Genomic DNA, 144,179 nt, shown 5'->3' on the forward strand with positions numbered 1-144,179 from the left:
TTTTCCCTTTATCTAGTGAGTTCTGGGCATCAGTCTCTGCTTTCTTCCTCTTCTCTTGTGGAAGAACAGCTGTTAAAACAGCCATATAATTAATATAGAACATACCAAAGAAGCCGGGGACTATACCTTTGACTTAAGAAAGCAAAATATATTTCTATAAAAAGTTCAAAATGATGCAGTTTGGGCTTTAAAATCTTTGTTTCTGAGGTGTAACCCTTCCAGTTACAATTGGATGGTCTATATGGCAGCTAAATATACAACGCTGATGTTGCTACACAGTGGATAAGTTGCACAAATATTTCTTCATCTCTATAGTTCTTTTCCAGCTTCAGCATCCTAACAAGCCAGCATATGGCATCAATGAGATAATATCTTAATAAATGTAAAGGATGGTAAGGGAGGGTCTTCTGGGCAGTAGGGTCATTGTGCTTGGAGATATCTAAGGATAGGACAGACAAGTTTCTGTCACGCATGGCATGAAATATTAATAGCAGATCCTGCCTACAAGCAGAGGATGAAGACCGAATGATCCTCCTTTCTGTCAGTCTCTGACTTGTAAGACTTTGTTGCTAATGTGGTATGATCTGCATTTGGTATTTAATTTACAACATTTTCCTTAGGCTTTTGATAATAACTGCCAATGGAACCTTCTAAATGATATTTGCTATGTCTTCCTTCCTCAAGAAAGCAATAGTATCTCTCATTAATGCAAGGAGAATCAGAAGGAAAAACTGAAAATTTATTCTAGGTGAACCATCATTACACATAAGATGGTTCATGAAAGTAAGACAAAGTTTAGAGATCAAAAAAAGAAACGTCAGAGTACAACAGATTCACAGGTTAGGTAGCAACTGGTGTGCATTTAATTAATACCTACCTGCTGAAACTGGCCATGGGTGGATGAATTAAAGTCCATCACACTAAAATTGTTCATTTAGCTTTCAATATCCTTTTGTACAATCATTCTGCCAATGCCTTTGAGTTGTGATGGTTCCTGTCACAATTGTTCCTTTACTACATGAGATCTCCAGCTAGTCTTAAAAGGATTTTTGGAATAATTGCTAATTTAATGCATCTCATCATTATTATTTCTTTCATTGTAAGGTCTAGCATAAAAGTCACATACAGAGCTGCTTTATTGGTTTTTATTTGAGCTTTTAATTTTTTTCCTTTTTGTTCCATAGCTTCTCAAATGTGGCCTGATAACGTAAAAAGCTGAATGACACAGGCAGACCCGCAGCATTAAAATTCCTTCTAGGCATCCAGTTGCATTCTACAGAACGTGACTTAGCCAGTTACAGACCTAGCTATAAGCAAATCATTATAAATCATATAGTATCTATTGAAGAAGTATATTGATAGATGCATAGTTGTAAAACAGCACCTAAGGTACATTACTTATATGTGTGTGTATATATATATATATATATGTGATATATGTATATATATATATGACACTTAGCTAGTGTCCCTATAGAATCAGAAGAAAACAAGAAAAATAATAGGGATCCAGGACACTTTAGTCAGGCAATAAGACTATCCTCTGTACATTTATCAAACAATTAATGATCTGTATCCCCTTGTAAAACAATTAAGTATCCAGGATGAGTTGTAGCACAGTCGTCTATCCCATACTCATATTTAGATTTACCCTGATCCATTACCCCACTAAAGATTATGTAGGCGTGTAGGCGTTCTGGAATGCTTCATTTCACCTCATACTTGTAGGCTATCATTCCTGCATCCTTTTTTTTTTTTTTTTTTTCTCCTCTTTATTACAATCAACTCCTGCTCCTGGAGCCTAAGCATCAAGTACTAGCTGCCTGAGATGGAGCTTTTCAAAATACTGCATAAATACATATGCCTAGGCTTAAAATACATCAGTTATTTCATGAATGCCAGTGGTATAACAAAGACCCATTACTTATCTTGAACTCTAATTTTAGTATACCTGTGTAATATTTGCTGGAGGTGACTTAGTGAGACTAAAGATATGTCCACATCTTAAGAGAAGGTACAGCTTTGAGGAAAGATATGCAGATATGCAAGGAATCTCTTCCATGATAGTCCCCTTGGCAACATAACCTGCAACCTTAGGTATTGACACCACCAGAGGAGCCTGGTGTGCTGACTCGAAGATAAATAGCATGGAGCGTGGAGCGAAGTGAAGACACCACAACCAGGCTCTGTGATATCACCACAGGAATGGAGAACCTGATGGTTCTCTAATGGAGAACCTATGGAACTGATAGACTGCATGGCCAACCCTGAGCTGTATTGATAACAAAATCATGTCCTCTGGGTGAACTTTGCTCATTATAATTTCATTATAATGCCAAAACACACCTCCATCCCAAAGGGTACCTGTCTCCAAGGTGCAACCACCCCTCTCTGAGCATGGCACTGTGAATTTCTCTATATGAGCCTATACCTATAAAGCAAAAACAATAAAAAATTATACCAATTAAAATGAAGTACATATGACTAGAGTAACTCAAGCTCCACCTGAACATAAGAAAATAGTATAAGAATGTCTCAGGAGAGGAAAAATGCTCGGGAAGATATCATCGCAGACAAGTCAGGAGGACATTACTGACTTCTGGGATCAGTCAACAGGGTGAACATCTCCCCCACTGGGATGCCTGCTGGGTAAGATCTGAACCCTCAGTTATACTGAGTGCTTCCCCAGGAAACCTAACGTTCTCTGTAGAGTTGTTTCATAAGTTAACTTATATGTAGTGGGTTGTGCTAGTCATATTCTTGGTATTTGCATGTGCTTTGCAGACAGTGTGTTTATCACTGGCAATACAAAAGGACCTGCACTCCTGTTGCTTCAGTAAACTACACCAGTCATTGATCTACTAGACTGAAGCTGTATCGTGCTGTTTTTGCATCCGTGATCATGGTAACTCGACTGACAGCAGCAGTGGGGGCTGGGGCTGTCCTCCTCTGTGCCACTGGCCAGATGGGCTCTCTGCACCTTGTGGAACTGCAGAGCGATGTGCCAGTATGCTGGGATACAGGCTGTCATCCCTGATTGCTCTTTCATACGATCTCTGTCTCATTCAGTGCCTGATACAAAGAGGGTTCTCTGCACGTTTTCTTCCCCCCTCCTATTATTCTGTATGTAGCTCCAGCCTTAGTTCAAGCTTTCCCCTGGAGACAGAAACAATTGTTTAAGATTAGGCTTTTCTATGGCATTCAACACTACACCGTATGCTAACAGCAGCTTTGAGGCAATCCTTAGGAATAAGCATGTCTACAGCTTTTGTGCACTGTTCAACTCCACACTGTGCATTAAATCCCCGTGAGACAGTCCTTTAGAATAAATGTGTATATTATCCTATATAAATGGATAATATAGACATGTAGATTTTTCAATGAATGAGCTGTGCCTTCCACAGGCTGGTGAGACTGCTATATACCATCTATGCAGAGGAAGAGAGGTGCCCTCCAGCTCTACACCCCACATTGCCAGCCTCCTGTTTGTCCCCGCTATTTTCAAGGAGGCTAGTACATCCCTTTCACCTCCTCACCCTCTCACCTGGGCACTATGATGTTTAGTCCCTTAGAAAACCAGCCCTTCTATATACCAGACAGGAAAAAAGGACTCCTTTCTTGTCTTTTCTCAGACATCATGGAAAAACATAGGGGAAAAGGGAACTTTAATGTAGGAACCAATCTATCCAATTCCTTGCAGTTACAGTTAAGGGTTTTATACGTATCCTAGTGACTTGATCATATAACACAAGCCTAAAAGCATTTTTCTTAACTGCCACAGTTCAATTTCATTACATACGAGTACTCAGAAATCTCTAGGTAATTTTCTTACTAGAAAGCTGAAAAGTCTTCAATCATTATCCCATATTGCAGCATGCTATTTTACAATTCTAAAGCTATAACTTTAAAATATTGGCCTACGGGCTCTGTCACTAACACTTGTAAGTCCTGCTGGAAACTCTGAAAGGAACAACACTTTCATGAGTAAAAAACATGTTAACAAAAGGATGTATTTTTATAATACTTTTTAACCAGTTTAGGAGTTGATTGATGTCGGAATAACTGTGCACCATAGCATATCTCTTGCCTTTGGCGGTTGGAGAGGGAGAGACAGGTTCAGAGCTTGAATTTCTGCATCAAAGAGTGGAATCTCAAAAGATTTGGTTATGCTTGGATAATGATCATCTTAACAATTCAGTAGCTACTGTACTTCAGGCATGGCCATGCAGCCGGATTCCTTTATTCTACCCAGTGCTATCACTTTTTCAGAAAGTGAGTTGAAAGAACTGCTTCCCTCCCCTTTACAGAGTTCCAGTGTTTTTTTTTTTTTTCTTTGTGTGTTTGTTTTATTATTATTATTTTATTTTTATTTTTTGGGGGTGGCTGGTGGAAAAACAACAAGCTTATTGGTAACCTGTTGATTTTCAGCTAAGCTTTTATGAACTATATAAAAGAGTTGTGGTGAATGGAGCCAAATCCAGTTGGAGGCCGGTTACTAGTGGAGTCCCCCAGGGCTCAGTGCTGGGGCCAGTTCTCTTTAATATCTTTATCGATGACCTGGATGAGGGGATCGAGTGCACCCTCAGTAAGTTTGCAGACGACACCAAGTTAGGTGCGTGTGTCGATCTGCTCAAGGGAAGGAAGACTCTGCAGGAGGATCTGGATAGGCTGGACCGATGGGCTGAGGTCAACTGTATGAAGTTCAACAAGGCCAAGTGCTTGGTCCTGCACCTGGGGCGCAACAACCCCAAGCAGTGCTACAGGCTGGGAGATGAGTGGCTGGAAAGCTGCCTGGCCGAGAAGGACCTGGGAGTACTGGTTGATAGGCAGCTGAATATGAGCCAGCAGTGTGCTCAGGTGGCCAAGAAGGCCAACAGCATCCTGGCTTGTATAAGAAGCAGTGTGGCCAGCAGGTCTAGGGAGGTGATTGTCCCCCTGTACTCGGCTCTGGTGAGGCCGCACCTCGAGTACTGTGTTCAGTTTTGGGCCCCTCGCTACAAGAAGGACATGGAGGTGCTCGAGGAGAGTCCAGAGAAGGGCAACGAAGCTGGTGAGGGGTCTGGAGAACAAGTCTTACGAGGAGCGGCTGAGGGAGCTGGGATTGTTCAGCCTGGAGAAGAGGAGGCTCAGGGGAGACCTCATCGCTCTCTATAGGTACCTTAAAGGAGGCTGTAGAGAGGTGGGGGTTGGTCTATTCTCCCACGTGCCTGGTGACAGGACGAGGGGGAATGGGCTAAAGTTGTGCCAGGGGAGGTTTAGGTTGGATGTTAGGAAGAACTTCTTTACTGAAAGGGTTGTTAGGCATTGGAATGGACTGCCCAGGGAGGTGGTTGAGTCGCCATCCCTGGAGGTCTTTAAGAGATGTTTAGATGTAGCCCTTAGTGATATGGTTTAGTGGAGGTCTTGTTAGTGTTAGGACAGAGGTTGGACTAGAAGATCTTGGAGGTCTTTTTCAACTAGACAATTCTGTGATTCTGTGATATTTCCCTAAACAGTTATGTAAGAATTTGCTGGAAGTAAACTGCATGTCTGCACATCAGAAAACAAATAAGCCCTGAGTTAACACTTTCTTGTGATAATCAAAGTAAGCATTTTTACAATGCAGCTATTGTTGTCTTTCTTCCGTTTGGTAAGACAAGATTACTTTAAGGACCTCATCTTGGGAAGAAGCAATTCTTACAAAAGTCTGTTCATATCTATTTCAGAAAGTCATTTTTTCAGCTAGGGTTACTCTAACTGACATTTAAAAAGTGTTGGTCTATTGTTAAACATGAGTTCTATAAAATTACACCAATTGTACACCAGTGCTATTGCCATGTTGCTAAAACAATTTAGCTTTGCAAGTATCTTGGATCATGTACAGAGACACCCAGAGTGTCCAGTCTGTATGCATGCCAACATAGGAAGCCACCATATTTACATTTTCTAGTCATTGATTAACAGAAAACTATATTAATGTCTCTAGGTCAAGGTTAAAATACCATATATCTTATACATGTGCAATACACATAGCAAAGTGCATGTATTACACATGATCTATGTAGCACGTATGACTTACAGCATGACTGGGTATGCCTCTCCTTACCACAATTCAGGAAATAGACTGGAGGATATTCCAGAAGTATCTGGAGGATACTCCAGAAACATCTTTCTGGCCCACACATTTCTTTTCATGATCACTGTCTGCTATTGTGAGCTTGTATGTGAGGGGAGAAATGAGACGAAGACCTGCGTGCATCAGTGGTCTCATCCCAGGAAGAATCTGTCTCTTGCCTGAAATTCAGGAATTTGAGAGCATTCTGCTGAGAGAGTTAGGACGTATGTCCTACCTCTGGTTTAGCCTTTAAATGAAGAAAAAGCTTCTGCTTAATCTCAGGCTTCTCAGAACTTCTGATTGTATTACTTAAAAAGATATCAAACTAATTTCCTGACTGGGGGGGACTATGTAAGGTTTAGTTGTGTTTTGATCTCATCCACAAATTTAAATGTTCGCCTCAGTTTGAAATCGGGTGAAAGATGAAGAGAATTTTTCTAATTAGACAGTGTAAATTCTGAAAAGTCTTTCCTGGGGATATTTCCCAAGAAACTTGTTCAGATATAATTATGTCCAGACCATTTGGAGTTTTAAACACACACCAAAAAAAAAAAAAAAAAAAAGGAAGATGACCTGCTGTTTTTTTGTTGTTGTTTTCTTTCAAAGCAAAACTAAAATGCATAATTGTAAGAACAGATCTGCAAGGGATGAGGTTCATGACTGTTGAGTTGTTATTGAATATATAGCAATGGAAAATAACAGAATGAAAAAAAAAAACATTTGCATATAACATCAAATAGATCAAGGGTTGGGAAACTTTTGCAGAACCCAAAGACCTTTCAAATAAGGATAAAAATGTGCAATGTGATTGAACCAAAAGCTAAATACTGTTGTAGATCCTCTGCCTAGAGTTATTAGACCTAATGAGCCAAAAATGCTAATAGGTCAAGGTCTAGTTTGGTCTAAAAGCCCTAAGCAATTTACTAAATGAAACAGCTAACAACCTGTAGACTTACAGTACAGTTGATGATGTGTCTGGCTCAAAATTTCAGGTGAAACCCACATATAAGGCAACCCACAAAAAAGCTGAGCTAAGAGAAAATGGCAGTTAGCATCTGATAGATGCAGAACATTTTTGGGGAAAAAAAAATCTACTTCAAAAGAAGGTCATCAGCGTTCAGAAAATGAGTAACAGGTTTTCTGCCCTGATTGTTCTGTGGGCTGTTGATGAGGTGAGACTTGTTCCTGTGTTTCAGATGACAAGATACTATGGAGCAAGTCTCTCTAATCTTACAGTTTTAAATTCGTATCTGAACTTCTCATCAACGTTCTCAAGATGCTCTCGTCTTGCCCCCTGCACATCTTCAAAAGACAGGAATGAAAACCCACTTGTTCGGTCAACCCCCACAGAATTCTCCATGCCCTATGAAGCTTTCTCCATCAGATGTCCAGAAGGCCATGTCTGTGCACATTGTAGAGGACAACTGGTAGGACTGAAAAAGAATTCCATTGTCTCTTCCATTTTTTTTTTCTTTCAGCCAAAGCTTCAAAGTAGCACAGGTTATTGCAGACTGTGTCCACAAGGACTTCTGCAGCCTTCCCTCCCCTACAGGAACACCAGTAGCCCTGACGCTCCATCCTGTAAAATAGTTCCTTGAGCTAGTTACTAAGGTAAATCAAGAACAAGAGAAGGACCACAGAGAGAATTAAAGTTGCTTACATAACACATATTTCTATTCAGTAATCATTGATATTCTACTCCTTACATAACAAAACACAGGGTTTGGTCCCTATTTATGTGTACAGCTGCATTTTATTTCAGAACAAGACAGAATAATTTGATTCAGTTTCTTATTTTCCTATTTCTCAATTGGCAATAATTCAAGAAGCTATCCTATTTGCTTTTTAACATGCACAATGTATATTTCTTTAGCTCTTTTTTTTTGGATATACTCGTCAACTATAGTCCCAAAGAAAGCGTATCACTTAAGTGAAGATAATTTAGGTCACTTGAATTAGGTCAGTGAGTTTTACGACAGCTTGAACTTTTGCAGCTATTGTTCATCTCTGCTTCTTCCCTCATCCATCACAACTAGCAAGGAAAGGATTATTAGAGAAATACATGGTTGCATGTAGTCAGATTTAATTTATAACTTCCCTTATTAGCTTTAACAGGAACTGAATTATATCTTACAATCACTAGTATATTTTTATATAATCGTACCACTGTTTCACATGCACACTGCATTCCATTTTTGTATTTTTTTATTATAATTATTATTTTTGGAACACAACAACACAAATATAGTTAAATTAAAATTTATGTACTACCATCATCTAATTCCTTACAGACATTAAAAGCAGGAGTATAAAACAAATAAACAAACAATAACACCCCCCGCCCCCCTCCCCCCCACACACACCCCTTAAAGTATATTTAACATCCCTGCTCTGGTCAGAGATGAAAATTCAAAATTTGTCAATGACTGCCAAACTAGGGGTAGAATATCTCCTTTTTCAAACCTTATGCAGGTGACAAAACAACACACAGCTCTTCAGAATCCACTACTATTCTTAATTAGATAGATAGATAGATAGATAGACGGACAGACAGACAGACAGACAGACAGATAGATTCCTTCATACAATCAACAGCAACACTTAGAGATGTCAAGAGGGAAAGTCTTCCTTTCATGTATTTCTTGAAAGGCAGCTTACAGTCATTAATGCCTGAAAACTACAAATGCCAGTTATTAGCTTTCAGCTGACATTATTTTAACAGGTAAGGTTATTCTGGTCCTACAGTTTTCACAACAGCAGGCGAAAAGTGTTTAGTGAAAGAACATCCTGTCTCTGATCCCTGCAAGCAAACCCTAAGGGGAAAAAAAAGTGACACCAAAAACGTAGCACTAAATGCACTGAGAATGACATTTTTTCATCAAACGCTTCTATATCTGCTCTAATATTGCTATGGTGAAGAAATAAAGTTTATTAAGAAAAATATATTAAACATTCTATTTATTTTTATTTAAGAAAGCTATTGCTATTTCTTTGTCACCTGTCAGCACAGGGAACTGCCAATGACAGTTCTGCATTGCAGTCACTTCCTGGCTTGTTTTCTATTCCAGGAAGCCAAAGCAGAACATAAAAAAATAATAATAAAAAAAAATCTATCAAGACTATCAAGAAATAATTTCAGTACTCCTAAGGTAATTTTTCTCTGTGGAAAAACTAAATGTGTTCCAATTAACACTGCACTTCTTTGAAGGGAAGCTGGTGTTAGCAGGCATGAAGAAAAGGTCAACAGAAACCTCTGATCCAGCAAAATCAAAGGGACTGCAATTTGAAATGAATTAGGCCATGTAAAGACCAAAAAACATAGGCTACCAGAGTCATAGTCCTCACCTCTAGTTTTGTTTTTGTCCATAGAGAAATAACTTAATTGATTGTTTCTTTTTCTCCACTGATTCAGTTGCATGGTACTACTGTCACCTGCATAAAGGAGGAAAAATTCACCTTATTCATCTAGCTTATATTTTGTCACAACATCCAGTAATCAGATGGCCTAAGAATTATGACAATTACTTATTTCAGCAGATCTGAAAGAACAGTCTAGAGGACCCAATAAGGCCTGAAGCTGGGGATCTTCTAAAAGCAGCCATGAGAAATACTAGTCAAATACTTAAACAGAATTTTTGTGATCTGAATCTATCGCAATAGATCACAATGTTTGCAAAGCTGACTTTGGCTCTTCTGTGCTTTTCTTAGACTTGTGCATCTGTGAATATTTAAAAGATGGTTTAAGTAGAAGTTTGAGAGTTTGAATTTGTCTTAAATATTTTGTTGATTAGTAAGTTTTAATACATGAGCAGTGGCAATGTTGAATTTTGCATGATATCATTTCTGTAACTCCAAGATAGACAGGACTTATTTGAAGTTGAAAAGACTGTTATTTCATTTGGGGAAAGATAAATACCCAAGAAAATGCTGAGCTATCAAAACAATTCTGAGATACAAATTACATCCTGAACTAATCATTCGCATTCACTGCCAAAAGCATCTTCCTTCCTTGCTTACAGTATTAGAAGTAGCAGCTGCTGTTGAAATCTCCCCTGGAGATTGTTAGGATCTGCACGAGAGAAGCTGTGTGCTGGAGGCCAATTTTGAAAAATAACAACTGTAACTTTGTTGTACATAGATAACGATGCAAAAAGGCAGTACCTACCTTCAGACATGTCAGCTGATGGTGGTCTTTTTAATAATGATTTATCTAGCCACCCATCTAGACAAACCATTTTACAAAGTGCTTCTGCAGCAACAGGAGACTCCATTTCCCTGCTCCCATACGTTAGTACATAAGGCATTCACTGCAAGACATAAAGTATTAACTGTAAAAAATTACCCTTACATTGCTCCTCTTGCTGAGGTCGCATTTCCTTCTAGATGACTTTAGAGACCTAGTTTGGTTCCCAAAGTCAATGAAGAACTCTTTTAATTTGGGTCCATTGATGTGACTGTTTATGAACACACATTTTTTTTCCCGAGGCCACAAACACTGCAGACGTATGTTCACGTGAGGAACCCTCTGATAGGCAGAATTCCACAATATACAGTATAAGCCTTGGACTGCAGGGGTTGAAGCAATGTTTTTTATTGCTGTAAGATTTTTCATCCAATCTTCAATGACAGTTACAGGGGAACTTCATTTTAGACACCTTAATAGTCGGGAAAAAAGGGAATGAGGTTTCCACTCAAATTATGTTGCTTCATGGTATCTTAGTTTACCACCTAAAACCAGACACTTGAACAACAATTGTTTTGCAAAATACAGTTCATGTTAGCTTTGGTGTAATTAAGGTCAGAGCTAATTTAATCATTGTTTATTTTGAGCTGAACATCCAAATAAATTTCTGTGGGATAAATTAAATATTGATAAAGAATAAGGTATTTCAAAGTAGGAATCAGTAACAATAAGAAAAGTCTGTTTAAAAAATAAAATTCAGAAGATATCAAAAAAATAAATTGAGAAAGAGTGCTTTCTTTTAAAACCACATTATTTATCAAAGTTCTTGTGCCTTCTCTACTCACTCTTATTTCCATATACTGACAGATTTAGTGAAGGCTAATGCTCAGTTTAAGTTTTCATTATGCTACTGATTTAAAATAAAATAATAATAATAATAAACATCAGATTTTTTGTCTATCTCCATACTGTTATCTGTGGAAGCCACACTGGATTCTGAGAAAAGCAGATCATAGCTTCAGTGATTTTTTTGTGCAGTAAGTAATTAGTAGTATACTGCTCATGTTCCTTGCTTTGGACCTTGATTATTATGTATTCTTTATGGTGATCAATTCTTGAATTAGAGTATTGAGAAGAGGTAATAAAAATCTCTGAATCAGAGAGTATATGGTAAAATGCGTAATAATAATAATAATCCCAAGTATTTACAGCATCAAATCTTACTCCCAGTTTGGAATATTATTTCATGGAGAAATAGGATTTTTTCCTCTTTTGTATTTTTTCCTCAATACTGTATTTTGTAATAAAAAGAGAAAAAAAAAAATCCGAATTACCTAAGTGTGAATGTAATTGCAACAAAACATCTTTACAAAAACAAATACAGTTAATTACTGAAACCTTAATATAAAAGCACTGGAGAATCTACCATGAGGGGGTCAGGGGAAGATAAAGAAGGTTACTATTTTTTTTCCTTCTCCAATTACCATATGCTTTCTATTACGTAAATCCAAATCTTCGGAGGAGATGATGATCTTCATAAATTTCTCCTGCAGTATGACTGCAGTTTGGCTCAGTTAATGTTGCCCTCATAAGCCATGGCTCTCATGAGGGAGACTAGAAATGCTGGTCTGGGAGTTAAGCTATTTGGATCTCTGTCTATTGGCATTGAAAATAATCTACTCTACTTTCACTGCCTCTAGTATGAGTATGTGCTGCTTGAAAACTGTAGTGACAGGAGTCAGGGTTTGCAGAAGGAAAAAACCAGCGCTTTGTCTGCCTGTGCCTTACTTAGTGCAGGTTCCTAAAATACTCCATATCCAGCACAATAGCTGCTTACCTGTAAACATAGTCTTCCCCATATTAATAACATCTAGTGTGAGCTTGCTAGTCATTTCACGTTAATCAAAGCCTGGAATACAGCCAAATGAAGTTAACAGATTTACTCTGGTGTAAATACAGTGTAACAGAAATTACTTTTGTATGCAGGTTGACTTGTCCTGTTTTCCAAATTTCTTTGCCCATGCATGTAGTGAACCACTTGATATGCTACTCATAGCTAAAACCTATCGTGCAGAAATTGAAATTTGAATCCATTTTCTCTTACCCAGTTGCTCCCATGTGTCAAAGGAGGTTAGACATATGCTGCTGGTATTTCTTCCCAGACATATCTTTTCAGTTGTACATTTGTCTATGTCCAAAACTATTTCTATCTACTTCTCTGTATGTCAACTCACTAGAAATTTTAGCTATACCCTTGTTACAAACATAACTCTGTATCATGCAGAACTATAGGTAACCTTTCCTGCTTTTTTTTTTCCAAGTTCTGCTTTCACAGCGAATAATGCTCTCTGCCAGAAGAAATTAAGATAAAACAAATGCTAAATGTTATACTTATCCAGCTGTGCAAAGTTCCTATAACAGAAACAATTACATACATTAACCAAAACCATTCAAGTAAACTATTTGAACTGAACTGCTGATATTTTAAGTCAGTGGAATTAACACTGTTTGTTTGTTTGTTTGTTTGTTTTTTCTGCTTATAAAAAATGGGGACAATGTCAACAAGTAAATGATATTTTCATAGTATCTGAGAAAAGTTATGTTTTATATTGTAAATGGCTGTTCTGATGGTGAAAAAAATACAAATAAAAAAAAAAGTCAATGTCAAGTCATTAGAACAATAAAAAACTAGAAATTCAATATAAGTCCTCTAAAGAAAAATATTAAATAATTAAAAAATTAATTTGACAAACACTATTTCCACAGGATATTTACCCAGAGGAGATAATGAATATTTAATTTAACATACATTTTTATGGAATAAAAGAATAGCAAGGTAATTCCTTTATTATCAAAAATTAGGATGAATGAATCTCAAAAGTAGCGAGTGATACACAGTTGGGAACCCAGTGCTTAAAAATGATATTGCTAAGAAGGTCATTATGTTAATCTCATGGTGCTTCCTAAATGAAAATGACTGGGTTCAACACAGCATTGTGTAATTAACAATTTAGTAACCCAGTGGCTACTGTATCACTGGTTTCATATCAAACATTTTCTTAACCCATGTAATGCCTTGCTGTGCCCATACATGAAAGTACTAGATTTTTACCATGCACAAAAACACTGGAAAGAAATCATGCCTGACAACAGCTGAAATTGCAACACTGACAGTGCCCTTCTCCAGTTCTGATGGATACTCTGAAATATAAGAAAAGCTATCTGGAGAGAATCTACCATCATTAAAAACCTCGTACTAGAAATTAAATAAGAAAAGCAAGACAACTGTTGTCATAGTTTCAACGTGAACTTCTCACGGACTTAAGTGTATTTAAGATTTCACTATAAGTAGCTCAATACAGAAATGGCTCAAGTTAGAAGGAAGACAGTGAGAAATCTGTTTAAAATAGATGGTTTGAGAAATGAAAGAATGCAATAAAGGGAATGTTCAGATCATTACATATTTACTCACTGGACTGTAAAAAAATAAAATCTAATGACATATAGTCAGAAGAATTCTATGCAATTAATAAAGTGAGACTAATCCTCAGATGACACATGTTACAAATTGATTGTGGTTATGAGTTATGTGGAGATTCACTGATTTATGGCAACTTAGCTTAATTAACATACATTTCCAAATAGAAATTATTCCTACCAAATTATCTACAGTATTCCGAATTTTCAGGTCCGATGCTTCCAAAAATGGAGAGTTTGTAACTCTGTTCATTATTTCATGCATGCTTCAGAAATTTTAGATAGCAAAGGATGAGTTAACTTTAAAGAAATGCCATAATAATAGCAGTCTGAAGAGAGAAGTTCCTTAAAAATGACTCATAGGTACCTAGATGCAGAAAAAGGCCATTGATCATAAATGAATGGAAGATACCATTATGTATGACTTAAAAGTTCCCTATTACAAAGGTGGTGTTTCTTAGATGAGGGTGAAGAGTCTTGTTAAACTCAGATTAATGAGGTGACAAATACACAACCATTACTATATCCAGAGACTTGTAACTGGAAAGGTTTAAGACATCCACAGACTTCTCTTAAAAGGAGACAGGGAAAAATCAAACAAACAATCAAAAAGCCCACCACCAAAACCAACAAAACAGATCTGGGGGAAGGTCAAGAACATTTAATAAGCATGTCCTTGTTTTTCTGCCAGTAGCAGATTTACTTAAAATCATGCTATAAAATATAAAGGAAAATAAAGAGTGAAAAATAAAATAAAATAAAGTTGGAAGTTGGAAGAGTTAGAAACAAAAGGAAGAAAGGAGGGAGACAAAGGTGGAAGTGACAAGCCCTTATGAATTAGAACTGAAAAATCAGAGTATTGGTCTCCTAGTGTCAGTTTCCACTAACTGGTTTTACATATTTACTTATGTAAGACAGGTGCCACAATACTTATGTAGTTTGTACAGTCATTTTAAAATATCATGAGAAAGCTATTTTCACCAAGTGATGCTTCCAGTTATCCTTTCCCTTATTGCAATACCTGCTTATGCTACTGCACTGAATGGTCACATTTGTTCTTTCTCCCCAGTATCAGGCACCCACCATTTTACTGGTGCTTTCATATTTGCTGCAGAAAATCAACAGTACTGTGCAACATGACTGCTAATTAAGCCTGCTTAACATAAAATAAAATGAAGTTATTTGTAGTCCAGATCAGTTCTTCTGTTAAACTTCTGGTGCGTCACCATAAAACAAACAAACAAAGAAACAAACAAACAAAAACCCAACTGGAATGAGAGAAAAAAGAGATGGGGTTGGGGTGGCAGCAAATGACAGGTGCGAAGTACTTTAATCTGGAATCACTTTAAAGGAAGCAATTCTCTTAGGCTGCAAGGAACAGTAAATGACACAGAAGCAGCTCTGAAGCCTAATGAGAGAAAAAAAGCCAAGTGTGGGGAGATCAGACTGCATTTTTAAACAGAGATAGTAAGTTACATGGAGAGGTAAAATAAGCATAAATGTAAAGAGCACTGCTCAGGTACCGTTCTCCTGCAGTGCGTGACACACAGTGTGCAGCGATGTCCTCAGCCCCTCCTGAGAAGGAGCACAGGATGAGTAAGCAGCTTACACAACTCCGAGCAGCAGAAGCAAATTAACAAATCTGAGGGACACACAAAGAAGCAGCTAGTCAAAAATCATAACCATAAAGCATGGGGCAAGCTAAGGACTATAGGGTTAGTGGCTAGAATCAAATTCAACACACTGTGTAAAGGCAATAAAGTAAGGCAAATGAAATTCCAGGAAGTGAGAAGAGAAACGCTGAGTGACCAGCTAGATATCTTTTTCCTGGTGCTCAACAAGGGCACTAATGAGGCCATATTTGAAATGTTGCATTGATTTTCTGTCTGATTCATTATCCTACAGATAAATACGACTTTATGGAAAAGCTACAGATTTGGCAGACAGCTGACTACATACATATCTGTAAAGTAAGCAAGACCAGGAAAGGGGCTGTAGGGCTAGCATGTGATTGTCCACACTTTAACCCTTAGCTTGCTTTCCAGGCACTGCAATGTTGAGGAGTTCAGCTAAATAAACTCAGGGCCCAGTTTGATGCAGCACATTTGTGTAACTTTGCCTCTGTTTCACTAAGGAAACCATTACAGACCTTCAAGAGATGTGTAAGTTAAAACAGTACAAGAAAAGGGAAAATACAAAAGTGAAATTTTGTAGGTGGCAAGCTTTATAGCCTCTTCTAAGAATGAGTTTCATTTTCCATCCATGCCGATTTATTTACTCTCTCTCAGTCAATGTACCTCCTGGATCTCCTGGTCAGCCTTCTACTTACGCACAAGTTCCTTTCTTCACTCTGGGGTCCCAAATTCCTGTCAGCCCTTTACAAACCTGGTAAACATCTCTGTAGGGAGCATGGAGTTTGCCTTCATGCAGAGAAAGACAAGTATTGCTTCAGCATCTGGTAACTGGGTTGTGAATTCCAGCATAAATTCCTGAGCCACCGGTCCCCTACCCAACAATGAACAATTGCAAAACATACAGATAGACGTTTAGATTTAGAGATGTTTTTGAACAGATGCATTTGAAAAATTATAGGAATATGTCGTGGTCTTTGTAAGGATGTTCTATACTTGTACCAGGTGTAAGAAGATTAACAGAAACAAAGTAGAAGAAACTTTGAAAGTATATAATTGAAAGACTATAAGAATAGTTTGGTTTTAAGGTTTAGACCAGATATAAAAGGACATATAACAGTTTAAGAGGAGACAATAAAATATCAGTTCTCAACCAATACATGTGAATATTTCTTTATACTATTCAAGATAAGAAAACTGTTTTCAAAACGTGACAGTCTCTGCGGTAGTTCTTTAATGTAGTTCTTAAGTGGGTGAAATGTGATAGATATCGTAAAAGAGAAATGCATTTAATATTTGCCCCTGGACCACTCAAAAGTGGACAGGCGTTTTTAAATGCCATGTTAAGTTGAAGATAAGACTAATAAATTAGAAATAGCTTGAAACTGCACTCCAGGAAGTCTGTTTAGGAATTTCTTTAGCACAAAATAAAGAGCGGTGAGATTCACCCCTATGGAAGGTGCCTTCATGAAGGCAATTACACGTCACATAAGTTCTAATTAATCTCCATCCACACATGGGTGATTTTTGTCCAAGAGTGACTATAGGAAAATGTATTCTGATTAGCCCATGGCTAGACTGATGGGTTTTCTATGACTTTACTGCCCATATGTGAATGATCCATATCTGAATTATTTCTGGCCTTGGTTAGTGGGAGAATTGATTTAATACGAATACTAGCAATTTCCAGAACAGAAAAGCTAACCTAACAAACATTTTCTTGGATTTAAAATGTCTTAAAACAATTTGAGATTTCTTTCTTTTAAAACACATCAGCTTCTCCAGTAGTTTTATAAAAATCTTGTTAATCCTCAATAAGCTGACATAGCATGAAATTCATCTTTATTACCATAGTAAAGCCATGAAATCCTTCATCTGCTGCCATGATCTATACAAGCCAGTATATGGAAGAACTAATTAATGTTAGACTTTTCTGCAGGTACGAGTAGAAGAAGAGCAAGATTATCCACATCATCCACCCAGCTAGCATGTCACGGAGTCACTGGACCTAGCTCTTATCTGATTTTCTCCCGTTGTGGTCAGTGCTGCAAACAGTCAGCCTGTTAGTTTCAGTCAAGCCCCATCTGGGGTTCCTGGATCAGATGAACATTTTGAAGCTGCCACCTACCTCTTTGCCCTTCATATGCTGGGCATAGTAATATTTCTGGCATGCTGTTTGAGTATAACTTACAAATCACGTATCAAATGAGTTCTGACAGTCAGTTACAATGCAAGGCATGCTGCCTTTTGAGAAGTTTATCCAAGGAGGAGCTCAGCTTCAGAGTTTTGGCTTTTGGTTCTCTGTTAGCTCCCCTGCTGCAACCTGTGCAGTACCAGATGCAGTGGGATGGTGCAAGTTATATTATGACTTACTCCCAGCACCTGTACTTTTAAACAGTCACTTAATACAAGTTTAAAAGTATAGATTCTCCCATTTTTCCACCAGTGTGTGGAAGAAAAATAAAATCTATTCAAGAAAAAATAATAAACAATTTTAAAAATGTGACGTTATGGTGAAATTTATACAGCAACACATCTGTAAAAGAAAAGATTTCAGCTGCAGTTCCTCAACAATGAATGACCTAGTCTCAGCTTCTGTAGTTCTTTCTTTTTCACACAAGAAACCCTACCTATTTATTAAATCCTAGACAAGATTTTCTTTGAGACTCTAACAAATCCTGAAAGCTTCATGACCTTTCTGCAGAAGTTTGATTTTCACCTATGATATTCATGAGCAAATACAGGCCCTTGCTCTAAAAGAGATATAAACAAAGCTGACCTACAATGTTTATCAGCATTTTTCTGTTAATGAGAACAATGAATAAAACAACTACTTATTATTTTAAAATAATAGATATCATAGATTCCTTTTCGAGAGGAATAGAGGGGTTCTTTGTCAGAAAAAAAAAAAAAAGTTAAATGAAGGTAAAGGTATTTTAGACTTTAATTCATTAATGCCTGTAAAAGTATTTATATCTCCACTTGGAATGTGCTGCAGGGGCATAAAGCATTATTACTAAGCATATTACAACAGCTAAAAGTCCCATACACATTTTTAACATCACAAACTAAAACAGCTGCATATAATGTTTATCTGTTAGAAATAAAAACACCACCTGGTTCTTCCTCACTGTTAAAAAGATTGCAGAGATATACCATAGAATATATGACAGATTCTTTTTTAGAGCTTTTGAATTTATTGTTTGGTGTCCTTTATTCCATTAAGCAGTGGTTTAAAGGCATATGATTAACATAAAGCATTTTTATGAAATATTTTAGGGAAGATAGCACTGTCTCTGCCCAGAACAATGCAGAGGCTTCATCACAGACATTTGCTGGCCTGAACTGCAGTAGCTCAGTTACCAGGTGATAGTGAAGACCTGCTCTGACATGAGAGTGGATGATCCTCAGGGTTTCTTGCAAGCTTCTGCCTGTGTGCAGTTGTCGTCCTTCCTCTCTTACTAACTACCAACAGCCTCACTCCTTTACCTCAGTCCGTTCATGACCCCAAAACTGGCCACCTGCCCCAAACTGACTATCACCCTTTGGTCCCCTAATGCTACTCTCTAGCTCCCCATGAACAATTGGATTTTCTAGTGCTTGGTGTGCTTGTCAGAATCAAATAAATAAATAATAAGGCTGGGTGCTGTTCAATAGGATTAGCATGCAACAGGAAGAAGCCCATAAGTAATCAGTTTTCAAAAAAAAAAAAAAAGAAAAGGCACCAAATGACCCCACCTAGTAATTTCAGGACCAACTTTCTAGTACTGAATCCAGATCTCTGTCAGCCAGAGGTGCTGGTGGTGCTGAGAATACCTTAAAAAGGAAAAACTAGCTCATTTTGTAAAATTGATATCTTACAAATATGGATAGATACTTAGATTAACTCTGTTTTAATAGAATTTACGAATAATAGCGGAAATTCTAAACCAAGCACATCTCTGCAGCTCCAAGTGATTAAAAATTAGTCATGAAATGCCAGAATGAGTAATTTAACAGTACAACTACTTCAGCCATACTACAACAGCTAATGCTTTTTTAATATGCTATTGCTGTTATAAAAATGCAAGCCACTCATTAACTGTCTGTAACGATTTTTATGGATTTATTGCTTAATTAGATTTGCACCTTTATTTGACAGGGGTTATTGAATATAGCGTGTACTCCTCTCAAGTCGGTGTAAAAGTCTAAGCCAGTTTTTATAGGAGCCTATATTAAAAAGTGATTCAATGATAAAATATAATGTACTAACTCACTTCAGGGAGTTTTAGTACAGACTATTTTAACAAGTAGCTATTTACATGTTTTCATCACTTTCCCAGACATTTTTCTGATGAAAAGAATACATTTTTAAATACTATATGAGGAGTTTTTCTCCCTCAAAATAAATAAATAAATAAATAAATAAAAATCTGCTCCTCCTCTGTGATGCTGCGTTTAAGTCAAAATGTTGAATTTACAGTTCCTTCCACAAAGAGAGACAGTGGGTACCATGAATGTAACAATCCCACAGCTCTTCTGGGCCAGGCAGAAAGGGAACATGCTTTATCAGATGACTTCTAACTTCTAACTTAGCCTCTGATTTTAGAGGTTACCCACAATGGAGGGAAATAAATATTTTTACAAATACCTGTGAATTGCAGAGAGAAACATCCAGACCAATATCTGGAGTAGGACAACATAATCCCTAATTAGTTGCACTGACTTTTTCTCATGTGGACTTTGATAATTGGATGCCAACCATAATCAATAGACATTGAGCCCAATTCTGATTGTCATACTCATTGCTTGTATTGCTGTGTTGAAGTAACCAGGATGCAGATTTAACCTCTGGTGATAGCACTCTCCCACCTGTGCTAATTCTCTCTTGCCACCCCATTGTTCAATCTCCCTACAGGTCCTGCAGTGAATTTAGCATCAGCCCAGTATATTGCCATTCGGCAGTAACTAGCATTTGTCAGTCAGCAGACATGCCTGCAGTGTGAGCATATAAATATGGGCCTCATAAGCATTTCCAAGTCTCATGGAATTATTCTAGTCAGTGTGATATTTCTGGCTTGTGAAGTACTGTAATTCTCACATGAATTTTATTGACTCTGGCACAGATAAGGAGAAATACAGATAATAAAATTACAGAGGATATGAAAACTATGAGGTAGAAACACAAGGATTAATGACACAAACTGTGGCAAGTCTTCAAAGTGGTCTGAGGTCTCTGGTGCTTAGAATGAAATCCCATTTTGCTGAGGGCACAACAAAATGCCTATGCCTCACAGCAACTGTGTTTGGAAAGCTTAAAATATTTTTTTTATGCTTCCCTTAGCATGGGCATGAATCTCCAACTTTGATTCATAGTCTAAGAAGATATTCTTTTTTAAAGCTGGGTGAGAAAAAAAAAATTAATTAATTTTACATTTAAAAAAAAAAAAGAAAGTGCTTTGAAATTTCCAGACTAAAAGAAAAGATTTATATAAAGTTAACAGAAGTAATCAGAAGTTTGAATGCAAAACAAGTGGGAGTAGTTTTCAACACAAATGTAATATTTGGTTATAGGAATGGCTGAAAAAATGAAAGAAGGGTTATAAATACATTCAAACAAATATTTGTGTGAATAAATTTGTGGGCCAAAAAAAAGGTAACCAGGATGAAAATTGATAAAATTTTAAACAGATTGTTTCTTAAGTTTCTTCACGTAGAGAGAGATCCTTGGGAAGTAGAAGCACTTAGAAAATAGCCATCAAAATTGCTACAAACACTGGGGTGTGCACAGCACTAGGGAAGCAAGAGTGAAAAATGTCATGCATTTCACATCAGAAGCTCTAAACAATTGAAAAGCCTGTATGAGAAAGACTTGCAGGTAACAAGTATTTCATCAGAACCTACAATAGGATAATGGTAGGCAATCTTGCCTACAATAGGACAAAATTATTTCCATCGTCATCCTACTGGACTGACTGTTATGACATGCCATTTGACTGAATTTGTGGAACTAGGCTAGACTATCTCTCCCTTGGAAACCAGGTTTGAGCAACAATATTTTCAATAATCTGCTGGTAACATTTTTTCGAAAAGTAAACCAGAGTGATATAACAACAACCTGTTAGGTCCTAGACTATATTTCTGTATTCATATTGAGAAGCTCTTGAAATGATGAATGCAAAGATCTGGCTGTCTGGCTCCCTTGTAAACTCCCCTCCCAGCAACTCCTAGTTCTCTTCTCCTAGGGCCATACATAACGGTTAAGATATTTTTTTCTCCTAGCCTCTACCATACTCTGTTTACTAGACCCACCCCAGACACTAACAAGTCAGCACAAAGAAGGCAGAGATGTTGGCTAATGCATGGGCAGTGTCCCTCTGGGCACAGATTTGAGGGACAGAGGTCGTAGCCTACCATCTCTCCCTCCACACAGGGTCTGCTGTGACATAGATTGATGTTTGTGTTCAGTGAGATTATTCAGGTGACTGAATTTATTTACAGTGATGACCAACTGTAGCCTTGAAAGTATGACCATGTTGCAGAAAATAACAGGCCATTTTAGTATAATGACTGTACAAAACGGTGAGCTGGGTGTTGTTACTGCTAGAGGGGACCAACACTTCCTTCGGTTTCATTTTTATCTTTTTTTTTTTTTCTCTTTTTTTTTTCCAGTTATACAATCTGGTATTCAGGACGCTTTATCATTCTGTGTGGAACCCTTTTGAAAAGCAATAGATTTCAGAACCTCAAACTGCACCATTTCAGTTATGGTTACATTTCTGAAAATAAACTTTTGAAGGATCTTTTTTTCTTTCTTAATAACTTTAGCTTCATTAGCAACTTTGCAGTTGGCACTGATGTTTGATAATTATAAATGTTTTTACAAAGAGGTGGCCTACATAAGGGCATTAGAAAGAAATCATATCTGTAGCTTACCTTTGCCAGAACTGTCCACTGACAAAGCACAGACTTGCAAATTTATTGCCATAGGACATGATCACATCAAAAATACCATCCTAATAAAATAACATTTAAAAATTTTTAAACATCATGGACAACAAACACCTTTAAAGAGAGAACAGATGCAATTTAAAATATACGGGGCCTACCCAGTACCCATTCAGACACAGAAACACTGCAAAGCTTTCAAATCACATCTCAGTCACTTAAGCAGACATTCCTCATATTATTTGCAGAAAAGATGAAAAAATAATGTATGTGTGACTAATTAGAGAGGCTAGCATATGATTTCTAATGATGGAATGTCCATGAACAAGTAGGTATTCCTCAGAATTATATATGGCCTCTGTCAGTCACAATTACTCAGGTAGATAGATAAAGTCATGTGATGTTACTTCTAGTTCTTAACTGGATAAGTGCAATTATAGAGCTGATGAAACTCAATCTCTTAAATGGAGAAAACAGATATTCGGCATTAGAAGTTAAAAACTATATATATATCTTTCCCATTGTGGTGCTTGCTTGAGGCACGTTTCCTTGAAAAATTAGACTATTGCAAAATTTATTGACTACGTTAGAAGTTTAAATTTAATTTTGTCTCATCACATTCATATAAAGTAATTCTTCATGTCTGGTTTTAACTGCAACAATGAGGCCAGACGCTTTTCTGATTTATTTGGTTGTCTAAACTCTGGCATAGAGAACAAGTGCTTTGGAGCCCCTGTGCCCCACAAGTATTATATCGTTTCAGCATGCATGAATTTAAAATACACTATCAGTTGCACATGAAAGTTTAAAATCTACCTTCTATAACCACATATTTATACAAACTTTATTGGTAATCACATATAAAATTGGAACAAATATAACTAAAGCACATGGATCATTTGTGTGAGTATTCCCAGACACGATTTTATTTTAGAAGCTCGACAATAATTTATTCTTTAAGGGATACTCTTTCTGACCTGCCAGGCCCCAGCATTCTGCTTTCAAAACTCCCTCAGGATCTATCCTACACACTTGACCTAGCTTATGTGGGAAGCCATAATCTTTTATGCTCCGCTCCTAGATCTCTTTAGGCCAGAAGGGACTTCTCTGGCTGTTTCATCTGTCTTCCCACATAACACGAGCACAGAAGACTCTACCAGTAATTTCTGCTTCAGCCCATCACTTTCATTTGAATGGTAGCTTCTCTTTTATAGAAGACACAAAATCCTGAAAGCCAAAACATACTGCAAAAGTGGCCATTTGTCAATGCTGGCTAAAGCTCCTGGCTCCTTTAAGCCTCAAGCAAATTACTTAATCAGAAGATCTCAGCACTACAGCTGCTCTCTAGGAATAACCTTATTTTCTGTCACTTACTACATAATTCAGAATTTGATGTTCTTTCTTCCACACTGCTTGAGTCTTTTCCACTGGCCACTTCTTAAGTGACCTCACAGCAAGGAGTAAATGCTTCTGTACCACCTCTCATGGTGGGCTCTGTCAGTCGTGGTTGGAAGTAATACATGAGAAAAACCTTCTTTCCACAGCATCTGGCATTTTCTCACAGGGCAGGAAGCTCTTCCTGATCTTCAAATATTTGGTGTCAGGGTGTGAATGGCTGGATAAGTAGCAGAGTCGTACTGTATATTTCTGTGGAGTGTCTCCTCATTGTATATTTATGGGGCTACTTTTTGTTTCTCTCACTGACAGGGACCTTTGTTTGCCTTAAAGATTATCTCAGAATGAGTAGAAGGAGAAATGTCACCAGGGAAAGGGGCTGGAATTGGAAGCAAGATAAGTGTAGTTGATTTGTCTACACTGTTAGTTACTGCTGGAAGAGAAAATAGAGGTTTTATTCTGCCATGTGTTGAATGCTCTGGCTATTATTCAGCAGAACACTTAACGCCCAGGCTTACTTTTAGACATGCTAAGTGTCATCATGGCCTTTGAAAGGATAATGACTGTCCTAAATCCTCACCTCCTTATTTTTCCACTCATGAAGTTATTTACATGATTATGGCATTTAGCAGTTGAGCCAGTATATACTGAAGGTACATGTCTTTGCTGCATAACAGGAACAGAGAGAAACCAGAGCAGTCTAGAGAATGATTTCATACTAGCAAAACAGAGCATGGGCAAGCCCGGTATAGTTACCCCACACTATGGGTTTATCTCACAGCATTTCTGCATTGTACTTCATACACATCTGTGACTCCATACACCATCCCTACAGACTTGAAAAGTACCAAAAGCAGTATTATGTAAAATATTTCCCTTTCTTCAGTTTGCATTTCTCATTCACACCATGCACAAACTTTCCTTCTAGAAAGGACATTTGCTGTCTGTAATCTGATTTATACGAGTGACCCTTTATGTCACCTATTAAGGCCATCTGTAATTCAAAAAAACTGTACAAAATTCCAATAAGAATTAAGACCTATCTGTACCAAGTTCCTTAAAAGTATATAACCAGCCTGTACCTCCAAAGAGCTCATGGATAGGAGGGGTTAAAAATCTAGAGACAGAGTACATAAAAATAAACAGCTATGAAATAGGGGATCATCAGGTTAAACAGTGAAGTGTACTTGTAATACATTCACAAGTAGATGTGATATCAGGCATCATTAATTAATGACAGGATTTCAAAACCAATTTCATTTCATTTCATTTTCAGAATTTCATTTCTAGATTCTTAGATGAAATGTTCTCTGTCTTTAAAGTACATGTTCATGATTAAGTGTTAAAAATCTTTAAGCAACAAAAATAGTACAGTCTACGAATTAAGCAGGTTCATCACTAATTAAAGGCAATGTAAGTATAGCTATAAGAGTCTGTTTTATTCTATGGCTTAGAAAAGAGCATCTGACAAAATACAGAACTGGGAAAACTGTATCTTACTGTTTACATTGCTTGTTATAAATACAGCATTGATATTATCATTCCTTGCTTGGTTGTTGACATGTTGGCATAGTTCATTGTGATGTTCTGGAAAATATCTGAAAAAGCAAACTGAAGAGCTTAAACAAATACACATCAAGGAAATTGTGAGAATATTTTGTAGCATGTTTTGGGGGTTTGGGGGTTATTTTACTGCAGGAGAAATCATCTGCTCTCTCTCAGATATTTAATGAACAGATTCACAGTAAAAATAAGATTAAAATCTTTCTAATCTAACAACTGAAGAATACCCCTGATAACTGAACAACTGTTAATGAATTCATTAGCATAGAACAAAAGAAAATAATAGCCTCATTTAGCAATTTCACACACTATTCTGTGTTTTCAGCAACCTTTTAAAATGTATAAAAGTGAAAAGAAGAAAATCTTGAATTTTAAACAATATATGAATAAACAGCATGACATTAAAAAGTTTTAAAATACAACCTTATTCAAAGATGCATCCAACTAGTCTCTCAGTGTGTTACTGAATAAATCAATAGTGATGGAAAAAGAGAGAACCCTGCGCTTGACATTTGGAATACTTTAAAAAATAATCAGTTCTGTAGTTGAAATATTTTGTTTAGGTTATAGCGTGGACAGTATAGTATCTAAGATTTTCTAATGATGTGATGTGAGATTAGCTTTCTTGCAACTGAAATACAGAATCTGTTGATGGCGGAGTGGTAGCTCTCTGAAGAAATTCAGCTAATCTAGACCAAATAATGCTGCATTTTTTTTATAGGTGCCACACAAATTTGTCTGAGTAGAGAACTACAAAATCCCATTTCATTTAATTCACATAGCAATGATATATGGGTGGAGGATGGCTATGATCATGCCCACTTTTCTCTCTTTCTTCTGCCCTTTGTATTTCACAGAAAACTGCATTTCGTATACACTTACTTTATCTTTCTCAGATTCTGTCCAATGTATCTACTTCACTGTTGCTGCTTATAATGTAGTATCTGAAGGAAGTATGGTACCTGTTATCTTGAATAACTAATGAAGGTGATTTTGATCTGAATTATCTTGAAAGATGCAATTTTGTTGATGTTATTAAGGCAGTTCCAGTTTGTTCTTATGTCATTAGCAGCATCCTATCAGTAGACACCATTATTTGGGATCTTTCTCCAGCCCTCAAATAGGAAGCATCAACATCAGGACTTTCCTAAATGCAGCAGCCTACCATCATGATCAATAAAGAATGATGTAAATACAACTATTTGTGAATGGCATTTCTAAGCAATCTATGCCAAGATTTAGAAGGTAAACAGAAGATAAATAGCATGATCCTGCCAAAGAATACTAGAAAATATCTATACTTCACCTATTCAAATTCATGAGCTATAAAAGGTCAGCAGCCCATTTGTACATGAGAAGCACTTCTGTTTTGGGAGTACCTATTAAATATTGCAGGCTCTTAAGGTGCCTCTTTCCTATCAGTAAGCTGCTATTTTCCTTCTCCATTAAAAATTTAGGACATAATATGAACGTTTAATTATCATGTAAACCCTAGGGAAAAATATACTTCTCCTCCTAAATGTATTCTAATTAGGTATGACATTTTCAATTGAGGTTACAAATGTATTTGTATATATACACATGTATATATATAAATATACACACATGCACTCCGTATACAGGTGCTGCACAAGTCAAATGACATTGTCTTATAAATATAAATATATGTAGATGTACATGCCGGTATTATGGACATGAGGGTGTAAAGAGTGAAAGGGGGTGCCTAGTCATCTGTAGCCAGCATATAGCAATCTTTCCTGTAATTCAAAGAGAGTAATGGATCTGGGTCACTTTTATGAATCCCTGTTCCCACCTATGCTGAACTGAAACTATGATGAAGAAAGCTTACTATGGAAAGGTATTAGCCTCTTGTAACCTTTTGTTATCTTCAAGCATGTTTTAGAAAAGATGAATCTGAAAGGCAAGTTTCTATTATCATACTGCAAAACCTGTGCTACGTTTGACCATGAGATAAGGATTGTGAAAGGTGAATAAAAGAAAACCCAAACACGGAATACTGCTCCCACAGAAATGCACAGCAGTTTTACTTCCAACAGCATAATTGAAAAGCCAGACTGCTTCTCCTGCTTTTGGGAAACTTTACCCAAACTGCAGAATCCTGTAAAACAAGCCTGCAGCCAAATAAGTCAGAAGGAAAATACTGAATGGCTACAGTAGAATTCTGTAGCACAGTGCTACTAGTGAATCGGGTAGACTAATTATATGTGCATATAAGCACAGAGTTTATGGAATGTAGAAAAAGAATGAACAAATTATTTGAAGCATATTCTTTTGCTTTGTATCTGTGTAAAATACCATTCTTCACAGAATTATAGTTTTGGATGTAAACAGACAGAATTCCTCACATAAATTATTAATCGTTGATGATAATAAAATGATAATTTGACCAGCTCTGATACCAAGAACAGATGACACATTTTAAATACCCTGCAGCACAATATGAGCCACAATGGTAGCACTTCCAGCAATAAAATCACTTTCTCCTAAAGACAGTTTGGCTAGGCCCCTAATGCTATTCCCACCAGTACATCTTCTGAGAATATGATGCTTTTGACTGGACAATGCACCTGGTTGACAACAAATCATCACATCTCAGACCAACTTGCAGATTTTTATCAACTCAGCCTTGTTCAGAAGGCTATCTGGAGCTGTCATCCAACATGTGCAAACAAACAAATGATAAAAATATTGCATATTGACCAGACTGAGTGAAGAGTAGAGGGCAATTTGTACTAGTGGGCAGTATTTGTGGCTGATGCTGGGAGCTTGTTGCCATACCCCAGTAAATCAGAAGATATTGTTGGAGGAACAACATTTTGATTCTCAACACAAAGTTCCTGGAAACAGTGAAAATGTCAATCTTCTCCATTACCTACTTTTTCTGTATTTCCTCCAGTCCCTAATATTTCAGTTCAGATGCATCATTTTCCTAGTCCTTTCATATTTCCAGAAGTTTGACTTGCTACATGCTTCTGACATGATTTGAGCTCTCACTATCATTAGTAAGAACAGAAGTGTTTCAGCTAACAAAAGGGCTGCTCATTTGCAGACACATCTTAGTAGAGGCCCCAAATGTTGTTTTTATTTGTTTGTTTGTTCATTTTGTTTTGTTTTATTTTGGGCCAGAGAAGTTTTTTTTTGATTGTTTGTGTGTTTTCTTGTTTTGTTTCATTTTGTTTTTAATTATTATTATTATTATTTCCCAAAACACAGTGTACTTCATGTCCAGAATAAAAGGCTATTGTAGATGCTTCAAGATGAGTTCTTTTGGTGAAGTAAAATCATATCATAGAATCATAGAATGGCTTGGGTTGGAAGGGACCTTAAAGATCACCCAGTTCCAACCCCCTACCATGGGCAGGGACACCTCCCAGTAGACCAGGTTGCTCAAAGCCCCATCCAACCTGGCCTTGAACACTTCCAGGCATCTTGGAACACTTGAGCATCCACAACCTGTTCCAGTGCCTAACCACCCTCACAGTAAAGAATTTCCTCCTAAAATATAATCTAAATCTCCCCTCTTCTATTTTAAAACTGTTTTCCCTTTTCTTATCATTATCTGCCAAGTTAAAAGTCACTCTCCACCTTTGTTATAAGCATCCTTTAAGTACTGAAAGGCTGCAATACAGTCTTCCAGGAGCCTCCTCTTCTCCAGGCTTCTCCAGGCTGAACATCCCCAGCTCTCTCAGCCTGTCTTCATAGGAGAGGTGCTCCAGCCCTCTGATCATCCTCATGGCCCGCCTCTGGACCTGCTCTTACAGCCCCACATCCTTCTTGTGCTGGGGGCCCCAGACCTGGATGCAGCACTCCAAGTGGGGCCTCACAAGGGCACAGCAGAGGGGGACAATCACCTCCCTTGACCTGCTGGCCACACCTGAAGTGTCCAGCAGGTCAAGGTAAAATCCTGAATTCAGTAACAAAGCTCACACTTATTCCAATGAGAGTGGGATTTTACCGGCAATGAACGCTGAAAGATTCATAAGTAAATATTTTCTTCTAAGATTTCCCATCAACTCATCAGCACAGGAGGGTTAAGCAGCTCAGATAAATATTCAAAAGGTAATGGCTGCCTAGCTGGATGAAATCTACATGTGAAATCTCTGCATGGAAAAATATAATAAGTGAAGTTCACACACTTCTGTCTAGATTGAATTAGCTACAATATTACTATGAGGTGATATATAGTGATTGAAACTCTACTCATATGAGGTGCAAGGATAACAAAGATTGATGAAGTAGCATGGTATTAAGCATTAATCAGGTTAATAAGACTGTTTCCACTGTAGAGACACAAATGATAAAGAAATTTAGGTGGAACGTATTTTCTTCTTATTAAAGCTTACATTAATCTCTGCATTTGGGGAAGAAAAAAAAAAACAACACTAACAGCTTGTGGATATCAATAAACTAACTGTATAAAAATGAAGCAGAAGCAACTGTTCAGTGAACTTTCAAGAATGTTTTGCACGGTATTTATGCTTGGTAGATCACCAGATAGCTGCAGCCATCAGCAAACACTGAGAAACTGCCAACCTCAAGCTTAAAGCATTCAGTAGCCTGAATGCACCAAACTTTGTACTTTGAGGGTTTATTAAACTTCAAATAAGTTCACTGGAAATTAGAAATCCCATTTATTTTGGTACTGTCTGTGTCGTGCTCCCAGATATATAAAACTTCTTCTAAAGACAGGTTGTCTAAACAGCCCTGCTCCACAAATTTAGTTGCACAAATTTCATTCTATAATGCATCTATGCATCAGTCTTGACTGGCTTTGCTCCTGAACAGCCAGCCTATTCCTAACTGCAGCTGCACATCAGGGAGGCTGGACATGCTCTTCATCTCACAGCATCAGTCCTTCTCTCTCTCTCTCTTTCTGGCTCAACTTTTTCTAGAGCTATGTAAGCTTCCTCAGTGAATTAGATAATCTCAATTAATAATTAATATCCTCTGTTGCCTTGTGTGTGTATATTTATGTTGTGATGTCCTGTGTTCCTCCTGCCTTGAGAAGAAAAACTATGAAGCCCGACTGGTACCTAAATTGTGTGCTGAAATGAAACCTGTCATGTGAGGACGCATCATAAAAAGCTGATCCCACTAACATCAGTGGAAGTGTGGTGTTCACTGCTCTGAGAAAATCCTAAAAGACATTCGGGTTTGTACAGGCAACATTTTCCCATTTTCCGTTGATTTAAAGCTGGGTTTAGCTTAAGTCTGGGCTATCTGTAGGAAAACTGTATTCAGTCTGATAAGGTCCCAGCAATAAATTACTCTGACATTGCTGAAGAACATTCTGAATTTCTGATTCTTCCTGTGATCTGTTGGACTGCAGTTGCTGGTCACTTTTTGTTTCATGGATGAAAAGAGAGCATACAGAACTAAACTTGGCAGCACAGGAGGTGGCATCTTGCTTCCTAACGATCAGACTTTAGCAAAATTACCAGATCTCCATCAAATTGCTCTGTGCCCTCAGTTAAAGTTAATTGCAAACCCTTGTCCAAGAACGCAGATTATGCCCCAATGCTATCATAATGGACTTGTACCAGCATCTAAAATTAATGATAATATATCATGTTTAGTGCCAGGAAATTTTAATATTACTATGTTAACAGTTAGTGGCCTTCTCAGAACCATTATTTGCTACATTTACTTGGGTTATTATCTATTCTCTTGAATTTAATTCTTTTTATTTTTTTAGCACCTCGTATACAGATCCTGAGATCTGATTTCTGCATGCGCAACCATTGAGAAGTCCCTTCTTTAATTCCATATGAAATTTGTCTCTGTATGAATCAGTGCCAAAATTAATGTTAAGTTAAAGTCATGAATGACAAGACTTTGGATTGCGGAAAAGATAAAATGCACAATATTTGAAAGGAAATGCAGTGCTTTTGGAAGTTTATTTATTTGGTCACAATAGCCCAGAAGTTTATTTCATCACTTGTAGCTTAATATTGGCTGGTTGTGCTAAAAATAAATAAATAAATAAACAAATAAACATATTAAACTATTTGGCTGCTTTTCACATGAAGGGGGAATGTTCCAACATTCATTTTCAATCAGTTTGGTCTGGGTCTCTTGGAGGTATAATGGTTATCCAGGAATGTAAAATCTGTTTTTAGTGAAGTATTATTTGTGTTTAATGAAATTCAGTCCAATCTGAAAATAACTTTTAAAATGTCCCCAGGATAGCATGAATTCCAGTAATGGCAAAGTAACACTGAAAAATTCCCTTAAGAAAAAGCTAGGTTTGATGTCATTAGCAAAGTAAAGACTGTATTAAGGAGCATCTCAATAGTTTAAGCACTATATAGTCTATATTACTAGATACACGAACAACTTGAGCTTAAAAAAAAAATACTTTACAAGATGCAGCCCCCCAGAGCAGTTCAGTTGTATGAACTTACTGGAAATGTAAGACCTGTTGGCTTTAAACCATCTCTTATTTTCAATAAATTGGATAGAAACATAAGGCAGTTTCACCTTTCACTAACCTTCTACATTTCTTGCCTTCTCTTGCAACTTAAGACAGTGAACCTTCTGCTAGCTACCATAAATCATCCAACTTTCCGCATTCATTTTCAGAAGAACTCTTTAAGACTGTATCTTTCATCAACCACTGCATCATCACACATGTTATTTCAGTGATTAAGTACCCTTATGAACCAGAACATGTTACTAAAAGCCACTAGAGCATTTCAAAAGTGAGTAATTCGAAGGAAAGGTATAATAAGATAGACACTCAACAAAGGATTTTATTCATTAAATTGGGCAATTTCCTCATTATGCATGTTATTGGGGTACAGAAGTCAAATTCAGTTTGGGAACTGAGTTATAATGCAAGTAAAGTGATAAAGTAATAATGAAAACAAAACGTTTCAAGTCTCAGTATATAAAAGCATTTTATCAGGTGTTTAGACAGATCTGTGGATTTTATTACAGGTTAGTTTTCTAACTGTCATTTATTTTTGGAAGTGAGGCAGGCTTGCTTCATGCTTCTATATTCCAGATATATTTGTTTCCTCTTTGTTTGTTTATTTTATTTTGTTCTGAGATAGAGTTAGTTTTATTCCTAGTAGCTGGTATGGTGCTGTGTTTTGGATGTAGGATGAGAATAATGTTGTTAACACAGTAATGTTTTAGTTGTTGCAGAACAGTGTTTACCCAGAGCCAAGGCCTTTTCAGCTCCTCGTGCTGCTCTGCCAGAGATGAGGCTGGGGGTGCACCAGGAGCTGGGAGGGGACACAGCCAGGACAGGTGACCCAGGCTGCCCAGAGGGATGCCCCATACCTTACAATGTCATGCGGAACAATAAAACTCGGGGGTGTCGGCCCCGGGGGAGGTGGCAGGGGGCGGCTGCTGCTCAGGGTCTGACTGGGCATCAGCCAGCAAGTGGTGAGCAATCATATCATGTATCGCTTGTTTTGCATATTATTTTATAATTATTATCATTATTTTCGCATTCCTTTCTGTCATATTAAACTGTCGCTTTATCTCAACACCCAAGTTTTACCTTTTTTTTTTTTTTTTTTTTCCAATAGTCTTCCCCATCCAACTGTGGGGAGTGAGCAAACAGAAGTTTGGTACGTAGCTGCCTACAGGGTTAAATATATTTTTAACACATTCTCAGTTTTTTACTGACATGGATACAATGGATGCAAAGGCCCTCTTGATTTAATATCTAGTACTTTTTTTCTAGTGAATTCCATGACAGCTATATGTGGCTTTCTGTAAATCTTAAACTTTTTAATTAGAGTCACATTTAGAAAACACTTCAGGGCTGATTGATCAGGATTTTCACCTTTATAACAGTGCTGTGATTTGATAAAGACAGAACATGTTGATGCAGAAATAAGAAATGGAAATTAGCCCCTATCTGTCAAAGAGAAGATACCTTTTATACATATCAAATATTTAGCTTATCCTCACATTCTCATTAGATATTCAGCATTTTCTTGTGTTAAATTTTTTGTAAGTACTTAGCAAATAAGTATCTTTCACGCTTTATAACTCTGAATTTTCTACAAATGATTAAAATGTCTCTATATTATTTAATCAATTAAGTATTAATAAAACAGCTATTGTGAGATGATCATTGGACAGATGAGACTGGAAGTGAGAAAACACATAAAAAATAAATGAAACATATGAACCATCCCTTGAAGTACACATGGAATCAAAAAGCACGATAAATAAAGCTATGTTAGAAAGGTGAGTAAATTCAAGGCAGTCACCTACAGGTAAGAATAGACACTGTATTAGACATATGAAAACAAGAAAGACTGTAGGTAGAATTAGAAAAAGAGATATAGTTTCTGAAAGGACTTTCTTCAATTCCTAGAAGGTGCTGCTGAGAGACTAGTACTTATCTGTGATTGGAAATACTGTTGAGAAACTACAATTTAACATTGCTGTCTCCACTCTGTCTCATAAGTTTCTGCCTGTTGGTCCATACAACTTCAGCAGAATTCCTTTTGGTCTTGAAAGCATTGATTAAAGCAGATTCTTCAAAAAGGGGCATATAGCACTAGACATTGCAATAAAATTACAATTAATCTTAATCTTTCCCTGCTTACAACTGCACCCAGCATCCTGGCCATTCAGTAATATAGTCTATCACCCTAGTGTGCATGGAGGTTATGGATAACATATTTTATTTGGTATACAAAAATCACTAAATGTCCTGTCCAAACAACAACTAGTCAAACCTATTTCTTATGAATTTGCAACTGTTGGCTTTCGGTCTCCTATCAAGGAGTGGACAAGTCCATGTTACACTTACGAGGCATCTTCCAATTCCAAGGGGAAAAAAAATAATATTGTCTTAGAAATATGGTCATCGTGATTTCCCAGCTGTCTTATGTCAAACGCCAGTGTGATCACTGATTTCTGCCTATCTTCTCTCCAGCAGAAGAGTAGGTCTCTTCTGCTTGCCCATGAATTTACACAGAGTTGTAAGATCCTTCCTTCAAATTTGACAGAAACTAAGAAATAGGTCCTAAAGATTATAGAAACAGAGGAAAAATTAATGAAACAGGTGGATGGATGAATGGACATCCAGGCAGCAGTACCACAATGAACCTTACTCTATTAGGAAATAAAGCCCAAAATATAAAGGGGCATATAACATTTCAGAGGACGAAATCTCCCCGGCATTTTCTTGCATCTGCTTTAAGGCTGTTGCTTACTTTGCTGAATGGGTGAGGAATGTGGAGCTGAAGAAAAACACTCCTCACACACAGAATTATCAGTCAGAACAACCTTAATGCTGAGTATGGCGTTTTTTCATTACAGCTGCAATTTGTATTCCTGTTGGGTTAATTTCTTGTTTGGAAATGTTTTTTGCATGACCGAGCATTGTGCTAGCAGAGAATGATTGTGCCCTAGAGCTCTGCCTCTCTGCATTTCATCATATTACATAACTACTTCATGTCTATAAAAGCTATCTTCTCGTTCCATGTCTACATACCTCTGCCCCTGAGAACTCAGCTCACTCCATGGCTGACAGATTTTTACAAATTCCCCCATGTTTCCTTCCCTCTTTTCCATTTAAGCTGGGAATAAGACCTATATTTTCCTTCTAGCCCTGTCTTCATTTCAGAATGTGAGCAGGCCTACTCAGGAAATTTCCTTGAATTCATTTAGTAGTTTTGTTGCTTGTGCCTTCTTATTAAGTGAGAGAGATTTTCTTGGCGAGAAAAGTATTTTGAGGACAGGAGCCGAGTCATGAAGTTAATGAACAAAGACAGCATTAAGTCCAACACTTATAATAAGGCATTGCAAATAAAACAATGTTAATCCTTGAAAACTTCTAGCAAACAGAAAAATTGTGTCCTTCTTTCAAACAGAGAAACCAGCAAGGGAGAAAAGGACATGTAAGAAGTTAATAAAATCTACCATTCAAAAGTAAGTGGAGATGCATATTCATTAAAAAAACAGTATTGCCTAAAACATTCTAGGAACTAAACTATTATTCACTTGACAGTGCTGTCTCACAGATGCATAAAGACGCCTAATGAATGGATTTAGCTGTCTGGTTGCAGGACATTTTTAACCACTAAATATTTGCTAATAACTCAGTGCTAGAAGAGATTGCATTGCTGGTGGCATAAATCAAAGTCTTGTTATGAAGCATATTTCCAATATGCTACCCTTTCTGTGAAATCAAAATTATTAACCTGCTTTCCTTGGAATAAATGCTAGTATGCAGCCATGAAGTAGAAACACTACCCAAAAACTAAATTTTAAAATGTATTGGGCTGCTAACTTCCTACTTGTGAGGACAACTTTGATGGACAGAATGAGAGGAAGCACACAAGCAGTGTGACAGCACCAGGGGCTTTGTCACAGTTAGATTCCCCTCCAGCCAAGGAGGAAAAAGATGGAAGAGAAAGCAGTATTCATGGCTGAGTAAAATTCTTATGTGTTAGTTTTCATCTTCACAAACGGGGTTGGCATTTGGATGAGAAAAGTAGTTTGAAGTAGCAGACTGCCAACATACGGCTGATACAGCATCTCCTTTGAGAAGCTGGAGGTGGCAGTGCAGTTTTAGCAGGTTGTCACAGGTGAAGCTGGGAAGGGGGATTTGGTCAATCTGAGACACAGATCTGACTCCTCTGTTCAATAGCACTTTTCAGGGAATGGAGCAGGGGTGCAGACTGATGTTTTTCCATATTTGCTCATTAAGACAGCAAATGTGCTGATTTCCCTCTTTCCCCTGCACAGCCACAGCTGGGTCCCAGTTTGAGGAGAATGTGCTAGGGTGTGAAGACAGGCACTTATGTGAGATTTTTACCTCAGCGGGGCAAACATCTGAGCTTTATCTAATCTGTTCTGGGGCAAAAGACCAGAAGCTTTATGAGTAACATTTATGAAGTAATCCAAAATTCGATGTATAAGGTGGAAATTTTGTAACACTGTCTCTGCAGAAAAACTTTGGCATGAAAGCACAACCACCTATGTGAAAATGCAAGTTCAGAGGGAAGAGGTTGATGAAAATGGAGACAGGCATACCCCAGCTATCAAACTAGATCAGGACTGTAACTAGTCCTTTAACATGCCTACAGGAGGAATCAGTATGAGTGGCCTCCCGTAAGTCCCCCTCCAACCATCCCTTGAAAATGCTATTTCTTGGCAATGTGCAACAGTTCAAGTTAGTCCTAGGACCTAACTGATTTTATTTTTGGAGATAAAAATAAATCTTGCAGAGAATCTTGGCCTGAGTCCAGCTGCAGATTATATTTGTCAACTTGTGATACTCTTTTCCAAGCTAGTTGAAGTGACTTCTTCCATGATAGTCCCATAATACTGATCTGTGACCTCTGATAATCCTTCTAGATGAAGCTAAAGAAGGTCTTTAGACCCTTTCCAATGCTTGTCTGTGAAAATGAACTTCTGAAGCACTAGCTCTGGACTGATTCATAGTCTAATGCAATTAATGTGCTGCTCTGTGAATGCATTAGTGAAAGCGGCACAAACAGAAATGCATCCTGAAATCTTGTGAATTATCAGTCAGACTTGTTCAAGTTCCTCACTTTCATTGCACTTGAAATTGTCGTGTTTTACTCAGGCGTGGTAAAAGCAAAGAGTTGTGCTGTGATGTCTTGAATAGCTGACATGAGTAATGGCCTTCAATATAAAGGCATGAGATAAAGAACTCACAGCATATGATGTTGTGGTATTGCTCTGCATCTCTTATCTGCAACTAGCCACACTATTTAAGGGGTAATACACTGTTGGCTCTTGACAACAGCACCTCCCAGGAGTGAATTGGCTTGTCTATAAGCTTTTGTCTACATTAGAAGAGAATACATAAAATATTGGTCAGAGGATTGCACCTAGAGAAATTCCTGTTCTATTTCTTGTTTTATTTTATTAAATGGATTAATTAGAAGCTCATCTTCACAAATTCAGGTAAGCTAAATGTACATCTTTCTTGATATACAGAAAAGAAATAGCATCCTAACATGGATCCTTCAATCTCACCATCAGATAAACAATGTTTAGCATATCTGATCATTGCAGGCATTCACAGCCATGACTGGAAACATGAGAGCCTTGGTGGAAAATTCCCACTTGAACTCTCGATTTTTAATTAGTTTTCACAAAGCTTGTTTGTGAGGCATTGCATATGTTCAGGGATTAAGAGGAGCATTCAGTAGTAGGCAATACACACCAGTCAAAGGTATGAGAAGAAAACTGGGGTCTTGAAAATGATCCTATCTAGCCCAGTATTAAGTTTCAGAAGTTGATGTTCAAGTAAAATTTTAAAGGCAGGACATTTTTTAGACTGTCTAAGAAAATACTAGGAGGCCGAAATGTTTTGTAAATATAAATCTCTTGTAAAATCAGTGACTTTGAGAAAGGTTTAAGACTGGAGCCAAATTAAAGTTTCATGACCAGCCTTCACAACGGCAAATTAAAATCCAGGTCCCACTATAACAGAGGGGAAGAAACTAGGATAATGATATGAGGGTTATATATATATATATATAGCCTGGATTTTAAATATGATGACTCATGCCTGATTTCCATGTTACAGTGCTGTTGTACAGTGTATTGCTGTCTTGGACTTCCGGAGGGCTGACTTTGAGCTGTTCAGGACACTGGTTGGCAGAGTCCCTTGGGAGGAGGTTCTGAAGGGCAAAGGAGTCCAGGAAGGCTGGGTACTCTTCAAGAAGGAAATCTTAATGGCTCAGGAGCGGTCTGTCCTCACGTGCCCAAAGACGAGCCAACGCGGAACTAGACCGGCCTGGCTGAGCAGAGAGTTGTGGCTCGAGCTTAGGAGAAAAAGGAGGGTTTATAATCTTTGGAAAAGAGGGCGGGCTACTCAAGAGGACTATAAGGATGTTGCGAGGCTGTGCAGGAACAAAATTAGAAAGACCAAAGCTCATCTGGAGCTCAATCTGGCTACTGCCGTAAAAGATAACAAAAAACATTTTTACAAATACATCAACACAAAAAGGAGGACTAAGGAGAATCTCCATCCTTTACTGGATGCAGGGGGAAACTTAGTTACAAGAGATGAGGAAAAGGCTGAGGTGCTCGATGCCTTCTTTGCTTCAGTCTTTAGCGGCAAGACCGGTTGTTCTCTGGATACCTGGTACCCTGAGATGGTGGAAGGGGATGGGGAGCAGGATGTGGCCCTCGCTATCCATGAGAAAATGGTTGGCGACCTGCTACAGCACTTGGATGTACGCAAGTCGATGGGGTCGGATGGGATCCACCCGAGGGTACTGAGCGAACTGGCGGAGGAGCTGGCCAAGCCGCTTTCCATCATTTATCGGCAGTCCTGGCTATCAGGGGAGGTCCCAGTCGACTGGCGGCTACCAAACGTGACGCCCATCTACGAGAAGGGCCGGAGAGTAGACCTGGGGAACTATAGGCCTGTTAGCTTGACATCAGTGCCAGGGAAGCTCATGGAGCAGATTATCTTGAATGTCGTCACGCGGCACTTGCAGGGCAACCAGGCGATCAGGCCCAGTCAGCATGGGTTTATGAAAGGCAGGTCCTGCTTGACGAAGCTGATCTCCTTCTATGACAAAGTGACACACTTAGTGGATGAGGGGAAGGCTGTGGATGTGATCTACCTTGACTTCAGTAAGGCTTTTGACACCGTTTCCCACAGCATTCTCCTCAAGAAACTGGCTGCTCGTGGCTTGGACTGGCGTACGCTTTGTTGGGTTAAAAACTGGCTGGATGGCCGGGCCCAAAGAGTTGTGGTGAATGGAGCCAAATCCAGTTGGAGGCCGGTCACTAGTGGCTTCCCCCAGGGCTCAGTGCTGGGGCCAGTTCTCTTTAATATCTTTATCGATGACCTGGATGAGGGGATCGAGTGCACCCTCAGTAAGTTTGCAGATGACACCAAGTTAGGTGCGTGTGTCGATCTGCTCGAGGGAAGGAAGGCTCTGCAGGAGGATCTGGATAGGCTGGACCGATGGGCTGAGGTCAACTGTATGAAGTTCAACAAGGCCAAGTGCCGGGTCCTGCACCTGGGGCGTAGCAACCCCAAGCAGCGCTACAGGCTGGGAGATGAGTGGTTGGAAAGCTGCCTGGCCGAGAAGGATGTGGGAATACTGGTTGATAGGCAGCTGAATATGAGCCAGCAGTGTGCTCAGGTGGCCAAGAAGGCCAAGAGCATCCTGGCCTGTATAAGAAGCAGTGTGGCCAGCAGGTCTAGGGAGGTGATTGTCCCCCTGTACTCGGCTCTGGTGAGGCCGCACCTCGAGTACTGTGTTCAGTTTTGGGCCCCTCGCTACAAGAAGGACATGGAGGTGCTCGAGAGAGTCCAGAGGAGGGCAACGAAGCTGGTGAGGGGTCTGGAGAACAAGTCTTATGAGGAGCGGCTGAGGGAGCTGGGGTTGTTTAGCCTGGAGAAGAGGAGGCTCAGGGGAGACCTCATCGCTCTCTATAGGTACCTTAAAGGAGGCTGTAGAGAGGTGGGGGTTGGTCTATTCTCCCACATGCCTGGTGACAGGACGAGGGGGAATGGGCTAAAGTTGCGTCAGGGGAGGTTTAGGTTGGATGTTAGGAAGAACTTCTTTACTGAAAGGGTTGTTAGGCATTGGAATGGGCTGCCCAGGGAGGTGTTTGAGTCGCCATCCCTGGAGGTCTTTAAGAGACGTTTAGATGTAGCCCTTAGTGATATGGTTTAGTGGAGGTCTTGTTAGTGTTAGGACAGAGGTTGGACTAGATGATCTTGGAGGTCTCTTCCAACCTAGATGATTCTGTGATTCTGTGATTCTGTAATCACCAATAGCTTGTCTCTGCTGCATTTTTTTTCACTTTTTTTTTCTAATTATAATTCATACATTAAGTTGGATTCCTCTTTTTTCTTATCCAACACCTATTCAATGTGTGATCATAGACTTCCATATAGCTTACACTTAAATATTTTACCTGATGTGCTTGCCAGTTGTTTTGTGTTTAGTTAAATATCCCTTGTATTAATTGTTCATGATTATATTATGTTGCTTTTATTTTTGTATTTCCAAAAGAAGCTGTAATACTATGAATAAATGTCCATCCCATGCATTTCTTAAGCCTTTAAATACTGGTATTCTTAATAAGAAACTTTATATTATTTAATATAATAATAACCTCTTTTATTTAACAGTATCACTGACCCATTGGTCATAGGGTAGAATTCTGCAGCTTTAAATAATACATAGAAAAATTAAATCAATAACTTAATCCAGCAACTCTACTAAAATATGAACCTAATAGAAACTGAAAGTTAAATGCAAGAAGAATGCCACAGAATAGAACTCAACACTGTTTAGGAGAGGGAGGTTTTTTGAATATCTCTGAGATTTCTTTCTTTCTTATTCATTTTGCATTGTGATCCAACCAACATTAAAATATATGTATTTACCTTCTCACATCACAACTAGCCTTTTCCAAAAATTAACATTTTCCAAAGATTAACACCTAAATTCTTAAATAATCTAAATTCTTAAAAATAAAATGCAACAGTTTCAACTATGATACTCATTTAATATGAAAAAGGATCAGTTTTAAATCCTCCCTCTATCTGGAGCAGATACCACAGACTCAAAGTTAGTTATTCCATATGCCAAGTAAGTGCAAATGCCACTCAAACATTTTTCTCCTTAGATTTGGACCAGAGACTGCACTCTAGATCTTAGGAACCTTTCTCCATCAAACGGATACATTTTTGTGGCATAAGTTTGGTTTTCAATAAATCAGCATTCAATGAAAAAGTGGCTAAAATTTCCAACTAGAGGATTTATTAGTAATGCAAGGGGTCAAAGTGGGTGTTTTTTTGTTTTGTTTTTTTTTTTTTAAATGTCCTTTGATTGAACTTCGTGGTCATATGCATGGTGTCTCATAATGATATTTTGTTGATTTGTTTTTTTCAATAATTATCTAAAAAATGTTACCTAATACAAAGCTGGTTTGACTTTTTGTTGTATCATGGATCTACTTCGGAAATCTTTAATTCCTGAAGTAAGCGTATACATCAGGCATAGCTTTTCAGTTTCTGAAATGTAACAGGACCACAGCTAAGGTAGATGCAGGGATTTAAAGGCATTCTTTGAAGGTGAAAGTATTTTCCATCTCATATATGGAGCAGACATTTTGTTAACAACCTTGAAATCAAAGATCACATTATTCCTTTGACTTTTTGAACAGGTATTATCCAATCTTGCATCCTGAAATGAAGCATAGCACATGACTCTTTAATCTATTTTTTTGATATTCACATATGTGACAAATGTAACTTGTGGAATATAAGTGTCAACTGGATCCAAGAATTTTAAATAAATGATTGCTTCTACAAACACACATGTATATCTTTAAAAATATAAAGTCAAAAAAGGAAACAAACAAACAAACAAAAAACCCACATTTTCTGAATATTTATTCAGATTCCGGCTAGTAGGACTTACCCGAAAGAAGATTTTGCGGGTGTATTTGCTTGTTTTCTTGTTTTGGAAGCTACTGCCTCATACTGAAACTTTTCATTAAACTTTCATCATGCAGTTTTCTCAGATGGAAAATAAAATTTCTGGTCAAAAAAAAGGACAGTGCTTGCTCTACCTATATCCTAGCAGGGAGTCCAGCTCAGTTCTCCAGAATCCCAGTTAGGAGCTGTAGTCAATGTGCTGTAGAATTAGTTTTCTTTAGTGTTCTCTGTTGGAGTAGCTCCTCTTCAGGTAAAGAATTAAATATACATTGATTGGAGTTTCAGTCTTCGAAGAAAATCTTAACCTGCTTCTCACTCAGCACACGGAAGTAACCTAATTTCTTGGTGTCTAGTTATTCTATAGTATGGAAGAGGCTTTGTCTGTGTTTTTTGTTGAGGAAAAAACAGAAAAGTCTCATTTACAGATTGATGTGGAGCCAAAATTAACAAAGAACCACTAAGACTTTTGCACATGGAATTTGGGGGCTGTTTGGCTTTGGCTTTTACTAGAGTAGAAAACAACAATAATAGCAAACAAATAGGCAAAATAAACTACAAACAAACAAAAATCCACTTAGTTTCTGCCAAAGCAAAAAGGAAGAGAATATCTAGCTTAAATTTCCTTACACATCCTTACACATCTCGACTTTGCATGTTCATGTATAAAGACTATATTTTACCAAATTCTCCCCTAACAACTAATTACATAATGTTGTGTTTGTGCCACTGTTAAAACTGTAGAAACAATGTAGATACAGACAGTTTGCTTCCCTGAAGCTTGCATTTCTACAGGTCATTTGCTGATGATTTAATTTATCAAATATTCCTCTGAAGATATAAAAACATCCCAAGAACAATGTAGTGTTTCAACATGTTGTTATACGTGTTTCCAAATGTCATAAAATTTCCCAATAGTCAGATAGGCTTCCCCTATCTCTATTACCATTCCTTGACGTGCTTTGGCATCCTGACCTTGCAATCTTTTGTCTGATAATTTTCAACTCTTCTCTCTTTTGATCTTAATTGCCTCTCCTCTGTAAGTTTGCTTGCACACCACTTCTTATAACACTCGAGGCAGAACTGGCAGACATGTCACTGCTACACAATGGGGGTTTCAGCTGCTTCTAATTTGCTCCCACAAATACAGAAGTGTTTTCCAGAGGCACTATTTTGTGTGATTATGTAAAAATATGATTGTCTAGTGGAAATAAGGGAATGACAGGCATAACTACCTTCCAACACTGGAGTAGATAAATTATTCCCAAAATAATGAATCCCTGCATACTATTAAAATGTTAAATAGAAAAACTAAGACAGACAAACTAAGTCTCTCTCTCTAATTTTCCATTTATAAAAATAACAATGCAAATATTGTGGGATTTTCATGTCTTGATGTGATTGTTTTTGACCTGCTTTTTTCCTTATGCAACTAATCTTCTGTGATTTTCATTATTACAGTCTGTATATTCAGCTGTGGTGTAACTTGAATCTTTTGCAGAAAGTTTGCAGTCCACAACAAGAACTGAGATTTTTGTGCCTTCTCAGTACTGATGACCAACCAAAATTCAGACTTAGGTCATATAGCTGAAATCAGGACAGGCCAAGACTTGTAATGAGAATACTGAATATTTTATTCAAAGTGGTTGATTAGAATCACAGAATCATAAATCATAGAATGGTTTGGGTTGGAAGTGACCTTAAAGATCATACAATTACAACCCCCTGCCATGGGCAGGGATGCCACCCTCTAGACCAGGTCCCATATCCTTCTTGTGCTGGGGGCCCCAGAGCTGAACACAGTACTCCAGGTGGGGTCTCACAAGAGCAGAGCAGAGGGGGAGAATGACCTCCCTCGACCTGCTGGGCATGCTTCCCTTGATGCAGCCAATGATATGGTCGGCTTTCTGGGCTGTAAGCACACTTGGGATGTAATCAGACCTGGACTCCAGGAAAACTGAGTCTACGTGAACTACTGAAGGGATTAGATGAAGATGAATACCAGGTCAGGTTGAAGGTCAAAGAGACAGGAAAGCTAAATAGTAGGGCATACTTCCAGATGAAGAATAGGGCCAAAGACAATAGCCATCACATTGCCTGGGCAGGTCTGAACATACAAATAGCTAAAATAAGGTCAGATCTGAGGGCCAAGGTAAGACCAGGGTGGGGGAACAACAAACAGCAGGAATCTGACAAAACCACAGCTTTCAAACTATCAAATTACATCATGAAATTGGTACATTCCTTAAGTTCTAACTGATGAAGGAAGAGACATGTTTCTGTATTAGGAAAAATTGCTGTAGAAAGACATTGGAATATCATTGCCAAGGTGGACCTAACTGGGGCTGACAATCATGGTTCTATAGTCTTTACCTCAAATAAATAAATAAATAAATAAACAAACAAACAAACAAACAAATAAAAATAAAAAATAGGGACCAGCCATTCTGTTTTATTTTGAAATTATAATCTTCTGCTTCTGTATTCCTTGCCACTCCGTGAGCAAATACTCTTCAAATTACCTGTGTCAGTTACTGGAAGTTATCATTTTTCTATGCACAGGCATTCCCTCTGATAGAAATGATGTCTTCTCTTATTTTTCATAGTAATTGAGAGTTTCAAAGTTCAGAAACCATCAGCAAAACACACAAAACAGCAAACAATGAAATGGATGAGACATACATAGTCTCGGTTAACTGCTGCGATTCCTACCTTCTGGAAGATGGGCAGAGACCATCCTCCTTTATACTCAGATGCAGAAAGGACATTTGTAGTTCAGATTCTCCCAAGAAGTTCTGAAAAGCATACTAAAGCAAAAGAAAACAATGAGCATCAAAATAATTGAAGTTTGGTTGCCTACTGGCTTTTGGCTTATTTTGCTGTTGTCGTCATTGTCTTTTACCCTCTGCAGGCATTGCTGTGCTAATTCCAGCTGTCTGAACACCTTCCAAGCCTCACTATATTACTAACATGTCCCAGAGTCAAGAGCAAGCCAGGGGGGATGAGGTGGCATGTGTTGTGATCAGCTTGGAAATGTATATGAATTAATTAGCCAGCTAGTATATACATGCTAGTTGCTAGGCCAAATAGATCAGATAATGGTTGGTTTCACCATATTGCCTGTATGTCAGGGGGCTGCAGTGATGCTAATCTCTCTCCTTTATTCACCACCAATTTTCTGCGATCTTAAGGAATTCAATGCCTTTGATCTTGGTTGAACTTGGCCAGCAGACATAAACATCCCTTCAGGAAAAAAAGTCTGAAAAGCTGGCAGATGGGTAGTACAATTCCATATGCCTCATTTCCTTAGAAAATCAGGCCAAAAAGTATTCCAAACCCACATCTTAAACACTAATTTTGCAAATAAAATTTGTTCTTAAGAAGCTGAATGTAGTTCATTGTACAGCTGACTAAACAAAATAAAATGGAGGGTCTGTAGGAGGACTGTATGTAAACATGAAAGAAGCAAAGGATAACAGTAACAGGTTGGAAGGCCCAGAGGGAAAAATATCTTTTCATTTAAGAAAAAAAAAATGTCACCACAAACTGTGTAGTCACCGTTTTATATGGAGAAGATAGAACAACTATATGGGTGCTAACAGAAGGTAAAATGTGCGAATGATCAGAAGCAAAATATGTTGACACACAAATCTCAGAAACAGACCTCAGCCTCAGTGGCATGTAAAGCTCCTGCTTTGGTTGACATGCATGTTCATTATTTCTTCGCTGACTCACATGCCAATTCCTTCCTCACAGGACCTCTGCCCAGTGACATTGCTTTGTGCACACAGTACTCTTCTGCGTTTAGCACAACCTTGGGGCACTCAGAATTATCTTATCCTTATACGTTTTAGACTTACTGATGGCAATTAAAACTCAAAGATGTGAAATTTTAAAACTGTCACAAAAGATTGCTATAGTCACACTCAGCCAGATAACAGAAAAGAGACATTAATATCTACTTTCTTATCATTATCTATAAATAATGTTAGGGCACATACATGGGTATTTAGTGTGCAGAGAGGAAGGGAAAATATCAACAATTGCTCCCATGTTACGCAATACTGTAGTATACTGTCAACATCAATATGCTGGCTACAAAGAAGACTGCTGTTTATTGTTTTTTTTTGTGTGTGAGTGTGTGTGTTTTTGTGTTTGTTTATTTTTACATAAAAAAATACAATGTTACAGCATCTGTAACATGTCTAATAGTGACTGCACAACAGGAAAACAGTGATCAGCTAGAAAACAAAACAAAACAAACAAAAAAAGGCAACCACAGAATGTGTGTGCCTCTATTCAGCATTGTATACAAGACCTGTGTCATATGCAGTACCATTCATGTACTTAGCCTGCTGATTCCATCCTTCTGATGATAGCCCCTTCAACAATCCTTACAGCCTTGTAACCATCCTATTTGTCCTAGTCTATGATTAGTAATGGTATTATGTGCTTCTTTTATGGAGAGTTCAGGTTCATATGGGCCAAAAAGGTTTGTCATGTCCATGCAAAAAAAGATCAACCATTTGTTTACAAACAGTAGTGGTATAAGATAGAATTGTTTATACTATTCATGGTGATAGCTCCTTATCTAAACTCAGAGAAACATGAAGGGAGAGTTCAATTCTTGTGTCAGCAAAAAGTTTACTTTCGTTTGTTAACAAATCTAAGTAGTATTCTCAATGTCTGCCTGCAGCACCAGATGATTTCTGTAACTGTTAAAGCAGACCTGTGATTCAGTCCTGAGCTGCGGAAACATCACCAGAAGCAGACAGACATAATATGTCCGATACTGTCCTCATCTGTTATTTGCTCAAAGGGTGCTGCAGGTATGGGGATATGGGCTAATCTGACAGATTTAAGGACATCACTGCCACAAACAATTTCAAAGATATTATATTTTACAACTGTCAAGTTCAATATTTTCTTTCAGAGAGTAAATAATACTTTGTTTATGATGGAGGGAAAAAGTTAAATATATTGACAATCTATTGACAAAATATACTGAAAATGAGTAGTTTCAAGGCAGTTTGTGAAAACAAAAAGAAGAAAAAAAAAACCCTTCTCTTAAAAAAAAAAAAAAAAGCTTGAACATTCCTTTGGACAGCAAATGCATTCTTCTAGAAGTCACTATCTAGAAAAAGGGTCAAATGCAGATGTGTTAAAAATGCTATGATAAGAAACTGTCACTAGCATTGTAATCTACAGAAATGCCAGTAGGGATACCATTCCAGGATGTTGTTCTAAGTTACCTATTTCTAGCCTTACAAGCAGAAAGCCATACTGCCAGGTAGGGCTTGTTTATGTTTGTTATATAGGGGAGCTATGGCACGCTAAACAAGAGCACAAACTTTAAGCATGCTGGCTGCTCTCAATCTTCATGGACATGGGCATACTCAATGGGCAACCTACAGATCTTCTGTACTAAATCGCACTCATGTGCTTTGAAATGTGGAATCACTGGTGTGCTGTAAAGCTCATCTACCTGCTTGCTGAGTTATGACTTCCTCAGGCAGAAAAGCTGATTTGGTATGATCACCTGCATGACAGTGCTCTGCAGCCAGCACATGGTATAGAGGCTGTGCAACCACTATTTAAAGGAGCATGAGGCAAATATACCTAAATGCATAGTACTATTGGGAAGACAGGAAAAGGGGGAAGTGGACTCTAGCCTCCTTTAGTGCTGCTGAATAGTATCCATATCTGCAGGTGTCAGTAAGTTCATGAAATCCTTCCTTAAATATTTTACTGTTGGGATAGGTACCACTTGGAAGTATCCCCGTCAGACACCACTATTTCATAAACTGGCTAGCATTTTGTAAAGGCAGCAGCAGCATTTTTGGGGGTGCTGGTATGTGTGCAGTATGTATTTTGCATATGAAGAGCAGCAGACTGTTCAAAGAGATGGCTGAGATTTGGCCCATGTATGGCTTCTGTCTCCATGCTATTTACCTGCCACCGTGGTCTGCACAGAGAGGCCGATTGCTAATCTGTGACACCAGTTCATGCTCTTCCTTTGGACATAGGCTCAATCTGCAAAGGCTGGATCTGCCCAAAATCCAAGGGTATGTTCCCATAACGTAAATTAAAAAAAAAAAAAAAAAGTCAGTTTATTGGCCAATGGCTTCCTGACACTTTCAAGAAACGTTTAATTATGGGTACTATAATCAGACAGTTGTTTATCTCCATATTCAGCATACGTTGATCATTTCCTCACAATGTGAAACATAGCTGGTACAGTTGATTTAGCCTCTGACTGGCTGACAAAACATCACCAACTCATGGCTAAAACCTGTTGTTTATCAAATAGTTCTCCACAGGCATTTGTGTATCTCAGCGTTTTGTTTCACCTCAAGGCAGGTGATCCCATACCCTTTTTAGAAATACCAATATCTAGAGTTCCTAGGTTTAATGTTCACTTTAAAAAAGGATTGTAGGCTGAAGTGGGACATGATAAAGACTTTGTGATGAATACATCCCATCTAAATTTTCACTCATCCAAAAGCAAAGAAGTCACCCTGACTTCATGAGGTGTTTGCTTGGCTGGAGAAATGCAGTTAGTCTTTCAAAGTCTCAGAACTTTTTTGTTAAGCCCAAACAAGCTTTCACAAGTCACTTAACTAAATTACTAGGATTACACTCTCTTACTGAACATGATTAAAGGTCAACAATGTAGCTGCAGAGTGCTATAAGGGAGTAGGTTAAAAGGGCTTTTAATAGGACAGGGGCTGTCATTGTTAAACAAAATCAGTTTGAAGTCATTTTACATCTAGTAATTGTCTCTGCAATTAGAAAGATTACTTCTGTCTGTTGGGATAAGCCTCATAGTACCGAGGAGATGTGTGCTTATCTCTTGTTTTGCTCACTTTCTCATCTCTTTTTAAAATTTATCCAGATTTCATGTAAAACAGATATAATAACAAAATAAGAGTAGGTATAGACTCTCTCTCCTCTTCAAAAACAAACTGGCCCCTCATACTATCAATGTTTGCCCGTATGAACTTACCAGTTTTTTCCTCGCTCTGCTGTCAAGCACTTTGTTTGACTCCTCTTCCCTTGCAGTTCCTTATGGACACTACCTCCTAGCTGACAGGGGTTTCATTTCTCTCCTAGAATAAAGGCAAAACAAGAAGCATTTGTGAAGAATTGGGCTGAATATGCTGTTCTAGCTAGGGGAAAAATAAAAGGAAAACAAAACAACAGCAAAACATATAAAACTTATGACCTCACAGGTCAAAAAAAATAATAATAACAACAACAACAAAAAAAACACCTTTGGTGAAGTTTCCTGGACTTAGGAGGAGAGTTGCTAAAACACATACTCCCTAAATTTGGAAAATCTGTTCACAAAAATACTTACAAATGCAATTTGCACGAAACTATCCAAAGTAATTAAAGCAAAATGAAATTATTAACTAATGACCAACAAGCACTTTAAACAACAGAGCACATGTTGTCTGTCTGATGCAATTCATTATCGTTTAGCACACATACAATGTGCAGATGTCATATAATGTAGGTTGGTGAAAGATTTAAATCATGGTGAGGAAAGAGTCTTAGGATATCCACATTTCTTTGTTTGCAATTTGCTTTTATTACATAAGTGATAACAGGTAAGAGGAGATACCTGGTTATTTGAAAACAGGTGTATCTGCAAATATCTAAAAGGCATCCACTAAACTTGTGTTTTGGTAACTGCTAGTAATAAATTATATTAACTACTCAGCTTCCTTTAGTAGTCCTGAGAAATTCACAGTCATGGGATTGAGCTTTTAGAAATCTACATTTATAAAGTGCTTGCACACTCCTGGAGCAATTAGGGTTAGCTATGCAAATGTCTCACTAAAACCCTGGTTTTCTCTCAGACAGAGCCCTACATAGCTACATGTGAGCTCTAAAGATGGTCATGTTCAATTTGTTGAATTCAATGCTCACCAAACTTTGAAGTTTCCAGGAGACAATATATTTGTTGAATCAGCCTCCTGATCTTCCACTGGCTGTAACCAGGGCTTTGTCAACAACTAGGAAAACTAGCATCATAGCCAGGTTTAGTATTTCTGTTGTTATCACTCACTCTGTAACTGAGAGTAAATCACCCCAGGAATCCCCCACAAAATAAATAAATAAATAAATAAATAAATAAATAAATAAATAAATAAGAATTAACACAGCATATGCAGATAATCAGGCCCCTGTGTTTTAACAACCTTTAACTTCTAACATTGTCATAAATACTATGGTAGATGAGTTTAGTGTTTTCCTGGTCAGAGTGACCAAATCAAAAGGTTTGGATGATGAACAAATACAAAAATAGTAAGTCATCAAGAGCTCTCACAGGTAATTTCCACGGCTTTACAGGTCTGTAAGCAACAGTGTGATGCAGAAGATAGTCTTAAGCTGGAAATCAAGCTACAAAATAGAAATGTCACATATGTCCCTACATGTTTTATCTTAAATATTTACAATAAAAACATGCTGTCTGAGGCATCAGAGTCAAAACTATCCTGCCAATTTACCACCTACTCAAACAGGATTATGAAACGGTATCACTGTTTGGCTCATTCCCCTGTGTAGCTCACTTCATACTCTATAAACATACAAGCAGCTTCCACTTTCTTTTAAGAATGCAAGAAGAGTTTTCCCCCTCCTTTTTTCTTTTTTTTTTTTTTAAGTTAAAAAACTTATGTTTAGAGTGCTCATTAAGGAAAACTGAGACTGGTTTCAATCATCCTGAAGAAACCATCCTCAGCTCTTTTCTCTACCTACAAAGAGGCAAATTGACATCTGCTCCAGCCCAGCAGGGTGAAATAATCATTAAATTAAAGGTTGCACTCCATTTTGTGGAACTTTCTACACACCAACATCCTTCCAAGATGTTACAAAAAAATTGAAAACTCTTAACAAGGAAGACAATGCAACAGGGGACAGCTGAGAGTTCCTGCTTTTCCTTAAATACACAGTTTCTGTAGGTTATCTTGTGACCATCTATCTATACATTGTTCATACCACCTTCCTGCAGAAGAAGCAGAATAAAACTTCCTTTACCACTTCCTGATTCAACGCTGTAACTTGTAGACTACAGCATACCAACAGAAGCGGAGAAAACCTTCCTACTCCAATGTTCATGGTCACCAATTAGTGGTTCAAGCCCCAGAAAAGAAGAAAATAAGAATATAACTTCAGAAGTGATTTCAGGACCATGGTAGTGATAATAGTAATTTCCTTTATAAGTCTCCAGAGGGACAATATTGAAAGATAAATCCTGAGTCATAGGATTTCAGGCTTCATCTTATACTACATATCTGTATACCAAGTAAGCTGACGAGATGATCTACTGAGTGTACTGCCTTTGGTGATCCCATTCAGAGTCAGCTAATTCTCCCTTTATACAGGAGGCCTAGGCAATAACTGATGGGTTTGGATTCTTCTGTCTTATCAGGCATTTGAAAGAGTGATGTTGCTTTATCTGGCTTATAGATTTTGTAGTCCCCTCGAAGCCTGACCCAAAGTCCACAGGGTGCCTATTCTTTCAGTGGTTCAGGTTCCAAGTCAATCCCAATGACATCAGCAAGTGCAAAGGCAGCAGAGTTATCCTCTCATTCTGCTACACCTCTTAATCTTGCCAGCATTTGGACAAAGATGCAACCACCCAGAGTTTTCAGTCAAATAAAAAATAAACTATATCTCTGCTTTTTAGGCACATAGGCTTGTAAAGTTATGCTGACTCAAGCTGGCTATGAGAGAGAAAAACAACAGAGGGCTCTCTAAAAGCATAAAGTTACTCTCTCTGCTATTATATGGAAAATAAAAGGGCTAATGACTTCTGAGCTGAAATACTTGTATTGATGATTATTTTCTGGCTGGGTCACTGGTCTCTGCTAACAAAAAATTGCACAGATAACCATATGTGAAATATCTTAGATTAATCTGTTAAATAAGAACCAGTAAGCCCCATAGTATAAAGAAACGATGATTCTTAAGTGTTAGGAAATGTTCAAATGTAACTCATGATGCTTGTAGCAAATACATTCTTAAATATAGTTGGAGAGACTCTGACAATTCCTTTTTCTCTTGGTAGGCATTAATGAAGCTCCAGGACAGCCCCTCAATAGATCAGAATTATCTGTCTAAAAGAAAAATAAAATGTTTCATATCAAATTGCTTTGGTGAACATTTCTGAGCTTCTCTAGTTATGATACTGAAGAGGTCAGTCTAGATATGACACTGAAGAGGTCACCAGAGATGAGAAATTATGCTGCCAAACATAATTCTTTGAGAGTTCAAGAAGGCAAAAGAACAAACATTAAATATGCAAGTATTTCCAGAAAGACATAGCTTTGACAGTGCTGTCTAAATGAGTAAACAAAAGCAAGTAAAATTGGAACAAGCTGATAAACTAGCCTTTTTTTTTCTTTCTTTCTTTCTTTCTTTCTCTTTCTTTCTTTCTTTCTCTTTTTCTCTCTTTCTTTCTCTCTTTCTTTCTTTTTCTTAATTTCTTCCTTCCTTCCTTCCGTCCTTCCTTCCTTCCTTTCTTCCTTTCTCTTTCTTTCTTTCTTTCCTTCCTTCCTTCCTTCTTTCCTTCTTTCCTTCTTTCCTTCTTTCCTTCTTTCTTTCTTTTTTCCTTCTTTCTTTCTTTCTTTCTTTCTTTCTTTCTGTCTTTCTTTCTTTCTGTCTGTCTTTCTTTCTTTCTTTCCTTCCTTCCTTCTTTCTTTCCTTCTTTCTTTCCTTCCTTCTTTCTTTCTCTTTTCTTTTTCTTTTTTCTTCTTTTATGTCTCTCTGGTTGTATCAACAGGACTATCAAAACTGCCACTCAACAAGCAATTTTCTCTAGAGAAAATGAGAGCCAAGACATAATATTAAACAGGTGGCTGGAACCTGTGTTTTCACCATTCATCAGCTGAAGAGAGGCTGCTCGCTTCCTAAAGTGAGGCTGTGCCTTTCTCTTTACAAGCAACCACATAGATTCTGGGATTCCATGGAAGGTAAAAGTGAATAAAAATGAAGTCTTTTCTGTTCAAATCCCAAAGTTAACCTAAGATAAACCCTGAGGATTAGCGAACAGCCCTCTGCTACAATAGTTTTGTTGGTGGTGAGTTTTTTTCTCCTGCTAGAAGAAATAACACAGACCATCCGAAGATCTGAAAATGCTGGGCTGAATATGTATAATAGACAATCCCATAAGAATGCCAGCTGTGCATTTATGGATGGATGAAAAGTACAGGCTGTTAGCTGTGCAGTCATTTTCTTAGAGATATTAAGATCTGCTGCTAAAAAGCAGGAAAACAGTCACACAGTCTGCAGCTGACAAGCTCTATTGATGAAGGGCTGTTTTGTTGTTGTTTTCAGAAGCTTGTTTTCTTGACATCTGAGGAAACAGGAAGGAGACAAGGGATTGACATGACTGGTGAGTTAGACTGAAATAAATTCATATCAATTATATATATATATATTTATGGGGGATGACAAAAAAGACTCTAGGCTGGTGATCCTGAGGAGAGCATGAATCAGTAAAACTGCCTGTGTTCCTTCTGGGTCAGCATGGGAGATTGTGCAGGATGCGTGTTACAACAGTTTCAAGACAAAATGCTGATAGACATGTCTATGATGATGAAACAAAGCAGTTTTGGTGTTTTGATACAAATGGAGGGGGAGGCAAAACTCCATGGTGGGTTTTATTTCCCCCTTCCATCCGTCCGTCCATCCATTCATCCATCCATCCACATAGGCTCGGTGGGGCAATCACACAGCACGTAGGTGGCTGACTGCCAGCACAGTGTAACATCATGCTCCCTGGGTAATGTAGTGTCAAAAATAAGGCCTAGGAGAAACAGCAACGAGTTTGACCAGGCTGTTAGATCTATTCCAGTCCTGTCAAAAATGTTTCCTTTGATACTTCAAAAACACAGTAGGAGAGAGACTGATCAGGTACTAGGTAAGCACACCTCTGTCTTGGTGGTGGGACTGAAGGAAACTCTAACCTTTGAGGGCATTGAAGCTGCCAGAGAGCTTCCCCATGCATTCCACATGTTTTGTCTTCTCCAAAGTGAATTGATTCACTTCACTCTTCTGCTCAGTGTCTGTCAGAAGTTTATATTTAATTTAGTCTTTAATAGATCAAGGACGGCTTCAGAATATTTGTGAAGCTTTCATTGATTAATCTGAAAACAAAATGTCACGATCTTTAAGACATAATTCTAGGACAGATCTGTCTGTTACTGATGTAATTTAAATTTTCATTTAGTGTGACAGCACTCGGTCATAGTCTTGTTTAATTTACCTTCAGTTAAAGTGTTGTTATATTCCACCAGAAACATTGGATTATATCAGAGCTGAGTACATTGAGGATTTATACAACCTTATTTATCCAAAAGGAAAAGGAAAAGACATATATATCAACAGAGGAAAAGGTTCTCTTCACTTCTTTAAAAAATTAGTGCACAAATAACTTTGGCGCAGGCACACAACAAAGCTTCCTTCCATGAAGTGCACATGCACACAGAAATCATCGTTCTTCATTGACTAAGGCTGCTGACAGTTCAGAAGGTACTGGCTGAATCTTGTTTGATGTCATATCATCTGCCTCTTCTTTCTCCTGAGGTTTAACACTTTGGGGTAGCTTTTCAGCAGAGAGGTAAGCTGAGAAGGTTTGTTAACATATGCCTGCTGGCCCATGCCTGTTTTGCCTGATGAACTACTTAGCTGAAGAACTGAAAAGTGCTGAAGTTGGCTGTCACTCAGGAACAAAAACATTACTTGGTCTTTTACCATTTCATCTTGATTATGACATTCTTTCTGTGTACGTTTTTTCTTAATCATTAACGACCTTCTGAGACAAATTCTCCTCATTAATATCTAGGAAGTTCAGGAATTATTATAATCAGGCAACTTGTGCAGAGACAGGTGATCTGATGAGCTGGAGAGAATCTCACCACTGCAGAATCATCACAGATTATGTTCTTGTAAATTTAGCAGGGATTTTCAACCACTCTCTCACATTATTAGCTAAATTCAATGAATACTCACCATTTTACTACTATGGGATTCAAAGCAAGGTGTCTTTAAGCCCCAGGATATGCAATCCCAGTAAACTGAAGCCTGCTTAAGACCTTCAGCAGATTTCAGTAAGCAGCTCCCTTATGGCCTTGTAACATCCACACCTTGTTCTTATACATTGGGACTGATTTACCAAGGTGTAATGGGAATACTACTGTAAAATGAACCGTACACAAATGTTCCTGCTACAACTGAATTGTAACTACAGAATTCCAGCAAAATAGTATTTTAAACAGGATCAATTAATAAGACTATGCAACTGTTAACAAAATTTCTAATTCACTAAAGGACAAATGACAAAAGACCTTTTCAGATGAGCATTTAAATTTAATGCATATGTTATCTATGGAAACTGAATTGATTAACTGGGAAAAACAAAAGTCACAAACTGCAAGGAGAGTCATGTGGCAAACAGTGAGTGCTAACAATATATATATATAACCTCCCATTAATCTGAGCTGTAAGTGTTTTCATGTCCTAGTGGAAACTTTAAGGGTTAGAGTTTTATGTGAAAGAAGTAAAAATATTTTTCTCTTATCACACCTAGTTATGTTCCATCATTAATTCAATTTTCTGAATTTGGCCCAAGAAGAGGTTTCACTAAACAAAGTGAATAGTGGTGATGTTGACTTTAGAGAGGCTTATTTTTCTATTCTTTACAGAAACATGCTTCTTAAGCATGTAAGAATTAGTCTTGACAAGTGTGTTTATTAGGTGAACTGAATGGTGGGTCTACTACTGTGTGGAAGCTAACCATTACTCAAAAAGTTTGTATTGCTCGTTTATTGGGTAGGAAACAAAGATACAATAGGATAGAAGATTCTGGTTGTTTGCAAGAATTTCTTTGTTAGTAATCTATAACACCAAGTTTTAATAAAATTATTTCTGTGCCCTTATGGTAAATGACTGTTTGGGTAAATCTGATCTAAATATAAATACTGATTTTATAGAAAATAAACTCCAAATCACAAAGCTATGAACATGTACAGCAGATTAAGTATAGAAGGTGCATTTAAGGTTATGACTCTGGATTTTTTCCTGAGGTGACATAAATTGACAAAACAATGCCTTAATCACCAGAACACAAAGAAAAGTACAGATTGTATCAGCCAAGCAAAGTTTTTTATTCTCTCCTTTTTTTTTTTTTTTAATAGTTAAGATCTCAAAATTGACTTTTGTTTTACAAACTGCTAGTATTATTTTAGAACAAGAGATCAGAGAATAATGGAATAAAGAATATGAATATTTGCTTGGTCCTGGTTAAATCAAGCTCATCTGTTAGATGTGGACCTGTGCATACCTATTGCATGTAGCAACGAGAAACCTGAAGTCTTTCAGGCAGCCCCCACTTTGGTAATGCTACCAGAAAATACAGACCAATTTCAAAACCACTTATGTGTCACGTGGTGCAGCCCTTCTATCATGACAGAAATAGCAGACTATCTCTAAACTTCTTGGAAAAGGCTCAGATATGTTCCTTTTTGCTCCAAAGCCTAAGAACTCTCACACTAGTTTTGAAATCAGCAGGGGGCAATCTGAAAGAGGAAAGAAACCACACTTGGGTCATACATCAATTTGTTTTTCCTAATTCAAAAGAGTTCAGTTATCATTTTAGTGTGATTTATCAGAATAAGGTTCTGTAATATGTGGCATATTGATCTATTAAGTTAATATTAGAGTTTAACAGCCACAAAATGTCACACCCACTATTGGCAATCTTTATTATATATTCTGATATTATTTCTTTGATATCCAAGTGATAACTACCTTTGTTTACTTTGTAGTATGGACTTTCCTCTGGAGGCTAGCTTTGAGTAACACATTCTTTTCATTACTTGCAGCAAAATGTGGACATTTGATCAGACTTCTTTTTCTGTATCTAAAGAATTTGTATTGGGATATACAATGTGCCAAAGATAATTTGATACCATTCATATTTGATTGCTTTGTCAGCTTGAGTTTGAAAGGAAAACAACATCTGCCTGTTGCCAAAGTCCATTTCCCTTTGAACCATGCTTGGATAAAACTCACAGCTGAAGCAATTTACAGCATGAAAAAAATCATTGTTTCATGTATAAAACAGTTTTTTGTACCTTTCACAGTTTGTAGTGTGCTTTAAATAGTGGAGAAAATACTAGATTTCTATCAGAATATCAAGCTCCTTCGGTTTTAAAAGTCATTTTGTAATTCTAAGTTCGTATGTAATATGTTTGTACTTCTTCACCAAGTCCAAATAGGATAAATAAGTGAGCACTGGTGTCTGAAGGCATCACAGTCAACCCTCTCCAAATGGAGGAAAACAAACAAACAAACAAACCATAAGAGCAGCAAAACCTGCATGGGGGAGACACCCTTTCAGTAAGAACTCAACAGTTAATGTTCTGCTCAGGTGTCAAGAGCGCTTAAGAGCATGGAAGCATGGGACTGTTTGTTTCTCTTCTTCATTAACAAATTCACGGTCTTTATTACTGTGCAGTGCATATGACACTCAGTTGACTGCTATTTCCCCAACTCACATCTCTCTGAACAATGATTATAACTGCCTGACCCAAACCTTAATGGCTTTAACATCCTGAATGATCAACAAAATATCACAGAATACCATACTGTCAATGAATCTAAAGGAAAGGCACTATAAAGAACATATAAAAAGAAATATATTCCATTATTCATTACTGAGATTCCATTTGATAAACAGTGAGTGAGTATGAACTGATAGAAAAAGTATCCTATTTTGTTAAATCAGCTTTATCCATTGGGAATTAAATGTATTTTAATTCTATTGGGGTCATAATTTCCATCTATGAACAAGATAGACCTTTGAGTTGATATTGAATTTGGACCTGCATAAACTCATTATGACCGTTCATCAATGGTGATGAATATAGGTCATAATAGCATTGTCATACGTTAATATATATATATAGAGAGAGAGAAAATTAGTGAAAATGCTAAAACAAATGATAAGTAGACTAAAAAAAGACTGTGACTTCTTTAAAACATCTCCTAGTAGTGGAAATTGTAATTTATTTCAAATTAATTTCACATACAATATTAAAAACATTTATCCCACTTCTTTATGAATGACAATTTGAATATTTTTTAAACCTCAATACAGTTATTTACACTACTGTGCAGTCAAGGTGAGATAACAATGTTAAGATAGAATAGTTCAGTTGGAAGGACCTGCAAAGATCATATAGGCCAACTGTACTTTAGTGCTAAACAAAAGTTAAAATGTATTTCTGAGGACATTATCCAAATGCCTCTTGAACACTGACAGGCATGGGGCATCAACCACCTCTCTAGGAAGCCTGTTACAGTGTTTGACCACCCTCATAGAGAAGAAATTTTTCCTCATGCCCAGTCTGAATCTCCCATAGCGTAGCTTTGTGCCATTCCCTCACATTCAAATGTACATTTACTCTTCCAGTCTTATTCCACCTTGTATATTAGTGTATTAATGTTGTCCAATCTCATCAGCACAATAACAGAAATAATTGCTGGATATCTCACAGTTTCAACTTTTGTAAAATACTGTTTCTAGCAGAGTTAACAAAACTGGAGACAAATGCAGGGAGTGAACCTTCCTTTAGAAAACTGCTGATGGTGACAACCGCCCCCCCCAAAACAAACAAACAAACAAACAAACAAAAATATATATATGTATATATACACACACGTGCTGTTCTTATTCATAAAATGAAAGAAAAAAAAAGCATCCTACAAGTGATGGTAAAGAAAGAAAAATGTCTGCATGTATGTCAGTGTATTTCCTTGGGATCCACACCCTCATATGACTTTAGACACAAGGGCTGAAACACAATGTACTAGATTTTGACACTGGTATTTGTTTCTTAGATGTGGCTAGGATAGTTTAATTTACTACCTCCTCTTTTGTATGTTTATTTCATGAAGAAACAAGAGACCTTCTGATAGTTGTTTTTTTGTTGTTGTTTATTTGTTTTTCTCTGGTACATGGTGAAAGTACATTTTGTCTTTAGGGGAGGCCTTTCTCTGTTTGTACTTCTAATAACGTCTCAAAAACAATTCCATACAATACAATTACAGTTTTCCCTGACCTAACTTGCACTTGAGCCGTTCTCCTTGTATTTAGGAAAGCCAGTATCAGTTATCCGTCGTAATATTTTATATATTTAGCCAAGAACACTTACTCGACTCTGTGAAGCACTGATGTCACTTAGTCATATTAAACTTAATATTATATTGATGTATTTCATGAAATAATGAAATAATACTTTCAGAGTACACAGTTTCACTTCTTTTCTAATACTATGTTTTCATAGATCTGTTTCCAATAAAGATGGCTACAGACAGCAGCTAAATTAGACTAAAGAGATTAATACAATATAGAGTTTCTCACCTTTAAATAATTCAGGTACTTCTGACTGTGACCAAAATTCATTGCCATCTGTTAGTAAGTAGATATAATTTAGTTAAATATGGCATTCCTTTCTTACTGGACAGCTGTCCACTTAAACCATGGCACCCCGTGTTGAAAAAATCAGCACAAACACCAGTAAATGGATGAACATGGAGTTTTATCCCTATCCAGAATCTATCAAGAACATAAATAGTTATACATATATTTAACAGAAACTATTTTCTCATATTTTTAGAAATGTATGTCATAGAAAAAAATGTAGTTAAATAATTATGACCTAGCTTGCTTTATACCAGTATCTCAAACTGCAGACTTTACACATTGCTAGGTGAACTTTAATCTCAAAATTTCTCATTTCCCTAAGATTATCAGATCTTTTTTATTTTTAATTCTAAACCAAGTTATTTAACTAGCATTATTGGACCTTCAGAAACTCTACGTGACATTCACAAACCCATTGGTGGAATTTCAGGCACTAGAGTATCACATTCACTTCACATTCTCTTTTCACAGTTTAACTAAGCATGAATGAGGATGACCCTGTTCTGCAGTGGGTGGAATATGCCATCACAAGGGGCTGATCAAAATTGTTAGAACCCAAGTATGTTTGACTCGGTGGATACAACAGAAATATTGAATAAGGACTTCTTGATCCTAACAAACTTTCCCAATATTACTCAAAAATATATTTTATTATCACTCTTCTTGTGCCTCAGCACCTTGGATCTGCAGGAGCAGAGTAATCCACATTCAATGGATGGAATTAAGGTATTTTACTGAATGCAAAAACATACACATTTAAAACAGAGAGCAGAAAATCTCTTGCTGCTGGTAGCTGAGGAGAAGAGAGACTTATGTCACTACTGTAATCCACCATGATCACCTGAGCAACTGCTTCTCTTTAGCAATACCAGCTTCATATTTACATTAAGGGATTTGACTGGTAACTGTTTAACTTGAAAAAAAATTGCTCTTTAGCCGCTTAAAAAAAAAAAAGTCATAGAAGCACTATTATAACTATACTATACCTCATGCATGTGCTTCTCAACTTCAGGGACTTTCCTCTGAAACTAGAGCTAGCCAGGAGGCCTATGCGTGATCACTGCCAATTAAAAACATTCTCATTACTTCCCATGAATCATTACAACATCACTCATTGAAGCCTGGAGTTTTCAACAGTTACATGCATTATCTGTAAGCTTTCTCCTACTAGTAGCTTTTCTATATTCATCCCTAATGAAGATTTTTCATGTGGTAGAAAAACTTGCATTTCAGTTTCCAGCATAACAATGCATATTAAATGCAGCCAGAACCTATAAGGCAAAAGTGTAAAACCTTTTTGGTAAAATATTAGTGAAGATAAAGTTTGCTGGTTTAGGTCTTCCTTCTAATTTGTTTGCTGCTGCTACTCTTCTATGAAGTTAATGTCACTTGTCCATTTTTAGTTTTATACATTGTCCATCATTCTTTGCATATTAAGTAATGTTAGGATCACAAGAATCAGTTCTCCCATGGGAATAGCTTGGCTTTGCTGCTGCCACTACTAAAAATACTGTTCCATACCAAGTACATACTCATCCCTGCTCTGATTATTCTTCTAATCCTACTTAAGATCTAATTAATCCTCCTCACTTGTACAAAAGGGACAAGAAAATGGATCTCTAGAGCTGTAGAATGATAGTTCAGGTATAGTGCATATATAGTGCATATATAGTGCATATATTTACTGTGCAAAGTTAAAAATAATAAAAATAAAAATCAACGCATTTTAAAGATTTAAGCAATCTGTTAAGGACTATCATTTTAATGATTATTTTGATAAACAGGAAAAGGAGTGAGGATAACAACAAAAAGCAGCATACAATAAATGATCAGCCTTACCGCAAAAGCAACACAAACAAGCCTTTTCAGAAAAGGGACATTTTATTTCATTTTATTGGTTTTACTACCAAATTTCAATTTCTCGTTTAAGAAAATGTCTTTACTATTTTAAATGTAGAGACATAACAAAACGTATCCAATATGATTTTGGAGTTTATTTTTTTTACTTGAGATTACTTATTCAAAGCTGCTTAAGATCCTCCAACTGAAATAGATTATAGAGACTTTTGGTTTTATTGTTGTTATAAATTCTGTCATAATATAGGTCTGTCAGCTTTATTGTTTATACATGTTATGATTCAGAAATTATAACTCAGCAGTTCTTGTGTACTTTGATTTCTATTTCATGGACTTTGTCGGGGAATTGAGCTGATTGGCTAAGTTTGAAAGTTTAAATAGGAATCTCTGCTAAGAAATTGCTGGTCAATTAAAATTAATTCTGGACATAAATTGTATGATGCATGGCTTCTTTTTTCAGCACTTTTCACCAGAGCAGTCCTAGTCATAGTGTAACAGAAATATTTACCACTAAGAGAGGTATAAAATAATAACATGCAAACAATTTCTGTCATGGAACAAATGTGTGGTAAAATAAGTTATCCATTATTTGCAAATGAAATCTCAATCATAGAATAAGAGAACGTTGTAATCATAAATTTTAAGCTGCTTTGATATACTCTTTTACACGTAAATGATCATGCAAATAATTGTTTTCATTACTTCATAGCACTATGCTATACAATATTACTGGTAACATTGTTTTCTTCTTTCAACCTGTGGTCCAAAAGTCTTAAAACCTTCAAAGAAATCTTATTATTATGCAATAAATAAAATAATGTGATCTTCCATTTGACCAGATCTTTTTTTTTATTATTTTTTTTTTAAAAAGTGCTTAGATCCCTGAAATGCAAGGTTTGACACAATTTTTTATAACTATACTGCATGCAGAAGTCCTGAAATCTATTTAGGTGACTCCTAACTCTGATGAAATGCACTTCCCCTCCTCCTCCTCTCCCTTGTTCCTCATTTGTAATTTCCCAAAGTACCTGTGCTTGACTTTAATGTGTATTCAGCAGTGCAACAAATATAATCTCTCAACTATCTTGCAACACATCTTTTTCAATATCCAACATCTATCTCTACATTCACGAAAGCTCCTGAGGCATTTGACCCATGGAGCATGCTTAGCACCTTTGTCACATAAGCTGTAGGACTGGGTTTTCAAAAAACTTTATATTTGCAGGTCCCTTTTAGATTATTCACAATATACTTTTTTGCAAGGATGAGTAAAATGGCGAGGAATTGTCACTAAAATTAAAGATATGCAAGAGTGGAGATATAGTTTAAGTCTCATAACATAAAACAATGGCACATTAAGATCATAGTCATTAGAAGGTATATTAGGTGAAAACCAGCAAATTGGGAATGCTGACAGGTAACAGATTATGGCATGTATGTCTGAAACTGAACTTTTGAATTCTTATGCTGAAGGCTGCTGCTAACTAGCTTCTATAACTAGGTTGTTTGTTGGCTGCAAACATTCATAACACCTGGATGAAACAAAACTGGCATGTCCCCAACCCTCCAGTTGATGGAGAAAAATACCACCAATTAGGATGTCACGTGTTTCTGCACTGGGACTATTCAGGCTTGGAAGGAAGAGCAGGTGTGAAAAAGAAGGGTTCCCAAAAAGAGGAAGTGGTCTTGGGAAGACGAAAATGCAGACTCTGCCTACAGGAAAGAGAGGTGGATGAAGATCCTGGCGATCAGGGTATTAAGTGCAAATGCATGGCAGGGAATGCTCAGGGTCCTCAACAACTAATGCCCAGGATGGGTGACTGTGAGCAGCAGCACAACATGAACTGACATGACTCTCTGTGTGACCTTCCCAGAGCAGCAGTTACCTCCCTCTGGGGAAGGAAATACAAGAGAAGTGAATATAACCTTGGCAGAAATCAAGGGAGTAAGCCTCTGGGACAAATGAGCAAAATAAAAGCTCGACTCCCACTGGTTCTTAAATAAACTCCAGTATGCAGATCTGCTATAGGTTGTCATTTACTCTGTCTCCTCGTGACAGAAGAAAAATAAAATATTTTTTGTAATTTATTTCTGGAAATGGCTTTTCATTATTGCAAGATGGAAAAACAATTGCAGATATAACTTTGCAGAAAATGTTATGCTTCAAGAATGACCCTCCCCTTCCTGTCTCCTAAGTGGCAAAATAGTTGATTTAACAGGAAGAGACAATGGAATAGAATTGTAGGAGGTCTGAAAACGAACTTGCATTGATCTACTTTGTAAAATTTTTATTACACATTTTTGACAATGAGAAATTGGTTTGGCTGATTGGGCTTCAAATGCTTTGGGGAATAAGACTGATCACTAAAGAGAAAATTAATAAATAAATGTGCACAATAGACTCCCATTATTGGTTACAACCAAAATTTGCATTGCTTGTGGAGCAAACCCAGGAGCCCCTATGACCCCAAACAGGTCTCTGAGCAGTGTATATACTGCCAGCACGTAGCCATCTAACTTATGGGTCTGAATCATCTTTAAGAGGCACCTGTTCTCTCCATTTACCTCATAAGCAATGAATTATATCAGAGTTATATAACTAATGTAACCTAACATAGATAGCTTGGAAAACTCTGTGCTTCCTCCCTATCCCTTAGAAAGAGTAAGACACACTTCACCTTTATACCATGACTGAAGTCCCAAACCCATGTCATCCAGCAGAAGATGGAAGCTGGAAGAGCTTCTCTTTTCAGTCTGACTCCCTTGCACATATGACAGTTCAAGAAACAACGCAGTCCACATAAAGAGTACATTAAATGATTTATTCAGCCCTCTCAGCCCATCTGTACTGATTTTTAAGCTTGGGAAATCAACAGAATACCTCATATGAAATATTTTGGCTACAGAAATATATCAAGAGTACATTCGATATACACACTCTGGCTTTTTTCCTCCTTACACATGCAGAATATAAAGTTATGACCTGTAACCATAACTGCTGTATGACCAAACCCAGCAAAATGAAATAAGGAAAGAAATCATACTTTTCCTCAGCATTTTTCTTCCAAAATAGGAGATAACGTGCTCTGAAATACTCTGTGAGGATACAAGATTTTGACAGTCAAGCTTTGCTGAAGGTAATTCCTGACGCTGTTGAAATAACATGAATTTGTTCAGGGATAAATAGAAAAAACATCATTCGTTTGCTAAATTATTTTGATCAACCTTTTAATTCAATTAATTCTCTGAAACTGGTAAACATAAAAAGGCAAGAGCTAGATGTAAGAGTCATAGCTTGAGAGGGAAAAATTGCTGTGTCACTCTGCCAGTTATTTAAGTAGCCTGGGGCAGTCTTATGTACACCAACAAATAGCTATAAATGTTCTCACCTGCCCACACTCTCTAGAATTAGGCTGTAGAATTATGGAGCTGAGGAAGGTGGTTATGTTTTAGAAATACTGCACTTGGAGTATGAAGAACAGAGTAGGTTCAGTGCTTTGTGGAAATTTCACTAAGCAAAACAGGGTAAGAAAATTCTGGGTGACCTTCTGCAGCTTGCTGAATCTCTTCTCAACACATCGCTTTAGGCAATACAGGCAACCTGGCGGGTTGCTGGTGACATTACTGAATCCCTTCCAAGCAGGAGCAACAGGAACAAAAAAACTAGCCAGTGCTCAAACAGAGCAATTTCTGAAGTGATTGTACGGGGTAAAAAGGGGCCAGAAAAATGTAAGTCTCTTCAAGTCCTGTTCAAGCAACATAGCAATAAAAAATTTAAAAAAATAAAAAAGACAGAACAAAAAGATACTTAATTTTAATATACAGTGATGTCTGAGACCACCTTTTCACTGCTCTATTGATGCAATATTGCCATTTCAGGATTGTGGTTTGGTTTGACTCAGCCAATGTGTACCACTTCCAGGTAAGTGCACTTGACATTTTTTTCTAAATTAGCCAGGTTAAGTTCATAGGACATAAACAGAAAAGCTGTGTGTTCAGGCTTCACCACAAGACAAAAAAAAAAAAAAAAAAAAAAAAAGTAAAGAATTAATCAGTGATAAAATTCCAGCTAAATCCCCTTGTTTTGGCTTTGGTTTTCTTTAGAAGCAAAAGAAAATGTTCAAAGATATATATATATATATATATAAAAGTGGTTTCAATAGATATTCACTTCTTCTGAAACTCTGTAGTAATTCCTGTCAACCTTTTTTCTTAAGCTTCTTCAGCTCTCAGTATGTAAAGCTAGTCATAGACTCGGAAAATAAATTTCAATATGTATACAGGCTCTTTGTATAAAATGGAGATAAATAACAGTATTTTTGCAGCTGTATGCCTATTTTTGCTTACAAAAAAAAAAATAATCTCCAAAATGCTTTAGCATTAGCCAGACTATTCACATATTAATGCAATATGAGATTGTGTTATGTATTAAAAACAAACAAACAAACAAAAAAAACCCTTCATTTATAATGTTGGTACTGAAATAGACATAGAAAGTCTATATTACACTGATGAAACACTAAACTGAGAGTCTTAAATATGTTTTTCATTTAGCATTAGAGATGGAAAAAATAATATTATAAAAGTTATTACATGCATATTTTATTACAGATATGAATAAATTAACTTGGTAGCATTACCTACCAAGAATGAGTAGTCTTATTAAAAAATAAATAAAAAATCTTCCCATCCATTTTGATTAACCTAAGCAACAAGAGAAATATTTATGAAGTTGCAGTGATCTTGAACAGAGCTTGCTGAGCTGGGGCTTTAATAAATTTGAATTCTAAAACACAATGGTTGTATTTGGGTAAGAATAAATGAATAACCAGAATTACATTACTTATCAGAACTTGATGAGTAAGTCTTCTCTCTCCTTTGGGGTAAAGGCCAGTCCTGGGAAACAACAGAGTAGGGAGGTAGGTCACACATTTTTTAGGCTTCCTGAAGAAATTCAGCAAATTATCATTTCTCTGGACATTGGTTTAGGTTTAAGTTATAAGCTTAAGTTTTAAGGGAAGGTAAACTGATGGTGATTGAAAACTTCCCTGCAGGACACAAACAAGGAAGACACCTATTAAACAGAGAGCTTAGGAGTTCCAAAGAGAACATGAAGTATGGACCTCCAAGTGAAAAGACCTCAGGCCTTGCTTCTCAACAGCATTGCCAATGCTGCCTCATAGTGTTGTGCTAGGAACACGACTCTCTCTTACTCCTAACATTAGACTTATGATGTAACCAGGCAGGGCTATCAGTTATTTCTGGAAATGAGTCACATTGAATGTATTCTTCATTTTATATGCTTATCAAGGGTGAGGTTACTTCATTGAAAAACAAAAACAAATTTAAAAAAACAACAACAACAAAAACAAACAGACAAACAAAAACCATCAATGCTCTTTTGCACTGGAATGCAATAACTGTGAGGTGTACAGGTCTGAGTCAAATCAAGGTTCAGGTCAAACACTCAAGTTTTCAGTAAAAATCCCCGTCTACAGCACTAGGAATTTCTACTGAAAAAAAATAAATAAATAAATGAAAAAAATCAATGCTCGACTATAGCCCCAGGTTCTACTGAGTAACACGTGCACAGTACTGTAACATAAGACACTATTATTAAGAAAATGTGGCTTTTGCTTTCACAGGTTAAAGATCCCCTCAGAGAAGAAATAAGACAGAGGCCAATAGGTCAGAGAAGTAGAAAAATTGAAAAAAAAAAAAAAAAGAAGCACCATGCTTTTAGAAATTCACTACTGTGAATGGCAGGCATCTGACTGGTATAAACTTACAAAACTCCACTGGCTGGACCTGACAACAACTGAGGCTTGAAGGATTGAAAAGGAGAGATTTTATTCTTACTGTGGCCTGCTGAAATAGTATTCCCACCATGTCTATCACTCTTACTACCACGTAATGTTCATGTACTGATGCTGCAGCATAAAATGGAATGGCTTTTTAACTACAAAATTAATAGGACTTTCATTTCACATTTTACATCGTCATTAATACTAAATAGGTTAATTATGATAAAAATATTACCATAAATAGTACGAGGATTAATAATTTAACAGCTATAAAAGTATTGTCATTTTTCATAAAATCTTACATATCAAGCTCAACAAATCACCATTTGGATTGCCTAGAAAACCAGATGCTGCCATTGTTTTGAACAATTAAAGATCCTGTTATGCTAATTTAGGTCCTATGAACATGACCAGATCTGTTTGGCACAGCCCTGCACCTGCTGATGACATGAAAATCAGGTAGTTCTTGTTTTAGGAATTGTCTTTAAAGTCTAAGTAAATGCTGTGTCTCCAAGGGAGAATACAGGATTAAATCCTGAATAAGCCAAGCTATCTAGCCCAAGTAAAACCATACGAGAGACTTTAAGCACAACATCTGTTTTTTCTACATGAATATCAGATATTCTCTGACAGGGATAGTTTACTGCTTCTTGGGCAAGACCTAAGAGAGATGGTTCAGTTATTGGTTTGGATGTCTAGGTGAAGTTATCCATCTGCTTGTTCATTATTTTGTCACTGCCTGTGAAGAAATAATGGTGATGAATTGTCCTTCCAGTCATCATCTGTGCTCTCCGTTCAGAACATAAACTCATATCTGAGAAGATAATGGGGAAGGATCTATGTATGTCCTGTACCTATGCCCTTCCCTAAACATCCTCCGTTGTCTGCTATCCTAGGGTGCAAGGTGTAGCTCTAGACTACCTAATCCAAGGTGTAGCTTTAGACTACCTAATAAAGCTGCACAGCTGAAAAACAAAGTAAATATTGCCCTTCCATGCAAAGAAACAACTCAAGAATAAAAAGATCCACATTTTCAAAAATGAAGGATCTTGTGTCACCTGGATTAAGAGGAAAACAAAACAAAGAAAATCAGGAAAAAAAAATTTTACCAATCATACACAAGACATAGAGCTATTAGCTGTAACAACATAGTTTTCCAGAAGTACATGCACACAAAAACAGCAGTATTGGAGCTTGAGATAACACATGCACAAAATCCATTAACAATTTGTAAGAACTGAACCATGCTGACAGACTAATTCCTCTCGACAGCAGTTCTGGGATGAGGTGTGCAGCACCAGCCACTGTGTTTCAAGTAAGAGGCACTGGCAGGCTTGGCAGAACCTGCAACAAACACCTCCAGAAATGTCAGTAAATAACACTATTTTTTTTCTGCTGCTGGTGACAGAAGTGCCCAAAGAGCTCAGACAGGAATAGGTTCTGCTTGTGTTAGACAGGCATATGTTAACTTTAAGAAGGCATGCCATTTAACATGTCAAACGGTGAAAGAGGTGGAGACTAATGTCTGTGTATATGCACCACAGCTGACTCCCTGTTCTACATTCACAAGAGATCAAACTTACTAAGTGCCAGAAACATCCTAGGGATCACACTGTAGTGCTAATTATGTGACCTTCTGTGCTGTCCTGTGTGACCCTGGCCAAGTTCCTGTGGCTCCATCCTCTTTGCCTGCATCTCTCAGGAGGGAATAGCCCTATCCCCATGCTCTCACCCCACTGTAGGGAAGGAGCAAGGCTGAAAGCATGTGGCAACCTTGTCCTATACTGTAGCCAGCAGTGCTGCCCCCCCTGCTCTGCTGCCTGCTGGAGCAAGGGGACAAAAGCTATACTGTGTGTTCAATGATCTCCAGAGAGGAAGACTGAAGGCCTTATGAAGCAATATCACACGAATACTGAACACTGTTAAAGTCTCCTTTCTATCTACAAACCTCCCACTATGCAGATATCTGTCCAAAAAATCCAATCTCACCACATATTTGGTGTACAAGATACTATTTCACCTCCACATTATGGAAAATTCAGATGGTAGTACCCATCCTTACTGTAATGAGACACTAATTTTGGTATGCTAACAGAAATATCAGTAAAACCTTTCTCAGTGTTAGGTTTTTGACTAAAGAAAAATCTCACAGAAAAAAAAATGTATATATATATATATATAGTTCCTGTAAATGTTCTAACTTTCAAAACAAGCAAACAAGCAAGCAAGCAAACAAACAAACAAACAAACAAAAAACACATTAATTTTGTGCTATTGATTGAAACCCAACAAAATTTTCAACATAAAAATAACATACATGAAATAGACTGGTGAAATACACTGGTCTGTAACATCTCTGTAGATATAAAATACAGAAAGAGGCTAAAGAAAGTGTAGGTGCCTGCATCTTAACTAAACTGCACCAAGGAATGGGTCTGAGTGAAGGTCTTCAGATATCAGGCACATGGGAAAATTCTGGCCATCACTTCCAAACCTAAGGACTTTTTGTGTTCATCACTATCAGACAGTCAAGTTGTGATAAGAGATTTGATTTCGCAAAGTGTTGAGCATGTCTGAAAATCAAGCCCCTTCATGGTACGCCAAGACAGGCAATAAAACTCAGAGGACCCTGAAGGCAATCTAACTAGAATTTATTCCACAATTTCCCATTTTTAACCTATTTCTTAGTTAATTTATACAACTATCACATTGAGAAGCAAGAAAAATGAATTTAAAATGCAACAGTATAGTCTTCCTTCCTTTCCTTTATGAGTCTCATAAAGTAATACTAATTTTTTAGTATATATAAAACATCCAGAGGCTTTCTGGCTTTACAAATTGAACTGGCTTTTCAAATTACAGATTTATATCCCAATTAATTTGAAATTATTATGTTGCAGTAAAATATGGAATGATGCAATGATACGCAATATGCAATAAAATAAAATATCCTTATTTAAAGAATAAAAACAATAACATGTACAACATGTCACAATATTTTTCATTATTCTAAATCTGTTTTCAGCTGTTTTTTTCAATGTTTAAAGTAAAACTTCAGAGGCAGGAAATGAGAATGTGACTGCAGTTACACTGATCTCATTTGTGCGTGCACATTAATTCATTACTGTGCAGTTGTTGAGGACTGATGAGTTTGTGGCATTACTTATTTGCTTTCAATAAGGAAGTATCGGAACATTTTGTTTAAGTGTCATACACACACAAATAATTTTTCAAGTATTATGACAATATACAAGTCCTCATATAGGTTCTAAGAAAGGAAAGTAATATTTTAAAGGTTAACAGACTTCTAAACCTTTCTGTGACTTTGATATCACTATAATAAAACCTTCAGTGAAAGATACAGTTACAGTGAAAGGCAAATGGTAGAATAAAGATCTTATCTTCGAGTGCATGACTTGAAAAAAAATATATGAGTGCCCGCCTACATTACAGGGGTATATCCAAGTCCTTAGCAGTATTTATATCAATTTTTTGTTGTTGTTTTTGGCTTTTTTTTGTTTCTTTGTGTTTTTTTTTTCCAAAATTTCAACTATGTAATATTTAAATATGAAATTTTCAAAATTTCAAACTATGTTTTGTGCATCCAGGGTCCAATGCATGAACAGAAGATGGAGGTTGGAAGCAGACACATAAAATGTTCATTCTCTCACATATTATTTAAGATTTGGAAACAAATATTTCTGACAACAATAATAGATAAAGGGCTATATTAAAAGAAAAAGCTAAGTTACATTATATTTTCGTTTTTATAACTCTTAAGAAAAAAAAAAGGTTTTTTGATTGTCAATTTGCATGTTTTGAACATTGAATAAATGAATTATAAGTGTCAAAAAGATATTTCATTCAGCAGTTTTGATTATTTTGCTTCATTAAAGAACAGTAAGTAGCTTAAGATCAGGACAACACAAAATGTCCTGAATCTTTTTTACACTTAATCTTACATTAATTTCATTGTTTATTTTTCTCTCACTGTTGATTTGCTGGTTTCTTCATTTGTTTTCTTTCTCTTTCCCTCTCTTTTGAGTAAAACTTCATTTCTATATATCAAACATTTATCCAGGATGGGAAAACAGCTTCTAGAGCTTACTGTATTTGTTATTGAAAATACTTGTCCAACTACTAGTTTAGGGTGCATAGAAAAAGCAGGAAATAAACCCGTATACATATATACTAAAAAAAAAAAATAATAAAAAAAAGTCAGTTTTCCCCACTATTTTCTTATTTCTCTAAGAAAAATAATTTCTAATTTTTCTAAGAAGATCCTATTAGCTCAGTCCTAACTAATGTAGTGGAAAAGAAGGGTACCTGTGTTTAGACTAGGACTTTGAAGCCATTTTCTCACCATTTCACAACTTATTGCCAATATTCCTAAGGAAAACACTGCTGCATATAAGGCGAAGCAGAGGAGCTGCAGTTTTTTCTCTAGTAATTCAAGGATATACATATCAACTGTTAAAGATACAGGTGGCATTCTGAAGCCCTCAAAATTCAGAATACAACCCCAGAAGAAGCAGCAGGCTATAGGCAGGGATCCACTGCACAACTTTTGCAGTACAGTCAGTAACAACAGGTCCCAACCATTAACACCTGCATACACTTTCTGAAAGAGGTGCCAAAAGGGAGGATCTGTGCAAGGGACCTAGCTTCCGCAAGGGAAGCAGCAGGGGCTGCTTCAACTCAGGAAACAAAGAAAAGTGCTGCAAGGTGAGGCTGTAGGATTGAAGCCACCCTGTCCTGACACTATGGGCCTGGGAAATATTTATTTTCAGAGTTTCATTTAGTCTCCCTGTTACTAGAATAATTTTGTTCCAGTAATGTGCTTGAGTCTTAATAAACCAACCTTTAACAGTTGGTAGCATTTTGACAGGTTTGGTGGGCTCACTTGAAAAATAAATAAATAAATAAATAAATAAATAAATATGAAAAAAAAAAACAACACAGCAACACAAAATAGAGCTGAAGTTTCACCTCAGGACCACAGACTTCTGGCCCCATTAATTAAACACCCAAGCAGCTCAGTCCACCTCCAGGGACACAGATATACACTAAGGAGGGCTTCATGATTTTTTAGAACAAAAGTGGAAATGAATGGAATATGTTACCTAGGCAACAAAACATCTGCAGCAGTGGTAAATGATACAGAAAGCCAGACAGCAGGGAATGAATCTTGTGACAATGTCAGAATGAGGAAGCACAGCTTCCCCTGGAGTGTAAAGAGAATTAAACAGAATATTCCAGAATTCAGCAAACAACAATTCAGAAACAAACCCCAGCTAATTTTATCTGTAGATAAAAAGGTATAAAACTTACCTCATAGCACTGTTGTACAGGGAGCTTGGTCTATTAATAACGCAGGACTACTTTCAAAGGACAGCCCTCCCTGTATACTTTATAATCATTTAGCTGTCCTTTCAGGATGCACCAGCAGCGTTAGACACAGCTTCCAATAATACTGGGGAAGGGGTATGCAGAAATAGTAATTGTAAGTAATTATTTTTAAACTATGGTGCCATTGAAGTCAATATCAAAACTCCCACTAACTTGAGAAAGGTGAAGATATCAGCAGACTGAGACCAAATTCTAAGACACCAAGCTCTTGTGAAGACTTACCTCAACTTTTCCCGTATTGTCTTAGGCCATGTCTGAGAATAATTTTCTTTCTGTAATATTCTTTTGTAATATCAGGTGGAGTTACATTAACACTACTTTCAACTTTGAGTATTTTCTAACGTCACGCCTTTCAGATGAGTTCAGAAAAGCAGTTTTAAACAGCAACAACAAAACATGTCATTACAGGGGAAAAAAAGAGTTTCTATGACTAAGGAATGAAAAGATTTCATACTTAAGTCACTTGCACATATAATGAGACTGGGGAAATAAAAAAGCAGAAATTATTTTATCTTGGTATTGAAGCTAAAGAACTATTTGAATAGAGGAGCTGTGACATTTTCAGTGTCATTTCTGTTTATCATGGTAATCTGAGGGGCTTGTCAGTGCTATGTGTCAAGACTTTATATATGTACGTGGGTGTGGGGGGGAGATGAGTGTGTATATATGCAATAAAAATGATAAGTGGAACAAAAGAAGAGAATTGAAGGGCTTTGGATGCATAATGTAAATAAAGTGATTGACAAAGAATAAGATAAACAGAGAACAGAGAAATCAAATTGACATCATTTTTCTATTTACCACATTCAAAACCAACCCATTTTCATGTGAGAATGAGATTGTAGAAATGGAGACAGATAAAAAACAGGCTGACAGCTGGTGACATAGCCAGGTAAGTTAAGACCTTATGAATTTTAATGTGTGTTGGCCCTGTACAAATTCTTTTTAAGATAGTGACAAACTTTCTGAAAGGAAATGAGATGACATTTTTCATACTGATTATATTTCTCAGAATTAGGTTTATGCCAATCCTCCCTTTCTCCTCCACAGAACCCCACTGAAAACAAACCCAAATCTGGCATTATCTTGCATATAAAGCATATTCATTATTAGCAGGTAGGCACAGATCACAGATGACTCTTTTGTCCTTAACGTCCACTTATTGTACTTGTTGGACTAAAGAGAACATTTTGAGGTGGTGTACAATAAGGCAACTAAGAGGCTGTTATTCACACTGAGCTCTTCAGCTGAATTTTTTGCTATAGCAGGATGGAAGCAAAATGGTGCTGTGTCAGCCCACTGAATGCAAATCAAGCTGAAAGAAGGAAGATGTTGTTATAACGCAACCTTTGGGAATCAAGAACATAAGGTCAGTGATGAAGCACGAAAAAGTTCTAACAACTATGTGATGAGCAAACTTTCAAACCTTGCACAATCTAAATCTACCCTTGCTGCTTTGTGGATCCTTCTGTATTTCATCATCCTTGAAGAAATCCATCTGACCTGACACTGCAGTCAGCAAGGATGTTTAGCTCCTGGGGACCCTCCTCAATCATTTCTGACTTTTCTGACAGAGGGATTGGGATTGGAGTTGGTGGAGAGGAGGGGTTTGACCAACTGTAGCAAAATCACAAAGGTCAACCTTTCTTCTTTAATATTTTAGTTGGGCAGATGCTGTCTCTGGGAAAGAATTTACCTGTTACTTTTTGACCCATGGACAGAAGACTAAGTGGACTCCTTAGCCATCTCCAATCCTACACATGCCCATTCAATAGCTCTGCAACTGAGAGCCAAAATCTGGCTCACATCAAAGCTTGTTGAATTCAGCATAGGACTTTCTATTGACTCATTGTTCTCTCCATCTGTCCCAACATGAATATAACAACTACATGAATATTAAAAACTATAAACAAAAATTATTACTAAAATTGCAGCTGTGTAAATATCTACTTAATTACTTATGAATGCTATGTCTTTCATAAGGTCCTGACCTTACTGGGTGACCTGTTTTCAAGGAGATGTGTGTACAAAAGATATTGAATGAAGTGATTGTAAATGCATTATTCATTTCTAGTCATTACTGATGACCTTATATATAACTTGTGAGTGACAGAGCACAGCACAGCTATGAATGATTGCTGTGACATCATCAGTCATGAATGGAAATGAATTCTGCATCTGTATGTGCCTCATTGAAAATTTTATTTAGTATAACCACACTGGTTCAGCAATTATGTTTTTTGTATTTCAGTCCTTTTCTAAATTTAAGTATATTGCTTTGTGCAATGTCAGATGAAAAATGTATCCACAAGGTTTTCCTCTAATCACGTGCCTTTTACCCAGAACACTGAGACATCAGAGTTTTGATGGTCTTTATATTCTGGGAAGGGACAGATAATTCCTATGAAAACTGTATTTATATTAATAGGGACTGTGTCATTGAATTTTCAGTATAGATAGTGGCTTTAAATTTGGAGTAATCCATATACTTGAAAGTAACATTTAAGAACATATATACCAAAAAAGATCTATTTTTAAATTTTCATAGAAACAATTTAAAAAGAATTAAGAATTATTATAGTATTTCATCATGTTTAATAACCTGATGTAAATACTTTCTCAGTGTACAGCAGCAAATGAATTTCATATTAAGAAATAATCTTTAGTATATTAAGAAAAAAAGCTGATAATATTAATGGTGAATTCCTGATAGTACAAAACTTTTGCCCTTGAAAACTGCCTTAACCACAGATGAAGGTATGTTTGCACTAAAAATTCATGAAAATTATTCAAAATTAAGAAAGCTTAGTTCTTTGGACAGATGGATGAATGGAGGGATGGATGGATGGATGGATGGATGGTAGATAGATAGATAGATAGATAGATAGATAGATAGATAGATAGATACAAAATTAAGGAAATAAGTTATCACTATGAGAGTAAGTTGAAATGCCTCCATATAGAAGCACTTTAAAAACTAAAAAAAGACATACCACTAAGCATGTTAAAGAACATTATTTTCCTCATTGCACATGTGCATGAATGCTTTGAGTAAGAATTAAAGTAGCTGATGACAATTTATTGAAGCCTAGTTCTGTCTGAAATGCTTATAGAGGAATTAAATATAAAGTAGCTAATCAAGTAGAAAAATATTTTCAATATATTTTACTGAGACTCCTCATGATGAGAAGTTTCCAGCTAAACCGTAGTGTGGTATTTTTAGCTCTAAAAAAAAAAAAAAAGTCATTTCCAACATTCAATAATTTACCTTTGGAATTACTCAGATGAACTTATTTCAATAATATTATATAAACAAATACTTAGAAAACCTTCCAAAAAAAACTTGTAGTTAAAAATGAATTGCTCGAGTTTTCCTTAAAATGAAATTAGTGTCCTCTATAATTTAGATTTATCTGGACAGTACAGAAAAAAAGTATATATATATATATATTAAAAATCTCTTTTCCAGACTGAGGTATTCTGCAGTCCTCTTTCTCCTGCAGTTGTTCCTCTAATGCCATAATGGAATTTATGAAAGTCTCAGGAGTAAAATCAGCTGAAGTCATGGATTTAAATGGCTCAAAACACGCTGTACAAACTTCAGGTTACAAAATCCCAAATCATGAAGAACTCAGACCAGCTGAGGCTTTATCGGGAAACTTGGAATTGAGAACAGATTACCAGGAGACCTTTCAGATGAACTTAAGCCCAGTGCTGAAGAGACATAAAAGCATTAAAGATCCATAGTGAGATCTGTGAAAAGCATGGCTTATCTGGAAAGCCATTGTTCATGGCTTGCTTAGAGATAAACATTCCAAAAATCATAACTAGATAAATACTCACACCAGCAATGGCAAAAAGAAGCTATTCCATACCAACAACTTGGACTTAGCAGCTGCAGACCCAGTCTGCTACATTTCAGCATGAAAAACAAACTGCCCCTCTGCCTCTATAGGAGCAAGGTTAGACACATAATGACTAATAACTAAGACTATTAACAACTATCAAAATTTGACTATATCTAGGCATTTTTATTAAAAAATAGAAGCACATCAAGAAATGAAGAAGCTGCCCCATCCTTCTCACCGTAGTTTGAAAAGCCACACCAAACACATAAGTACAAAATGTTCTCTCTTCCTACAGTAGCTCTGGCATATATCATATCACCAAGTGTTTGGACACACAAAGTAAGTCTCACAGAGTAGCAAGTTAGCCCATACCAGAGCACTGAAGGTTCTGTCATTCAAGCACAGGCTTGCTCTGTGGCTTCCACAGAAAACACAAGGTACATGGAGGCAGTTTTACCTTCTAGTGAAAGATTGATACATTTTCTCAGAGGTTTAGCAGGATGCTGCTGGACAAGAACGTGCGCTCAGTTAGGTTTTGTAGAGCAAATGTGGAGCCAATGTCAGGTAATTTGTAACACCTAGCTACAGATTATACAGGAATCTGCATATGCACCAAAGCTCTGAAGTCTCTGAAACAGATTTCATTTATTGCTGAAAAATCAAAATTAATTTAAATTCAAGCTTAAATTCAATTTTTCATTCAGTTGAAGAATATGGGTGCGACCTTGGGAAGATGCATAATTTGTGTGTCCTGAAGCACAGGGAATTCATATGAATATAAATGTATATAAGTAGTCATTACAGATTTATAGACAGACTATATGCAGACCTTGATTTAAAATCCAAGAGTAGATATCCCACCAACTTCACTGGACTTTGTACTTTCAAGACATTGTAATTTTAAATACATTTACTAACTGTTATGGTAAAAAAAGTCAAATAAGGCTTCTATCAGTACATTTATATAAGCATAAAAAATGCAACAATAGATGATGAGATCTCATAGGAGACTTAGTTATATAAAACAGTAATTTAAAAACCCATTCTTTTTCAAACAAGAAGATAAAAGAAATTAAAATACATATTTTAAAAAAGAGTAGAAAATACTCAGATCAGAGTGTGCAGAAGGTGTGAAATAATTACAGGAGTAGCATTTAAACCACAAGATTAAGCAGGATTCCAGGTAAAATCAGATTTAATTTTTTCAAATAGCTTTAAATATTTGTTCAAAAAAATTTAACCTGATTCTTGCGTAATTCCCTTTTATTATTTGTGGGCCAGCCCTTCTCTGCTTAATACTAGTAACTAGAACGACTGAGGTAGCTCAGTTTGCCAAATAGAATTGCGATTAGGATTACAGTCAGAAGAGCTGTCTGGAAATTTTTCATCAGAATTTGGTTAATTACCTATATATGGGGGGGGGGAGGGATATGACATAAAACAGCATTATCTAAAATAAATATTTCAAATTAGGGAAAAAAAAAATGAAATAGTAAAATTCCTCAAAAAACAAACCCCCCAACTGTAACAGTGAGCAAGAATATTTACTGAAACCCCCTTCTCATTGGTATATCCTTTTCAATCTCCCTCTCTTTCAAGTTTTGTTTGTTCGTTTGTTTTTTAAGGTTTAAATATATATAGTGTTTTCTATATATCTGGCATTTAGATAAGTGGTTTTGTTTCTCTGTTTACAGAAAGAGGAGCTTCCATTCAAATTCAAAGCTTGGTGCATGTTATTAACATCCTGCAAATGCATATTGTTCTGCATCTCTCAATAGATACACTTCTCAGTGTCAATTCAAAGTGAAGTTTGTGGCCTTTCCACACTGAAACCCTAATGGGAAAAATCTTTATATGCAACTGTAACAGTTGCAGCAACAACAGCAGTGAAGATGTGCATTCATCTAAATCCCACCTTAGAAACTCTGAGATTTCGATTGTTCAGAAGCTTCACAAAATGTCCTTGTGTTTGGATTAATCTGCAGACACTGGCTCTGTGGATAAAAAGCAATCTCATATTGAAATACAGTGGGTACCAACAACAACAAAGAGAAAACAAACAACTAAATTGAAATCAGAGTTAAAAGAATAAAAGACATACACTTCCAGAGAAAAATCTGGTTTTACACAAAAGGAGGTGAAATGTGAAAAATAGACTGTGCATAACAGTTTTAGCACAAAACAGATCGACATAGCAAAATGGAGATTGATTCTTTTAGGCATTTCCTCACCTTTTAGATTGTATATGCTTCCTGGGGAAAAGAGGAAGCAACGGGGAACCTCTTCTTGCTCTTCTGCTGCACTGAAGATTGTCTATGTCATATTTGAATAAAAAGTGGTCAGGGCCTTCATACAGCTCTCACTCTCTCAATACAACACACATATGCTCAAAATATGAAAATACAGTTTTCTTGTAGTCTCAGCAGATGTAAATATATGCTAAGAAAAAAATACATATATCCAGCTAGTCAAACTATTTAGCATCTCCATCGAAGTCAATGTGAGAATAGCTAGGGAACTGTTCTTGGAGTTTAATAGGATCAGAAGCTGGGAGTAACAAGGGGATCCACTGTAGCGATCCTCATGCCTATGGACTAGTGCCCATCTCTTGATTATGCATTTGCAACATTATGCATAATATTATATAGTTCAATATTTTCCTGTTTTTGTTTGTTTGTTTGTTTTTAAATAAATAACTTTTAGAAAGAAAGATGGTTTGGGTTCCAAAAAAGAACAGAAACACCTGAGGTTTCACGAAGTAATTCAAGCTTTCTCTCTAGAGAAAACCATTGTCCGGCACCCTTATCTGAGACAGCAATTTCTTTTTAATGCAAAAGGGATGTCCTAGTTTCAGTTAGGACAGGATGCAGGATGTTTCCTCCTAGTAGCTGGTAGGATGCTATGTTTTGGATTAGGATGAGAAGAGTGCTGATAACATGCTGATGTTTTAACTGTTGCAGAGCAGTGCTTACACCAAGCCAAGGACTTTTTAGCTTCTCGCTCTGTCCTGCCAGCGGGCAGGCTAGAGGTGCAGCAAGAGCTGGGAGGGAGCAGACCCAGGACAGCTGACCCAAACTGGCCAAAGGGGTATTCCATACCATCTGATGTCATGCTAAACAATATATAGGGGTGGCTGGCCGGGGTGGGGGGCCGGCTGCTCGGGGATAGGCTGGGCATCGGTCAGCGGGTGGTGAGCAATTGCATTGTGCATCACTTGTTTTGTACACATTATTATTAGTAGTACTATTATCGTTATTATTATTATTATTGTTATTATTATATTCCTGTCTTAATAAACTGTCTTTATCTCAACTCACAGGCTTCATTTTCCCGTTTCTCTCCCTCGTCCCAGGGAGGGAGGGGGGAGGGTGAGTGAACGGCTGTGTGGTGTTTAGCTGCCGGCCGGGTTAAACCACAACAAGGGGTTATGAACTTGAGCTCTTGCATTTTCTGTAGTGAAAATCTGAAGCAGCTGTATTAGAAAATGCAACAACTACTTACCCAGGTACTCGCACACGTTCTCTCTCTAATATGCATGGGCACACCAAAGGTTGCATATGAAACTATGGCAGATAAAAGCCTTCTTTGGCTTATTTAGAAAGATAGGCAAATTGCTTAGAGTACAAGTTTGATTTGGAAATCAATGGTCTATGAGAGAACACAATAGCCATGACTTTATAACGCTATGGAATAGCCAATGTAGACAGCTGTAAAGTTCAGGAAAACACCTTTTACCTGACATTCTTCTGCTTAATATAAATATACCAGAATATTACCTTTTTATGGACTGTGTTTCAGATAACACTATAACAATGGTCCCACACATATCACAGTAACTTTCAACTTGTTAGTTCCTAAAATGCTTGAGAAATCCCGTCACTAAAGTGCAGCTCCATCTAGCCATATATCTGAGTTGAACTGAGTTAATATTTCACTAAAAGTCAAATTATTTATAACAAATTTTGGTTTATGTATTGCATCTGCTTCCCTTTTGTGATCACTTCTCCCTAAATATTCTTTTGGACTTTCATATATCCTATAAGTCCCTTACGTATAGATGATAACATTTTTTTTGTTTTGTTTTGGTTTGTTTTTTTCCTAGAGGTAGGTGGCACAGAGTGCAGATCTGTTAGAATGAAAACCAGTCTAGTGATTCAGCTGATGGGTTGAAAAAAATTTGAAAAGACAATAAGACACCCTTCTTATGTTACATTTACACTACAGTGACAGGATTTTTCTTTAAGGGCAACAGACAGAATGTTCATACTCTACTTAGTTATTACTATAAAAGTTAATAACTTAATTCTTTAAAATACAATAGGTTAGGCACTACCAGATAAGGCTTATAAAAACTTCAAGTCAATGAAAATACAGAAAATTTATTTAGTGTCACTCACGAGAGCCTAAATTACTAAAATATAAATATAAATTAAACAACTAAACAGAAACCCAGCCAAAGGAGTTTCAGTTAACAACAGATCATGTTAAATGTATATATTTGCCTTGTGAAGACTACATTTACAAATTTTAACTAAACATTTTCCCAGAATCAAGAAGATGACAACATTGTTTTTACTAGTTTATGTTTTCATCAATGGGTAGTGTGAGATCTACCTTGACATTATATATCATTTTTAATATTTTCATGTGTAACCTGTCAATTTAGTCTTCTGCATTGATTAGAGTGCTGGCAATACTTATTAAAATGACAAGTATGAAAGCATCATGATAACTTTCTAAGCTCTTTTTTTTTTTTTTTTCATTAGACAGATGCAAAAATAGAAAAACAAACATAACCCTTAGGAAAGACGATTCAGTGATTACAGGTCAAGAACCATGATTAGGTATTCAGTTGCTCAGTATTTGGTTCTAATCCTACAATCACAGTCTCTCCTTTCACTCTCTGTGATCCAGTGCATTTTTAGTATAAAATAATCACCCCAAAGTGTTCATACAATTAGAAACTTTTAACTTTATATTACTGATGGAATTTGGACTAATTAATAATTCCAAAATGAACACTTAGCATAATCTACATTTTGACAATACAGCATGAAAATTAAAAGAACAAATGTATGTGCATTTCCAGCTGTCTTTGAATTATGACAGCAATATTATTAATTTGTCATATTCATTGTTCAACATTTATTTAAACTGCTCATAAAGCATCATAAACATAATTGAAATGAATGAAACCTAAAGTATACACGGAGGAACAGATGTCAATGTCAATTGTATTTGCTGCTTAAAAAGAAGTCTGAAGTTAGAAATTTGCATTTAATATTTAATTTGTGATAGTTGGCTTGCATACGATTAATTTATAGTACAAGTTTTCTTTCTTATCATACTGCTACTGAAATGTTAGTATGAAGTTACCAAAATGAGGGCAATTATTTGCAAAACAATTCTGTGGGAACTAAGTTACTCCAAAATAGTTCTAGTAATAATTGAGCTTATAAAACTTTAAGATCTTACAATGAAATTTTCCTGACTATTCTGACAATGTTGTGGCTTCAGTTTTAGTAAAAAGCAGATGAGCTGGTACGTATTGAAAACATGCTCATTTTAGCTATATGCTTAATATGTGGTCTGCATCTAAAATCAAATTTAGATCCCTGTCTCAGATAGCTCAAAGGACTTTTTCTGAATTACATTTTGTAACTTCAGTAAATGTTTCTTTGCATACAGACTTTGAAATCCCAAGTTTGGAATAGTAAGCTTGTTCTTTAACCTTGTGCTTTGTCCATAATTAGGAAGAAGACCTTTTCCAAGGGTTTGCAGCACAATAAAATTTCCCCAGGTTATAAAAGGCATCACAGGGCTTTGGCTTCACTTGAACTAGGCCTTTCCAACGACTGGCTAATCAGGTGCTATGGAAACCTCATACTGTTTACTAGTAAAACTTAAACTTATGGAAAATGTTAGCTGCAAATAATACATGGTAAGGTTTAAACTGAATCATGCAGTTGAGATATGTCAGATCACTCCAGCTAAGGGTGTGGCTTGAACTCATTACTGGAGATGAGGAATTAGGGCTGCCAGCATTTCACTACCAGTCCTAAACTTGCCAGTTTTAATCCTGTCCTTTGGCCATTGCTTTGTAGCTACCCACTGTCTGGATGAGCAGATAAGTTGTTACCTAAAACACACCTTAGTGAATACGAGAAATTCATTGGCGATGTTAAAAGGTTAACTTTCTCCTCTATTTTAATTGTGAGGTCCTCAACTAATAATAAAGGAATAAATAGAGGTGAGAAAGGTCATGTTAATCTTCTAGCCCATAAAGTGGTTAATTGTACATGTTTCTGCACAAAGCAAGTCTGCGTAATTCTTTAGTTTGTATGGACTGTTAAGACTACTCATGGATATTGAGTTGGGGGGATTGCTTAGTGGACCTATGTTCACTTACCCCTCACAAGGAGCTTTAAGTTCTGAATTTCTCTCATTCATTTCTTTTGTTGTAATTACAAAGAGCTAATAATATTGGATAAATAAATAGACAGCATATTCATAAGTTTATCTGCAATCAGAAGCTAAAATGATGTATATTTAGTAGTTTTCATTTTGTTTTCCCCTCATAACTGTCTGGCTATTTCTGGATTCCTAGAAATAAACAACACAAGAAAAATTAAGCTACAATAATTTTTTCTTAACTGACCTCAGCAGTGAAGAGGAAGATTGGTGTTTCCTTGCTAATAAAACTAACAAATCTCTAGTATACCAAACCAGCTAACAGTTGGAGACTTTGGTAATGGAGGATACCAACACATACCATCTTGTCTACTTTGCACTTAACACTTGCTTAAACACTTGCTTTTTAGACTCCTGTTAACCTGTAGTTCTGATACATCATGCCGAGCCTAATTTATACCTGGCCTAAGCTCTGCCAACCCTGCATGATTCCAAGCCAACACGTCCTTTTCTATCTCCACCATAACACTATGCTGCTGAAGGCATTATGTGACTAAAGCAGTCACTGGAGCTAGCAGCTTCCCTAGTTTAGCAATGAAGGCAGTGATCCTGTACTTGTTGAAATGCAACTAAAAATGCGTTTTCATAGCCTACACAACTATTTCAAATGTACTGTAGATGTCACCAAATTGCCTTTATTTTTTTATTTTTTTATTTTTTTTTGTGATCTCATCTATCACTTTTTCAGTCATTAAGGCACATTAAGGCACATATACTAATTTTGCTCCTCAGTGAAGCTAGGTCAGGATGCAGCGATATATGATTGGCTGTTTCTCTTCTAACCCATCCAGTTCAAAATGTCTTCAGAATTTATTTCTCTATTTCTAAGCCATTTCCCTGCCCAGGCTGTGGAGTGGGACATTTAGTTAACTTCCTGGGCTAGTGGCTTAACAAGCAATAATTCATCACTCACTCCATCTCCATGCTGGTTCGGTGCAGCTTGTTGCATTTGCGTGGTATATTCAACAATTTTTCCAATTTCCTTCCATTTCTTTGTGTTTTTCCCACTACCTCTCACAGATTCATCACCTCTGCTTTATTTATTTATACAGAAATATATTTATTTATCATTATTTTCACTTGGGACACTTTCCTTTGTATTCTTCTACAACTGTCTTTCTTTTGCAAGCAAAAATACACAGACTTTCCTGGAAAGATTGCTCATGTGCTGAATGACCATTAACCTTTTATTTTGCTCTACTTGGTAAATGTTTGTGTTCATAATTAAAACATCCTTGTGTTTGAAAACCCAGGTAAGAAGAAATAGATGTTCTGGAAGTTAACAATATTCCTTTCATTCTGAATTTACTGAGTAATTCTGTTCAATTTTCCTTTCTACACTCAGATAATTTCAACCACCAGGATTCATAAGTTCCCATTTCTGAATTACAGTAAGAGAAGAGGGCAATAGGATTCTCCTAATGGAGAAGAGTTCCTCTCTTGAATGACTATGTGGGCAGCCTATTCTGCTAACCAAAGATGCTTCGATGCATAAAACTATGTGAATGTGTCCAGTATTTCCCTTTGTCTATATTGCTTACATTACATAGAATTTAAGTAATTAATCCAGACAATAAGAAAACTCACTTCTTAGACTTGGGCATCAACTAGTCCCAGACTGCACAACTGAAATCCAGAATGAAATGTGAAATCTCTCCAAAGGCTGAAGCTGCTACTTGAGGCAGGAGAGATTAATAAAAGCTGTTGCTGCATCTCAACACAAAATTTTGGCATAGAAGGTTGTACTTGGGCTTTGTTTCTCCATACTCTGTCTTCTTCAAAGCATTGCCAAATTTACATGCAGCTACTGAAATGCAGATAAAACTGGTGAATTAAACCCAGATATTAAAAACTGAAGATAAAATGTAGAATAACTCCACCAGGCACTTCAAGAGGTCTAGAAGATCTATTTGTAAATGAGCTCATTACAAAGTACTCCAGACTTCTATTTGAGAATAATTTCAGTTTGGTTCATTTACAGCTTATGAAGAAAGTGGAGGGACAGGATCACTGTGGTTCTGTTTTGAAAGGTGAGACAAGGACTATAAAATTAAACACAGACAGGCAATGCTTTGGGAGGTAGAAAACAAGGATGCTAAGGAGGAGTTGTATTTGTACATCACAGACTTGCTTTTTATCTCCTTTTTTTTCATATTTCTCTTCTGGGTTGTCCTCAAACCATTTCATCTGCCCAATATATGTGTATGGCAGAATTTTACATAACTGTTACAAAAAATGATGATGAAATCAGAAAAAAGTGGTTCCAAAAATAATCCACAAGTGGCTCCAAAAAAAGATCATCTTCCCATTTAGGAAATGAATACAGTAAGTAAGTACCATTAAAAGTATGGTCTATTATTAAATTCAACCTTCAACTGAAGATTTTGAATACTTTTATTAGCAACTTTTGAAAGTACAATTCTGTGTACTAAACTGCATCTGCAGAGAACGTGCTCTTTCATTTTTTAATAATCCCTATCCTAAAACGGAGTGTAAATCAAACATATTTTTCACCCATATTCTGTCGTTTTTTTTTTTTTGTATGTGTGAATAAGCAACAACAGTGTATGCAAAAAAATCCAGAAGCTGCACACTTGTAAAATTGTAACATTTGGCTCTAAAGTACAAGCAAGGTAACACACTGATCTACAAAAATACTGTATTTCTTGAATGAACTGAGTTGTTTGTTGCTATTGCCTGTTTTAATTGCCACAGATTTATCAGATAGAACTTTGCAAGAACAAGACTTACTCTTCTAATTATGTAAGCACTAAATGATGTTTCAAAACATGCTGACATGCAGTCTTATGAGGTCTCTGAGGTTCATGGCAGGCATCATTCTTAACACGAACGGCAGTGGCGGTATATAGATCATAACTTCAACTTTAATTTACTGTGCACCAAGATGTCCTGCAGATTTAATAGAGATCAACATATTTCAGATCTCTGAATAAATGGAGTTTAATTTTTTGATTTTACAGTTTCGTGCAATTCATTTATTATTTGTTATTTTACCTGGACTTAAATATTCAAAAATTGCTTTGCTCAGAAGCCCAGTGTAAAGAAATCACTCCATATTGCTACCTTTACTAAATAAAAACTTGATTTTTTTTTTCCCTAAAAATGCTAATGCTGTGTAATTCCAGATTTCAGTTAAACTGAAATTCTGGAAGGTGTTTGCTTATACTCTCAAGCCAATTAAGAGGCTAATCACTCTGCCTTATTAATTGTACATGTCCACAAATGATTTTGCAAACCCTCATGTTGACAAGCTTGCTTTTCAAAGTACTTGCCTAACACTGTGTTAGAAAAAGAATTTTTGTGGATAAAACTCTTGGGACAACACCCTCCTTTTGAAGATGACATTCTGTTTGTCTGAGATGACATCATCTATTTGTTTTTAAATACTCTGTGAGAACCTATACTACTGTGCACATTAGAATTGCATTTCATTAATTAGTGATTTAAATGTGCCAAAATGCCAAGATGCACATAGACAGGAGAATACAGACAGTACGTCCCCTGACAAAGTGGTCACAGATAGACAGATGTTTTTCCTGATGTTTTACTGTCAGCCAATAATGAACTAACTATCAGTGTTTTCTGGAGCACGCTTGAATGCATATAAAGCCACTTACACAGATATAGAAAGAACTTTTAGTTCTGAATTAGATCATTCATTTGTTTGTTTGTTTTCTCTTCCATAGTGTCAAAGCAGCATTAGTTGTTATGTCTCATGGAAGCTTTCTGAGATACATGAAAGTTTTACATGCTAAGAAGTATGACCACTTTTGCTTTAAACTAGTATCACTACATAAAAGCACACAATGCATGTTCAACAATTAATGGTACCATAAAGCAAAATCAGCAAAGACTTCAACATTTTCTGCATGTTTGTTTTTCAATAAAAAGTGCAATTTTCTGTGACAATCAAATACTTCCAGAAAGAAAATAACTATTTAAAGAGTCAAAACATGACTTGATACAGCCCTGGACAATCTGATGTAAGGATGGACAATCTGAATAAGGATTGGACGAAATGATCTCCAAAGGTGTTTTCCAACCTCAACTATTCCATGAGTCTATAAATCTATCTTCTATTTTGAAATAACTTTTATAGAAACAATCTAATAAACTCTACTTGGGCCAGTCTATCACCACCAATAGAAGAAGCTGAAGTTCACCAACAGAAGAAGATCTATCATTAGATCTTGTTTCAGGCATCCGAACTGCACATAGTTTAAAGAGAAACCAGAAATGACTAGCAACATTTTGTCTACTGGCTATAACAACAACAAAGATGTTTAAACATAAAACTACAACAGCAAGGAAAAACTGTACCAGGACAACTTAAGAGGATTTGGGTCCATGTTTTGGCTATATGTAAAGTTCAAGATTTAGTTTACCACCTCAAACTATCTCCCAATGTACTCTGTGATAGGACTTTTCTCACAAATTGGCTGGGAAGAAATCAAGAGGAAATTTCAAAAATATACTCAGTTTTCTTTCAGATAGAATTATGTTGTCTCCAAATCCTCTCACTTCGGAAAGACATTCTTGCAACTGTTACTGTTATCAAAAGAAGAGGACTGGACTTGTGTCATTTAAATCTGTCCAGTGTGAAGCAAGGCTATCGTAACCTGAACATCCCATGACCATGAAAGTTCAACAGTATCAAGTGAACCAGCTATGAAAGCTATGATGCAAGGTCAGGAATCAATCTAAATTAAATACTTTGCTTTATTCAAGCTGTCAACAGAAGTCAAGTTTTCACATAAAACTCTTTATCTCACCTTTATAAGCAACAGAGGACTTGAAATACATTGATTATTTTTTTTTAATCTGTATCATGTGATATCAGTGATAAAATCAGTCATTCCTTAGAAGATGTATGCTTCAACAGCAGTGTGAATGAGTTGCTACTTAGTAGTAGAATATATCATGTAGTTTAACTCACTGCTTTTTTTCCGAATTTTATAGTACAATCACTGTATGTATAGTACATCACTGCAGTATGAGCATCAATACTATAGTGAACTTAGGATCCAGAAAATTGCTATAAATGAATCAGTAGGTATTAAGAATATTATGAATGAATAAGCTGTTTAGATATATTTATTTAATCCATATATTTTAATAATTTAATTTTCACTGGACATAGAGTATAGCATAAGTAACTTAGAAGGAGCCATAATTTAACTAATAGTTCCTATCTTGTGGAAATAGGAAACTAAATGCTCCACAAAAATAACACAATCATGCAGAATAATTAAAAGAAACTGCTTAACAAAATTGTTCCTTTTTTAATCTGATTATATTCACAGGAGAAGTATAACTTTATTAAAGACTGAGTGAATTCATGTGCATATGTGTGTTTGTGTGTCTGTGTACATGAGAGAGGAATATTGACTAAAATAATCGCTACCTTGGGAAAGGCATTTGATTAATTAACATACAAATAATTATAATAAATTGTCTAAATTATTTCACATTTCTGACTTAAGAGCTAGTGTTTGATTAGACTGTCATAGAAACTGTCAGGTGTGATCTGATTAGTATTTAACAATGACTTGCTTTAAGAATACATAGTCTCTATATGATAACAAAATCATAGCCCCAGAGGACAGAATTAGAGATAATTATCTCATTTTTTGATGAAGGTGAATTGAATTATTAGGCATTAAGTCTTCCTGAAAAAAATCATGACTACTTCGTTTTAAATTCATACAGCTAACATTATTATTACTGCCATCCAGTCTTACACTGATTACTCTAGTAGAATGACAGACTGCCAAAGTTAATTTCCAGAGGTCGTGTTAAATAAGAGTCTTGAAGTTTGGCTCATTTCCTGTTGCTAACTGCATAAAACTTAAATATTTGACCCTTTGCCCTCCCATCAGACGCCTATTACAGACACAGTACTCTCTCAAAACTAGATTACTTACTAAGCATAGTACTAGCTCTGGGGTCAGGGGGTGATACAAGGGTCATTGAAGTGTAAGTGGGTACTGAGGAAAGGGCAGACTGCCTGCAGCCAGAATCGGCCCGCTCCACAAAAGGTCTTCCTAAGTCCATGCAAAGCACTTTGAACTCACTAATGCTGCTGTCCTTTTAGTGGCAGAAGGCTAAATGGGGAGGGAGACTAAGGACACCATACACTTCTGTGTACAGAAGCAGCACCCCATCATTGAGTGGTTGGGAATGGCAGGTCTCAGACTTCCCTGCCACTGCTCTTCAGCTAGACAGAGATGGGTCAGGCAGGAAAACTGCCCTTGGACAGCTGTAGAAAAAGAATTAACAATTCTCAGTCCCATTGCATAGTACTGCCAACTACAGCACAGCTCTACCACAGCAGTGTTAGCAGACCCTAAGGAGGGACTAGGCAGCCAGTCCTCCAGCACTGAACCCTTACCTGCGGTGGTAGCACCAGTGACCCCAGCAGGGGCTGATTAAAGTCTAATCTGCCAGTTGGACAGACTCCAGACTGGCCTTCAAGAAAGAAATGCATCATGTAGAAGGAAGGCAGACTTACCCCAGTAGAGACCAGCATGGTCTCCCTAACAGCACAGCTATGCTGCTGCAAATGTAGTTTGTCAAAGCCATCACCACTTACTGCAGTTATCCAGCTCATAAGAAAAAAGGAGACAAGGAGTCTTAAAGGGAGATAGACTCAGGGGAATAGGAAGAACTCTTTCAAACTAGAATATGCTTATTGACAGCTTGCAAACAATAAAGAACAACCATGCCCATGTTCTGTAGAGGTGCAGTGTTCTACCTACTAAGTGGGAAAAATAAATCTACAGAGTGAATGAGCCTCATGTTAAAGCACAGTGGATTTTGTTTAGCAACAAAACCAGGAAACAAAACAGGAGTCCCTGGACTTGAATATTTTCCAGGAAAAGAATTTATCCAGTGAATTTCGTTGCCTTAAAATCAACACTACCTCAAACAAAAGACATCTGAAAGAACTGAAATTCAGTTTGTTCTGTCACTGACCTGCTGGATGAATATCATTAAGTCACTCTTTTAATGTTCTTCCTTATCTTCATGGTTGCAGTATTGGCAAAATGATGCCTGTCCTTTGTTTTGAGCAAATTCCCATATTTAAAGGACTTTTTGTTATTAGCTCTATCTTTATCAATCTCCATTTTTTTTAATGTGTACATTTCTCTCTCTTCTTTATTGCTTGTGTGATCCTGATTTATAAACTTTGTAGGTCAATTTAAAGCAAACATTCTGATTTCCTGAGATCTCTCTGAAAATGAAATGGTTGTTTTCCGGAGTAAAATAGAAGAGAAATAAGTGGAGCACGTATAAATAAATATGTCCTTGTCATAGGAAAATGATGATGAGAGTTATAAGAAGTAGATATGACCTTTATTCTTTCTGCTTGTGACAATCTCTGGAAACCAGAAAGCTTTGCTGTAATTACAGCTGAAAACCCAAAGGCACCTCTAGAATGTATAATATTTTCATAGTGAGATGTTCTAAAGCTAGAAAAGTCTTTATTAAACTGAAAATTTAGAATTAAAAAATTTTAAAAATGCACCTGAATTCTGAAGAATATCTTTAAAAGCATAATAAGTATTAACAATTAATAAAGTTGAGGCAGCTTAGGCAAGTCCTATCCTTATTGGCAGGTATAGATTGGCAGGATAGATCAATCAACTATTCTGATTGTGAGATGTCTCATAATAAATAATAATTGTGGTATTATGTTCCATTAGAAAAGAATGCACACAATGATCATTTTAATAACCTGCTGGGCCAGTAGGATATCATCTGAGTCTTTCTGACCTTTCTGACCTCAAATGTTTCACAGTTCCTCCAGCAATTTCCTCTAAAATTTTTACTAGTTTTATTTTCACCTTCAGTTAGGTCATTCTAATAATAATAAAAAAAAAAAAAAAACCCTTAAAACACTCATTCTAAGCAGCTTCTAACATATTTTAAATATTATTTTGAAGAAGGGAAGACATTAAAACCAGACTACATACAGTGATCTTCCATCAGCCTTTGTTTTCCATGTCATTGCAAAAATGAATGTTATCTTAGATGACTTGGAAATTATCTTTAATAGAACTTATTTTAAAGGACCGTATTCTTTGCTATGAATCATTGATCTATTAATTGTAGATCTCCTTCTTTAATGTTGAACTGCAGCATATTCTGGGGCATAAAATTTTTAAAAGGTGAAGATAATGCTTAGATTCATTTATTTTGTGGCTATGTTGCTGCTGTACTAATTCAGATACTCAACAGAGATTTTATGTTTGAATTTCCTAAGCAGAGAAGAAAATTTGTGGGTAGATAACGAAGTTCTCCACCACCACTTATGTTCTCCATTCCACAGGATACTATAACTAGTAAGGGAAAAGGGAGAGAAAACACCTTCATGCTGTCTCCTCTAAAACACCGTAAATGTAGTATATAAAACAAAATTTTGTGACCTGCACTGCTGTGGCTCAATTACTATCTTCTGAGAGAAGAAACTAAAAATCAGCCAGAATTCATCTTACTACATTTAGACAGAATTACATTAAATATGGAGAGACCAATGAATATTTTAGTAATTAATTATTGAAAAACTACCTCAGCCTTAATCAGTCAGTTACCTTTGTGAATCAAATGCCTTTATCTGATACCAGAAATCACTCCAAAAGGCCAGGTGTTATTGCATTCTTTCATTATATTACACCAGTTGATGATAAACTCTCATCAGAAGCTCAAAAACTTTTGATGGCTAAACTTCATACAAGCTATCTCTACACAAAATCAGTATTGTCTCTTGGCACCAAGTGATTTCACACTATATCAGATGTCTCCCATTTTCTTCCAATGATTTGAAACAAAAAGAAAATTATAGAGGCAGTAAAATGAAATATGTGCCATGTCTAGTTAGAACAAATTAGTACTACTGAATGGTCTAGCACAGGTTTAGTATTAATTATCCTGAAGTCACAGCATCAGGAAAAAATACTGTTAAGTGCTAAAAGAAAGAATAAACAAACTGGACTTTATCCGTAATAGTGCTTATGGAGCTGTGATATTCCTAGTACCATCTGGGTGAATTACCTGTTGAATGTAAAGCTTACTTTACTTACACAAAGCAGTAAGAAAGGTTTTGGAGGAAATCAGATGGAAACACCCAACCTGTGTTGCAAAAAACAGAAAATTATGCAGCAAGAGGTTAAACAATGAAAACCAAGAAAGAAGGTAAGCTTCCTAAATTGTATAAGCTGCAGCAATAAAACACTGCAGACATGAACCATGGGAAGATGTCTTTCACAGTGCAACATAAGCAAAACTCAGCAGCGTCACCAAAGAGTAAAAAAAGGCAACAAAGAGTTAACAGCTAATCACTGAAGACCTAGATAAAACAAAGTCCCAACAGCTCTACTGTGAATCCAAATGATTCTAGTTTTATATAAACAGACTTAGAAAAAGACAGAATGCTTGTTGTTGCCAGCTGGCAACATCCTTTCATCAAATGGCAAGCATCCTTTCATCAAATTAGAATTCTTACCATTGATTTGCTGGCTTTCTCCTCATATTGTTTCACCTTTGAAAATATAAATTGGTGGGTTTTGGTAAATTTCTAAAAATTGTCCTGGGTTAGCATCCATCACACAATTCTTTGTAAGTATGAGAAATGTAAGAACTTAAGTAGAGGTGTTTCTCACTATATTGTCAAGTTTACTCTGAATATGAAGAATAGATCAAATATTCTGAATATATATTTTGAATACAAGTATTCTGAATATGCTTTGATTCAATCTTAATGAAAACCGTGTTGTGATGGCTTTGTTTAGAAAGTTTACATAGCTATTTAAAGGAGCAAGTAGTACAAAAATGTCAAAAGGTTCCCTTTTTCTTGTCTGTATCTCACAACTGGTGCTGACAACTATAATTCCTTATCATAACAGCATTTCTTTAGAGGGCCACCCTGTCAAACAGAAAAAGAAAAATTAGATAGAGATAGTTCATCACAGGAACACTATTTAGCAGAAAGTATAATTCACTCCGTTGCTGCATATGCTTATCTATTTGTTTGTAGTCTTCTCATGATTTGGCCAGGAGTGAGGTTGAAATCGTTTCTGATTGAACTCTGTAAAAACAGAATTAAGCATCACATTTCAATGGGAAGTAGCAATATTTCACAGAGGATAACAAAAACTCCTATGTTTTTGTGGTCTTTTAGCAATATTAAGTGAAGTAACCCTCTAAGGCAATTAAGTTCAGAACACAATAGTCTATTTAAAATATAATAAGCTGCAAATCAGACTGTTCTTGTAGTCACAGAACAGGCAAAGCAATATAGTTTCTGAATTGTTATTATTCTAAACATATCCAGGCACTAGACTGGGGGATTTAGAATTACCAGGTTCAAACCCCATCTCTTCTATTATATTTGACAAATCATTTACCTCCTCGATTAAGCATCCACACCTCTAAAATGAACCTAGTAATTACATACTTCACCTATTCATTGTCCTGTTATTACCGTAGTAAATACAAAGGAGCTAGCTGCAGTAGGACGTAAGGGAGAATTATAAATTGTGTTTTATGTCTTCTCCAAAGAAAACGTTTACTTAAAAGTATAATCTTGTAGCAAAAATCATCCTCCTATTAGGTATTTATGAAATGCTTAAGACAATGTTGCCATCTTTCTAGAAAGCGTCATCAGGTACAGCCACAGTACACATGCTCAAAAAAAAGAATTTATTTTTATCTCAAGTAAATAGGCATCTGCCTTGCTTTCCCTTTCCACATAAGGGTCAGAATACCCTTATAAAAAAAATCCATGGAACACTTATTCACATGTTTCTTAAGTGCTAGAAGTATCTGGTACTGTAGATGAAAATTAGGTAATCTAAGTAATTGTCCAAGTCAATAGTTTTCTATCAAGGTTTCTTCAGATGACTTGTGGATGAGGTAGATGAAAGGTAATTAATGACATCAACATATGCTGCCATTTCTTATGCATGTGTATTCTGTACTACTCCTGAAATTAGCCAGGGGATGGCAAATCAAAAGAGTAAGATTTGTTGGTAAATGCTGCCTGTAGGTTGAGAGCATATTTTTGCCAAATCAAATAAAATATTCCCTGAGAATCTATGCACCCACTTTTTAAGAGTTTTTCTTTTTCTCTTTTTTTTTTTTCTTCCCAGAAAATTATGGTTCTAAACATAACACTGATGATAGTGATTTCAGTACTTAATAACATCTCTAATGCAAATCTTCTCATGGCTTTTGCCCTAGCAAATGGTATTACCTTCTTGTTACCAATAACTGCATTCTCATAGAGTCTAGACTAGAATTCAGATTTCCTAATGACTAGCTAACATATTCACTTCTATTCTTCTGTTTTCTGATGTGTTTTTAAGTTATTAATGAAAAATTAGCAATAAATAGTCAAATTGCCTGTGTTATTTAAACTTCTTTGTGGTGTGTAAAAAAAAAAAAAAGGAAAGAGGATAATGTTGAGAGTTAATCAATGACAGAGCAGACAGAGCAGTGGTATTTACATTTTTCTCCAACTGCATAGATCATTATTCTGAACATATTTTCCCTTTGAAGTTGACAGGATTTTGTGAGGAAACATAAATAACACCTGTGCAAATTAAATGCATTTAATTTTCTTGTTAAATGTAGAATGAATAATCAAACACAAATTCTATGTGTTTTACAGTAAAAATTTAGCAAACAATCTGTAGAAAACTTCAAGGAAACAGAAAATACACAGAGATAAACAATGTTTTATCTTGTATCTGCAGATATTAATGTGATCTTGGCACCATCTGAGCTCCAGAGCTCCACCTGTTTTTCACATCAGTCCTATATTTCTGTGAGAAAGATTCTCACATTTCATTACTAAACAGTGCAGTAAAATATAAAAGGGAAAAAGTGAATACCCTTTACCACTGGTTCCACTGTACGGGGAAAAAAAAAAAAAAAAAAAAACATTGCAGAATACCATGCTGTTTACATCCTACCATGCACCATACAAATTTCCCTAAATAAATGATGTGGTTCTCTCAATGAGCTGGGGGAGTGGGGAAGCATAGGACAGTACACATACTTGGAAGCAACATCCTTAAAAAAAACCACACTGGGAGATGATCAAGGAAACTGTCTATAAAAGAAGAAAAAAGAACAAAAGGGAAGCTTCTCCCTACAAATAGAGTCCAGCATTCACAGAGTCTGTAGCAATCTGGCCCTTTGGGCACATGAGAGCTGATGAGCTAGCCTACTTCCCTTTAGGCAGAGAGAATCACTCTTGCTCCATATTGCAGATCAAAACACACAAAAGCATATGTGGGCCATACTGAAGATTAAAAACATACAGTGTTGAAAGGAAACAGAAGTAATTAGTCTATTAAAAATAATTATGCATATTAATTATACTGCTGTAACTGGCATTCATCTTTTCAGTTTGAGGAAGGCTTCTGCAATCCCAGTGGAATCTGTCAATCTTTCTTTCCCAAACCTCTGGGTAATAGCCTAGGCATTTGTGGGGGCTTGATCTCTATTGAGTAAAATCCACCCTTTTCATTCATTCAGTTTAAAGAGAACAGAATTATTTTTTCCTTAGTGGCACAGAATTGTGCAACAAAAAAATTGTGCAACGACAAAAACTAGGCTAAAATTTTGTATATTGAATATTTTTCAATTCATGATGATAATTTGGGAGACATATTTTAGGATGCTAAATGTGGGTGTGAGGACAAGCAGGACTATAGAACATCAGGTTGTAAAGGAGAAAATGCAACTAGGAGGAGGCATCATTAGCTACTTCTTTTTCTCAAAGAAAAGTTTCTTCTTTTGTATAAGCTGTCTCCATCTTTATCAACACCTCAACTTCTAAACAACCAAAATTAAAAGCAGCTAAGCTTTAGTTCTGTTTTATTTTACCCTCATGCAACTTCTACCGAGCTCAATTTGATACAAACAAAATTGACTTTCCCTTTTTATGAGGGTGAAACTGAGCCTCTGTACCTTCAACTACCCCTTTACCTGTAGCACAGCCTCACAAGACATCAAAAATACAACAAAATGCAATTTCCTCTGAACAGCAGCCTATGAAGAAAAAAGAAAAGGATTGGATTAGGGGAGACAAAGAGATGAGGTGTCAGTTTCCATTTTGAAATGAGCTATCAAGAGACACCACTTGCAGAGAGAGATTGAATGAGCATGTTTCAGTTCTAACAGGTTTACTCCCTGCGATGCCACTAAACAATATTTATATCATATTGCAAGTGATCCAGGGAGTGCCTGTATAAATAGGAAAAGCACATTTTAAGAGGGAAAGGAGCTAACATCTCCTTCAGTGACTGTAATTTGTGTTAGTAGAAGGCTATAAAGAAATATATTATTTTCCCACTACCATCATAACTGATTTGTTACGTGGATCAGACACCTGAAAATTAAACCCTGTGTTCAAACAGGATTAGACCATGCCATATTTACTTTATAAATTCCCCTCCTTTGCTTTGCCTCAGTGATGACCACATTTAAAAAAAAAAAAAAATGCATTGGCTTTCTTTTGCCACTTTGCTGTACAGTGCTTATAGTGGCAGGTGTGCCACTTTGCAAGCTGCAAACATTGCTCAGCACTTTTACCACAAAGACACATTTCAAAGGGTTTGTGACCTAGCCTGGAATTTAAAACCACTCTGTATACGGGCATCAGTCTCAAATGAAGAAGAGTAAACAAATGTTAACAAACCACAACAGCAAAAGAAGACAAAATACTAATCTTTCCTTCAAGCTTTCATATCTACATTGTATACAACTGAGTGAAAGGTAGTTTTCTCTGTTCTGTGAAATCAGGAAAGATTTCAAAATGTTCTGTTTCCTCAGCTGTCATGAAATCAAAACCCTCTGAGCAAGAGAAAAACTGCCCCTCCAGTGATTTTCTCTTGAACACATCGGCTGGAGTCCTGTGTTTATTACAGAATACACATCCACAGGTATAAAGATGTGTCCTTTGTCTCCAGCTAGTAACCCAACAAATGAGTTAAACAGTTAGTTTTCTTCCCCCTTTCTCCTTCCTGCTCAGAACAGTACTTCTTTCATCTGTAATTTATGGGAGAGTACAATGACCAATTTCGGTAATGATTGGAATTGTCATTTATTAAATATGCACAACACGTTCAGTGAAAAACAGTTGAAAATTTCCAGTGCACCATTGCAAGATAGGACACTCCAGGAGATTTTCTGTGCTCATTCATGTGTCCCATTTTGATTCATATGTCTCATTTTGTGCTTTTAAACAGTCACATACATTTCAAAAGATCAGTCATTTTACTGTGATACCTTGTAATTTCCCTGTCATGCACAGGCAAAGCATTCCAAGTGGCGGGATTACTCACACACTTTAAGAGCTTTACTTGATCAAACAACTAATAAGCTACCACTCCTTCAGCAATTTATGTTCTAGATAAAACCTTATTATCCTAGAATCATAGAATCATTCAGGTTGGAAAAGACCTCTAAGATCATCTAGTCCAACCTTTAACCTAGTACTAAAGTCCACCAATAAACCATGCTATTATGTTCCAAACCTACGTGTTTCTTGAAAATCTCCAGGGATGGTGACACAACCACTTCCCTGGGCAGCCTATTCCAATGCAGTGCAACCCTTTCAGTAAAGAATTTTCACCTCATATCCAACCTAAACCTCCCCTGGTGCAACTTGAGTTACTTTTACTAGGATTTTTAAGATATTTTGTATTCCTTTTCTTTGTATTCTCTTTCTGTGAGCCTTCAAGAATTTTTCACACTTTTATTTGCAAGAATGAAAGCCCTGATATCACAATATTCACTTACACATGCTGGCAACAATAACAGATCATTGTATGAGAAGCATAAATAGTCACCATGCAATCACATGCTCTTAGTTAGGTCAAAAATTCGGAGATGGCAGTACATCTGTTTACTTTTCTACACTCAGCTCCAGACAGGACTTTTCAGAGGACCACTAGTTCATGAAACTGCTACAGATATAAGCATTTAGAGCTACAATTAATTTTATTTTTCTTCTTGATATTTCCAGTTTATTATGCTGACCTGATGATTTATTTTCTGCAAACCTTTATCAACTTACAGTTAGGTCCCACACTGAACATTTATAAAACTAAATTATGACATAGACAATGTTATTTAAACATTACAACAGGATCAGGGATTTTATTATTTGAAACATGGCCATTGATGTTTTGGAGGCACTTTCTAGAAATCACATGTAATTGAAAAACGATAACAGATTAAAGAACATCATAGTGTCTGAGGCTTGCTTGCTTTCTGTAGACTCCAGACTGGAAGGAAATCTCAGTAACAATATACTCTTTTATACAACACTTACAACTAACTCTCAGCATGAAATTTTCCACTTTTCCCTTGTGTTTCTTTTTGCTTAAGTACTTCAAGAGTCTCATCAAATGCACTGCATGGCTTTATTTTGAGAACAGGAACAAAAGTGATGTAACTATAAACAATTCATGCATGTATATCCACTTTATAGGATGGAACTTTCCATCATAAAGATATTCTCGTTTAGCATTTGTGAGATCACTTCACTCTCTTTTTTATGCAGTTGTTTGTTCAGATTTATTCATCTTAATATGGAAAACAAATTGGTTAAACAAATAGAATAGTGCCAATGTGGTATTCAGAGAACAATTTGCTATTCTGTTTAAAACACAGGACAATTGCCTCCAACACTGCTCTATGCTAGTCTTTCATCAGTTATGGGAAGGTTATTGCCAAACCAGCAGTTGTGCAATGAAGTAGTAGCTAAGAACAGGGACTCAGGGATGTTTCTGATCTAGACGTCTATGCACCTGAGGAGGGAGAAAAAGTTTGAATTTGCTATTTGCTGCCAGTGAATTTGATAGCTTGTCCGTGCATCTTACTAGTTGTGGGCAAACTTGAGAAGAAAAAAAATGGAAGGACCTAGAATTGAACCTGCCCACACAGACATTACTTTCTGGACAAAGCAAATCTCCAAAATGGGTGAGGCTAGTTGACGCCCTCCAAAGGCAAAGCTTTGCCTTTGTTGAAAAAGTTCTTTAAGATTTCAGATATCAGATTTAAGAGGTAAAAAGCAGGAATTATCTGACTATCAGGGGAAAGAGCAAAAAAACTAAGAAGAGAATGTCAGAAAAAAATTAGAATTACTTTTTTTTTTTTAATAGAATTACACTAGTAGCAAGAAGGCCTGGATAAGAAAAGTTATTGTCAGTTGGCCCAAGAAGGCCATGATATTTAATGTCCTTTTTTGTCTTTATAATAAAGGTAAAAATGTTAACTTGTATTTAGCACAGTTTATAGCTCCAGGAACAGGGATAAATTCTCAACTTAAAACTGGTGAACAAGAGAGTTAGAGAGAATATGATGGAGGGGAGATTTAAATTGGATGTGATGTGAGGAAGAAATTCTTCAGAGCACAAAGCGCACATTGGAGTTAGGGCTGAAGATGCACCTTGCTTCTGTTCTTTTCTGTAAAGAATAGAATGAAATTACCTAAAAAACAGTGTTAAAAATAAACCCAGGGCACAGGATGGGAGGTGCAGGGCAGTCCTTGTGGTCAAGGGGCAACCTTTCTCTCTGGCAAGCGAAATGGCCTGGGGGATCCAGCCCCACAAAAGGGGCCCTCAGCTCCCCCAACCCTCCTCCTTCTTCCATGTGAGGGTATCTTCCAGGCCGCTCCCAACACAGCCGCCTTTGGCCACGCATGGGCCACTCCATCACAGAGGCTTGCTGAGGTCACAGTGGCCACCACTGCCCTGCCTTTGCTGCGGGCCCTATAAAACAGGACCCCTGCAGCTGACCCACCATTCGCTGAGCTTCTAGGCACTCGGACAGCCGGCTTGTGTGGCAGGAAGAAGACCAGAAGCAGCAAGGTGAGTGGCAGGCATCCTCAGTGTGAGAGGACAGCAATGCAGTCCAAGGAAGCACCGAGAAGGAATGTACTTAATAAAAAGGAGATGTGTCATGGGCAGAGGAATAGCGCCTGCAGCACAACAGACACCAGTGCCCAAGGTACCTCTGGCGCGCAGCCCACAGACACAAATAGGAGGTACCACTGGCACTGCAACGACACAGGGAACAGGCCGCCCCCTCAAACACACAGTGATAGGGGGCCTGGGCCTAACCATTGGCACAATGGTGGCGTGGGGCAAAAGCAGGAGCATCAGGCAGACAGCTGCAGGGAGCAGAGGTGTGCCCATAGTCCGGAACACAGTGTGGGACCCAGGCATGGCCATAAAACAGACGGCAGCGTCGAAACCATGCATGAAAATCAACCCAACAGTGGCATGGGACCTAGGGGTGGAACTGGATGACCCCCTGGTTTGGCACCCTGGCCTGGAAACATTCTGGACGGAAGGCATCCCATTTGGGCCGTCCCGGGCAAAGAGTGGCTTAACCTTCTGCCCAACACCATGGAGCCCATTTAGCTGGATCCACCAGAAGATGTGGAGGAAGCAATGGAAGTGGATCAACCTCTGCCAGAACAGACCTGGGACTACCACGGCATGTTGTCGCTCTCTGCCATCCGAGAGCACCAACAGTGTCACAGGAGTGCCCGGCCAGCTCCCTACTCATTCGTTGCTCAGGCTCCATCCCAAGCATTAGCTTGGAGCCGCCAAACACCACGGACATCCCGCAGGCTCACCTGCAATATGTCCCAGCAATAAAGAACTCTGTTGCCAATTCTCAGGGGTTTTGTGAGTGTTTTTTTCCCATCCCCCAGCCCTTGTGCCAGAGGGGGCATCCCTTCTGCACAGAGCCTCGAGGAAGAGCACGAGAGGACCCAGCTTCCTTCGGGCTGCTGTGCTGGGGTGACAGGAGGAGTCCCCGAGGGCCACCATGCACCTTTAACATTTGTGCAAGTAGACTGAGGCGTGAAAATAGTGTGTAAGCGATTATAGGTGGCTAATTTCTTATATTAGGAGTGAGTTTCTGTATCTGAGTAATTGGTAACAACAGACATGGAGAAGGCTGAGGTACTCAACAACTTCTTTGCCTCCGTCTGCACTGGTAGACAGGCTTCGCAAGTCTTCCAATTCTGCGAACCCATAGATCGAGTCTGGGGGATTAAAGTCCCACCCACTGTAGTTGAAGAGCAGGTTCAACACCACCTGATGAATCTAAACAGGTACAAGTCTATGTGACCTGATGACATGAATCCCAGGGTCCTGAGGGAACTGGCTGATGTAGTTGCCAAGCCTCTCCATCATAGCACTCGGACGATATCCCTGGTGAGTGGAAAAATGGAAACGTCATGCCCCTACTCTTCAACAATTAAAACAAAGAGTTGAACAAAGAGCACTACTCTTCAACAATTAAAACAATTAGGAGACATTTCTTCTCAGAAGGAGCAGTCAGGCATTGGAACTCTCAGGGTGCCCAGAGAGGTGGTGGAGTCACTGTCCCTGGTGGTGTTCAAGGAAAGCTTGGACCTGTTGCGTAGGGACATGGTTTAGTGGGTGACATTGGTGGTAGGGGGATGGTTGGACCAGATGATCTTGGAGGTCTTTTCCAACCTTAATTTTCCTATGATTCTGTGATATGAATTTTTTTTTTTTTTTTTTTAGTATCATCTGCGTTTCATGATAGGGTAATTAAGGAACTATCTGTTAGAAGCGACCTCAGGATTGCTAACAGGCCTCTTTAAGAGCATTTACATGGTTGGAGAAGTGCAAGAAAGAGAAGAAAAAAGTAAAAGGGAAGTCATTGAGATGTCATCAAATTGGCTGCAAGGATTCTGGAACAAACAGTTTGTGTCCAGTAGGAAAACACAAAGAAACGTGTGATAACTAACACAAAAGTACTCATGTCAAGCCAATCTGTCTACTTCTACTACAAAGTATCAGATTTTGCAGATAGGGCAGAAGCCATAAATCTTAACTAAAGCTTTTAGAAACATTTCAAAGTGGCTTTCTAAAAAATTATTTGGTTGGTGAAACTTCTAGGATATAGGAACAAACCTTTAAACAGAAGCCAAAGACCAGTTACAAATGGTTTACCACCAGCTGTAGCAAGTGGGTTTCTGCATGAGTCTGCACTGCTACTTTGATGGGTAACCTGGATGATGGAATGTAGCCTACACAAAACTTACATACATCACATTTGCACATGGCAGGAAATTGAGAGGGATCACAATTACACTGGAATTTATAGAGAGCAAGTTTCTGCAGGCAACTAGTGTCACTACGTAGGGATAACCGTCTGTATATATAGAACAGGGCACACCTGGTTAAGACAGCAGGTCTTTAGAGAGGGATTTGAAGACTGCAAGCTGAACACAAGTCAACAGTGTAAGGCAAGTCAGGCAAACGGACTGAGGCAGAAGACATTTTGGACAGATAAAAATAAGTACTCCTTTATACAACAGGCAGTGACCTTCCAGAGCTTGCTGCAACAGGAGATTGAAGAGGAAGACATTAGCTGCATGTTCAATAAAGGATGAGAGAAATACATGGGCAACAGGTCCATAAGCAGATAGCAAAAGGACAGAGTCCTTTAAGGGACTACAGAGTTCAGCATGTAAACTCTAACTGGTCTGGAAGTACAAGGGCAGATAGCAGCTAGTGATGCGCTGCTCTTCCTAAACAGAGTTTCTCTAATGCAGTGAGTCATTTCTTATGTTCTCAAGGTATGTGGGACAAGAGGAACTTACATTAAAACATTTCCTCCTCCCAATTACATACTGTTACAGTAAAATCAGTAAATCAATAAAACACACTGCTTTGATAGGTAGAGAAATTATATTTGTAAAATGACACGGGTGTATTTGATTATGCTCTAGGCCAGTTATATGGACTGTTTGATCTCTCTAGGTGCATTCCAAATCTGTGATTCAGGACTATTAGTACCTTAGATTGCATTGGACCCAGAAGGCCCCCAAGGTGACAACTTATACTGTTGAGAAGTCAGTTTAGCAATCAGCTTACCATTTCAGGATCTTTTACTTCATAAAACATCAGTTAGGATTTTTGATCTTCCATTATCTAGATGGTCAGAATTTTTGCTAATATAAAATTTACATTGGCTTAAATCACAGCTTTGCAGGTATTATAAATAAGAGTGCAGTTATATTCTAAAACATATTTAAGATTTGAAAGGGAAATATAACTACAGAGTACCCCAGAGATACATATCATGAATTTGAGCACTCTTTTCAGTTCACGCTATGAATTCACTGAAGACTGCAAAAGGTAGGTAAAGATTACCCTGACATCTTGAAGGAAAACTAGGGACACTAGACAAACATGATGCTAGTCAAGAGGCTCTGTGGCATTTCCAGCCAAAGCATAATAGTTACTGGCAAGTATGAACATTTTAAAGGTAGAACAATTTGTTAGTGCTATAGCCTATTCTTACATAGCAAAATGAGGAAGAGCTTGTACATTCAGGATTCTTAGTTATAAGAAAATGTATATAATTGTTTCACTTGTGAAACTAAAGGGTGGATCTGTCTCTCTTTGATGTATACATGCAAGAATATGAGTGGTGAAATTAAAGGATGAGTCCTTTTCTTTTTGATGTGCACATGCAAAAACATTAATGAAAATCTGAAAGCTTCACGGGGAGTATCTCAAGTACTGTGATTCTGACTGGTCTTGCTAATAAAGGGAAGCAGCAATTGCTGTATGTATGTCTTCTCTTTTCAGTCCAGAAATTTCAATGTATTTAGAGAAATAGGCTTGATGATTCAATGAATAGTACATTTTCTACTTTATCTGGAAATGAATATGTAACTCACTGAATTATGAGGGTCCCTAAAGTACTTTCCATATATTTTATTAAATGTATCTTATGAGAAAGAAAATGACAACATCATTACCTATTCTACTATTGATCATGACTCCTCACTGACTCTACATTTCCTGGAAGATAGTTTCACCACATTGAGTATTCCTTTCTTATATTCTGGATCCTGTACGTCTGCCCATCCTAAGCCTAGACTAGACAGAGGTGACTTACTCCTTGCATTTTTACATACCTTAAGAAGAAAACAGCGTGTAGATTACCTGCTTAGCACAGGTTATTCAAGCAGTTATCATGAGACTGTATCTTTATTACTGACCAATCTCTCCTAACATTTATTCTGTTTAACACTGTTACAGACACATTTGAATTTACTGGCACCTCTCCACTTCTTTTGCAGAAAGCTCTGTATGGAGTAATTTTAAAGATTTTTATTATTTATTTATTTTATTTAAAAAATTAATTTTAATATTATTTTTAATATTTAAAAAAGGATTTTTTAAAAAAAATCCAAGTTTGTAATTACCATAGAAACACTGAAAATTGCTTAGGCTGTGTGCAATCAAAAACAGAAAGAATATGTCATTTATATTAAGTACCTAGACTAGTATATGGAAAATGCAATTTTACTGCAGATAAATGTGTACCTCTTTCAGAATAGATACAGTATCTTAATAAATCTATCTGTACAGATTCAAGAGATAGAATATAAATTACACTAAATGGAAGAATGATACAGCATAATGACTTAAAAAGTGCCTCCAGCATCTCAATCAAGTATGTAATCTGCAAGTTTCATTTTTCCTGCCTGCAATTCCCCATGCAGTTTACAGTGCCTGTGATATTTATCTTCACTTCTTCTCCTAAACACTTTCAACCAATATTTGAGCTATAGGCAACTCACATATTTCTATGAACTGAACATCTCATCGTTGAACAAATATTCCACCAGAAAAGATTTAATTATTAATCAACTACATACTTTTCTGCAATTTAGAAAACAATTCAAAATGTTAACACTGGTGGGGGAAATTACATGCTGTAGGGAAAATATTATCCTTATTAATGAATTCTGTGAAAAACCTGAGGAATCAGTAGCATTTAGAGTCAGATAAGCTTCTTAGAACATAGCACTTGGCAGAACACAGTGGAGCCACAAATACTTAAGTATTTACCACGTATTCACTGGCCAAAACTATCGGAGAGAACACATCCATCTCAGCCACATGGTAAAATGCTCAGGTTTACAAGTTAGTTACAACTAACATTGAACCTTAGTTACAACTAACATTGAACCTGTGCCCTTTGGGCACTGAAATGTGGAAAATGACCATGTATGCTCTAGACTGCAAAGTCAAGCAAATTAACTTGAAGTGGGATAGAAAAAGAAATCAGTGAATTCTTAAGCTAAAAAGCTAAGCAGTAGCTTCTGGCAGTGTCCTTAGCTTAGATCTCAAAGTAAGAGATCAGAGTTAATGCATTTTATATCACAGATATGACAGTTTAAAAAAAAAAAAAAAAAAAAAAAAAAAAAGCACCTTCTCCAAGTTGTTCTGCCCATACAGTTAGGATAGGGTAAAATTTTCAATTTATTATTTTCGACAGATATCACATGGCAGTCACAGCTACACTCAAATCTTTCCGTAAGACTTTTCTTTTTATTTAATGAGAAATGAAAGATACAAATAATTGCTGAGTGGCATTTCCATCATCCATCATTGGTGCTTCCTTCATAAATGTGACAGGAGTTCTTATGCCCAGATACAAGATGAAGAATTGTTTATTGAGATAAAGACTGTGCTGGAAAACAGAAGTACACTGAAATATACCTTTAATGAACATTCATTAGGCATTTGAGAATAGATGACATTACTAGAGCAATAAAATGCCAAATGTTTAATGTAAAAACATTGTGAAAAAAATATTGCTTTTTCTCCCCATCCCTTCACACAAATGCAGAAAAAAAAAAAGAAAAAAAAAGAAATACTTTTCAGGTGTGCAAAGCAGCATTCTATATCTAGGATCTCCTGCACATTATTATTTGTTACTGCTATCAGGATAAAAACAAATGCTTGGAGGTAGAATTGCAAATCGATGGTTAGTCTGACATGATTACCATGGACACAAAATAATTAGAAGAGACGAAATTTAGGGGAGAGTTGACCTGTTTGCTACTCAGGAAAGCTGCCTATGTTTACCCCTTCAGCCCATTTGCATTCCAAGTAGCCATCAGTGGTAAAAATGACAGATACCTTGGTGACTTAAGAGAAGTAATAAGGCGAAACACAAGACCCGGTGGAATTATCTCCTTCCTTCCACTTACATTTTCCCCCTAAGTTTGCTGCCTAATAGGTTTGGTTATTACTCTAATAAGCATTATTATATAAAAACTAGTTCAGCTTTGACTTCCCTCTGTCGTTTGCCCCTCAGAAAATATTATATCTCCAGTGTATGAGGATTCTCAGCTTGGCAAAAAAAAGTATGTCATTTTCCTTTTGTAAATACTTGTTCAGTCACCAAAACTTTTTGTTTTATTTCCCAGAAGACTGGGTTTATTTTATTTCCCTACTTTCATTTTGTAGCAGACCCAAACTGAAGTTTCAACTGTGCGTTCATTATAAGGAGCAGTGAGTAGTTTCTCTGGGGATATACTTGGGGCAAGCATCACAAAACAGAGAGCATACGGAATATTTTTGTTGTTCAATATCATCTTCACTATATCTATTATCAATCCTTACTGGTCTAGAAGTGTAAGAACCTTTTTTTGCACATACACATTTCAACCATCTCTTCACTCTCTAATACTACAAAACCATACCCATGTCATATCCATATGCCTTTCCAACAAAAAAAAAAAAAAGAAAAACAGATATTTTTCTTCAGCAGATTCAAAAGTAGATCAAGTGGGGAAACAGCAGGTTGTCTCTGGTTCTGTACCAAACTTCTCAAGAGGCCACAGAGAAATCGTGAGATGGGTGAAGATCCTGTCTCCAGTGCAGACCATCCTGTGATTTTTTGTGCAAGGGATTCCTTGAGCCAACTCTCTTTCTCTACTGTAAAACATAGGTATGGCTCACTCACCTTTCAAATCTACAGATGAGCAGTGCAGTATAAATGTTAAAAATAAAAATAAAAATAAATCCTTTAAGTCCCAGTTACTCGCAACACTTTCTTTGACAAGAGTTTTACTAATGCTATATCTGCATGATTGTCTATCTTCTAGGGGCAGCCAATACCAAGTTTGCTCAAAAATGATCAACAAAATCCCAAGAGTATTTGCTCTTCTTTAAATGTGAGATATACATTTTAGAGAACTACAACCCAGAGAAAATTCACTTATGTCAATAAAAAGTCTTTTCCAAATTATGACTGAAGAGGGTTGTGTGTGGACTTTTTGCAATATTATTATTTGCAATTGTTGTGGTTTAAACCGGCCGGCAGCTAGGGAATAGGCACTAAGTGGTGATCAGTGTTACTCTTAGACTGCTGGTCATACAGCCACATCCCTGCAACACTCCACCCACAACAATGTACTTCAGCTCTAAATAGATCTATGATCTGCTAAATCTTTTAACCAATTAATTGAGTCTATATTAATGGGGATATCCTGTTTATGGGACCTGAGATGTGTTGCATTGTGTGGAGTTCACAGGCCTGGTAGGCAGTACCTAAAGCAATTCCAAGCCAAACTGACAGGGTCTTCTACCAGTTTCCCATTCATGGAGATTGTGGGTAATCTTTTTGCCTGGGGTAGAAACAGAGATGAAGACAATCTGCCTAACAATTCTCTTTGTGGATTAAAATGGCTTGTGCATCACAGTTTCTGTATCTACACTTTTCCCTCCTCTGCCTCCCAGACTCTCCAAATCTTCAGAAGAAACAAGTCTACTTGTATTGATCTTTCAGCTGGAAACAGAAGGAGAAACATTTGTTCAACATCCATAAGAGAAAAATCTCAGGCAGTTGTAGATACAACAAGACCTTGGTTATTGACTGTACTTTCAGGACTCAGATAATGTACAATATCTGTCTGGAAACTCACAAGTCAGTAGTTCCCACTCATTAAAAATTCGTCATTGTTTGAAAGCAGTTTCTGTCAAATAGACTTTTTTTTCCCCCGTTTCTGTTCTGCTCCTAATACAAATTGCTTGAACTCCAAGAAGTGCCATTATTTAAACAAAATTTTGAGTAAAAGCAAAATAATACAATAAAAGAAAACTCAAAACTTAATAAATGAATGTTTTAAAACAGATACATAGGGAAAAAAAAAAATCACCACATCTGATCTTTACTTTAGTTTAGTTTGAAGACACTTTTTGTTCTTTCAGCCAAAAAATGTCACAGCTAGATCAGCTTAGATACCACAGGACTGAAAATTTCTTCCCTCAAATCCAAAGGCAGATTGCTGGGACGTTATGCATTTTACCTCTGAGAAATTGGAGAACCTTTTATTTTTGCCAATATTTCTGAATATTACATCTTTTCTAGACATTTCTTCCAAAAAATGCTGATTCCTCATATGTCACAGATATTCATTCATGTTGGGCATAAGCCACTCAGAATTATCACCTGAGTAAATTCACATATATCATAAAACAAATAAACACATAGGGGCTCTACTGATAAATACTTCGTGCACCCTTTTCAATATGAGCTTCCTAGAAAAGGTTTATTGTTCAGCCTTTTGTTTCAAATACTTTTAAAAACACCTTTATACCTGAGAGTAGAATGCTCTGTGTGAATCAATAGCAGTTCTTAACAGAGACTAGTTACAATGACAAATTAAGAGGTTTAAGGCTACAGAATGGCTAAGATGAGTGACCTGGAAATCTGTCTGGTTGGGATCTGAACATTGTGATATGTGGTAATTTTAGTTCTGGCACAGCTTTTGGTGCACTGAGTCAAAGTTTAAGATAATAAATTTTGCTTTATGCATATTAAAGCTAAGAGAACGTCACTCAGGTGACATAATTCAGTTGTGTGTTGAGCAACAGAGAGTCAAGAAAAGACATGCTGTTGAACTTGATGTTACACTTACCCAATATATTCTAACAAAGGAGGAAATTCATTTTTGTATGACAATTCAATCTTTATTATATACAGAAAAAGTGTTCTGGCACTAAAAGTGTGGATGAGTCTAATTCAAAAAATATGTTTTAAATTATTTTTGCCATGAACCAATAGCATCAGATTAATTTTATTTTAGCTTAGCTTCCAGTGTCAAATTGCTATAGTTGAAAGCCAAGATTTCTTTCATGAAAAAGTATGTTTCCACACCAAAACCGCAAGACAATTAATATCAACCGCATATATATTGCTCTAAAAAAAAATGAAATTATTTTAGATCTCATGGGCCTGGAGTAATCAAAATAATTATTTTGTATACAGTGGATAGAACAGAATACTTTAACAGAAAACACACCATTATTATTTTTATAGTTTCAGCAAGGAGTGGAGCTCCCTGTAAGGGATGTTATCTTAAGATCCTCTTAATTACCTTGTGAATTTTTTGGTAAATTACAACAGAGAAACAATGGCAAGTGGATTTGATACTAAAAAGACTATTATAGATGAAATCTCATCTTGCGGGACATACTTACTGTATATCAAAGCCAAGAGAAAAATCAGAAGGGAAATGAGTGATAAATTCTGAATTTTTAAGTGTCTATTTTCTTAAGGAAAAAGACACAATATCTAATCAAAACTACAGTAAGTTTTAACTGTGACTTCTAATACTCATTGAAGAGTATTGCAAGTCTTCTGTTATGACTACTCGTAAAAAAAATGTACAAGGTCTTCAACACAATATACATATAAAGTGCTACATGTACATATAAAAAGGAATGCACTTAAACCACAACAATTTTGAGGATTCCCATTTATAAGTTGTCTACCACTATAACAAAATGTGAGATGCATCTTGATTCTGTCAAAGAACTCTTGACATCAAAGGATAAATTAGAATTAGAAAGAAACAAAATTATGTCACTTAAGGCAACGTGTTAAATTCTCAGATAAATGATTTACTTTGTTTTGTAGTACTGAAAATCTGGGTTGTGCTGTACATTTATAAATACTCAGATATCACTTTTCAGGAAAAAAAAATCAAGTAAGGTCCTTGCACAACTTGACAAGAGCCAGATAAGAATTTACAGCCTCAATAAACACTCAAATGGGATAGAAATTCCATACATTTGACTATGTATTTTCAGTTTAGATCCTATATTTGTTTAGAATTTACATGTAGTGTATATTGTACCTTACATTTTTAGCATCATGTTGTCATGTTTGTTTCTCCTAAGAGTATCATCATGTGACAAAAGAGTTCTTATACATGCATTAATTTTCTCTCACATTCATATGATTTTATATTACTTAAAAAAAAAAAAAAGGCAGAGAGTATTAATTTACCTAGCAACAATCCTGTGGCTGCCTGAATAGCCAAGTTCAATAAAGCACACTCAGGGAAAGATTTTTCAGACAAGAAAGAGCAGGTAACTGTTAGAGAGAAATTAGAATGCATTGATATATCAAGATAATAAGAAACCTGTCCTAATGGAAGTAAAGATGATTTGAAGTAAAGATGATTTATTTCATTTGTAATTCTATAATAAAATTAAAAATTATTTATTTTTAATTGCATCTTTCCTTTGAAAAGCAAAGAGAAAGCCTTGTTATTCGTTTCCTTATTTATTATCTCTGTGATTGATTTCCACACCAAATGCCCATTTCACATACAAAAGCATCTTTTCCTAAATACAATTCCCACAACCAGTCATTTTTTCTGTTCTAAATATTCTCATTATTAGTACAGATACAGATCAAAGGACAACTGACAACACTTGAGAAAATTTCATTAAACTCATTCAGAAAAACTGATGTGGGTTTACAGTTACTGGCTTAATACTTCCAACTTCAGCAACCATACCACTCCAACTGTAGACAAGAGAAGTAGCCTTCAGCAGCAAATCAGACAATGTTAAATTCCTAATCTAAACCATAACCAGGAAGAGATGTTTTTGTTCTCTCCATCAGCTATAGCCTCAAAAGACTAGTTTCCTGGCACTAACTTGTTTAGATAATGAAAATAATCCAAGTAAACAACCCTGTTGATGTGAAATAAATCTTTAAACCCGGTCTACTCTCAGCTTCATTGTTTTTTCAAAATCAAAACCATTCATTTCTAACATATGAAGAGCCAATACAGTCATGTAAGTTCATTAATCAAGAAAATATTACCACCAAAAGGGCAAGCACAATATTTAGACCACACTTTCTTTACACTCTAGCTCACTGTCAAACTGGATGAGTGGTCCCTAAGGTGGCCTTCCACTAATTAACATATAAGATGAGCTTCTCCCATATAGAAAAACAACTGTTCAGAAAGGAAATGTTATAACATATGTTTAAAAACCAACCAACCAAACAAACAAAAACACTATGATTTTCTATTCAGGAGTAAAAGTAATTAAAATAACTATTTCGATAATCAGAAAGCATACTTATTTGAAGGGTAGGCTTTTCATCTAATATATTGTTTGGATGTTTAATAAAAGCAAGACTGTCATGTACATCATGAAAATGGCATTAAAGACTACAGTGAATTTTTTCCACCTACATATTCTTAAATATTTCTGGAGAGAACATAAGTTTCAATTACAGTCAGTCTTCATCCCATGGAAAATTTGTCACAAACATTTTCCGGACTAGTTAGATAAAGGATGGGTTAATTCTCTACTTTAATTATGAAATTTTACCGAAAAGATCTGAAAATAGGAAAAAAATTAAAAGATGTATTGAATTTCTATTCCCTGCTGCATTTCAAAACCTTTTATCCTGCTTTCTGTTTACACATTTTCAGAGAATGGGTTTTGAAAACATATTTCATACCAGAGTTTAATTCCCCATAAATTATTATGATGGAATGGAGAGAACTTCTAGAATAAAAGGAGGCCAACGAGGAAGAGTGGATTTCATTTGAACCATAAGCTAACCAGACTGCTTGTCTTTAAAGACAAAAAAGTTGTGAGTAAACTTAAGACTGGGGAAAAGCCAAGATGTGCAAAAGACCATACAGTTCACACAGACAGACATAGAAATGCCCTAACTCATGAAGGATCAGAATTAGTCATATAGAAAATGCCAGACTGGCATTTAAATGGGATGCGAGGAGAACCAAAACACATGCTTTAACACCAATAATAAAAATCTAACAAATGAGATAGCAGAAAAGGAATGTTTAGCCCAAAATGAATAAGCACACTAGAAGCTCAGTAGAAGAAAATCACTGTCACACTGAAATATAAGGGCACCAGAAAAACAAGGCCAGGTGTAGAGAAGAGAGTAGTATTATGCTATCTATTCATGTCTGAGGCAAAAATGGACAGATTCAGAAAAGGGCTTCTGGAAGAGGAAGTAGTAAATTGGGACTCTTTAGATCAGGCAAGTGACAACAGAGGGTGAGACAACAGAGTTTTTTGCCATCAGAAGTGGCAGGGACCATGGAGCCAGGGTGGACCAGCTCTCCAAGGACACGAATCAAGAGGATGCCAGAAGCCATGCCCAAATACAAGGCAAGGAAGAAATTTCTCATGCAACAGTATGGTAAAAATTTACCCATGCTCCAAAACAGCCTGTGACACTATTAAGAGCTACTGAATAGTTGAAGATAACATCTAACTCAGCAGAGAAGAGGGTATTAAGAGAAGTTTGCCTTCCTAATCATACTTTTCCTCTAGGAGATGCACATGATCACTGTTGTAAATAGCATACCAGTTGAAACAATCCTTTGGTACAACTTAGTAGAGCTGTTTTCCAATAGCAATTTCAGGAGTGTTTTATTCACAATTAGGTACTCATTATCTGTCATTGATCACTATTCTCACAGGGTATTATCTCTCTTTCTACAGTGGATGAATCTCAAACCTGCAAGAATAAAAAGTAATCCCTATCAAGTCTGCTTCCAAGCTGAAGTTTAAATGTGAATGCAAATATATACAGATGTTATTGTGAACAAAAAACTGCTCCCACTGGAAACATGTCCCTACAGTGGAAAGGAAAGAAGTTCATGTGTCACTGGCATATGCAATTATTATTTTTTTGTTCGTTTGTTTGTTTGTTTAACAAAGGCTTTCTCTATCAAAATGTTGATGTTTCCATTCGTCTGAACCTTATTCCTCAAGAGCAAAGTGGATATAAAATACAAATGGTCAGAAATAAGTGTCACTTCCATTTGTACCAATATAAATTTTACTGTAGCTAGATAGAATATAGCTACCTAGAATACAGAACAAAATAACTGTTTGTCTTCACTTTTCCTGGGACTATCTATCCTACACCTGATCTAGCAAAATCAGTATTTCATTGCACTGTTCGTCATTCCACACTACAACTCAGCTTTTTGGAGGATGTGGAGCAAATTCTGTCCCCTGAAGGTTTTCTGAATCACAAGAAAATTACCACAATTTATTATTAACAATAATTTGTTAATCACAATTGTAGCATCTTAGATCTATGCTGCAGCATTTGTCTCTTAACATTAAATACAGACAGAAGTGATACAAAAAAACCCTGACATAGATTTTTTTCTTTTAATTTTATTGACTAATATAAGTAACTGTAATAAAAGACATCAAGATAGACAGAAAGTATTCTTTCTAAGCTCTAAATCCTATATATTCAGGCAAACAGCAGTAGCTAATTTGCTTGCAATAGCAATAAATGGTAACGCCCAATATTATTGTGGTTACCAGCTAGAATAGGAGGATCAAAACAATCTGAGTAGAAGATTGGCAGCTGCAGTTAAACAGTTCTCTGCTTCATCTGCTTTGTATTACCAAATATTCTTTGATGTAAGCCTTTCCCCACTGCATATATTTCTGGTATCGTTCTGCTTTTTGCATTTGCAGTAGCAGCAAAGAATATTCTTTATTCTGCCTGAGACACTTGAGAATTTGTCTCCTGAATAGGTGTCTTCATTTTTTCAGTTACTCAGCCATAAATAAAGAAAAATAGGGAAATTCAAAAGAAACCTTCTCAAATCCAACCTCACACCTAGGTTGCTGAGCTAACAAATAATCCATTTCTCCACATCACAACTACAAATATTTCTTGTCAAGTACTTCATCCACCTGAAACACCAAAACACAGACCCATGGCACAAGAACTACTGCAGTATTCCACACCAAGTAGTGGCTAAACTCCCTTCTACTTTGATTCCATCAATCCTTCTTTATTTGCTCATTAAATTTCCAAGATAGAACATTACTTCTATAATCATGGAAAGATTATGTCATACAACAAAACCAGAGAAGCCAGGAAAAGCAAGGTGATTTGGTGATCACAAACCTATCTCTACCCTCATCAAATACCCCATTTCTTTTTTTTTTTATTGTCTTCTTGCTCTATTGCTTCTGCTGCCAAGAAGAACTCTCCCACTTATTTGTCCCAGATTTTTCCTGAGATTTTCCTCACTGGCTTCCTCAAATCTCCCTTTCATCTTGGGAGGTATTTAGCTGAGATTTACCTTTACTGAGACTGATCCAATTGCAGAACCCTTCTGAATTTCCCAAATAAATATTTCTAGCAAAAGTGGCAACCCATCACAGGGTCATCTATCCGTATGCCCTCATGTTTGTATGTTTTGATCATCACAAAACACTGGTAGCAGTGGTTTGACATCTGTTCCCATGGAAAACTACTGTCTTTCCTGAAATCCAGGAGAAACTGGTATAACACTGTAAATGGGAGGATTAAGAGAGTGCCCTGAAATATAAACTGTGCTAATAATCCCATAAATCAAAATAATGCAAAGCTGGCTTCTGGCGCTGAGATATTAAAAGGAGTAAATTCCTTCTATGTCAGTATAATAGGTCAAATGCATCAACATAATCTTGCTGCTACTGTACAATCAGCCACAGAAATAACTGCAAACAATTTACTTCAACCCTGCAAACTCCTCAGTACTGTACAAGCCCTGTGTTTTCACTCTTTGCAGACTCCAGTTCTCTTGACTGCTGTTCTACAGATGACTTATTCTCTCTTTGACACAATCTTTTATTTATATGCAAAAGGCTCTATTACAACAACTTGGAACAAAGCCTGATTTTGTCAAGTAGTTGATTTAAAGGATTTGCATTTCTAAACATTCTGTATGCATTTTAATGCACTTAAATAAGAAAAACATCTGTGCATTTCTTTCTTTATTTGGAACTATGCTTGGCAAACAATCATTACAATTATAAGTAGCATACCATTAAGCATATGGTTAAATGACAACATATTTGCTTATTTCAAGATCAATCCACTTGAAGCACTTTTTAAATATATATTAATATTCATAAATCAAAGTTTTATAATTAAAAAAGACATCTACCTACACAATAATTCTTCTTTGCCTCATGAGAAAATGCATGACCATTGCATTTACAGTTGTGCACGAAGTAAGTTTCTTGGCACAGTTCAACATTCCATTCGGCCTCTTGCTCAATGAAACTTTTGTTAAATTCTGACAATCTCAGATATTGTGCCTGGAAAATATTTACCTCTTCTGTATGAATTTAATGAGACCCCATCTGAACTGTAGTATGTACTACTGCAGTTCTTGCTAGCCCATAATGAAATATCACAATCCCCAAATGAAAGATCACAGAATCACAGAATTGTAGGGATTGGAAGAGACCTCCAGAGAACATCGGGTCCAACACCCCCCTGCCAAAGCACATTCCCTAGAGCAGGTTTCCCAGGTAGGTGTCCAGACAGGCCTTGAATATCTCCAGAGAAAGATATTGTATCAATATATGCAATATCTTGCCTTCCTACAATTTTCTTTTACTTACAGGGTACAAGACAAACAACAGGCAGGAAAGCAGGCTTTATCGTATGAAAAAGGAACTGGTATACAAAATTAAGCAATTTAGAGGCTTAGGTCTTCTTTAGCATTTATTCCTTCTTAGTTTTGTTACAAAAGATGATAAATTTTGTTTTTACTGTGAAAAATGCTTGCATAAAAATCACAGTTCTTTACCTCTTATGTGCATTACCTTTTAAGTCCTTAAAAAAGTCTGTGGCATTCAAACTAAAAATATGATTCAATTAAGCTGCTTGATCTGCAAATTCAGCCTGGGGTCTGATATTTAAAGTACTTTCTTTCTTGCTCCACTATCATTCCCAGGCTAACATTGTCTGTTTAGAATTTGGTGGGTGATGCAGTTTCCATCATATTGTCTCAATGCCACATTTACCCAGCAGAATTAATAAGAAATTATATGGAAGTAAATGGAGAAAATGGATTTATGAAGAAAGTGAGATTTATAACTTCCTAGTCTCAATTAATTGAATAAGATAGTGCTGTGTTTTTTTAATTGTGCTCTTCACATGTAATAATTAAAATACATTAACAGAAGTATATCCAGAAACATTTAATTTGGACATTGCTGAACAAACTCTTTTGCTAAGCAGCGCTGTATGCTCTATGTCAGTGAGAGAACCACACCAGCTTCAAACTGGCAAGAATACATGCATATAAAAATAAAAACATTAGGTGGTCACAAAGGTGAGAGAAAGTGATATATTTGAGAGTTTTGGTTCTGAAACTACAGTTAGAAAGCACACACCTGCCATGATCTTGAAAGCTGCAGGAAAAAATATGGAGTATTGAAAGGGCCAGGTGGAGACTTCAAATAATATGGGCAACGTGTACTTATTTGTTAGTTATAAGGGCCAACCTACTGGAAACAAACAAATAATCAAACAAAAAAACACCAGAACCTGCTCTCCTTCTGTATCATCAGTCAGAGTAGATAACTGTATAGGTGATGTAAACACGAGGCAGAGTTTTGCATACTTTGGATTCAAAATGTAGTGTGGTGAAGGGCAGTTGCAGTTCTCCATTAGCCCAAGGAACAGCAACAGCCTGGGGCACAAGTGGACATTCCCTCGTGAGTCTTTTTCTATAGAGAGAGAGTAAGAGAAAACAATTTCTTCCACCAATGCATGAGAACTTGAGCCAGTCATGAACTCAATGCATTTTTTTTCAGAAACACAAAGTTAACGCATTTCTTTTTCCTTTTCCTTACATTCTCTGAGTTCCACTAGAAGGACAAGCCTTCCCGTCCTTTTCACTCTTGCTCTGATGAGTCCGTATCTTGCTTTTATCAGGCTGTATGGGAAATGTATTTTTTATTTCTGCCAGCATGAAGAGAAAGTATTGCCTAAACCAATGTCTCCTCCTTTACTGTCCTCTGAAAAATGTTCTTATTTATATCAATGGACTAATCTCTGTAGAAGAACCTGAGAAGCCAGCTTCAGCCTTCCCCACATCCACCAGATTAGAATTCTCCATTGGGATGCAAATGGTGGACTCAGATCCTGATCAAATCCACTGGACATTCTAACTCAAACAAAACATTTCTGCAGTATTCAGTTAGAAATCTACTTTGCTATGACATATACAAGGACAAGGAATTAACTTCATGATATGTGGTCTATTTTTACTGTTATCTTGTTTTCTTAACCCACTGTAGCCTGACGAGAGTTTTGTTCTGCTTTTCACTGTCCTGCATATTTCTTCCATAGCCTCCTTAATAAAATCTCAGAGCAAATTCCTCTAAGTCCTAGAGACTTGATAGCTTTCATTTGTGCTAAATTACTAAATGCTTCTGGCTGACTGGTTACAAAATCATTCAGAATACTGCATACACAAATAGTGTCAGATGGCATATTTTTCCTGATCTCTCAAGTAAATACACTGGAGAAGCATCCATGTAATTGTCTGTTTTATCATTCCCTCCATACTTTTTCCTAATCCCCACGTATGATTTTTTAATTTTTTTCTAAACTGAATTCTCAGTTTTGTTACCTAAAAAAAATCTTGTATATATTTTTCTATAGGTCTAATTTTAGTTCTCCTGGCATTGAGATCTTTTATGGCATTCAGTATTTTGCTTGAATTCTTTTCATTATTTATGTCCTCTTCTGTTGTTGCTTACACTTTTCACATAGCTGACTTTTATTCTTTTCTAAATTGGTCCAGTGACTAAATTGGTCTGGTATACTATTTTTAGTCAGGATCATTTCTTATGTTTGATAGATATTTATGTAAACTAGGATGTTGATTGCTGAGTCCTCATATTTCACTCAAGTTTATTTCCATCCACTGGGAATTTTCAGGTGCTTTTGTTTACTGCTACAAATAAATATCTTTATATAATGTCCTGAATCCACAATGTGATCTAGCAGCTGCATCTCTACCCCAATTGTGTTCTTTTGGTAGATATTTATCATTTCACTTTCTACTAAATATTAATATAAACTTTAATTCAGTGTTCATTGTTTCATCATCTCCAAGAGTGACATATAGCAATATTTCATCCTTTGGATGAACCATGTGGCAAAAACAGACATTGGGACTACCCTATGACATGAGCCCAATTTCCTAGCCCAGGATGCAGAAAGCAGGAGATACAAGAAATACATCAATGTTCCAGCAATTTCTATTCTGACTTCTGTGCCACAGGCATCATTATGGGGAATTCGGAGTCAACAAATAACATTCCATGTCCAGAATTAAGGACTTCTGTGCACAGCTAGAATAAAAAGATTCTAAATGAATGATGGATCAGGCCTTCAAGGGAGATTTCACATAAACTGTAAATTACAACAGTTTAGACTCCTTCAGACTAATCTCTGATTTTGGCCATTAGTCTTTTTCTGCTGTAATGCAAGCCATAATAGATTCATTCACTTTACTCTTTTAATTATACACATCTAATGAATATTACCGGGCTTTGTCTCCCTCTTGTATTCTGTCTTTCTGAAATATTGTATGACCTGAGCTTACAACCTCAATGATGGATCCTTAATGATTTGTAGGCAATGAGCCTTATAACTTCCTCTTGCCAACCAAGCTTTCATTTCAGATAATTTTATTACTTCTTAACATTATAAACACAAGTATGTCTCTATTTTGTTTAGAAGAGTTTCCTTTTGTGGTGCTTTATCCATTCTTCATCCCATTTCTGGTGCTTTATCCATTCTTCATCTATTGAATTTATGCATTTAAAATAGCTTCAGTCTAAAGAATACCCCGCTCTTAACTAGGAGGAACAAGCAAACAGGTCAGCAGGCTGACTGATGCAAGGTGTTCTAAAGCAGATGATACGTGGATGATGCCTTACAATGCTTAAAAATATCTTGCATTGAAATGAAAACAATCAGTGTCTGTTCTTAGTTGGTGTAAGGGTATATCAGCTCAAAAAGAAGCACAAGGTCCTTCATTTAGCTCTGGACTGAGAGCTTCTAAGTGACTTCTCTTTGCATGTCTCAGCCTGGGAAAAGCTAGCCCCCTTACCAGGTATCCTCCTTACAGTTGGTGTCTTTCCTTTACCATTCAGTGTATGTTGGGGCCAGGTCTTGGGTTGTTTGCTTTACCATGTCACCTCCCATCATTTGGGGAAAAAAAAGAAAAAAGAAAAAAGAATTTGTGATCAGAACAGACAAAGTTAATAAAGCAGGCAGAAGTCTCCTGCTGATCCCAAGGCTGAACTGGGTAGAGTGGATGGAATGCCATTAAGCATTTCTGTAATAGCTGCTAGCTATGTTGAATATTCAGCAATAAATCAATGTCCTAGCCCACAGTGAGTTCTAGGGATGGATATAATGATGTTACACATGCAATGGGACTTACTCAGGCTGTTAATGATGCCAGATACTGGATCCAGGTGCTGAGGCAGAAAATCTATCCACCTGACTGCCCTTAACTAGTGACCTTCCTTACATTTACTTGTATCCTGCAAGGGTGGGTGGGAAGTGAGGAAATGCCACTGACTATCCAAACCAGTAAGGTGGTGAGTGGAGAACACAGAAATATAGGAAAAAAATGCCCTCTGTGGTTCTCATAGGAAATTTTACCTTCTGGAGTGGAGGATTTTCTCATTTCAACATAAACTAATGACACACATATATAATTGAGTCTAATCTGCAGTATTCCATCTCATCTGCCACAGGATGTTGACCCGTGCAGTTAACTTCTCCCATAGCCAGCTGTACTACTGTCAAAATATATTATCAATACTCACAGAACTTACCTTAGAAGTTTTCTTGGCAGGTATTCAGTATGCTCCTATGCTGTCATGCAAAAGAATTACAGGGTGTACTAATAGCTTCCCAGATACCATTAGAAGATGAAGAGGCTGATAACTAGATAATCCTCAAAGTTCTATAAACAGATCTCCAAAAAGAGCAATAAAATTCCACTACAAATCAATTAGAGAAACAGATTTCACTGAATGTATCCACTCAGAGAATCCTAAGAACATACCTCAGAAAAATTTCATAGAAAGAAGCAGTCTTTTCAATAGAAAAGAGAGGTACTGAATGTCCTCAGCATCAATACTTACATATAAAGAAAATAGGAGCAATACAAATGTAGAAATATTGCTGACTTGATATTGCCACATGTCCGATATCTCCCGGTAGCTAAGGAATTAGGAAAGCAAGCAGAAATATCTTGATAGTTCAATACACAGTTTCTGTCAACAACCTCTCAGAGAATCCATGAGTAGTGAAGAAAATGCCATGCAGAGATAGTTGGTGAGATGTCCATTTGTTTGGTAACAACAAACATTTTGGTGCTGCAGGTATGTATCGTTAACCAACTTAGGAACTGCAGGATTATGACAACCTACCGTTTGCTTTGATGCCATCTGCAGCCCTGAAACCAGAACACTGTGGTCTCACCAACACAACCTTCTTTGATCTGTGCTGCTGCAGGAAAGACATAGTAGTATGGCAAAATGTGCAATGAAAAGCACTAATAATCCTGATTCTAGTACCCATGAATAGAGCTGCCCATGAGTACCCATGAATAGAATATTCCATGGGTACTGCCCATGGGTACCATGAATAGAATATTCCATTGGATAACGAATATATGTTAGGCTAAGGGCTCATATATGCCATGTGACAACTTCTTACAAAGGGAAACACTGAGAATAAATTGTACTAAATCATGATAAAATGAAATCAAAGCAGAGGAAAGTCACCCTTGTTTTGAGACAGAGTAGTGTATCTAGCAACAAAATCGCTCTGAGAGATTAGTCCCAAATAAAACCAGGATGTTTTCTTATCGCCATCATAGATGAATGAATCACGGTTCATCTATCCTGTTTACATATACATACCAGAGTAATAAATAATGCACGTGCATGCAGGACCTTTCATTAAAGAACTCTCCAAAATAAATACAAAGCTTGGATATTTAAATAGAGATCTACCGGTGTATCTAGAAAGGCTAACTTCAAGGGTTGGGGAGGAGGAGACAAGCTACTGTCTTTTGGCTTCTTTATTAAATATATATATATATATATATAAAATGGAGAAAAATAGAACTGTCCATGCAACCCAAACAGCAGGACAGTAGGGTGCCCTTACCTTCCCTTACTAGCCTACTTCACAGGAGTTTAAATTTACTATGCTATTTTTTCCTGAACGCTATTCTTTACAGCCTACTGCTGAATATTACTGGTTAATAAACAAGCACTGTAAACAAGAAACTCATTCTTATACACAAGGTAATAAAAACACTCCTGGAGATAGCTTCATCAATCCAGTCAGTCAACTTCAAAGTTCACACATTGTTTTAACAGATTGGATGGGATTGGTATTCTGTTCTCTCTGACATCAGCAATATCACTCCATTCTACATGACTTCAGGAACACATACTGGTGACTCAAGTAATTGATTTGTTTCATCACCTGAATCCAGAGTCACCTCATCTAGTAGACTCCTGGAATTCATACTGGTAGGAATTAGAAATCAGCTGTCTTAATCTCAGCTTATTCAGCAACTTCATAAAAACAAAACCCCAAGATATTTACTTGTTACTGGATCCTCTATTCAAAGTAAACATAAAACCGAATATCACCATTGTACTGAAAACTCTGTAGTTCTATTTTTATTGTGGATTTCCCACGTATTTTTATATATTGTATCAAATATAATTAGATATTTATAGAAGACTTAATAGACAGCTCAAGATTAAAAATATATGACCAATTACCCAGGGTTTCCCTGTTTAGCTAGAAACAATCAAGAGTATGACCACACATATCTCATCATCAATTAATAATGCCACATGGTGCCACATTGTCAATAGGCACTAATAATTGCCCATACAATACGATTAAAGTATAAACTACTACTAATGGCTTTGATCAGCTTCTAACCCAAAGCAAGTTCAACTCCAAATTCAGATCAAAACTTAATTCACTGACATCCAAGGAATAATGACATTCAGGAGGCTTCAAGAATTTCCCCACATCCTTCTGTATTGACAGCAGATCCCCATACGGTAGACTATCTAGAGGCTGATAAACAGCAAGACTACTGTGGTGTAGTAGTGGTTTCAGAAATATGGAGTTACCTCGCAGTAATGCTTCACAGCAAGACAAATTTGACCCCATAATCACTTACAGCTGTCAAACGTTCAATGGCCTTCAAGGAAACTTCAGCAGACAAAATTTTAAGGATGGTATCAGTCACTGAAGGTGGTACTGAACATCAAAGCAAATGGTGTGGGACCTGTGTGGGGTGATAGGACTCCTTTCTTCAGCCCTCCTTCAGCCACACACCTCAGAATCCACCAGCTTTCTGAGCTGCCTCAGCCCTCTGGCACTGGGCCGCATGTGCCTCAGGATCTGTGTGGCCCCTGGCTCTCCTGCCCACAAAAAAATGACTTCCAAAGGAGAAGAAATCACAGAAAACTGTAATTTGAGGAAAAGAAAGTGATTTTCCAAGATGTTAAGTCTGGAGTTAAGGCAGCCAGATCAGTCTAATGAGAAAGTACTTGTTTTGTCCCGTGTTTTCCTTAACAGCTGTGGCCTATTGTGCTCTATAACTGTCATCTGCCCAAAGTCACAAATATTAGACATCTTAGCATCTTCAGGGATGAAACATGATGACTTTCTTTACAGCTATGGGAGAAAAGCTGTACCCGAGGCTAGATTTTGAACACATAGCTGCAGTCTTCATTTCCATCTGTTCTCATTCCGTACTTTATGTTAAACTGGAATAATGCATGACAACAGCAGTCCTGATGCATTGTATTTCTTACAACAAATCAGTGTGTATTTTCTATATTCAAACATGTAGCTGGGTAGTAGACTTCTTTTATTCAGTAATTACCAATCTGATTTCAAAGCAGTTAATTGCAGAGCTGTTTTCACTCATACCACTTACAGGAGGATTAGTACAAAAATATATCTCACCTTTTATATCCACTTCTCTCCCTGCAATCCCTTTTCTTTACTCACTAATCTTACTGGCACTTTCTCATTCACTGCAGATTTCTTGTCAAGCATCATTGTCAGATCTCAGGAAAAATAATATTTGCAATCTGTGGTACTAGGGTTACCATGAAATAGTATAATCTGATATATTTTTAGTGGGCCAGAAAATGCTATCATTTTTTAAAAATGAGGTAAGGAAAACAATTTTTCCTATAAAAGTTTTTTTAAAGTCTGGAAGCATGGTCAATAGAGGTGTCTTCTAGAACATAAATTTAGAGTAAATTCAATTTTTATTTGAACTTTCCAGTTCACTTTTATGACAGGTTTGCAAAACAACAGTACTGGAAATCTAACTATGCACTACTAAGGTAGTCTGAGTAATCACAGATGTCAAATGAAACAGTACAGCCCCCAACAGATAACATTGTTCTGTACGGAAAAAAAGAATTCTCTTGATTGAACTGCACCCTATGTCAATCCTATAAATGAACACCACAACAACTAATGATCTGCTGTGGATAAAAAGCACTGATATGATCTAGAGGAACATCTTTCAACTATTAGCTATATCATTTGTTGAAGGTAACAAAAATAAAATCCCTGGCCTGGAAATTTTTTTTCAGCCTTCTATTCATGTGGAAAACTTGTGTGACATTACACACATTTCTATGTAATATTTTTTCAGAACTTGTGTTACAGCAGTCAAAAGCCACAGTGACCATTTTAAGATTTCAACTTCATTCCTAATTACACGTTTAAGAACCATTCACCCTTAGTGGCTGCTAACAATTTAAATTCAATGTTCATTACTCTTTTCTGGTACCTGCGGTGAGGTACTGCAAGATAGCATGGCCACTCATGGGGACAAGAGTCAAGTTGTTCAGGAACTTGGTAGGAAATTAGCTTGAGATGAAATGGTGGTACCTTCAACCAGAGGTAGCATTGTAAAATTAGTACTTCCCCATAACCTCTGTGTGTTCTGTGTGACAGTCCTCAGAATCTGTCTTAAACCAATCAGCAACCTATAAAGTTGTCCAAAAAGAACAGTTGTGCAGCCCTTACAGCTCACTTATCTCCATGAGGAATAAAAGAAGGGTCAAAACAGCTCCTCGAGTTCTCTCTGCAAGCTTTATTCAGCTACAGTCAGAACAGTACATTGGGGACAGAGCATGTAATCAAAAAGATAACAAATGCCATGCAAATTTAGAAATCTGCTGAAATATAAAACTACTGTTTCACCAGAAGATACAGAAGAGAATCCTAAAGGTATGCATCTGCTCTGTTGTAGATAGAGTTGCACACTGTCACTGAAGACAAAATAACGGTGGCAAAGAAGGAGATGAATTTGGTGAAATTTTTCTCAAAGCACTGAAGTCAGATCTACCTTGACAGAGATGTCAGGCCATCAAAGTGAAAGCAGCAGGGACAGGCAGAACACAGGAGCCATAGTCAGCTGTTAGTTTTCAAATTCCTAGTGATAACACCAGAATTTTTTTATATGCACTCATGAACTTGGAGATAAGCTTGCTGATAGTTGTTGCAGCTCATGTTCTTTCCTATAGAACTCACTTATAGAGAAAAATGATATGAAATTCTTCTGAAAAATTCCTACTGGTTCTCTGTTTTTTAGACTTAAAGGATAATCTTGTTTATTCATCAAACTGAGGATATCTGAAATTCAAACTGCCCCTCAAAATTTTTGAAAACCAACAATAGTATTTGCTTGTGGTCAGAGTAAGCTGATGTCTCTGCTATCTGACAGCGGGAGATGAGCAATCTGTCCCACTCACCACAAATTCCATGTTGTTAAAAATGATCATTATTGCACAGGGACTGTGCACTACCAGCTTTCACACTAGAAATTCCTATTTTAAGGAAAATTAAAATGATGTTCAGATTATTCTTTTGCATGGAAACCATTCTCCCTCCCCTTTTATTTAGGGTTTTGATTCTCATTTTTCTCCTCAATTTCAAATCCAAAATCAAATTTAAAGAAACATAAGAAAACAGTCCTGTGAAGGGGATCTTATCAATGTTTACAAATATCTTAAGTGTGGGAGACAGAGGGATTTGGCCAACTTCTTTTCAGTGGTCTGTGGGGACAGAACAAGGGGCAATGGCCACAAAATGGAGCACAGGAAGTTCCGCACCAACGTGCGAAAGAACTTCTTCACAGTGAGGGTGACAGAGCACAGGAACAGGCTGCCAAGGGAGGTTGTGGAGTCTCCTTCTCTGGAGATATTCAAGGCCCGTCTGGATGCCTACCTGGGCAATCTGCTCTAGGGAACCTGCTTTGGCAGGCAGGTTGGACCCGATGATCTCCGGAGGTCCCTTCCAACCCCTAAAATTCTATGATTCTGTGACTCTGTGAATCTTCAAGGCCATCAGCTACACGGTAGGCATTTTTACAAAATAAATAAAAGCTAGAGCTTTTATTCCATTTTTCTTTCAATGAAGTGGTGCATGTATGACTGACTGCAGTTTGCTTTACTTGTATCTTATCAACCACCTTGACTACTACCATTTAACTACTTCAGGACTTCATTGCAAGAAAGAGAAGTTGCATACAAATGCAAATTATCACTTTCTTTTAGTTGCTTAATGCACTGCCATACTTACATATCTAAAACATCAATCTACAAACTAGATTATCAAAGACTCATTCAACAAACAATATCAGTTCACCTAAAGCAAGGTTCAAGAACCTAAACCTAAGATTATTAAGAAAGGTGTTAAGTCATACCCATGTTATGTCTGCGTTCAAGGCAATTTTGGCTTCCGTGTATACTGCTGTGATATTGAAGCAGGCAGTATCTTCAGACAGGAATAAAAATACACAAAAAGAGATCAAACCTACACATTGCAAATGGTATTTGTAACTACACTCATATAACAACCCCTGTTGCATGGTCCTAGGAGGTATGCAGGCCTGAAACTATTTCAGAGGTGATAATAGCATAAGCCACCATCCTGAGAGAGAATTAATAAGAACGTCTGATCTATTTTCTACATATCGCTCGCTGTTCCTGATTCTATCACCCACAGAGACAGCCAGCCTTCTCTCTCACTGAATGGTCCTGGGATTTTCAATCTCTCTTCACGCAGGGCATATTCTCACATTTTCTGTTCCTTTCATTCCTGATTTTTTTATTTGTTTTGCTTTCCTTTTTTGATGACTGTTCCAGAAGGTAGCAGCCACAGGAGGGCGTACTATTGATTTAATAGCAGCCTATTGGTTTGAGCCTGTCCTGTTGCTTCATGTTGCAGTCCACTGTGCTACTAGGGTTTAGTCTGATTGACCTAACACAGGGCACGTGTCCAGTCTGCAGCCACAGGTCAGACTGCAGCTTGTTCGTACACATCTGGGCCACTTTTCACTGGGCCAGCCTGAGTACGGGAGGCAGAGTAGTCCAGCACAAGCTACAAAGTGCTCCTGAGAAGCTGAGTAAATATGCAGGCAATTAGGCAAGGCTAAACTCAGTGTGGCTGTAACTATGCTGCCAGGAGCACCTGAACCAGCTCTTTTTGATGGAGTTTGGGCAACGTGGATGAGCTGGAGCCTCCACAGCCCCACTAAGTAGCCCTCTCCCTTGGTTCAAGCCAGAATGACAGAGAAAGGACAGGAACAACCTCAGCTGTGCGTCCTTTGTAATCTGCTCTGTAGCAGGCAGGTTGAAAATAAGAGGCTTTCATTCACCAAGTAGGTTTCATGATGCTTGAGCTCTCTGGAAAGCAGAAGCCCACACACACAGAGTGCAGTGCATGTGCTCTGCACAGCAGACAACATGAGGTGTACATATGTAGCATGGTACAGGAGTGCTATCCTCTAAGTACAGGTGCCTGAGACTGCATTTTTTTTTATTTATTTTAAATAAAGTATAGATATATATACTTTTATATATATTTAGATATATAAATAAGGACTTAAGAACTTTGTTTTAACCATTCGTTGGTTCTCTTTTCAAAGTTTCTATACTGTAGTCTACATGACAGATGTTAAATTCCCTAATTCTGACACCTGCTTTCAGTGAGAATTATTTGCTTGTGCTTCTTCTGAGATACACAAGAAGGCTCCAGATAAACTCTGAAAATATACAGAATAATAAGTTTAATTATGGATCTTTGTGCAAAGTTTAGCATTCAAGATACCCTTCTTCAGTATGTAAGACAAATTACCTCTTGATAATCCTAGTGCTCAGATAATTTATTACCTGCATATCTTCACTGTAGAAAATAAAAAATGCATTTTAGGCAATTGTAGCAATCTATGGCTTAATGATAGCTTCTGCTTCTGTGATTTAGGTGTCTACCAGTGCATAAACCTTTGGATGAAATTCTTTTGGAGGACAGGGGATGAATTCTGGAAAAAAAAATCTAATTCTAAAGCAGCCCATTTAGATCCATACACTGAGAAAAAAAAAAATCAGGTTATATTTCTTGAAGTGTATAAGACAGCTTCATATTTTAACAGGAGGGCTACCTGGATTTATACTGTGATTCAAACAATTGTAGGACATAAGTAGTAATGTTCTTTGTTTTAAAGCATTTTGAAAATGCTTGCAGATGATTGTCACAGAGATTTGTTTCACAGTTGAAAGGTAGACGGTGATTATATTTGTGCATTCCAGTCTGAGAAGTTGGGATATTTGCATGTAGATTCATATAGAGGATGGATGGAAAACAGCCATTCTGGGATTAAACAGACATTCTTAATAGTAATACATAACACTGGAATACCCATTTAGTAAACAAACAAACAAAACAAAAAAAATGCATACATTTTTGCCAGACCTTATTACGTACTCTGCTTCTACAAATAGAATAATATGAGTGCAAACATTAGGTTGGTGTCACACCTATTCATATCATTCTGAATATGACAGTAGTATCTAGAGACTCCAACTGAGAGGGGACACAATTATACTCAGACTGCACAAACACACTCTAAGACAGACCTCTTCCTACAGAGCTCAACTATATACAGGAGAGAGAAAAGTTGGGAAGAAGGAAACACTAATACCTCCATTTTCTGAATGGGGAATGTGGCGTCCCAAAATAAATAAATAAATAAATAGATAGATAGATAGATAGATAGACAGACAGACAGATAGATAAATAAATAAATAGATTGTCATGTCCACTTATTGATGTCAGAGGAACTAAGGTATCAAATAATTTTGAAACCACAGAATTAAATGATGTGCCCTTGTCTGCAGTTAATTAAGGAACCAATTTTTAATCTACTGAACCTCAGTTGACACTTTGAACTAAAAATAAGCAATAAAATGTCCCCAAAACCAAAATAAACATCCTCCGACCAGACACCACTACCACCCCCGAAAAAAAAAAATATATATATATATATGTATATATATTTCTTCTGATATATATATATATATATCAGAAGAAGCTCACTCATTAATATTGGTATTTCAGAGAATCACGGAATAATGGAGATTTGAAGGGACCTATGCAGTTATCTGGTCACAAGTCATCTCCCTTGTATTTCAAAAGATAACACTAATGACAAGTCAATTGACATAATGCATTTTTTCTTGTTTGAATTCATTAGAGACAGGTAGTAAATGTTTGATTTTGTTTTGGTTTTGTTCCTTTTGTATTCAAAGAGGAAGAGCTATCGTTGTCAAGAAGATGCAGAATGGGGACATAATTTATATTAAAAAAAAAAAAGATAAAAAATACAGTTATTTTCTGTCATTGCTTTGAACTGGTGTTTCAGGAAGTCCACCCTGATGGTGCAAATATAAACAAAGCCTTGGAGCTTAAAAGCTACCTTCATCTTTCGTTGAGCAGAACACAAACTGAATTTTAAAACCAAAGAGATGGGGCTATACAATCGTATTGGCAGCAAATCTTATTTTCAAACTGCCCTCAGGCACCAAAACCAGGAGAATATTTCAACAACTGTGTAGAGTATTATTGTTTGATCCCTGTTTCAAGCTCAAAAGTTGCACTATGCTTCACTCTCTATTGATAAACATCTCTGCTCTCATAGGCAAGGCTAGGTACTTTGTGACTCCAAATACCTTCCTTGAGATTAGGCAAGCTCTCAGGGAGCAGGGTGTTGTTCAGAGGATATCAAAACATGGAAAGCTCACAAAGAACAGCTGCATTGCTATCATTTTTTTGCTATGATTTCTCTTTGTTTTGTTATTAATATTATTTCAACCAGAAGCACTACGGAGACAAATATAAACTGTGTGAACAACGCAAGTCAAGTTCAGGTAATGAGTTTTCTTTAGCATGGCTAAATTTGAAAATAGGAAGAATGAAATGAGGCTGCAAAAAGGTGAGTGAGATATACAAGGAGGAGAAGAATGATACCCAACTCCACAAGTTTAGGAAATATATGCTTTGTAAACTTTCTGTTGTTGATGCATCTTCACTGCCTTATTGATACCTTTCATCTCATTTTTGTATTTAACTGGGAACTGCAATGTTTCTTGCTCTCAAAATTGGTGTGAAGGGAGGGGGGAAGAGATGGGGAGCAAGTAATGTTTGCTTCTTATAACAGTGCTTTTTTGTAAAGTAATTCTTTAGTACTTCAAATTTGGACATTATGGGAGGGAATGGGAATTGTTTCTGTAGTTTATTATAGCTATTACTTATATTGCAATTTGAACTCAGAAACCTATGAATATTAAATATGAGTTTTAAGGACTTAATATTTAAGAATGGTGAGAAGAAAAATCCAATGACTATTTTGTACTTTTCCTATTACTGTTTACATATTTCATTCATGAATTGGTTAGAAATGACCAATCACTTAAAAATTAATCTGATTTTTGATGGTAGGTTACATTTCATCATTGTCATATTAAGTCAAAAACATTCTACGTATTTATTTTGTCTAGCAATATATTGGCAGTTTTAATTTGCATACATGAGCGTGCACATAGACACGTACATCCCCTGAAAGCATTATTACTGACTCAAAGAAGGAGGAGGAAGGCTTTAAAGACTACTTTCAAACTTAGCTTTAAACAGACGATTTCCCTCAGCAGCTGTTACTGTACATTGAAAAAGGATGTATATAAAGATGTAAAAATGTGCTGTTCTGCACTAGACATTCAAGAGTTGTAAAAACTCAGAATTGATTTGTGACAAAGAGAAAGGTTACAGTGAGGAGAAATAAAAGCACAGTTTGTCTTCAAAGGCTATAATTATTAATATTATTTAATAAGAGTCATACTTTTCTCTCCCTAAATGTACTAGATATAAGAATGTTCTGCTTACAAATATGACAGGCCTCATATTTTGTTAGTGAATGTATGTATGGGATTCCCGTAACAACTCAACTTCATGACAGAGAAAAAAATTGGACAGAAAAATTGCCTATATAAAGGACATTCAAAATTAACACAGACTCTTTATAATCGATACAAACTTGATTGGCAACCTGAAGTGACAGGCACTGTAATTGAAGAGACTTAGGTTAGGATCGATGATTGAACTTTAAAGTGCTAATCACAGTTATAGCATTGATCGATTTTGAACATTTTAAGCCTACTTATCAGATGATTTGGACTGACAATTAGTAAAGCATTAAAATAATGAGTTCAGGAAGAAACAAAGGGTATTGATCAGAACTGGGAGGGGGAGAAGAAAAAAAGAAAACTTGAATTTCAGAAGGAAAATATCTCTCAGGTGGTGGAAAGGCAAATTCACCACTGCCTGAATGTGGACATTAAACATAATTTAAAAAAATACTATTAAGTTTAGATGACTTTGCTGCAACAGAAGAGTGGTGATGGGAATTATTCATAGTGAATAATGTATTCAGAATTAATAAATGTTTCTAGCTGAACATAAATTATCCAAACAGTGCACTTATTTACAGAGTTTATCTAGACATTTTTAGAAGCACATCAGCCTTTGCAGCACTGCTATTTTCTGTGAGGTTTTCTGATGGCATTACCCACCTCAGATTCATTGCTCCTATTGGGTAAATGCTGTGCTTCCAAAATATTTCCCTGTGCAAAGGGAGTCCTTGGGGATCCAAGAGCTGTCCCAGAAAATGTTATGGTGATTTTTTGTTATTGAAATAGCACAAAGCAACCACAAATATACAGAGAGAGAACTGTATTACTGTCCACTACATAATGAAAAAGCACATGCATGTTAAACAAATGTCAATCAGCAACAAGACAACATAAGTAACAGTATTTCAATAAACATGGAGAGAGAAACTTAAATTAGGACTACTGAAACAGGGCAAGTGCTGAATGGACAAAGTAGGACTGTTTCAGTCAAACTGACACGTGTCCACCCCACTCAACACAATGCCCTGACTAACACTGTCCTTTGAAACAAGAAGATGCTGTGAATACAAACATCCCTTAAGCAGCAGGAGATCTGGATTCCTGCACAGATTCTGAGTACCTACAAACTAGAGAGTGAAGTTTAAAAATGCACCCTTAAACCCAAATTAACACCTATGAATCATTCCCATCTGTCCTAGCTAAAAACAGAAGCCAACAACAGCTTTGAGGAAAAGACTTTTGAAATACCCAGAAGTGTTATCACACCACACTAATGACACCATCCTAAAAAGACTCATTTTACACAGCACCAGGTCAGCTGTTTGGGAACAAACACCAATTCAGCTACACTTTTGGCATCATATATATTGGAAAGTGTTTGATTTAAATGAGGGGTAGAAATAGATTCCAACTAGTTATACTTTCTTGACTTGTTGCAGTTTCAAACCCTTGACTGCAGACACACATTGCCCTTGTTTATCTCACTGAAAGGCAAACAATGTCCAAACCACTTAATGCTACTTGCACTTTCAACTTTATTTATTTTTTTTTCTCCCTGGCTTCATAGGATAAAGCTGTTCATGGAAATGACAGAGCCTCTACTACACGCATCAGTTACTCTCTGGCTGCATCAGTAGAATCAGCCCTGACCTACATTCCCTTACTTTCTCCATCTGTAATTTTAATTATGTTCCTATTTACAGGGCTGCCACTGGATGCCTTTTATTTTTTGTTTCAAAATGAACCCTATATTGGAACTTTGCTACTGACTTTTATAGATTCCATTATTTTGAATCTTCCTTACATATTGTTACAATCATGCTTTTTAGGTTAGCGACTAATGGTGAATGCAGAATGGGACAGCGAGTCCCATTCTCTCAACTAGTAGAGGAAACTATACAACTGAAAGTCTGAAGATTTAGATATCAATGAACAATAGAAATCATTCTCCTTGCTATCCTATTTCAAAAGAAGAAAAAAAAGTCTTCAATAGACATAAATTATCCAAATGAACTAGTGGTACAGGTTGAATCTTGCTTTTTGTAAGCCTGATGGTAAAGATACACTTTCAGAACACATTATGGTGTTTGTTTGTTTTTGGTGGTGGTGGTGGTGGTGGTTTTTTGTGTGTGTGTATGACAGTGAAATATAATACAACTGAGTTCTTTCCAACGAATTCAGAAATATCAATATGTGCTCAAAGAAAAATCATTTGACATAGTAAGTAAAGGTAAGTAGTCACCATAGGCTGATTTATTTTTTTTAACCTAAATGTCCCTATCCAGTCTAAATTAATCATTTACGTTTTCTTTAGAAACAAAGGAAATATTCTAGACCTTTCCAGATTACTAATTCCACCTATTCTGTGACAGGAAGCAAGCACCTAGAGAAACAACTCACTAAAAATGAATGCAGCACGACAAAAGAACGTTACTCCTAATCTGAATATTCTGAACATAAAGCAAATGAAAGAGAGATATCTTTAGATTATGCTGTTTAAAACTTAAAAGCAAAACAAAACATGTAACGGTACAAGTGTGAAAAATATATAACATTATGAGAATTCTTGGGGTATGGCATAGCTAATAGCAGTGATCCAATATTTATTTACATATTTATCTAATATATTGTAAACCAGCATTATTCCATTGAACTCAATAAGAGTTCATTGATTTACACTGGTAGGGTGATTGGTCAATAAAATTTACAGTCAAAGGAGAAATCAGGTTAGATGGCAGGCACTAAGATTAAGAGACTCTGAATTTAGTCAAACAGAGAATTTAAAGAAACAAGGCATTTATTCTTTGAAAAATAAAGGACCGATTTTGGAAAATACTGAAGGGGCAGGAACAGATGCTTCAACATTATTTGAACTTGTCACATGAGCGAACCTAGGGCACAGACACAAACTTAAGGAAGCTTTGGAGTTGGAAAGAAAAAAACTATACTTTCCCATTCAAAATATCAGTACACTCTTAGGCAAATTTGTTCGGCGTTTTCATCTTCTGGTTTCCATAACCCTTAAGCTTTCTTTGTAAATGTTCTTTGTAAATCCTGTCATGACTGCTGTACTGCACTTTTACAGGACACCCTGGAATTTTACGTCCCAAAGACTGGGTTGTTGCTGTTCCAATAACAAGAGTATTCACCCAGCTGGACATAGCAGTATGACTCATTTTGTAACTGGAAGAAGGCAAATTCTACGTTGCCAAGTAAGATTTACAAGCAAATTAACATGATTTGAGATTTTTTTTTTTTTTTGGGGGGGGGGGGTTGGATCTCAACCTAAGTTGAGATAATGTGTACATAGTACATTATGAACTTTTTTTATTCAAAATATATGAGAGACCATGAATTTCAGTAATAAAAAGTATAAATAAATTCAAGTGCAATTAGAACTCAGCATTCTTGGAGTTCTCATAAGTATATTTGCAAGAATAAACCATTGACACTACAATTAGACGTAATGTTGTGTGCACAGAACTCCTTGCGAAGACTTTCTTAGAAAGGAGTATGAAAACTTAAAATACTGAGTGCTTTGCCCCCCAGGTACCTAGTCAGTTCCCCTTCCACCTTAGCTTTAATTCAAACAGTTAGCATGTCAGATATTTCTCAAAATATCGATGTAACTATGCATATCTAACAAACACAAAGTTTGTTTGTCATCAGCATATTTTTTCATACTCTTCTAGGGATAACTGAAATACTGAGGAGTTCTAGTGGTATGCATGCTTGCATGTTTGGGGCACAAATGTGGGGATAGTTACTCAGGGATTTTTATGGTCTAACTTTGAAAAATTCAATAGACTTATTTGAAATAAATCTTAGCTTTCTTATTTGCTATTATCAAGAAACATCTATGAAATGATTCTACAATTAGACAGATTTTGCTTTATTTCTCATTCTTTGAATTTACATCATTATGGACATTTTTAGCATAACCTCCTACAATATTGAAGATAAGGATTTATACTTATATCTCTACATTTTATATTATCTATCTGTATTATTTACACATGTAGTTATGAGAGCATATATTAAAAACTTTCTATAAGCCACACGTACAAACCTTCTCCACGCCTCCCCAAAGAAACCCCATCATCCTACAGCCCTGCATATATTTACAGCCTCAAACTTCATGATGAGGATTCTGCCTAGGGAAAGGAGGTAGTGGCCTACCCAGCTCATAAAATGCATCAGGAGAGAGCAGGAAATAGGACTGTCATTGTCAGACCTCGGATTTGGTTTCCTAAACATGCTTGTCGTCTGTCTTGTCTTTGCTTTAAGCTGCCCTAAATTAAAGATACCAACATAAATCAAGCAAAACTTGCTGCCTTAGATATCAAACCACTGTGCATTCACAAGATTTCCTTGGGTTGCCTCCTCCCTCACATCAGTTCCGTAGTCCCAAGTCTTCTCTTCTTCTCAGTTTCTTTGGCAAGCAAGACAAGACGATGCACTGTTTGTCTCTGAGTACAAGATGAAAGGTTTCTACTTCTCCTTCTGCCTGATGCTGATGTTGCAGCACAAAATACACTTCCAAGATGAAAAGCATGTAAGAAGTCAGCACACTACAGAATTTCTGTTCTGCTGCTGACTACAACAATTCCTGAATATGAGAATTAGTTAGCACCTGACTACATACAGAAAAGCAGCAGTTATAGTGGCAGTTTCTCTTGGAACATCATATATCACAACAATAATACTTTATAGATCTGATTAAACATAGCCAATTATTTTGAGTCACAGTATCCTGAACATGCCAACATTTCCATACAGTGTTCTTAAATATCCGTAATTATTTTCCAAAGGTTCTTGCATATTCAAAGAGGTAAACCTATTAAACTCAATTATTAACCACTTGAAGTAAGGCATTTTACACTGACATACAGAAAATCTGGAGAGGAAAATACCTCAGCGCCTAGGAATTTTTCCATGTAGATTGCTGGAAAACTAATGCAGCTAAACTAGTTGATTGAAGTATATGATAGTTTGCAATAGAGTAATGTAGTAAAGAAATGGTTTAATAGAAGAGGAAGGCTCTCATTAGTTAGGAAAGGAATTGACATTAGACTGAAAGAAAGAGGTCTCCTCTTCTTACTATTTTATATATATTCTCAAGGTTCCTTGAGAATCTATGAAAATACCTAAACTCTTAAATCTAGCTGAAGGTTTACCAGTTTGCGCATTTATCAGAAGAGCAATCAGGAGAAATATTATATTCACCTATATTCTGCCTTATATCTTTTGGGCCCAACCTGCTGTCACTGATGCTCAGAATGATGCTCAGAACCCTTCTCCTCCTTCTCATGAAGGGCTTTCATATGGCGTTTTCTGAGCAAGATGTTTAGGCAAAGAGGAATCAGCTATTTCCATTAGTTGGTGCACTCCTTCAAGTTGGAGGTATCAAAGGAGCAGAAATTCTTCCAGTAATCAGTACTAAAGTATAGAAAGCAAGTATAAAATGATCTTATATGTAAAACTTTATCTCTGTAGATTATTTTCCTTGCCATAAAATTTTAAAAGCTTTTAAATACACTGACAATATTATGATAAGGCCTTAAAAGTATTAGCTTTAAAAATAATAATTTATTGAATGCCAGAATGCAACAAAAGAAATCAAGTTGTTTTCTCCCATTGAATCACTTCAACAGGAAGAAATTATGCAGTCTATTAGAGCAACTGATAGAAGCAAGAAATGCACAGGCAACCTTCAATGCCAGTGGCACAGTTGCTGCTGCCAGCAGAGTTTTAATGAAAATAGTTCCTGAGATTTTTCACTGCTTAACATTGAGAGTTTCTCTAACATCATTTAAAGGAATAAATGGGAAGAATAGGACTATGTGCTAGTGTCTCTTCCCTTCCTAAGTACAGCTGAAGAGAACAAATAAAGAGCAATGTTAGAAAATTAGCCCAGAAGGAGGATGATTAGCTGAGTGAAAAACATACCACAACAAAAGATAAACTGAACTGCTTCAGTTTAAGCTAACTGACTTTATCATGTTGTGGGTAGACAGCCTGAGACAACAGGTGCACTTAATGTGAAATATTATGTTTTTGGTTAGTGCCACAGAATTTGCTAAAATTTAGTTTCTCATGTTACCTTTAAGTTTGGATACTAAAGACTAATAATGTTCAGTGATAACTATTAGTATGCTATAATTGCAAATATTTTGTCGCTATCTGGGATGAATAATAATTACTAAGATCACAGAGAACATGACCCTGAAGGAAAGTTCAGCTAATTAGATGTCCTAAAGAATTTCCTTTGTTCAAACACCTTGGGTATTCCATGTCTCTGGTGACTGCTTCCAAACCTCCAAATAGCACAAGTTTTTTCCCCAGAAAGGGTGTGAATGCAAGTGCCTGTTTACAGGTGAGGAGATAACACTACCAGGGAGACCCAAAACACAGAAATCTCAAGAGGAGTCAACCACAACACAGAATACAGTAGGCCTAAAGGAATCATACCTCCACGTGTCATTGCAACCATTTTCAAATTTGCAGGTAAGGACCCTCCTGCTATCATATTTCTAAAACTTCTCTGTTAATAATTTCCCCGTGGTGCTCTTTTCTGACTTTGAGCTATTACTCAAGGTCAGTCGCTTTCTACAGGTATATTTCTATATGTTATTTCACCACAAGCTAATATGGCAGTCTTTTTTTTTTTTTATTCAAGCAAAAACACTCAGCAAAAACAAGGCTATTTTCTAGATTTTTTTAAACCAGTTCCACAAACATATGCTATAATATGTTTCGTATAAAACGTTGTTTTTTTGTTTTGTTTTTTATTTCATCAATTTCCTTTTGATTGTGGAAGCTCAGCTAATCAAGTTACTAGAAGAGTTAGGGAAAAGCAACATGATCAAATCAGAGAAAATACAACTTGTGTTAAATACAGGCAAAACTGAGAAAAACTCACTGTTAGGAATCTGAGTGCAGAGATGCAGCATCTTAGAGTGAGGGCTCATTGCTGATCTCACAAATTTTCCCCATACTTTTCTGCAGATTCACCAGGGGATTTAAACAAACAAAAAAAAAATCTAATACCTCTAAGCTTTAACATACCTATTAGTACCCCGAAAACAACAATGCTTCTGTACCTCACAGAGACATTAGAACTGAATGCTGGGTGATGATGAGCTGAAGCCTGGATATTCTTTTACATCAGACCTTCTGATTCAATTATTCCTACATCTGAATAGTCATGCCCTGGACTGGAATTACACTGAAATACAGTGTAACACTCACAAGCTGCAGCTGACCTCAGCTTTATGCTTGTTCAATGCACTGCCTCTACAACTTAAAAAAATGAGAGGACCTGCCATGGACTGGTTTGCCAGCCCAAAAGAGATTTGCACCTACCCTAAAGCCTTCTCATGTATAATTCTATTTTTTAAACCAAATGCACTGGGCAAAACTTCCACATATAAATCCTATCTTTTTCTTTTGCCCAGAGCATGCTATAAGATCTCAGAGATGCTTCTTCTTGCACAGTCTCTCTCTTGAAGGTTTTCCCTCCAGCTGTGCTCAACAGTCTATTATAAGAAACACGTGACTCCTTTCCAGCTGTAACTGGCTCCCCCATTACTAAAGCCATATACCTAAAAAATAGTATACTTCTAAAAAAGGCCTATGTCAGAATAAGTCTGGTTTTCTGCAGACCAAAACAGACCTTGAAGTCTGTTGTTGCACTTATCCTGATTCTTTTCAACTGGGTTCTGAAGCCCAAACTAAAACAACAGGAAGCTGTGGGGACACAGTCTAAAGGCAGTGAGTCTAAGGCAGTGAGGTGGTACTGTGAGGGCTCCTGACATTCCCTTCTGGCCATTCACAGCTGTGCAATAATTCTTTGTTTTCCACATTTTTAAGCTAAAGTGCCAGAGGAGTGTATTAGATGGGAAACAGTCAGTCACCAGACAGACAGTCATTAAAAATAACAACAGAAAATTAAAATCTGTTCAATTAACTTTTTGCTCATTGAAATATTTCTTTTTATAATTTTTATTCTTGCAAGAACATCCTAAGCAAGAAAAAAAAATCTTATATCTTTCCAGAGACTATAACTCATTGAAACTGTACAGACATAAAATGTATTTCCCTATTCCCTGTTTGCAATGAAGTTTGCCTAAGAGAATAAAATCATGGAGAAGAGCTTATTTCAGTGAGGTCCCTCCCTACCTATCTAGGAGCGTAGCTATCTAAGGCTGCCTATATTAGCAACAGAGACATAAAGAGAGATGGGCTGAATCACTCCTGGGGTGTACTTATCTCTTTCTTCTGCTGCAAGACAGTCTAAGGTGACCATGCTTCTAACTCAATTTTTTCAGCTAAGTGTGTCAAATTAGATTATGTGAGTCTGGGCCAGAGTAAGGAAAAAATGTCAGGTTGTTTAATATGACCAGATTAATACATAGGAAAGAGGTAGGTAGAGAACCATATCAGAGGACTCTCCCATCATGTGTCCCATGCATAGGATACAGGTGTTATTTTCTGAGCACTAAAGATTGCACAAAACTCTTTGCTTATATAGTGAAGAAAGCTCTCCATTTTAGTAATTGTTCTGGTGTAGAGTCTAAATCTAACTTGATATATATATCATGTAAGAATCAAAAATAGGCAACTGGAAAAATGGAAAATACACAACAAAAAGGAAAGATTATCTTATTAGTCAATAAGACAAAGCAGTTATTCACCTTGCTGGTGTGTCATACTGCCTTTTTCTTTTACATTAGCATATACATTCTCAAATGAATTGTTTAAGAACCGTAAATGCCAATAAAACAAAAGACAGAAGACCTAAAACTATACAATATTTTCTCTTTTAATACCGCTGCTGAAGCAACCTTGAAGGGCAGGCCAGGTTTCACCCTGGAGCCACTTGCTAGCTAACTACTGAGTTCTACTGAGTTAAAACCCCCCTCAGACTGAGAGTTTCAAGACAGAGCTATAACCTTAACTATTGTGTGCTTAAGGCGGGCACAGCTATGATAAAAGAAATATCCCTAGTGTTCTTTATAGTTAGTTCCTAATGCATTCTTCTTTATAAGACCTTCAATTCAAGGAGCAGCTGGGTGAAGCAGTTCCCAGGGCAAGACATCATTCTTTAGTATTGTTTGACCTATAGGTTCTGTTTAAAAAAATAAAAATAAAAATCTGGTCATCAATCTTAAAATATAGTTAATTCAGAAAGGCTTTTTATTAACAAACAAAATGCATTTCTAGTTTATGGGTCTGACTTGTTTCCACTGAAATAACCGTTAAAATTCCAACAGATTTGAAACACGTGATATTTTACTTTTCATAGGAACACAATCGCATTCCATCCAGTTTCACTGATTCTAAACGTAAAACACCAGCCACAGTTTCAAAATGACTGTTTTCCCTTTTCTCATTAGAGAAATATATGTATGTACCTACAAATAAGAAGGTAACTGAGAGGAGTCAGCATTGATGAAGGTAAATCATGCCTTGCCAGCCTGATGGCCATCTATGATAAAATGGATAGAGTTGTAGATAAGGAGTGAACCATCATTTACCCCGACAGCAGCAAGACTAAACACACACAGTATTGTCCCACAATATCATTTCATCCAATTTTGTATGTTATAGTATGAATAGATAGACAAACAGATAGTAAAATACTGTTTGGATGGTCGGTCTCAGAGGGCCATAGTTAACTAATCATACATTGCTTTGGAGACCAGTAGCAAGTGGAGTATCACAAAGATTTGTCCTGAGACCTGTCCAGTTTTACATTATTCTTAGTGACCTGGAGGAGGCAACAGAATGTGCTGTGATCAGGCTCCCAGAAGACACTAAATTGGAGGGACCAGCTAATATCCTTGAGAGTGGAGCTGCCATGCAGAGGGACCCAGAGAGGCTGGGGGAAGGGGCCAACAGGGACCTCGTGCAATTCAACAGGTACAAATGCTGAGTCCCACAGTGAGGAAAGAAGAGCCCCTGCAATGACGCAGCCTGGGGATGAGTTTGCTGGGGAGCAGCATGAAAAGGCCCTGGGTGTTGCGGCAGACAGTGAGCAGCAGCACGTGAGCCAGCTGCCTGCCCTGGCAGCAAAGATGGCCAACAGCATCCTAGGCTGTATGAACAGCAGCACATTTTAATGCCCCTCGTTAGGCCACATCTAGATACTGCTTCTAGTTTTGGTGCTCCCAGTACAAGTAAGGCATTGATAAAGTGGAGTGAGCACAGGGGAAAGCTCCCAAGATGGTTGGGGACCGGAAGACTTGCCCTTTGTGGAGAGGCTGCGGGACCAAGGCTCCTTCAGCATGGGGATGAGAGTTTCAGTGAGGACTGTTGGGGGAATACCAGATAGCAGTCCTGCAGTAGCTACAGAGAGGTCATTCAGGAAAAAAAGCTAGGCTCTTGACAGCAATGCATAGTGCAAGGTAGAGATACATCAGGCATGAACTGAAATAAGAGAGGTTCAGATTGCATATAAAGAACATTTTTTACCATGGGGCCACTCAGGCATTAAGACAAGTTGCTGAGACAGATTGTTCAGCCGCCATCCCTGGAGGTTTTCAAGACTTAAAATCTTAAACTCCCTGACTCTGCTTTGAGCAGGAGATTGCACTAGAGATGTCCTGAGGTCCTTTCCAACCCAAATTAGATCCTGAAATTTAAATGCAAAACAACCAACCAAACAAACAAACAAAAAAATAATAGATAATGGGAGCAAGGGAGAGTTGCATGTCAAAATAAATAAAGTTAACCTAGATCAATGAGAATGTAACCAAGAAGGCATTTTACAGCCATTCTTTACAGGTCAGGCATACAAGTCACATCTTTATAGGCCATGTTTCAAAGCTTTCTCTCTTGCACACATGAAAGGCTTCTCCCTCCCAAACCTTCCTTCTCTGCTCCCACAAGGGATGCACCTTTGACAATCAGAGCATTATAAAGAAGTTAACAGTTGTGATTCTTGCTGGCGCATTGAGTCCTCTTACTGACAGGAACAGATCAGTAACTTTACCACGAGCTAAGTCTCTCAGAGGAACCTTGATAGGCTTGAGAGTTGGGCCTTTGCAAACCTCATGACGTTCAAAAAGGCCAAGTGCAGGGTCCTACATCTGGGACAGGGCAATCCCAAACACACGTACAAACTGGGCAGAGAATGGACTGAGAGCAGCCCTGAGGAGAAAGACCTGGGGGTGTTCATTGATGAGAAGCTCAACATGAGCCAGCAATGTGTGTTGGCAGCCCAGAAAGTCAACCATACCCTGGGCTAAATCAAAAGCAGTGTAGTCAGCAGTGCAAGGGAGGTGATTCTGTCCCTCTACTCTGCTCCCATGAGACCCCACCTGGAGCACTTCATCCAGCTCTAGGGCCCCCAGCACAAGAAGGACACAGAAGTATTAGAATGAGTCTAGAAGAGGGCCACAAAGAAGATCAAGGGGCTGGAGCACCTCTCCCATGAAGACAGGTTGAGGGATTTGGGGTTGTTCAGCCTGGAGAAGAGAAGGCTCTGAGGAGACCTTACAGCAGCCTTCCAGTACCTTTAGGGGGCCTACAGGAAAGCTGGGGAGGAACTCTGTGTCAGGGAGTGTAGTGACAGGACAAGGGGGAATGGTTTTAAACTAAAGGAGGGTAGATTTAGATTAGATATAAGTAAGAAATTCTTCACTCAGAGGGTGGTGAGGCACAGGCACAGGTTGCCCAGAGAAGCTGTGGATCCCTGGAACTGTTCAAGGCCAGGCTGGATGGGGATTTGGGCAACCTGGTCTGGTGGGAGGTGTCCCTGCCCATGGCAGCAGAGGGGTAGAATTAGATGACCTTTAAGGTCTCTTCCAATCCAAACCTTTCTATGAGTATGTTATTATATGATTATAGTAGATACTGGCTTTCCAAATATTTCATGACACAAACCCTTAGCAACTATTCTATGAGATCCCTGCCTAGGACAGGTGGCTATTCAATTAAACACAAATTTTCTATAAGACAAAAGAGCTTTAAGGCATTGGACCTGAACAGTGCTCTCAAAATTTACCTAACTGAGGTTTGAACACTGTTAGCCTGATTCATACATGCAATTGCTAAATTGCTGTCACAAACAAATCCTCCTTTAATTCCTCACTGCTTGGCTTTGTCATCATCATACCATTGTGAGCTTAGGAGATGCATGCAGAGCTGGACTGCACTGGGGCCAATGAGGGTCCCAGACAAAGGGAAGACCCTGGGTGTCTTCCCTGATCATGTCTGCCTTGCATATTGGAGGACAGACAGCCAATGCTATCAAACATAATCTGGGATGGACATTAGGCATCATAGAAGTGCCATAGTTGCTGTATTTTTCAGAGAGAACAGAAAATTTTTCATTTCATAGTGAAAATGTACCCTCATGGAGGCAAGATACATGAAAAACAATTGGACAGGCAATTGGACCCAGTTACTGGGTCTTTTTTGGTATTATCCTGGGTTTTCCCTTTGATATGCTGAGATGGTTTCAATTTTAGTATTTCAAAAGCTTATTTTTCCTTCTAAAACCACTTCAATATACAAACCTCCATAAGGAAACACAATATTCTGTTTACTAGATAAAAAGATAACTTTTTAAATTGAAATCATACTTCCATGTAATAGCTCCGCCCAAAATCTCTTTCAAGCTCCTGCTATGCCTTTCTTCAATTGCTTCCTCAGTATTTCAATTACTCTGTCTTGAAATTACAAACAATAAAACCCTCTTTATAAAAAGTAGAATTACACTTCTAAGGTATCTTCTTATGATAACAGCAAGAAAAATACTATTTTTAAAGTTGAATTGTTCATTTAATCATCTCTGAGATTAGGTCAGTTTATTTTTTTTCTGCGTTGTGTTCTAATATTGTTCACTTAGTTGTTCCTTGACTATTTTCATTATCATATTCTTGACAATCTTTTTATAGATATGGAAAAAACTTCCAACATATATGCAACATCAGTGCTAAACAGTTACCAAAACCAGACAGAGGCCAAGTAGGTATTGCAAAATTAAAAATAATGGGAGCTATCTGCACTATGCACTTTAAGCAGGTAACTTGGTTGCAGTTCAAAGTGCAAGATCTGTACGTTTGGAGAAAAGAGGAAGGTAACCAGAAAATTTTAGCTTGAGGCCAAAGAAAGCCATCTGGATACCCCCAAAATGTCATAGAGGTGTTTCAAAACACTGCTGATCCCAGGAAGGCTTTTTCTTCCATGCCATGTCTATGTGTGAGGATGACCATTCTAAGAAATGAAAGTCATGAAAGTAAAAGAACTGTTCACACCCTTTGTCAAACTAATCCACATATGGAGCTATAACATTGAATCTCATCCATAATTATTGCAAAATGAATTCACTGAGGTGTCAATGTATCTTTACAAACTAAATAAGAAGCTCTTTAAAAGGTAAATATGTATATATTCTTCAAAAATCTTCAAAACTCTAAGCACAGGTAAGCAAAATTAAATACAGCAAATTCATTTTCGTCTCACTTATGTAGACCTAAATCCTTTATGCCATCCACCTGTTAGTGCCTAAATGCACCAAAAATATTAGCCATGCAAATCTGTAACAACAATAGTAGTAAGCCAGGAAAAGCTTACAGAAGGAAGGCTAGTCAGCAGATCTTCTAACCTGGACATTCCCCAGCATTGCATCCTTTTTAAAGGTTCATGGAAATCCTGAAATATATTTAATCAGGGACAACATCAGGGAGAGATTATCCAGTCCAGCACTCTAGCCTATCTGAAAGGTCTTGTCTGGGCATGAGCTGTAGGCAGTCAGTTCATGTCCATGCACCTCATTGTCAAAATTTCGAGGTGCTCAGTTTAGCTTTAATGCCTCACATTTCATTTTAGCAGATGCATATACATTGCCACTAGTCAAGCAGGGAAGACAAGTGTTTCAGTTCTTCCCTGATGTGCTGAGTGCTAGGTCTGATATTTATTTCTCCTTTAGTTAGTCACACATATTCAATGCAATTCCTCCTACTCTTGCAAGAATAACTGAAGATAGGAGAGAGGAGGCTACCAGTCATTCTTATCTTAATTGCTAAACTACTGAAATAAAACTGCATATACAGTTTCACTTCCTAATGGAGGTTTGTCCACTAAAAAACATGGTGAAAACAGGCATGAAATCACACACTAAGAGCATTATTGTGATTTTCACTATTGTGACTTTAACTATCTGTAAACATCAATACCATACCAGCTTCTCTCTGAAAAGTTATAAAAGATCTTTTTCA

General features: G+C 36.9%; 1 long non-coding RNA gene across 3 annotated transcripts; it reads right to left on the reverse strand.

The window, feature by feature from the left end:
* Positions 1-5,402: 5,402 nt before the first annotated feature.
* Positions 5,403-78,470, reverse strand: LOC310894739. 3 transcript variants are annotated; one of them, XR_014580130.1, is made up of 8 exons: positions 78,048-78,470; positions 48,721-48,823; positions 47,667-47,762; positions 44,427-44,521; positions 12,115-12,186; positions 10,260-10,401; positions 9,440-9,526; positions 5,403-7,673 (listed from the first exon to the last, which is right to left on the reverse strand). It is a non-coding gene; the product is annotated as an uncharacterized lncRNA (long non-coding RNA). The 3 variants fall into 3 exon arrangements; XR_014580129.1 differs by lacking the exon at positions 47,667-47,762; XR_014580128.1 differs by lacking the exons at positions 12,115-12,186; positions 47,667-47,762.
* Positions 78,471-144,179: the final 65,709 nt, after the last annotated feature.

This window comes from Anser anser, assembly GCF_964211835.1.
Source record: "Anser anser genome assembly, chromosome: 2".
Taxonomy (NCBI): domain Eukaryota; kingdom Metazoa; phylum Chordata; class Aves; order Anseriformes; family Anatidae; genus Anser; species Anser anser.